The following is a 144,179-nucleotide window of genomic DNA, read 5'->3' as shown; positions in this document are numbered from 1 at the left end:
TTATTTGTAGATATACAGGTATTAAGGATAGAGCAGTGTATTTGTCAATTTCTATTGGTGGTTCCCAGCCTTTTTGAGACCAATAATTAAAAATGAGTTACCAACCCACAAATTACAGTCAACATCTGGAAAGTTAAAATCCCCCATTATAAGACATTTTGATTTACTGTCTCCCTCTATATGCTGTTTAGTTGTTCATTATACTCACCACAATCATTAGGCATATAACACACTTCAAACCTCATTTTTGTTTTCCTCAGTTCTTTTGTTGTACCAAATTGATTCAACATTGCACTGGCCACTTCGGTTCACCTCCAACACCTTTGATTTTGTGCTTTTTTACTAAGAGCTTAACCCTTCTCCCCATCTCTTGTTCCTTCTGTACACCCTATATTCAAATTCTGAATCCCTTGTCTGAGTGACACTGTCTCTGATAATCCCACAATGTCTGCATTTTATGACCTGACCAGTACTTCAAATTCATCAAATTTATTTACTATACTCCAGTATAGTATTAGTGTACCTGCAGTTATACATGCAAACATTTTTACACAGTCCATGTATTTGCTTGTTCCATGAGGGCTCCCAACAGGTGTTGAAACCCAACACCTTGTTTTCCACCTGCATGTTCCAATAGAAGGAGCAGTGCAAGAATCACTTTTCACCTCTGCCTACTGTTAATCTATTAGCCTGTGTATCCTCCCAGGCTGGCAACTCTCCGATTCTCCTAGCATTGCCTCAGTAATATAAGTAAATATTCTTATGATTGAAAGTAATTTTTCTCAGCAAATTTCTGGTGTGTTTCATGACTGTGATTTCCTTTTAATGGTAGAATGGTACTAGTAAGCCTGCTAGAATTGTACATCATCATCACACAATCATAATAGGTAACTTTCATCTTTTTTGCCAGACCACCTACTATGCTGAATAAGTTTTTTGCTTCCTTGCATCATTTTTCTAATATTAAGTAAAAAGAATGATACTGAAATAGAATTCTATTCAAGTGATGCAGGCTCAAATAGAACTGCTGATGTTAGAACATTACAAACAGATGCTGGTGTTATTACTTGGAGTGATGAATCTTTACAGATGAAATCCTTCCATTTACTAAAAAGCAGTGTGCGCTTGGTCCAGTGCCCTAGTGAAGCACCCCAAAGGATCCCCACACATATGAGCTGAAAAAAAATTATAAATATAAAACTGTTAGCACCTATTTTCAAGTTGATTGTTTGTTTTGGGGATAAAATGTCAGGAATAATTGAAATGGGGAACTTTAGAATTATAATCTTAATTTTGACACTATACTGGATCAAAAAATATTCCAAGTTCTTCTGAATGTTGCAAGTTGAATAATAGAAAATATAGCTTTGTGAAAATGCATGGTTTTGAGATGTTACATTACTGTAGTCATATTTAATCAGTAACACTGAGTCAGTAGAAAATAAAGTACAGGCATAGCAAAACAACTCTTCTTCAAAACACCCAGTCAGCCACTTTGTGCTTTTGTAATATTCTAATTGGAAATGTTGCATTAATTTTTTTTTTTTGGGTTGTGTTTCAAACTGGAAAAGTTTCAGCTAACGAATGGTTTTTTTTTCCCCCCATCAGAGCTTTTAATATACAGTTTCACTGTTACTGTTGTGCATTACACATTTGCACAATTCCCTGCATACAGAGAATATCTGTGTGAGGCAGATGCACACCCATTTGTATTCAAGTACAGCTCTTTAACAAGAAGCTCCCATTTTAAAGATATAACAAGAACAATTTAATGTTTTCTTTTTATAAAGCATCAAGAATTAAATGCAGTGCTACTGAAAGAAGAAACTAACAAATTTGTCCAGATTTAAATATAACAAAATACTCAAAACTTTAAGTTAAGAAAAAACATTAATATGAAGTATATACTCACTATACTTTCATCAAATTTCAGAATAAGTTTTCATGCCACTTCTGACACACACACTTGCACCAGGACAGCAAAGTTTGCACTACATATGATAAACTGAGTATTTCATTGACAATATCCCTCTGCCTGTCTAAAATAGGATAGCTATAGGCACAGTTACAGAAACTTTTAAAAATCCATGCCTCTCCAAAGGAGAAAAAAATGGTACCCGATATAATACAATATTTGAACTATAAATATTGTCATGGAAGACAGTATCTGAACTATTTTATAAAAAGAAGATAATTTATTTTAAAATTGCTGTACATACTAGGGGAAGCAGCATTTCTTTAGTTTCTATGGGTTGAAAGCTGGCAAGGTAAGTGATAAGATTTGTTAAGTAAATCTTATCAGTTATATTGATACTATTAACCTCAACATTAAAATTTAATTGTAAATAGTCTAAATTTCCATATGCTACCGATAGTCTCTAAGAGAGACTAATCAGTAGCATGTGGAAGAGAGTATAGAGTTTTAATTCTATGCAGTGAAGTATTATTTCATTTCTCTACCATTCTTTATTTTATCATAATGAAAATTATTCAGAATGCTGTACATTTGCCATCTCACCCAAAATTTTGTCCTCTTTCAGATAATCTTTGCTGATGAGTGTACAGAAGCTGAAGGCAGAGCCTGGCATATGAAACATTTTTGTTGTTTTGAATGTGACCGACAGCTCGGTGGCCAAAGGTACATCATGAGAGATGGAAAGCCGTATTGTCTCCACTGCTTTGATGCAATGTTTGCAGAGTATTGTGATACATGTGGGGAACCTATAGGGGTCGATCAAGGGCAAATGTCACATGAAGGGCAACACTGGCATGCAACAGAAGCATGCTTCTTGTGTCACAGATGTCGTGTACCTCTCCTTGGAAGACCTTTTCTACCTCGAAGAGGTCTCATTTACTGTTCAATTCAGTGTAGTAAAGGTATATTTTTCTTGCTTATCCATATTTCTGAAATTCTTAGTGCTCTTAAGTTTATATTTCTCTCATATTTTTGTTTTTAGAAATATGACTTAGCCTTCTGTTAAAAATGTGTAATCTTGGTACCAAGTCATAGGAGAATTCTTCCCCTCCCTATCATCATCAAAATCCAACATTACTACACTTTTCAACATAGTATCTTTGGATAATCAGGACAAAGTTGTTTCTTTAAACAGACATTAAATTAAGTTTCAAAAAACAAGCAGCAAGCTACTCATCTCCAGGAATATCAGCAGAAGAAAAGCCCTGAGCTCCCATTCTCTAAAGATCCTCTGGAAGCTTTAAGCATATTTTTGTACACTACATGAAAGGATATTTTTTACTAACTGGATCACCTCCTTGAGACATACCTCATGAATACATTACTATGTGAAAGAACTGAAGCTTTCACTGAATCTGGGTGTTTTTTTTTTTTTTTTTTTTTTACCATCTTGACTTTCTGAAGGAGTCAATTCTTCCCCTCCCTCCCGTCATCAAAATCCTGTTGTATATTACCATTCGATAAAACCATTAATATAATAGTAATTTGTGATTTTACTGCTAGCTTTTTAACTACTTTAGTGGTATACCCCCAAAAGTTCAGCAACTTGTTCTTTTTAAACACTTTCTCATATTATATCCAGTGATGTTTCTGAGTTGTTAAAACATTTAGAAATGCTGCTTATTATTGGTTGAATATGGCAGAACACAGAATGAAATTATTAGTTTAACTCATTGTTATCTATTTTAGATTGTGATGCAGTAACATGTACTTGTGGCTCAGAGAACAGCAAAAAAACAAAAATAATAAAAATTGCACGGAGCAAATTCATGAGTATTTAGATATTGAAAATTAATCTGATGCCAATTTTCGTTTTGTAGAAATGAATTTGAACTTGATTTTATTAAACCTTCATTTTAATAATACATTTTCTAGAATTGAATACTAATTTAGTCAGTGAGGAGAAATCCCAAAAATGCCTCCACCCTTTCCAATCCAGATTGACTCAATTTCATGGTTTTCAATCCCAGGTCAAAAAGGTTGCCAGAAAGCAAAGTGAAATGATATGCTGACATGAGTAAATTTAGAGATTGGCATTAATGCCTGTACTGAACAACAGGACATGCTGGCTGTCCTGTGTGCAGCAGCAGAAAAAGATGTGGCATTCACAGTGATGGAAGCATCCAAGCTATTGCAATGCAGTGTTATTCAGTTTTTCACAGTGGAGGAATAACTCCAGCAAAAAATTATTGACGTGGAAAAATAAATGTATATCGCACCCAAAGTGGGAAACTTGTTACTGGAAGAAAAATGCAGATAACCCTCACCCAGGAGAAGCTCTCACAGAAAATAATGCAGCCTTGGTGGATTTGTGTATAAGTGGTCAGGGTGCTGCATATCAGTCATGGTTCTGCCTACACCACCATCATTCCTGACAAACTGCAGTAAAGTAAGGTTTGCACAAAGTGTATTTGCAAATGGGATTGTGTCTGCACACTAAATGAAATATGAAGAGGAAGAAGACAACTTACTAAATAATATAGTAATGTAATGACTATGGATGAGACATAATATGGATATTTTGAACCAGAGGGCAAATGATCTGGTATCATACCAGAAACCATCTAAGAACAGCATAATCTTTCCAGTGGAAACACTATGCTGTTATTTAAATAACAGGGGCTGCTGTGCCATTTAATGTGTACAGGTGAAACAGTGAGCTCACAAAATTATATTCAAATCCTTAGAATTGATCTGCAATGTGCAATCAAAAGCTAGACACCCATACATTTCACTGTGTCAGTTTGGAAAATGCAACGTGCAGCCACAAATGGCCTGAATACACTCATGCAGTTAGCTATACATGTTAACCTTTCAGAAATGATTGAACATCCTTTTTACAGTCCAGACTTGTCACTTTGCAATTTTCATGTTTTTGAAAAGCTGAAAAATGACCTGCCAGGATGTTGGTTTCACAGACAATGAGGGAAAGGAAGCTGCCAAAAAATGGTACAAAAACCAACTAGACTTGTGAGAGTGTATCAAAAATCCTGTGTACAGATGGGATAAGTACATAAACTGCAGTTGACTTTATTTTGAAAAATAAAGTATGAATTATTGAAAAAAATAATTGTTTTCATTTGACCAAATGTCATATTTGACAATGAGTCAAATGAAAGGCATATCAAAAGTCATATTAGATTGTTGGAACAAACTTCAATCTGGTATCGAGGTGATGGGTAATTTGAATAAATTTAGAAGGAATTATTGAAATTACACTGGTTGGGGGGGGGGGGATTTTTTTCCCTCCCTTCCCTGTTAAAATTCAAGGTGATTTTGTAGATTTGACATTGCTGAATTCAAATATGGCAACAACATTGATGTAACACAATTGTTCATTGGTGTCTCCCATCTGAGATTCCAACAGTAGTCTGATCTGCCAACATATCTGTATTCCATTTGTATCTTTTTTCCATTGGAGATATCTGGGTGTAACCTTTCAGTGTTCATCAGAGACTGCTCCCAAATTTTCAGAAAAAAGTCTAAATGGGAATGTAGCAAATACAGCTTTAATGACAGGTCTTAATTTTCAGTCATTAACCTAAGATATTTGAAAACTGAGGGCGATGAGAACTTTCTAAGCACATCTGAGTTTTCGAACATATTTCCGTTGAGAATCTGTCAGTTATTTCAGGGAGGAAATTGATGCAGTACATTTGCCAATATTATTACTAAATTATACATATTCATCTGCTGTATAATTTTCATAATCATGTTTCACGTCTTGGTTACAAAAGGTACCCAGACAAACCACCCATTTGCTGGTAGCATACATTTACATCTTTGCTAAACACAAGAGTTGTTTTTCATGCAGTTAAATGTAAAAGCATTTGGCTTCAAAAAGCCTCAGAACAGATTAGGGTAATGACAACCACAAATTCATTGAAATTATCTGAGTACCAGAGAATTCACATGATAGTGCCATTGTAGCATAGGTAATCTTTTACCACAAGGACAGTTGTATTCCTGTGAATATCTTCTATGATGTGATAAACTTTATGAACTTTTTTTTTTTTTTTTGCTATAGGAATTCTCAAAACAAAATTAATAAACATTATGTTTATTAATTTTGTTTTGAGAATTCCTATAGCAAAAAAAAAAAAAAAAAAAGTGTAATTTGATTGTCACTATACACTAACCTTGTTTGTTGAATGTAAAGTTTATCACATCACATCACAGAAGACATACATAGCATGTACATAATAATTCGTACATACATACATACACACCTTTTTGATTTTACAAAAATTATTGCTAAATTAATAAATTAAAGATCCTGTATTAGAGTGAATTTGGTGTTTATTTTTGCAAGATACTCTCCCTTACATATGAATGTTTTTTCTGAAAACAATACTTGACTTGTAACTATAATAATTATTCTTAACATGTAAACACACATTCTCAAATATCATTAAAGTCAAATTTTGAAAAAATATTTTATTACCATATTAAAGATATGAAGGTCAAAACTAGGTTTCCAGTTTAATGTTCAGTGGTTAGTTCAATTAATCAGTAAATTCCCTTTCTAGCACTGTGCTTTTTTATTTATACATTTCATTTAATATCACTTCAATTTTTTCATCAAAAGAATCAAGGAATAAATAATTAAAAACACACATGCTTATATTTGGATTTGATCACATATACAAGTTGTAAAAACACTTATCCACTACACTATGGGTCAACTTATCATTGTTGTGCTTATAATATCCTGATTTACAGTGTAAATTAGTAAATTGTGCATAGACATCAATTAATTTTGCATTTAAAAATTAGCTCATTAAATTCTGCTTAATATCATAAACTCAATGCCTGGTACTTTTAAATGATCTACAATTTCTATTTCTTTGTAGATGAAGAGTTAGACCAATATTATGAACAAACGTATATTTAAAAATGGTTTTCATAATGTATAATGAATTATGGAGCATTTTGTTTTTCTACAACACATGATGCTGAAAAACCTATGGTTCTTCTCTCATATCAATTTTCTTTTTAATCTTAGCATAATCACTAAGTGATTCAAATTTGCAAACTCTGAGAAATATGGTTTCTGGAAATACATATTTTTGATGAGAAATGTAATATACAGTTAGGCCTAAAGATGGGTTGCATTAGCTGTATTGATATAACCCCAGGGGCTCACATCTGGTGAGTATGGGCTTGGCACAGCCACAGTCCTCAGCTGGATATCATCATTCTTTTCTTTCTTGGTGATTCCCTTCTACTTCTGACGTGTTCTTTCTCTCTCAGGGTAATTCAGAATTTTTTTGGCTGGTGCAGCATATGCCTTGGGCTTTCTTGCACCATATGGCTAATACAAAGGGTACTAGGAAAGTTTTGCAATACAGCTTTGTTTATTTAATTTTTTCAAAGTAATTTCCTCTACATTCAATACACCTCTCCATCCTTCGAAACCAATCTTTAAACCAGTTCTGCCAAGTTTCACTAGGGAGTAAAGCACACTCGTTGTCCCAAGCCCGTAGAAGGTCCTCATCACTGGAAAACCGCCTCCCTTTTAGCTTCATTTTCACATGCGGGAACAGTGCAAAGTCGCAGGGAGCAAGGTCTGGACTGTAGGGAGGGTGCTCGAGAAGTTTCAGTCCTGTCGTGGTCAAATATTCGGTGCAGGCTTTGGCGTGGTGAGCTGGAGCATTATCGTGATGGAGGTACCAGGTGTCCATTCTTGATTTTGGCCGCAGGTTCTTCATAGATCCAATGACTTTAGGCAGTCATTGTTCAGTATACCACTTAGCTGTGACTGTCTTCTGCGTGTCCAAAACAACACGTTCCACAATTCCACTCGATTTGAAAAATACAGCTATCATTTTCTTCTTTACAGATCGGGATTTTCTGACAATTACGGGTGTGTCGTCATCATCAAAGACCCAAACTTCGTTTTGAGCCTTGGTCGGCAGATCGTAATAGTACAGCCAAGTCTCGGCACCTGTCACGATGTTGTTCACATACCGAGATTGTCCCTTATCAAACTTTTTTAACATCTCCCGGCACCAAGTCACACGTCGTGTCATCTGCTCTTCAGTCAGTTGATGCGGCACCCAGAGAGAACAAAGTTTCTTCATGTGCAAATGATCTTGCAGAATCAAACGAATTGCTGGTGCATTTAGGCCCAAAGTATCCTCTATCTGTTGGTAGGTCACTCGCCTGTTTTCGTCAAGCATTTTCCTCACAGCAGTAACGTTTTCCTCCGTAACTGACGTTCGTGGCCTTCCCGGCCTCTCAGAATCCTCCAGAGTGAAATTTCCCCTTTGGAATTCTCTACCACCTGAATATCGTTGTACGATGTGGAGAATCATCATCTAGTGCAAGAGTCATTTCTTCTAAGCACTGGTCTATGGTTAAACCACGCACGAAATTATACCACAAAACTGTACTTATCTCATTTCGTGACCACGATGCCATCGCAAGCACTTTACACTCTCACTACTAATGAATAACTGAGCCCATTGACTTGGTGTGGCGGCTACTATGCACGTATGAACATGTCTCAACGTGCAGCAACAAGCAGCTTCCTGTGATTCATTGTTGCGTCATATTCAAAACTTTCCTAGTACCCTTTGTAATAATGAGAAATTTGAAAAACAAAACAAATGTACAGGGGAACTTGAAAATAACCATTTTTAAGATAATCATTGTACTCTAACAATGCTGCTTTATATGAAGAAATTGACTGATTTCTCCACAGTACATTATGAAAATCAAGGTCATTAAATGGTTAAATATTACCTTGTTATAATTATTTCTTAAGAGGAATAGTTTTATTTTAATCTTCCAGAGCATATGTACTTTTCTCTGAAAGCACATTCATTGATATTGTACTAGGCATGCATTTAACCCTCCCCTCCCTCAGCAGGTACAAATTATTATTATTTTTTAATTCACATAGTGATTTGATTTTATTTACAAATTTAAAAAAAATAACAAATGTTTAAAAAAGTGGCATCTGTCAAACACCATACTAGCAGTGGTAGGTTAATCATGCAGTTTGTTTACTTCAAAGAAATCATTCGTAGTGAAGATGACATTTATTTAATATTTAACCCGATCTTTGAAGGTAGCCAGGCTACACCTTCCTCAGCTTTTTTTGTCCACTTTTTTTGCTGGTACAGTAAAGAGTGTCTTTCGTGTGTTCAAGATGGCATCAATAAACTTCATTAAAGACAGCATTATTATTATATTAATACTACATTTATCGTGTTTGTACAATAATACTCAAGATATGTTTAATTAAATTTTTAAAAAGATTTTATTAAATTGTCATTTTTTCCCCCTCTTAAATGTTGAAGAAATGAGTACATTTTTAATGTAGACGTTTTCAACTTACAAATAAATCATTACTTCATAAACACTGCAAAATAAAAAAATAAAAAATCCAAGGTTGTCTACTAAAATAATGAGGAAAAATGAATAGCTTCTGGAGGGGGGGGAAGAGGAAAGAGTCCAATTATAACACTCTCACTTATAATGATCTTTGGAGCCAGCAAGTTCCCTTGAAAGTGCTCTAATAGGAATTTACTATATACAACTACGTTCCCCTTCCCCGAGATAGTAAAACTTTTTTTTATGGGTTGGCTGCACTATTTAATGTCATAGCAACAATTTACACCTGCTGTCCAAGCAGAATTTGTTTATCAAAATAAATTTCATTTGCACTTATCTAGATCATTAACTTCTCTGTTAATTACTTAATGTTTTTGTGTTACAGCTCCTCGCACAGGTGATGCAGTTATCCACAATAGACGTAGGACAAATGCACCGTTATCAGTACCATCTGTTGAAAATCATGTAAAGTCCAGTTCTATCCAACGATCATCATCTGACTGCCAATCTGACAGGACTGTAAAATTACAAGAAAGCTCTACTTTAGTAAAAGCTGAGGCATCATCTTCATCATCAGAAGGTGAGGAAACTAAAATCTCTCAAAAACAAAATAGCCAGGTAGTTCCTGCATGTGACAAAAAGATTTCAGACAGTGAAGCCATTCAGAAATCTCAGACTGGACGTTCCAGGGAGCCTATTACCTTTACTGATTTAACACTAGATGCACTAATGGCTAACTCTGCCATTTATGTTGAGGTCATTGAAGAGATTGAAGAGCAGCAACGTCTGCCAGCAGGCCGTAGGTATCATCACCGACGCACAACAGCCCATTTCTCAATGCCAGACCTGACTCGTGATACTAGTATGTCTATACAAAATACGCCACCACATTCTCCACCCACTTTACACGAGACTGGACATAGTGCCAATGGCCAAAAGAGTGATTTACCACTTGAAAGTTATTCAACTAGTCAGTGCACGACAAACACAGATAGTGGTTCATCAACAAGAAAGGTTATGGTGTGCTTTTCCCCAGGTACAAAAAAATCTGATGCATCTATTTATGACTCTGCTGATCACAGTGAACCTCTACAACATACAAACTGCAGAGCTGGCCCAAGTAGCAGTAATGGTGCCTCATTCTCTACAGGTAGCACTAATACACTATCAGTACCAAATACAACTTGTGCAACAGAAATGGCTACTGGTGCACCTAAACTTCCTATAAAAAGCAGCATTTTGCAGACAAAAAATAAAGTAGCCAAATCTGAACTCAGTACTTGTCTTCGCAAAACCAAGTACTCCAAAGAAGGAAAAGATTTAACCAAAACTACAAGAGTTACATTTGATCCTGTTGTTGAGAGTGCAGTTGTTGACAGATTTCTTTGTTCTCAAGCAAATGGCGATAATGAAGACGACTGCTGTAGTACATGCTCAAGTTCTAGCTCCGACGAAGATGACCCTTACAGGTTGCCACCCCGGCGAGCTTATGGTGGTGTAAGAATTTCATATGTCAGCAATGATACTTTGGCTGTAGCAAGACAACGAAGCAGAACTGTTCCCTTTCGCCAAAGTTCACATTCTGGGCAAAACAAGCAGGAGGGTAAAAGTTGCAACATTTCTTGATTTGAAAAATAAAAATACAATGCCCTTCCTTATCTTGTAAGATTTATGAAACCATTCACAGCTGAGAAATTTTTTTTTTTAAATAACAGGACAATTTTATATATATATATTTTTTATTTTTAGTGTGCCAAATAAGACTTGCATAAGCCTAAAAACTCATTGTCAAAAAAAGAGTAACATTGTAATATATACCAGGTACATATATATATTAATGCCGTGACTTTTTTTTTTAAAGATATCAGTAAATGGGAGAAAAAATATAAACCATGAATTATATTGTATAAATTCTGTTTTTTAACTATTTTCATTCACAATGTTCTTATAGTGAACTTCTAAACTTAAGTATATATATCTATATTTGTTATTTATTTTAGTTGTTTAAAAGCTTTCTCAAAGAATGAACAAATCCACTGCCATTTCCTGAAAATACTCTAGCTATACATTTAACCATACAAAGCTTATCTCACATGATAGTTACTACATAAGTAGTAAATTAATAAATATTCAGAGTTCAGTTATTTTTATTTTATTTTTTTTCTCCCATGATGATTTGATTCAGACTGAGAACAATATTCAAAAAGAGAAAGCAAGAGATGAGCAGATTACAATTCTTATTTGTGCATGGTGTACTTACATGTTCAGATCTGAAAAATACACAGCCCATTATTAGCCAAATTCAAATTGAATATGTAGCCTCCATAACAATGGAAGTCTAACACTCCTCTTGTCAACAGATATCTCAGAATAGAGGCATTATGGTATGGTGAATATGACTCTGGCCATGAGGTGAGTGATGATGAACAAGATCTCAGTATTTAAAAGGTAAGAACAGGTGTTTCGGGGAAGGGATTTAAAACAAAAGATGCTACTAAAAAGATAGCAAAAATGGAAGAATTACTGAATAACTTAACTCACTGTTATGGAAGCCACATATGCATATACAGGCAGTTTCCGCTTTAAGAGTTCCCCCCCCCTCCTTTTCAGTATCAACAAAATCGAAAATATTAACATTAATTGCAAAAAATGAATGTTAAATATTCATAAATCCCACATTTCAAACCATGCACGTAACTATATGATACAGTGCACCCCGCTTTACGATATTAATCCATTCCAGAGATACCATTGTATCTTGAAAATATCGTAATGTGAACCCAATAACACTGTTTTTTAGTTATTTGTTTCAAGACCTCGGAAGCTGAAATTTTCACTGTATAACTAAGCTATGTATCTCTCTAAAAGGTCATTTTTATAATGGAAATTGTATTAGTTACCAATTCAAATCAATTAAAATGCACTACACTTTCATCATTATCATATGTTCCGTTATAAGAATCAATTTTGAACACCTTTGCGATATTTTTCTCAAGCATGTTTCTGGAGGTCACGACCATAAAACAATAAAAACAATTTGCACTTTCCACTTTACTGGGCTTTTCTATTAGTGCAAGAAATTATGGATAGATAAACTCAATATTATTGCATTTGCAAAAATACCGATAGCTGGAATTGTGTGGATTTTTACGTTATGGTGAAATGTGTTTCTCCTTCACTGCAATCTTCAATCATATAAAAAAACATTTTCAGAATCTGCTCTCTTTATCTCCACGTGAATCGTGTTAATTGCAATCTCACTTGCATGTATCTTGTTTGTTAGTTAGCTGCAATTTGTGCATGCCGCTAAAAATGCATATGCATGTTATCGTGAAACTTATAAAGAGAAGATTATCTTGGAAACATTTCTGAAGACTTCCTTGTGCAACAAACCAACAAAGGGTGTGCATTTAGTCAATGATGAAGAATAAACATTCTTTAGCATTTAAGTCATAAATAATTTCTTTAAATTATAATTTGCTTGATTTTACAGGCTATATTTTTATTTCTTTGGATAAATCACTCATTGTTTAAACAAACTAATTAGCTAACTAATTTCATTGTTGAGAACGTAACCCCTGTTTTTAACATTTTCTATGGGTAATAAATTCCCACTTTACGAGCGCGCGCTAGGAACGAATTAAATCGTAAAGTCAGGAACTACCTGTATGAATGAGGAACTAAATAGTTTAATAGAGAAAAAAAAAAAAAAAAAAGCATGGGACAGTTATAGAGTGATTAATAGAAAGCTTTACCCAGAAAAGGTTATGCTGTCAAAGACTGGCTCTGAAAAGTCACTAGTGGTGGCAGCAAGGAGAGCTAAAGAGTTTTATAGATATGCAAATATAGTTTATTCAAATTGGACCCTTACTGAAATGGGAAAGTCACTGCTAATCCAGCTGATGGACTGAATGGATACTTCAAGTCCTCAATCTCCATGACTGCGCAGTAGTGTTTGTCACTTTTTTTGGATAGGTCTAGATTCAAGTTCTGTCATACACTGGATGGATTTCTGAAGCATCTTCAATCGGAGCCATAGTTAGCCAATACAGGATGGGGAGAGTAGGATCTTCTGTGAATTATTCCAGGTTTTTCAGCCTGCTACAACATTCAAATCTGCCCAGGAACACACACACACAATTGTACAAACATAATACACAACTCGATGTGATCCAAGTGGCTGATGCACCTAAAACCAAAAAAATTATGAAAGGTTCACAACTACATTTTATAGGATGGAATGCAAAAATTTGCAGATATTACTGAGATTGGGAGAGTGATTAAATGACTAGCGTCAATCATGCTCCTTCAGGAGCATTTGTATAAGCCTCAGAGGCTATCAAATAAATTGTAACTATGTTTTAATGGTGCAAATTGCAAGGTTTTATATTTGGGAAATAACCCAAATAACTGAAGAGATTTTGGGATTACAGTGCAGGCAGACATGAAGTTCTCTATCCAAGGTAGCATAGAGGGCCCATGGTGTCCAGTTGAAATAAATTATGTTTATACTCCGGAACGACCAAACGGTCAGGAGTTCACAAGATAGACAAATTACAAGAAACAGTACTGTATTCAGCAGTCACAGGCTTGAACCCTGGTCACTCAAAGCACGTGTACTTACGCACCCGCACGCCTGACCACTAGGTTATAGAGCAATTGCTTACAGAGTAAGAAATTTACAATTCCTTTATATAGTGGAATTATAAGATTGCATTTGAAACACCATATCCAGGTGTGGATGACACACACACACACACACACACACACACACACACACACACACACACAAGCTTTGTGGAATAGTTCAAAGGCAGAGCATGTCAACTTGAAAATCAAATACCTTAGAGCAGTGCTACTCAATATATGGTCAGTGAACCAGTCCTGGTCCATGACGAATTGGAAATTGGTTGCAGAATTTATATATAAAATAATAGAAACTGGTTGTTCACCACAGATAGTTTGAGAAGCATTGCCTTAGAGCAGGAGTGGCCAACTTAATTTGTGATGTGATCTACTTTTTTCCTTCAAAATGTGCCGTGATCTACCATCACAAAAATTTCATTGCACAAGATGCACAAATAGAGGGATGGCTGTATATTTAAAATTCGTTGTGATCGACTGGTAGATCGCAATCGACTCGTTGGCCAACCCTACCTTAGAGGGTATATGACTGAAGTTTAGAGGCACTGAGTAGAGATAGTAAAATTATGAATGCAAAATTTTTATGAATTAATGATGCTATGGTTATAGGTGAGCAAACTAGATTTACTATGAATTTTGGCTGATACTTTATAAGGTTGCTTTTTTGCATCATTTGCTACGGCACTTAACTGTTGGAGTCTCCTTGGTAGGTAAGTAGGCATCATGTAGTGAAGAAAGATGTCCACAATGCATTATGGCATAATAAGGTTCAAAATCAAATATTTACAGCAAAAGCCTCCTATTATTTTTTTTTATAAAAATCCCAAATATGGAAGCTTTAAGAACCTATGCATTGATTACTTAGTGCTATTCATGGATTGAAGGTTGAGAAGACAGAAGATACCTGTTGATATTAGGCTTGAATTTCTGAAGAACATGTTTTAACATACCTTTCCACAGATGCAGACAGCTGGTTAGTTGGGTTTGAGGGTACATTGATTACTTTCATCTTACTACCCCAGTTCATGTAATAGTAATAGCTATATAGTGCAAGGAAGCCACAGACTTTTGCTGCACTGCCCAAAAAAAAAAAAAAAAAGCAGATAAAAACAGATTTACTTCCACCCTCACAGAAGTAATCCAGTTGACTTTTGAATTTCTTCAAACTGTCAGCCTCAACTACTTGTGAATGCAACGTGTTCCAGTAATCAATAACTTTCTGGCTAAAAGAAAACTTCCTACAATATAGTCTAAACCTCTTCCCCTGCAATTTGAATTTATGCCCCCGAGTTCTGAAATTCTCCATAACAGTGGAAATTCCATCTTCATTCATTTTACTAATCCCTCTCATAGCCTTATAAACCCAAATCAGGTCACCTCTGAGGGGCCCGGCTGCCAAGCACTGTAGCCCACATAATCAGAATCTTTCCTCATATGGTCCTCCTTTTGCATGATGTGGTTATCATCATGTAGTGTGTCTGGATAATTTGTGTTTACAGGCCGAATGCATGTTGTACAAGTTGAAAAACTCAAAACTTGCATGTGAATCCAACTCCCTCTGCTTAGATCAGCTAACTATAGCTCCAGTTGAAGAAGCCTAAAATTCTTCCAAGTCTACTAGAATTTGAAGTCGGACCTCCCCAAATGAGTGATAAATGGTGAATTTACTAAAATTACAAGGACAATGTGGACAAATTCATATATGAAAACCTAAAAGCATATTTCTACTCATGTCAACTGCTGTCTTAAAAACCCCCTCAGTTAAAATATATTTAAAAAAGAAAAATCCAAATAATATTTAAGAACCATAACTTACCAGCATTAGGCAGTAGTTTCATTTTCATACACTCAATGCCACCAATATTTAAAAGGGTGTACCTGGTTTTCAAACCAGGGCTGACTGCTTGGCTACATTCTTTGTTGTCCAGATTAAATCCAGCAAAAGTTTGTTTTTGATTTTTAACCATTCTCACTTTGAGGCAAACTGAGTCTACACTTTTCCCTATTTTTGTGGCAATTCATTTGTTGCTGCTCTAAATACATCTCTTTATGAATGAAATATTTACTTAAATGCTTTGTGTACCACAGTAGTGTTCTGGAAATTTGGAATGATGATTTAGCATTAAATTGGTTTTAATGTTGTACTTTTCTTTAAACTACAGCTTTTTCCAAGGAAATTTATTTTTTAAGAAAAATTATAAGGGAAAATAATCCCTTACTCTTTTCCACCAAACAACCTGGTAATAAGATTAAGTAAACTACAGTGTGTGTATGTATGTATATACACACACACACACACACACACACTGAGCCAAAACATTATGACCATCTACCTAATGTGACGTTGGTCCTCCGCGTGCAGCCAAAACAGCTCATACCTGGCAAGGCATGGATGCTACAAGATTTCTAAATGTGTCCTGTGGTATCTAGTACCAACACATAACCAGCAGATTCTTTAACTCCTGTAAGGTCCGTGGGTGAGACTCCACAGCCTGGAGTTGCTGTTCCAACAAACCACAGATGATTGCTGGGATTGATGTCTGGGGAATTTGGAAGCCAGGGCAATAGCTGGAAGTCTTATGTTCAGCACACCAGTCTCGTACAATCCGGGCAGTGTGGCATGGTGCCTTATCCTGCTGAAAGACTGCACCGCCAGAGAAGACCGTTGCCACGAATGGGTGTAACCTGGTCAGCAATGATGTTTAGGTAGGTGGTAGGTGTCAGAATGCCCGGCACACAATTGACTGGATCCAGGGTATCACAGCAGAACAATTGCCCGAAGCATGACACTGCTGCCAGAGGCTTGTTTTCATCCCACGGTGCACCCAGGTGCCATTACTTCCCCAGGTAAATGATGCACGTGTACCCTGCTGTCCACATGGTGCAACAGGAAACGTGATTCGTCGGACCAGATGACCTGCTTCCAATCACTCAAGGTCCAGTTTCGATGCTCACATGCCCATTATAGGCACCGTCACCGGTGAACCATGGGCACTTTGAATGGCCTGCGGCTATGCAGCCCCATTTTCAGCAGGGTTCAATGTACTGTGTGTTGTGACACATTACTCTTGTCACCAGCATTCCAATTACTGGCTAGTTGCACCAGTCTCCCTTCTGTTGCCATGTACCATCCAGGAGAGCCTTCTGACCTTGAGCATCAATGAGCCATGGTCGTCCAACACCTTGCCGTGGTTTGTGGGTTTTCACTCCTCTGACCGTGAGCCCCCACCAGCCGTGCCAGATATGCTCTGACACAGTCATCTGGCCATTACAATTTGGCCTTTGTCAAACTTGCTGAAGTCTGCTGCCTTTCCCATCTGAAGAACAAGAGTAACACTGATTAACAGAGCTGAGTATCAAGTGTTTTTTATAGTGTTCCAACCCACGCACACGCCATAGTTTGCCTGCAGTTTCAATTTGCATAATGACTCGCTGGTCATGCTTTGGCTCATTGTTGTGTGTGTGTGTGTGTGTGTGTGTTTCATCCATAAACAAATCAAGTTCTTGTGACATTGCAAACACAGCTGGTAAGTGTTTACGTATTATTGTTATTTTCTATATAAAAATTAACCTTAAAATAAAGTTCTTCAAATTATATTAAGTTTGATTTACTAAAACCTTTAAGAATTCCATTTGACATTATTTATATACATACATTTTGGAAATAAACATAATAATACAAATGTAGGTTTGAGTGCTTATCTTCAAACATTAGGTAGATAATTCCACTTAAAAAAAACCCATTAACCTTCTATGCTATTTCCCTCATAAAAGGATCAAATACATTTGTGCCATGTTTCAGCCACCTTTTGTTTTAATAAAAAAAAAAAATTAAGTTATTTACCAAATTGAAAACTTTTTTTCTATTAATTATGATATGCTAAACTCAATTACAAAATATTGAACAAAAAGAAATGAGAAACCAGTAATAACAAAGAATATTTTCATCATATTTCTTAGAATTTAAGGTCACTTATTCCTCCCCTGAACCAAAACACAGATGCCACATGAAAGGAGTTTTTTGTCAGCTATTCACATTTAGTCAACACCAAAGCTATAGCAAAATGAGATAGCCCTTGCCTGGCATGTTTCTTGTGATTTACAGTATTTGGAAATGAAAATATATAATCATCTAGAAAATACTGGTGAGGAAAAGTTCACAGTGGGGATTTTATTTCTTCTAAAAAAAAAAAACACATTATAAAAAAAGTTGCATCTGACAGATTCCCCATTATCAGCAGAGGGTTAAATAAATAATATACCATAGACCAGTTCCAGAGGGTCTGCAAAACGGAATTTTTTTGATATCTGAAGGGGTCCGTGAACTTTTTTTTTTTTTTTTTTTTGATTTTTGAAAAGGTCCATAGATCTCAGTAGCTTGGCAACCACTGGTTTAATGTATTAGTGTTATGATGAAGTGAGATATGGTTTAAGGATGATGTTAGATTATGAAAACAAATTAGTTCAATTTAAAACAGTGAAGTTGAGCATCACAAATGAATGAACACTGGAGTTATTTACTGCCCTGTTGATTTTGTATGTTTTATGAATAATTGACAGTTGAGCATTTAATTTTTTTAAGAGCACAAAAAAAATTAAATCTATGCATTTGGGGTAGAATGACTTTTTTTTTTTTTGAGGTTTGTATATTTAAAACATTTTTTTCAAACATTTTCCAGCATGAATTAACTGACCATATACTTAAGCTGCTGTTTTTATTTTAAATATTGTAATTTTCTGAAAATTCACTGTTATATACGAGATAAATGTTCCTGTACAGTACTATTATGTATTTCATGTGATATTACTTACTTGACATTTTGTAATTAGGTTTTTCTGCAGATTTTTTTAATGTATAAATATATGATTTAAGTGTGCAAAATATTTTTGCATTTTAAACTCCATTTTACCATACTTGTTTCAATAAAATTAAAGCTTGTATGATTTTGTAAAATGAGCACAATGCATTTGCATATACACTGACATACAGTCCTGCAAATGTGTTAATTTGTATATTGCATTACATGTTCTGGCACATTCAAATTATTTGGCTTCATTATTATATATAAAGTAATGCTGTTATACCATTTGTGTATAGAACATGTTAAATTTTCCAAGTGTGCAAAAATATACCAAACAGAAATGTTGCACCAGTAACATTTCTGTTTGGGTTAAACTTATAAAGCACTGCTACCTTTACTGATGGATAAAAAGAAAAAGGATTAACAAATATGCAAGTAATGACTACCAATGCTTGCCATGGGAAGCAAAAGTACAACCACAGCCTATATTAATGCAAAAAACTATACCCTTGCACAAATCCAATGCCCACTACCACAAGGAAATAAAGGAACAACAATGATAATTTAATCAGGAGATGCTACCGTTGTTTATTTCAAAGTTCACATTTCTGTTAATGACTTCTACATAGTCAGATATCAATGGATGCCCCGTGTGATCTGAGAAAGAAACAAAAATGAACATGTGCTAAAATATGATAAACTCCCTAATTAGCAAAAGATAAAACAAAATTCAGATTTCTGTATTGACTCCAGCCAGTAAATAAATAAACAACATGCAAATAAACAAAACCAAATCATGATAAAGAATCAGATTAAATTACATCCTTAACTTAAATTACAACATCCCTAATTAAACTGAATGAAAGTATGGCCTAACCATACTAAAGAACATGTTGGGGAAGGGGCCCCATTAGCCCTACCCTGTTCCAAGTAAGAAGAAAATAACCTGCAATAAGATTACTGATGCACTCACAGGCTGTTGTCATGTTTTCTGCAAGAAATAACCACGAAAGCTCCTAGAGCACTGGACAAATGGCTTTGAGTAATAATAGCAGCAGTACACTAGGAACTACTACTGCTTTTATTACTAGGAGTGAAGTCTTGCAGCTAAGAACAACCAAAACAGACTCCATTAGTCTCCCCCCCCACACACACACCTCAAAGCAATCAGCAACACTGGCTGCAAAGTAAGGGTTATTTCCATGGATACTCGGGAAACTTGAAACAAAACAGCTGAATAACAGGACAGAACTCTTAACTCATTATATAAAATAACTAATTTCTAGATTCCCCACAACCCTTATGCATTGTGTTCTTAGGAAGATGTAATCCCCTCACACTGCAGTAAATGTTGAATTATATTTTACCACAGAAGAAAGAACTCAAATGTCTAGGCCAGAGTTGCACAACTCTTGCCTATATATTGGAGTTCTTTCTGGGCCATGTAAGCAGTCTTTAGTAATATTTGATTTTTCTGTATTATTTTGTATGCTGTTTCATGCATCTTCCTCAGTATCGTTATAACCATATAAGAGTTTTATTAGTGTTATATAATAATTGTTGGATCTTTGTATAAAAAGTTAACTTGTAAATTTAAACATTGTTAAAAAAAAATAATTCTGTTGAAAACTGCATAATTAGTGATATGGAACTGTTCTTGCAGCTTTCAGTATATTCATTTTGGTCTCCTCCCCAAGACAAAAATGGTTCGATGCTCCTGGTCTATGCAGTTTAAAAACATTGTTAAAAATATTATATTAATATAAATTATGAAAAGCAACAGTGTAGTATGTCAAACTATTATGGTACTGTAAACTGTGTTTCACAGAAATTCCCTGATGATTTTGAATAATTTTTCTTGATATATGCAAAAAAATGGAATTGATTGCTTTAATGCAATAAACCCAAAATGAATAAATCAAGATTTTATTCATTCGTGCAGAAATAGTTTAAATGTGAATTTCCCATGATATGGGCACCAGAAAAGGAGTGTACACTTATGTCAGTAAAGAAATTTAGGAAGATAGGAAATCTTAATGATTGATGACATAGCAGCAATCCTAATTTGATGGGATGAAACATGTCAAAGGCATGAAATCCTTAAAGTGGTTAAACTTAAGTAGGTACACTTTTTTTTCTTTTTTTTTTTTTTTGAGGATCACATGGACACTTGGAAAAAGTTACCCCATTTACAACCTAAAAATCATAAATAATAATTAAACTGTTAATGTTTTTGATACCACCTTTATTTTTGGTCTATTAGGAAAACTGTGAAAAATATCTTTTTATATTAAAAACATATCCCCCACTGCAGCATAATGCATGTGCTTTAATGTTTTTATTTGCCTCCTTTATTTGAGTTATTATCAGTCAACAAGCAATATGTGAATCAAAAAACCCACATGCTTCAACAATTGGATGCCAAGTTCTGCCATAAAAATATAAAGCCCAAGCAGTACTAAGCTTTAACTTAATCTTGCATTTTTCCTGTTCACAACATAACGAACAGGAATAACTTCCGGAATTTTCAATGGAGAAATAAACGAAAACACTTTTTTTTTTTCAAAGGTAATGAAGTTGCAAGGGTGTGGGCTGAATAAACAAAGACCATGACTGCTGAAATTGTATGGGGTCTTGAAGCCCCTGCACACCAAGCTCTGGTGTTAAGAAATATGAAGTTTTACCTGTATATATAAAATTAAGGAAGTGCACAAGTTATTATTATTATTAGCCATATGGTGCAAGGAAGTCTGAGGCTTATACTGCACCAGCAAAAAAAAAAAAATTCCCAAGTTACCCTGAGAGAGAGAAACAAAAGTAGAAAGGAATCACCAAGAAAGAGAAGAATGATGATATCCAGCTCCCTGGGTGTGCCAAGCCCATACTCACCAGATGTGAGGCCCTGGGTTTAAAGAAGCCAGCAAAGAAAAGTGAGTAGATATTGCAACTAGTTTTTGCAATAGACTGTACTTGGTATAAACATCCTGGGCACATTTCTCACAAATAAGGCTTGGTTTCATCTAAGGATATATCATAGCCAAGATGTAAAACCTACCGCATTTGCAAATGACTGAGGGTCTGGTGCACAATGTCACACTGCTACCATTGGGCCTATTGTTTTTAAGGAAACAGTAACTTCTGAGTGCTACAGTGACATGTTCAAAAAATTCTGTGAACAACTACTTTCAACAGAATAGCAGAATCTTCCACACATCTAGAGCTTCACTGCCAGTAGTGGAATTCATTTTCACAGTTGAGTAATTTTAAAGACCTTTGGTTATTATGATCACCAGAGCTGACTTAGCCAATCCAAAGATCAGCATTACTGAGTCTGTTAATGACTATTCAAATATGCTTCAACATGTTCATGCTGTCAAATGTGCCTTTATGAGGATGAAGAACATTGTCAGCACCTTTTGTGCATGTTTGTTCAGATAATGCAAATGTATAAAGGACTTACAAGTACACTGTACCTGTTTTGGTTCAAAATCCCAATAGTGAATCCATGTTTCATCACCAGTTACAATTCTTGAAAGAAACACTTATGGATCTGCACCATGCATGTGTAAATTTTTCCTCATAAATTTAGAGGCGTGTGCATTCTTGGCACCCAATACTGATCTTGGATATGGCCGAGTGTTTATGGAGGATAGTCTGTGCAGACTACTCAGATATACATTCTCTGACAACCATAGATACTTTAATATTACACAACCAGGGCTTTGATTTTTTGGCCCATTTCTGAAGTTGTCACTTCCATTGGTTGTCCCCAGTATAGGTCATCTATTGATTCTCAACCCCACCTAAACTACTTAGACCAACATCATTTATAGCTTTCACGGATGACTTGGTATATTCCCTTTTTTTTTTTTTTTTTTTATCAGGAATTTAATGATGTCCTGACTACTTTAAACCTCTTCTGTTCTACCATACTTCACTGTATTGAATTGGAACTGCACAAATAAGATACATTTATCAAGGTACGATAAAACTAGTTTTTTATACACACACACACACACACACACACACACACACACACACACACACACACACACACAGGTGTTCAAAGAACGTGCATTACCTAAGAATTTCACATTTCTAACCCTTTTTTGCAATGGTATGTTACATTAATGACTAGCATCACAAATAGAAATATAAACAAAAGATATTAATAGTTAAGGCAAAGCTAAGTAAGTAATATTTGACAGGTGCTCTCAAAATATTCCAAAATGAGCATTTGCAACATTTATACAACAGTTTTGGTAAACACAACAATTATGGCTGAAATGTTATCAGAAGCCCTCAATTTGATTCAGCTTATTTTAAATGGAAAACAAAATGAAAAGTTCACCTGGTTCACTGGTAGGGAATTTCACATTGGTGAAATTCCCTACCAGCCAAAACCAGTGTATATATCAAAGTTCACCACATCTACGGCAAATTTTTTGTCTCCCATCAGAGCCATGTAGGTTGAATTTCTTCTCATCTGAGGAAATAACTGGACTCCACTGCTTGGGGATCCATTTGACATGCTCCTTACTCCAAATTAATCGGGCCTTTTTCATTTTTTTGTGTGAGGAGGGGTTTCTTATTAGGACGATAGGCTACAAGTCCATTTTTGAAGAGGCATCTTTTGACTGTTACTGCACTTGCTACCACTCCTGTATGTTCTTCTCATTCTCTTTTCAGCTCAGACGAAGAAGCTTTAGAATTTTTAAGACATAAGCACCTCAAAATTTTCTATCAGCAGAACCAGTATTCTTGAGTTTGGAAAAAAATCTACTCTTTGTCAACTGATTACAAGACACTATATGATGGGAAGAACAGCCTTCCTCACGTAGAGCAACATTAGCACCCTTTCTTTGTGGCGTCAATTGCATGTAATTTGCCATCATGATATAAGCAAGGAATGACTGCAACCCTTGCAGAGCGTGCTTATATAGCTGAAAGTAACAGCTGATGCAATTATTACATGATCACCTACACGTGTCAATCTTATCTGTTGCAATCTGTAAGAAATATTGCCATATACAGTACTTACATTAAAACGATGACAATTACAATTTCAGGGGGTGATGCACTTTCTTTGAACACCAGTGTACATATCAAAGTTCACATTCCTACATCTAATCACTTCTGATTTACATAAAAAAAAAAAAATCTTAAAGAGCCCCAAGGCAAAAGTGAATATTAACAAAAAGAGTTTATCAACATTATATTAGTTAACAAATAGATATTTATTGTATACCCAGCATAAAATGAAATATAAGTACAATTTCAGTAGCTTTCGGAACTCGTGTCCCTTTCTCAACTGACAGAATTTTTGAATACATTCAAAAATTCTGTCAGTTGAGAAAGGGACACGAGTTCCGAAAGCTACTGAAATTGTACTTATATTTCATTTTATGCTGGGTATACAATAAATATCTATTTGTTAAACTATGGACCCCAGTACTCCAGGCCCATTTGTCACTATTATATTAGTTATTTATATAATGTATAAATATAGGGCAAACTTACCTCCAGCTTTTTTCCAATTTCCACTTGAAACTATAACAGTATACAAAGTGACTGCTTGATATTCTATATTACTCAAATATATTACTTTATAGTATACTTGGCAGAATCTTGATTACAGTGGCCAACAAAATAAAAAAAATTTTATTTCATACTTCCAATGCAAAAATTGCAGTTTCTGAAGGAAATGATCCACTGATTCTAAAAATGCCAAAATTATGTCTCTATCATGCCTCCACTGAAAGATATACTGAAATTTTGGTAACCTTGTGAATAACCAATTTCAAATATCATACAATAATATATATGGTATCTTAAAAATAAGTCTTATTAACTTAAAATTCTTTCTCATGTGTTACATACATTCTATTTCCTTAGAAATGTTTGCCACTCAGATTTTTTATAGTCCATTTTGCTATTACTTTCCCTCTTAATAAACCAGCAGTAATCTCTCATCATGGAGTTGCTTTATATTCCCAGCAACAATACTTTAGTTTAAATTGAATTTAGATAGAGATTTAGTAGGTTATTACTTAGTATCGGTAAGGGTACCAAATCCATGTGTGGACAGGTTTTGCAGCTCCCGCGAACGAAAAGTTTTTAATTATACTTAGCCGCTTTATTGACTTAATTGTTAGATTAAATTATTTTCTATAAGTAGCTTACAGACCTAGTCGAGTTCCGTGGTTTATTTTGAATTTAGATAGTGCGATTGGAAAGTAAATATGTCGTGTCCGTAGATTAACCGTTCATAACTTGCTGCCATTGTTATAGGATACGTGTGCTATCGTAAGGTTTAACAAAAACTAGATAGCGAGTATAGTAGTATCAATTAATCCAATTAATCAGTAAAATTTATTAATCTTATTAAATTTCATTGTCAATTGAATTGTACTTTTTTTTAACTAAATAAATATAGCGACCCAGTTATTACAAATGTAACATGAGTTAATACATATAAGTTAACAGGGGATAAGAAAGTCATAACGTAACTCGGAGATAATATTCAATACCGAAATACACTATATATATATATATATAGTGTTATAACTGCATTGGGATATAGGTTTAGGGTTATATTTTGCATTGAAATTTTATTAAACTTGAATAGAAATCATGACTCAGAGCAGCAAAGCAAAAGGCTCAAACTAGTGGAAGTGCCATGGCTCAGGGGAGAACTGAGGGGGGGGGGGCAGTTGTCCTCTGAATCACAGTCTATTGAAATGCACTGCTTGTTTGATGTCTGTGGAGCAATCAGGAATGGGACAAGGAGAATGTCTGTGTGCACGCGCGATGTAAGGAGTGCGAGGAAATCAGGCACCAATTTGGCGTTGTTATGGGCTTATATGAGAGCTTGAAGGACAGAGTGGATGCCCTCGAAGGATTTAAATTGAGGGTCCCATCAAGCTCTCAGCTGCCCACATCAATGCCAGAGCTTGCACTTGAACATCATGCAACACAGTGGCAACCCCCAAGGCAGAATGTGCTGGTCCCAAAGGAACTAGTTGTCTAGGTGACTATTGTCAGGGAAATGGGTAACATTGTGCAAAAAGGATAGGTGGAACAGGACCAGGGCATGTCTACCAGGGGCAAAGGTTGATGATGTTGTAGGGTAGATATCATCCTTTAAGGGCACAAAGGGCGATATTGTTGTACACATTGTCACTAAAGATATTAAGAGTAGGAGACCGGCAGAATTACTTAAGTACAAGACAATGCTGAAAAAAAAAAAAGCTGTGAGTTAGGGCTGAATTTCAAAGTGTCTGCAATTCTGCCAGGACACGATGGAAGGGAGTATATGATGACAGCCCTGTCGATCAATTCGGCCCTGGAGAGATTGCACAAGGCTCAAGGGGTAGAATTTTTATTAACCTGGCCTGTGCTTGTTAACAGAAGAGACTGCTTCTACAGGCATGGGATATACTTAAATAGAAAGGGAGCAAGAATATTTGCTGATGCTATCGAGGCAGAGTTAGGTGGGTCAGAAAACTGCTAGCTTGGGGGGGGGGAGATACACAGACTAATAGATTAACAGTAACCACTGGCAGAGGTAAAAGTGATTCTTGCACTACTTCTATTGAAATGCAATTGAGCAGCAGCCTGGAAAGCAAGGCAATGGGAATTTCCAAGGACTGCTGGGAGTTGTTGCTTGGGTTTAATTGGCAAATTAGTAACAAAGGCTATAATGCACCAGCTGGGAGTCATAGTGGAACAAGTAGGGCTGAGATGGGCTGAGAGGTGGCAAATGAAGTTTAACATTGACAAATGTAAAGTACTACACATGGGAAACAGCAACCCCAGAGCAACGTATCAACTATGTGGTACTACACTGACAGTGGTAGAGAATGAAAGGGACCTGGGGGTGGTTGTGCAGGCAGATATGAAGTTCTCTGAGCAGTGCAGACGGGCTGCAAGAGTAGCTCATGGTGTATTGTCAATGATATGTAGGAATTTTTCTAGCAGGGATAAGGAGGTGATTATTCCCTTGTATAAGGCAATGGTCAGGCCACACCTAGAGTACTGTATACAGGTCTGGAGGCCTCATTTCAAGAAGGATGTAGAGCTGCTGGAATGAGTACAGAGAAGGGCAACAAGATTAGTGAATGGAACAAATGGGTACTCTTACGAAGAAAGGCTTAAGTTTTGCAAATTACAGTGTCTGAAGACTAGGCACCAGCGAGGTGATCTGATAGAGGTGTATAAGGCTTTGAATGGTTTGACCATGCTCAATGCTGATGGGATTCTTCCTCTTGCTCAGAATAATCACCTGAGAGGGCATAAATTCAAATTGAGGAAAGACAGATGTAGGATAGATGTGCGGAAATTTGCCTTTAGCCAGCGGGTGGTTGGTTGGTGGAACAGACTTCCATCCCTTGTCGTGGAAGTTGATAGCCTAAATAAGTTTAAGGCTCAGCTGGACAGGTATTTTGAACGAACAGAGGGGTGAAATGGAAGTGTTTTTTTTTTTTTTTTTTTTTTTTTGGGCTGATGCTGCATAAGCTTGCTTTCTTGCATCAAATGCCTCTACTAATGCTAATGCTAAAGTAAATACATGGGCTGAGTTAGGGTAACTAAGAGTAGAAACAGGTGCATGTATACTTTCATGTACACCAATGCTAGGAGTACTGTATAGTTAATAAATTCGATGAGCTTGAAGTGCTAGTTAAGGCATCAAAGGCAGATATTGTTGGGATATCACAGACGTGTCATACAGACATAAGCAGTGCAGAATTGGAATTTGGGGAGTACAATGTGTACGGAAAGGATAGACAAGAAGGAAGGAGGGGTTATGCTCTTAGTCAAGAAACAAAATCTAAGGAAGTGCATCCAATTGATGTGGGTGGACAATGCAATGTTGAGTCTGTTTGGTGTGACATAAGCACTGGGAAAGGAAAAATGAGAGTAAGTGTGTGTTATAGGCCTAATGAATCTGATGAGTATAATGAGCAATTGTGCAGAGAAATAGAGTGGGCCAACAAATTAGTGTCTTATAATGGGGGATTTTAATTTCCCGGATATTGACTGGAATTTGTGGGTTGGTCATTCACATAAGCAAGGCTTTTGTAGATTTACTGGATGATTGTTTTCTACAGCAGCATGTTTGGGAGGCAACTAGAGGGAGTAATACTCTTGATCTGATTATCAGTAGTGATTCTTCATGCATCAAGAATCTGCAGATAAAGGAACCACTAAGTGGCAGTGATCACAATGTGCTGAAGTGGAATTTACTCAGAGGTAACTACAATCAAAGGTAAAGGGAAGGGTTTTTGCTTTCGTAAAGGTGACTACGGTTGTCTGAGACAATATTTAAATTCTATACGGTGGGACCAACTGATGATGTTACCAACAGCAAATTCAAAATGGGAAGCATTCAAAGAATTAATCTTGGAAGCTACTAGGCTTTTCATACCAACAAAAAAATATTGTTCAAGATTTAGGCCTAAATGGATGTCAGATGAACTAATTAGACATGTGATAGAGAAGAAAAATGCATGGGATACATATAAATTAACACGTGACACAGAAGCCTATGATAGATATAAACTGGACTGTAACCAAGTTGCAAAGGAGGTTAGGCAGGTGAAAGCAGATTACAAGAAATCTTTGGCAAAGGATGCAAAGAAAAACAGCAAAGAGTTCTTTACTTATGTAAACTGTAGAAGGAAGGGGATGAATCACATTGGTCCACTTGATATCAATGGTTCAACTGTTGATCCTGCTCAGGTAGCTAACAAACTAAATGAATATTTTGCATCTACATTCACACATGAGGAGTTATTCAGGAAGGGGAATGCCAGAGGTGTATTCAACTCTGGCAGTAAGCTAGATATTCTTGTAATAACTGAGAGTAAAGTGGAGGAGAAATTGTTGAAGATAAACATAAGAAAGGCACCTGGGGTGGATGGAATCGAAACCCTTAGCCATAATTATGAGAGCTTCCATGGACTGGAGATGTGCAAATGTGACCCCAATCCACAAAGGGAGACACAGGTAATTATAGACCTGTTAGTTTAATTTCTGTTCCAGGGAAATTAATGGAGGCACTGGTTAAAGAAGCACTGCATGATCATCTAGACAAGACTTCAGTTCTAGCTTGGACACAGAATGGTTTTGTTAAGGGGAAGTCTCGTCTGACAAATTTGAATAGATACTATGATGTAGTCACAAAGGAACTGGATGCAAAGAATAACTTTGATATCATATATTTGGATCTTAGAAAGGCCTTTGATACTGCTGCACATATTGGAGCAGTATGGCATTGGAGGCAAATTGCTGCTATGGATAAAGGGATGGTTGAGTGGGAGAAGACAGAGTGGTAATCAATGGACACTGCTCTTCGTGGACTAATGTTATCAGTGGAGTCCCTCAGGGTTCAGTGTTGGGTCCATTGTTGTTTTCTATATTTATAAATGATACTGACGATGGTATATCAGGCTTAATGTCCAAGTTTGCAGACGATACAAAGGTTGGCAGGGTTGTTAATGACACTAATGACAGTACACTGCCAACAGGATCTAGAAAAGTTGAGCAGATGGGCTGAGAGGTGGCAAATGAAGTTTAACATTGACAAATGTAAAGTACTACATATGGGAAGCAGTAATCCCAGAGTAATGTATCAACTCTGTGGTACCACACTGACAGTGGTAGAGAATGAAAGGGACTTGGGGGTGGTTGTGCAGGCAGATATGAAGTTTTCTGAGCAGTGCAGACTGTCTGCAAGAGTAGCTCATGGTGTCTTTTTAATGATATACAGTAATTTTGTGAGCAGGGATAAGAAGGTGATTATCCCCTTGTATAAGGCAATGGTCACCTGCGAGGTGATCTGATTGAGGTGTATAAAGCCTTGAATGGTTTGAGCATGCTCAATGCTGATGGAATTCTTCATCTTGTTCAGAATAATCGACTGAGAGGGCATAAATTCAAATTGAGGAAAGACGGTTGTAGGATAGATGTGCGGAAGTTTTCCTTTGGCCAGCGGGTGGTTGATTGCTGGAACAAACTTTCATTTGTCGTAGAAGTTGATAGCTTAAATAGATTCAAGGCAGAACTTGACAAACATTTGGAGCGAGTGGATGGGTGAAATAAGGGGTTTTTTTTTTTTTGGCTGATGCTATATAAGCTTGCTTTCTTGCATCATGTGCCTTTGCTAATATCAGAGCAGCCATAGTTCAGCTTTTCCATTATAGATATATCCCAATGGAAACATTCCCCTTTCTCATCACTTATATATCCCGAATTCTGATGGGAATGAAAGTGAATTTTCAAAGACATTTGACAGCTTATATCTTTATAACATTGCAGTAAAGTTAACTTCAGAAATTCATAATTATCTTTTCAAGAAATCCACGCACAACTGCTTTAAACAACTATCAAGCTTTAGTTTGGTATGCTGTAACTTTGTTTCCTTAAGGAGTTTCTTCATTTAAGGCCCAATGAAAATTTCTTTCAATTAAGCATCTATTAAATTGGGAAACACTTGCCTTATGTAGTAGAATCCGCTTCCTTACTTTACCACCTTAATGAAATTCATTAATCCAAGCTGTATATACAAAGGTGGAAGAAGAACTTTTTTTGGTTCAACTAACAAAACATATTTTATTGTACATCTCCATGGCAAAAACTGCTCCCTCTCCCTAATGCTGGCCAGTAGTGTTATGTTGTTGATTTTTTGTTTGTTTGTTGCTTGACTGTCACTACAAACAGAAAACCTCCCTGTAGACCAGTAATCCATTTACCTCAAGATCACTACAAATATTCCAAGTAAAGTCATGGTACTTTATTGCATTCAGCACCCTGGACATACTTTCAAGTTTCCCTCAAACGAACAGCATGAAGTACAGGAACTGATAGACTGCATTTCCATCGTGAAGCAAAACTGCTTTTAAACTTAATTTTTAAACAGTAAATATACACCATTCATAAGGATTGGGTTAAATCCAGTTTGTTCAGAAGACAACTGATATCTTTATAGAAATATATGCTGTCTTCAATGAAACAGGCAGATGGACTGAGAAATGGCAATTGATGTTTAACATTGACAAATGCAAGGTACTGTATATGGATAGCAGAAAATGAAAAAGACATGGCGGGTAACTATGCAGTGAGATGTGAAGTTCTCGAGTAGTGCAGACAAGTTACCAAGACAGCTCCTGGAATTTTGCTATCGGGGATAGGGTGATTATCCCATTTATATGGTTATGTTGCATCTTTAATAGAGCATACAGATTTGGAGGCTTCATTTTAGCAAGATATGGATCTGCTGGAAAGGGTGCAGAGAAGGGCAACAAGATTGGTTAGGGGAACAATTGTTGTTGTTATTTGGTTTTTAGGAGCATTAGCAACTAAGGCCATATTGCTCCGGGGATATGTGGTGGTCATTCCCTGACCTTCCTGCATCCTCTGTATTTGGTGGTCACGGGCTCGAACCCAAGTCTAGTTCAAGAAGCGTGTGCTACGCACCTGGCTACAGAGGCGCCTTAGGGGAACAAAAGGGTACTCTTACCAAGAAAGGTTTCAGTTGTATAAATTGCACCATCTGGAGATTAGACCCTGCAAGGTGATCTGTTTGACATGTTTAAAGCTTTGCATGGATTGAACAAACTCAATGCTGATGGCATTCTTCTTGTGCAAACTGTGCACAAAGGAGCACAATTTCAAATTGAGAAAGGATGGTTGCAGGATAAATGTGCAAAAACTTGCTTTCAGCCAGCAGGTAGTTGATTGTTGGAACAAACTTCCATCTTTGTGGAAGTGGGTAATTTAAATAAATTCAAGGAAGAACTGAGCATGCTACTGGGGGGGGGGGATAAACTGGTGATGTAGGAAGGGCTTTTTTTTTTGGGCTCATGATGTATAAGCTTGCTTGCATAATTTACTAATGCTTTTACTTAATTGTTTGAAAACACTGATATTTTAAATATACTCTAATTTTAGTAACTTCCACTGTTGTAACCTAGAAGTTTTGCTTGCTCCTCAGATAAATTTAAATCATGAATTAAGTCACTCCACTCTTCTTGCATAATTACATGTGGCACTTTATAGTTTTCTGGTTGGTAATCCAAGTTTGCTGAAGTGACTGTTTAGCAAAGTCTGCAACACAAGCATCCTCACTATATTCATCACCACTTCCTTTACTTATGATTTTGGGGTCTGTTATCAGTAGGTAAATTTTCAATAAGACTTCTTCATTATGGAAGAAGTCTTATTGCAGATTATGTGTGTTAGGATATTTGATGCTGTGCTTGCTTTTTATGGACATCCCTGATATTTTTATCATGCAGAAATAGCAATTTTCAATGTGGTTCTTGCCATACCACAGGAACAGTAAAAGGCATAATTTCAACTTTTCCAGTTGCCACATCTTCAGATTTATGGTATAGGTACTATATGCAGAAATATAATACAACACATATGCAGAGCCAAAAACCAAAGTACAAAGAATATGCACAATTTAGTAATACTGTAGATTTTCTTCCTGAGTTTTTGTTGTGAACCATCCACACACATAGCAGAAATTATCTGGGTGATTCGGACACTTCTTTGCTTCTGCTTAAACATTTTACCAATACAATGTTAAGCAAAATATAGAAGAAAACAAACAATATTTATATGCATATAAACTGTCTTTTTGTTACTGAAAGGGAGAGGAGGGAGGGAGGCAGACAGCCAAGGCTGAACAAGTTATTCTTCTCCAACATTACTGCTATATATATAAGGTGTAAACATTATTTGCAAGTAATACAGCAGATCAATGTCATATCTAGTTCCCAAAATTGTAGTATGATAGACATATTATGGGTAAAAAAAAAAGAAACACTTATTTGTGGACATTGGACAGGATGTAAAATTTTAAGAATTATTTTCAAAATCTCCACATAACTGTTGACTGCAAACTGATCAATTTGAAGTGGGATTTACTCAAAAAGGTAACTACCATTAGGGGTAAAGGGAAGGGTTATTGCTTCCATAAAGGTGACTACGATGGACTGAGACAGTATTTAAATTCTATACAGTGGGACCAACTGATGATGTTACCAACAGCAAATTCAAAATGGGAAGCATTCAAAGAACTTATCTTGGAAGCTACTAGGCTTTACATACCAACTAAGAAATATTGTTCAAGGTTTAGGCCAAAATGGATGTCAGATGAACTAATGAGGCACATGGAAGAGAAGAAAAATGCATGGGATACTTACAAATTAACACATGACACAGAAGCCTATGATAGATACAAGTTGATATGCAACCAAGTTACAAAGGAGGTTAGGCAGGCGAAGGCAGATTACGAGAAATCCTTGGCAAGGGATGCAAAGAAAAACAGCAAAGAGTTCTTTACTTATGTAAACTCTAGAAGGAAGGGGATGAATCAGATTGGTCCACTTGATATTGATGGGTCAACTGTTGATGATCCTGCTCAGGTAGCTAACAAACTAAATGAATATTTTGCATCGACATTCACACATGAGGAGTTATTCAGCAAGGGGAATGCCAGAGGTGTATTCAACTCTAGCAGTAAGCTACAGAATCTTGAAATAACTGGGAGTAAAGTGGAGGAGAAACTGTTGAAGATAAACACAAGAAAGGCACCTGGGGTGGATGGGATCTATCCAGTTATATTAAAGGAGGCAGCAAAGGAAGTAAGCGAACCCTTAGCCATAATTATGAGAGCTTCCTTGGACTCAGGGGGGGTACCCACAGACTGGAAATGTGCAAATGTGACCCCAATTCACAAAGGAGGATCAAAGGCTGACACAAGTAATTATAGACCTGTGAGCTTAACTTCTGTTTCAGGAAAATTAATGGAGGCACTGGTTAAAGAAGCACTGCAGGATCATTTAGACAAGACTTCAGTTATAGCTCAGACATAGCATGGTTTTGTTAAGGGGAAGTCTTGCCTGACCAACTTGATTGGATACTATGATGCAGTCACAAAAGAACTGGATGCAGGGAATAACTTTGATATTATATACTTGGATCTTAGAAAGGCTTTTGATACTGTTGCACATGGAAGACTGCTACACAAATTGGAGCAGTGTGACATTGGAGGCAAATTGCTGCTATGGATAAAGGGGTGGTTGAGGGGGAGAAGACAGAGAGTGGTAATCAATGGACACTGCTCTTCGTGGACTAATGTTATCAGTGGAGTCCCTCAGGGATCAGTGTTGGGTCCATTATTGTTTTCTGTATTCATAAATGATATTGATGATGGTATATCAAGCTTAATGTCAAAGTTTGCAGACGATACAAAGGTAGGCAGGGTTGTCAAGGACACTACTGACACTGCTGCTGCAACAGGATCTGGAAAGGTTGAGCAGATGGGCTGAGAGGTGGCAAATGAAGTTTAACATTGACAAATGTAAAGTACTACACATGGGAAACAGCAACCCCAGAGCAACGTATCAACTCTGTGGTACTACACTGACAGTGGTAGAGAATGAAAGGGACTTGAGGGTGGTTGTGCAGGCAGATATGAAGTTCTCTGAGCAGTGCAGATGGGCTGCAAGAGTAGCTCATGGAGTATTGTCAATGATATACAGGAATTTTTCCAGCAGGGATAAGGAGGTGATTATTCCATTGTATAAGGCAATGGTCAGGCCACACCTAGAGTACTGTATACAGGTCTGGAGGCCTCATTTCAAGAAGGATGTAGAGCTGCTGGAACGAGTACAGAGAAGGGCAACAAGATTAGTGAATGGAACAAAGGGGTGCTCTTACGAAGAAAGACTTAAGTTTTGCAAATTACAGTGTCTAGAGACTAGGCACCAGCAAGGTGTTCTGACAGAGGTGTATAAAGCCTTGAATGGTTTAAGCATGCTCAATGCTGATGGGATTCTTCCTCTAGCTCAGAAAAATCACCTGAGAGGGCATAAATTCAAATTGAGGAAAGACAGATGTAGGATAGACATGCGGAAATTTGCCTTTAGCCAGCGGGTGGTTGGTTGGTGGAACAGACTTCCATCCCTTGTGGTGGAGGTTGATAGCCTAAATAAGTTTAAGGCTCAGCTGGACAGGTATTTTGAACGAACAGAGGGGTGATGTGGAAGTGGGTTTTTTTTTTTTTTTTTTTTTTGGCTGATGCTGCATAAGCTTGCTTTCTTGCATCAAATGCCTCTACTAATGCTAATGCTAATGCAATTAGTAGAGCTAAAAATCATGTTGGCCAGCGTTATTCTTAACTGAGGTCAAGCATACATTGAAATCTGGATACAAATTCTCAGCAAGCCACTGGTTGTTGAGAAAGCAGTTTCTTGTTATTTCTTCAAAAGATTGGTAACTTACTCTGAGGAGAGAAAATATTAATCATTATAAAAATACTTATATATTATAAAATAATTGCCATGTTTACAAAAATAACTAATTGGTTTTTCCAACATCTCCAAATATTTAAAAAAAAAAAAAAAGCAAAAACTGGTAAAAGCATTAAATTAAATAATTTCATGAAACCAAAATTAATGATAAATCAAAAATTTTTAACTCCTTAAGAGTATAGTAACTGCAGCATGAATTAATGGGTCCATCATACTAGATGTCAATACTGTAAGCTAGGTTGTTTTGGTAGGAGTGTTTCAGTGGTGCATGTTAAGTCTGATCCCAGTGGACCAACACCTGAATGCCACAGCTTACTTGAACATTTGTTGCAATTCAGGTGTATCTACTCCTGTTCATAGGTTTTCCATCTGATAATGGATGTACTTCTAGCAATATAATATTCCATGCCACAAGTCAGATCATGTGGGAATAATTTCAGGAACATTAGGATAACTTTACCATATTTCATTAGCTTGCTAAGTGACTAGATCTCAACCAAATTGAGCATTCATGGGACTGGGTGGAATAAGCTGTTCATGGTAGGATCCACCATTGTCCAGTCCAAGGTAACTGCAGGATATAACTGAGTCTGCATAAGCCACCATCTTTAGAAATTTTGGTACGTCATGGAGCCTATGTCCTGAAGACTTGGGCCCAATCTGAGAATTAAAGGTGCCACTTACTATTAGGTCAGTGTACCCAATTAACCAGACACTATATTATTTTAATACTTCAATTATAGTTCCATTTATTCATAACAAACTGAATGGTAAGTATAGAAAACAGCTTTGATGAACAAGTTAGTCAAAGCATCATTTTAGTTTGTAGTAAATCCTGAAGTATGGGAAATAGCATATTTTTTTGTTATATCTCATATTGTGAAAGCTTTCACAATGATTTGCCATGATACTGCACTACTTCAAATAAGCAATGCTTCACCAGTAGAGAAGACTAATAATGCTTATTCACGGCAGATACCACTACCCAAAGACATTATTTCTAAGCTTGCTGGCCTCTCATCGGTGGGCAGGTAGATACCCTGATTATACAATAAGTGACAATCCAGTTATGAAGTATAACTGCACAATATGACAGATGGTGTGCAATAGTAAAGACTAAGAAAGGGTTTTAGGACTGAAAGCCTCAGACTACAGGAAGTTTACTAAATGAACAAGTCAGTGCAAAGCATCATTTTATAGTTTGTAGAAAATCACCGAAATAGGTGAAATGGCATCGCTTTTTTTTTTATTCACAACATGAAGGCATTCACGATAGGAGATGTAACAAAAATGATGCCATTTCACGTACTTCAGTTATTTACTACAAACTGAAATCAAACATTAGAAATAAAGTTTTCTTTATTTCTAAGATTATTTTTTTTATTCTGTTTGAAGTATATAAAATAAACATTTTAAATTTATAAAACAGTGTAAAAATTCACCGCTATGCATGTACATGGAATTCTACATATTATAAATATTCGATATACCTATTGTTTGTTATTTTATGTAATAACTCAAAATTAACACTAACTTACTGTAGCAAAAGCAAGTGATGATATAAACAACTATTTCTTCACACAACTGGAAAAACAAAACATAATTGCAATAATGGTGGCAATTTACCTGTCAATTCACGTAATAACTCCACACTCATTTCCAAAACTACTTCAGCATGATTGAGAGGGAGGGAGCAACTGCTATTAATCTAAAACAGGTGATTAAAACACAACAGATATTTTACTGAAAAGTGAATTATCACACCACTGCCAAGTTATGTTAAAAGGTTTTGGGGAAGGTGAGTTCAGTAACATTTCATGGAGTGATTGTCTTAGGGTTTTTTTTTTTTTTTTGGCATATAAACTACTTTTCATGTTGCAGAGGATGAAAAACCCAAAATAATAACCTCCTCTAGAGATCAGCTAACTACAGCAGCTCTTACTGAAGAGAGCCCTTATGGCATTGAAACCCAGACCTCTCTAAGAAACAAATGGCAGATCCACTATACTGTCACAGAGGACAGTATAGTGGATTTAACTCATGAGGCAGTGGCCTAAAATTTTGTATTGATTCTGATGTATGAAATGTAAAGTATACAGAACATCATTTAAATTATCAGTTAATTTACTGTAAATAAATGCAATTCCAATCTATGCTACTAACTGACTGATATATGTTTATTATTACTGAAATTGAAGGTATTAACCAAGCACTATTTTGTTTTTCAATAAATGTCCTTTCATTTCCAACAAAAATAGAAATGAATACATTTTTTTAAACCAACACATCTTATAATATAAATTCAATCTCAAGAAATACAAACTTTAGATTAACATTTTCATTTATATATTGGCAAGGTATTAAATAATGTCATTCTTAAATTCACACATTTACATATTGGACAATATTATGCAGAAAAAAAAAATTTCACAACAGACAAAGATATCAAATACATCTTACTCAACAAAGAGTAACGATACAATATAAGATTTTAAAAAAGCAACTTTGGTTGGTTCAGCTAAATTAGCACGTGACAGATGATATTTCAGATTAGTTCTTATGCGCAATCACTGCTGTGCAATTATAACAAAGTCTTAATATTTTTATATTGTAGAAGAGCTATTATGCTTTATAGAATCTGATGGAAAACTTATATGAAATTTAAAATATGGGGAAAATATGAATAATAGAGAAGAAAGTACATAATTACAAGGTAGGATTAAAAGGTTTGCAGAATTTATTTGAACAAATATAATATTTACAGATACATACACTTCAATTTATTCAAAATAAATTTACACTTTTCCTTAAATTATGTAATTGCAAGAACAGCAAAGTCTGTCAATTTTGAAAGAAAATTGTTATATCTTTAATGAGTTTATTTTAAGAAAGGGAAAAAACAAATTGCATGACTCAAGGTTGAATAAGGATTTTTTTTTTTTTTTTAAAGTAAATTAGTGCTTGGAAAGGTATTCAGAAATTACTGTTGCAGAAGCATTTTCATAGAATAATTTACAAATTTTCCTTCTGACTGCATTTTTCAAGAGTTTAATGATTGTTAAGTGCACAGTCTTATTATCAAGATGCCTGCCTCTCATAAATCTGTAAAAAATTATGCCTGTATAGTCAAAAATAAATCTATAATAACTTCACTTTTAAACCTGATTTTGAAAAAATCAGATTTGCCAATCTGATTTTTTCCCCCTCAGGAAACTTATATTGAGAGAGCTGATTTGCCTATGGGTCATAATCGCACAACCGAACTAGTTCCTTTGAAAGTTCACTCCTATTTCCATCTGATCTGCTGTTAAGAATATAGAGCAAAGAAGTTGCATTAACTTTTCATGTTAAAAATATTAGATATAATGGTTTGGCAATTGTCATATATTCCAAATTGAGCATCTTTAAATTCTTATTTGACAACTGATTCAAATAATACTTTAACATAAAAGACCAGCATCACTTATTGATGTACAAGATCTCCCACAGCTAGCATCATCCTCAATGATATTGCATCCATCTTTGAAGCACTTGTACTATTCAAAGTCCTAGTTCTTGATAAAAGCCTTTTCGGAATATGGTTAAACAATTTCTACAGTCTCTGAGGTGAATTTCTTCAATAAAAAGAGTAAAATTGAAAATGTGGCATTCTTTTATTTAATATTGAGATTTTTTTTTAAAAAATTCACTCCTGGAATTTTGATTTTACCTTATCTTAATTTTCTTATCAAGAATTCTTTTTCATCTTTACTGGATAATCCTGGTTCTTGTAACAATACCAAATGTAATGCAGTTACTGCAGCCTACTGATAAATGGGAAGCCACAAAGTGCTTGCTAAAGGGGCAGAAGCTATATATTGGCATTAGTCTTATATAAAATGGGAAAAAAAAATAAACACTCTTTATATATTAATTATGGAATTTTAATGGACTGTTAAATGGGGTGGGTAAGTTCTTTGAAGGGCATGAGTTATGATCACAGAAAGCCAGTCTGTTAAATTACAAATACAATTTAGAAGCTTTTAATTCTGGTATTGTAACAGCATGCCTAGCCTTCTTTTTGAAAATTAGAATTCTGCATCTCTTTAGCAAATTATAAGAAAAATATGCTGATAATTTATATAACAAAGGATATTTAAAAGAATTTTTTAAAATTAGAAAATGAAGGCAAGAACTCAAAACTTGCTTCTTTTGGATTAACCTTTCCAGATCTCATTCAATAATTTATTTGCATAAACAAATACTATACATTCAATTTTAGTTTATTATTTAAAGTGTAATTCCTCCTTCACTAGCCTGTTATGTGGCAGGCCAGAGAAGTTACACAACTACTTATCAATTCAAGTTGATCAATTAAACAGTCAAAATTGAACATGCCAACACAAATGCAAAAAGTTTATCTAAACCCATGTCTGAAAGAATTCCTTTGTGAGTTGCAGCCCCCCCCCCCTCACCATTTTTTTTTTATTCAAAGGTTTGCACAATTACCTCTCTGTAACATGTTTATAAATGCTATTAGATCATGTGCAGGAATTGCAGTAACTTCTCAAAGCAGCAGCCTCAAACTTGGCAACACAACCTACATCAGTGTAACTAATTAGTGTACACATGCAAAAATACCAGATGTTCAAATTGAATTATAAGCATACTGAATACAGGAGAAGAGATCCTCAGGTGTTTCTACACCTCTGGCTTAAGGAATTCCCATCAAAAGAAATCTAGTGATTCAGGTTAAGGAACTGTGCTGACACAGGACCACCATTCACAATCCATTTATTAAACCCCAGGGATTCACATCTGGTGAATATGAGCTTGGCACACCCAGGGTCTCGAGTTGGATATCATCATTCTTCACTTTCTCGGTGATTCCCTTCTACTTTTGACTCTCTCTCTCTCTCTCTCAGGGTAACTCGGGAACTTCTTTTTTTTCCTGGTGCAGCATAAGCCTCAGGTTTCTTTGCACCATATGGCTATTAATAAATAATAAAAAATAATCTTGGTACATCTAGTAAGGCATTTATGTGCCATGTTAAAACTAGCACAGAAACCATCTTGTTGGCATAACATGAACTGATACTGAGAGAAATATCTTCCAGTAATTTAGGCAAGATTTGCACATCTGTCAAATAAGCATTGCCTGATGAGGTAATTTCAAAATATCCTACACCACAAATTGCAGGAAACTTGACACTGGTAACTTCTGATGACTGTTTTCTCCTGCCAGATTTGCATGCCATGCAAGTTGAAGATGCCATCCCTCATAAATGTGACCCCAGTGAACATGAACATTTCTGGGAAAGGATATCCATAATAGTACACTGGAGATACCATAAACAGAGAGCTATATGACATAAGTAGTATATGCATTCAAATCTTGCAGAACCAAACTTGTTTTTCTCATGAAATGAACAAAACTGATGTTCCTGTAGTATTCACCATACAAGCAAGTTGGCCCCAACATTGCCAGCAATTGTGAAAGTGTTGGTGGAAGGGTCAGCATCAACCAATTTCTAAACATTTTACTTCAAAAGCTTATGTGAATACTTGTCTGCATAATGTGTTTACTTCCAGAGAACCATGATTACAGAAACACCTGTCAGTGCTTGTAAAATGATTTTGTTGAATATTTCTGAAATCCATTGCAACTGATTCAGGCACTGTTCTTGGTACAACTGTGTAGTTGCTTATCCATTATTGCCAAACATGATATATATATCTCATTCAACTCAACAAATATGTAGCTCTTCATCATATAAACAGCAAGTCAAATTGGCACAAATAAGCAAGCAGAGCACTGAAGATGGTCATCAAGGCATACCTTTTGAAAGAGATACACAGTAAACCCTCGATTTTTAACAGACCCTGATATAACGGATTTCACGGACCTGACAAATAATAATACAGTAATGAACATATCAATCTCTACCATATTATATTTTTTAGGTTATACAAAACTCAGTGTCATTATTAATTAAATTAATAATAATTACCTATTTCCATTATTGTTTTGATAATTACCTACTTTTATTTTTATAATCAAATTCAGGAAACTGTTTTTTATTCTTTCTGAAAACGTGCTCAAATAGTTGTTTTCCCAGATTACAGAAGGTGGTGACTTGTGAGCTGAACGTGACTCAGGACACTAAACTGCAGGTCTACAGACTCACTTTGTTTCGGTCTCAGTCTTCCTCGAGCTATCATGCAGGTCAGGTTGTATACAGTGTTTCTGTGATTTCTGACTTTATTTATTAAATAATTTTGCAATCCTTACAATTTAAAATGAAATCAAGTGATAGGAGTTAGAAAGCATGAACAGCCCTTAAATGTGGCCACAGAAATTAGAGCTAATTGAAAAATTAGAACAGTGTGTCTTAGTAGCAAGTGTTTGTGAAATTTACGACAAAAAAAACTGTTTCTGATGTTTGTAAATCAAAGGCCAAATTGCAACATTTTATATTTACAACAAAATATTACATATTCTTTATTATAATTTAATAATTTTATATTATACAGTACTGTATATTGTATTAAAGCTTTTTTTTTTTTTTTTTACATTAAGAACACCCCCCCCCCCCCGGTACATTTGATTTAACGGACACCCCTTCTCCCCTATCAGTCAGTTAAATCGAGAGTTTACTGTACAATGGAGACAGACTATGAATTCTTGCTGCCATTGCAATGTAATGTGTTTTGCTATGCTTAAATTCCTTGGTGGGGGTTATGCATAGAACACAAAATATCCCCATTAATTCTGCTGGTTAGTATCACTCATTTGAAAGAATTTTTGCCTATCAATTCCATACACAAAAAAAAAAAAAAAAAAAAACCACACTAAATCAGAAAGGAAGATTTTCCAAAACATTTATATGAATTTTTTTACTTGTTTTGGTACATAGAACCAGTCCTAAAAATTTTTTTGGTGTAATTCATTTAAGTATTAATTTATTTATGCAGGGTATTTCTACCCTGCATAAATAAATTAATAAAAAAAATAAAAAATAAAAAAAGTGTCCATTTTTATAGTAATTCTGTATGTAAAACTACATTTCCAATTCAATACTTTTTTCATTATTAATGAAATGCAACATATCTCACACATTATGGACCCAAATATGTTTCTAAAAAATTAAAATATTCCACCAAATAGGTATTTTTTTATGCCTGATATATGTGGTCTTAATGAAATGGTATTTAAAATATAAATTATGTATGTTTACTCTTAGGTGTATGTGAGATTGGAATAGAATATTTTAAACAGTACAATAACATACATAAACAGAGAAAAATAACTTACTGACTGGCATGACCAAAAACTAGAACATTTATATATATGCAAAGTATACACATATTGAAATGTCCAGAATTGTGATTCAATGATGTCACTCACAGTAATTATGCATCAATATTAATACATTATAAAACAAAAACAAAATTACAATGTACAAACATTTCAACCAGATGTATTATCAACCATTTTCAGCACAGTAATGCCACAAAACTGTTCCATTGTGTTAACAGATAGGTGCAAATTACTTTTATATCTAAAATGTACTACTATCATCCTTTCATGATTGTAAAGAAAATATATTTTATTCTTTAAAAATGAATACTGTGTTTTTAATCTGATATTGCTAGCAAGGAGCACTTTCATATTTAAAGAAATTACCAGCACCTATATAGCACCATTTTTATAAAAATAAAAGGCGAGTGCAAATTATCATTATCTTATAGGAACATTATTTACAAAACAATTGCATTTCCTAAAGCAACTGTTCTGGTCCTTGCCTTGTTTTTTTCTCCATTATTTAGATTACACTCAGGGCCATATTTTGGTGTTTGGCCCTAGGTACTCTTCATTCTGAGTGCTCACTACATTATATCCCAAACATTAAAATGCCTCTACAATATATCTAATTTTAATTTTTCATTTTTAAGGAAATCCAAAAGCATTTCTACAAATCTAGTACTGAAGTTATTTACCAACATTTGCACTAACTTACTCCCAGTACAAACTTTGATGATGTTATTAATGATTTCTCTTACAGAAAAGCCAAAGAAAGAATTTATCCTAGAAATCTGTATGGGGTGTAGTAATAAAGTTCCTGGACTGGTGCAATAAAAACAGCAAAAAGTTGAGGAGCTCAAAAACAGTTTTGAGCTCATTCACTGATTGAATGCACTTTTTACACCATTCTAAAAGTTTCTGAAAAGAGTCAGTGGAGTCATCCAAAAAGATCTTCAGCTCAGTGGTTGTTTTTCTTTATGTCCTCAACATCCTGAAATCTAAGGTATTCCTTGAGCAGCACTGATGCATAAGTAAATTGTGTTGTTTTAAAATAATAAAGCATTCAAAACCTACATTGGTATTATGCTTATTTCTGAATTGGAAATGTGTATATAATGGAGTCAAACCATTTCATGATATTTTCTTACCACTTATTCAGTGACACTTTGAACAAGTTCATGTGGCTGAAGTGATCTTTTGTGACAATGATATTGCAAAGACAGCTGTCACTGAAGTGGTAAGAAAATATGATGAAATGAAATATGTACATAATGACTCCATTATGTACATATTTCCAATTCAGAAATAAACATAATACCAACTTAGGTTTTGAGTGCTTTATTATCTTTAATCCTGAAATCTTTCCTTTGAGGGCAGTTTTTCACCTTGGGAAAGAGAAGTACAGTTGGTGCTAGACCAAGAAAAAAGTAGGGTGGATGGCTGATCTGTAAAATGCCACGTTTCATCAGAAATGTCTTCACAAGTATGAAATGGGTTGGGGCTTTGTCTAACAAGAACCAGCTGCCTTTCTCTCGAAATTGAGGCCTTCAACAGTCTTTGAAACACCTATATGGATAACGCAGCACTGACTCTCTCCCTCTCAGGTACAAATTCCTTGGGCATCAGATCCTGTCTGTCAAAAAACATGTTAACTTTTTGGGCCTTGATGATTTTAAAGTTACTGCTTGCTCTGACACTTCGTCTCTGGTTAGCACTTAAACACCTAATACTCATCTCCAGTGACAATACAGTTGAGAAAATTAGGATTTGTCTTGTCATGTTTGAACGAAGTCTTCATATGATGACACTGTTGCTTCTTCTCATCTAAGAGGCTGTACAGCACAAATAATTAATAAATGAATAATTAGATAATTTGTAAAATTCCAGAATTTTACAAATCATCTAATTATTCATATCCAACTCATCAAGCATCATTCTGAGGGTCAAACAACAATCGCTCACCACAATCTTTCAATGCAGTCCTCATTTTGAGAGATTGACAGATACCCACTTCTTGAGTCACCACGAACATCCTTATGTCCATCTGAGCCACTTATACCCCTCAAATACAATGGTATAACTTAACCTTTCTTCACAATAAATGGGTTTTAACTTTCATACGTTTCAGCTAGAGAATTTTCCAATTTAAATCCAAAATTTGATTTTTTTTTTGGTCCACTGCAAAAATCATGACACAATGTTAATAATGCTACTAACAAAACTGGTTATTACTTGTAACCAGTCAGCCTACTGGACAATCTCTGAACCATCTGTTCAGAGGAAGTCTGAACCACAACACACCAGTTCCATTTATTATCAAATTCCTTGAACATGACTGCAATGACACCAGTCCAGGAATTTTATTGCCACACCTCTAATTTTAAAAATTAGTTTGCAGAATTTTATTGTTGAATAAAATGTTGGATTCTGTTTGAATTATACTTTTTCAGCCCTTATTTTTTTGTAGACCTTAAGCACAGGGCCTAAAATGCAGAAGGTAGCCATGGTTATTATACTACTTTACCCTACTATTTACTATGAAAATCAACTGCATACCTCCAAAAAAAAAAAAAAAAGAAAAAAAAAAAAGCTACTGCCTTCTTTGTAAGAGGTTTCACCACTCTCAATGTGAGTACTGTATACAGTACTCAATGTGCTGTCTGACAATTGCTTATACAAGAAGATAATCACCTCCTTAATCCCGCTGGCAAAATTCCTGTAAATCATTGACAAGACCCCATGACCAGCTCTGGCAGCCTGTCTGTACTGTCAGAAAATGTCATATCTGACTGTATTTCATTCTCTACTACTCAAGAGGGTAGTGGCACACAGTTGTCATTTCTCATATGCAGCATTTTGTATTTGTGAATGTTAAACTTCAGTTTCCACTTCTCAGCCCATCTACCCAACTTTTCTAGATCCTGTTGCAGACACATACTGTCATTACTAATTCTGCCAACCTTTGTATCATCAGCAAACTTCGACATTAAGTTTGATATACCTTCATTAATATCACTGATAAATATATAAAACAACAATGGGCCCAAAACCGAACCCTGGGGAATTCCACTAATCACATTAGTACACGAAGAACGGTGCCCATTGATTACCACTCTGTCTTCTCCCACTCAACCATCCTTATATGAATTGTAACAACATGCCCTTAATGCCATATCGCTCCAATTTGTACAGTTATCTTCCATGTGCAAGAGTATCAAAAGCTTCATGAAATCCAAGCATATGATATCAAAATTATTTTTTGCATCCAGTTTCTTTTTGGGACAACATAAGTATCAAATTGGTCACGCAAGACTTTCCCTTAACAAACCCATGCAGTACCTGAATTATAACTGCAGTCTTGTCTAGATGATCCCGCAATGCTTCTTTAACCAATGACTCCATTATTTTCCCCGAGGACCTCCCCTGAGTCCAAGGATGCTCTCATAATTATGGCTAAGGGTTTGCTTACTTCCTTTGCTGCCATCTTTAATATAACTGGACACATTCCATCCACCCTAGGTGCCTTTTGTTTAACTTAAACAATTTCACCTACACTTTGCTCTCAGTTATTACAATATCATTTAGCTCCCTGCTAAGAGTTTAATAATAAGAGTCTGTCCTCCACTTCCCTATAAAATTCCTCATGTGTGAAGATAAGCAAAATACTCATTCACTTTGTCAGCTATTTGAGCAAGATCATCAACAGTCAAACCACAGATATCAAGTGTGTCAATCTGATTCATCCCCCTCCTTCTAGAGTTTATATAAGTAAAGAAGTCTTTGCTGTTTTTCTTTGCATCCTTTGCCAAAGATTTCTTGTAATCAGCATTCATTTGTCTAACCTCCTTTGTGACTTGATTATAAACTAGTTTATATTTACCACAGGCTTCTGTTTTCACACAATTTATATGCATTCCATGCATTTTTATTCCCTGCCACAAGTCTCCTTAGTTCATCTGAAATCCATCTGGGCCTAAATCTTGAACAGTATTTCTTAATTGGTATTAAAAGCCTAATAGCTTCCAAGATTAATTTCTTGAACGCTTCCCATTTAGAATTTGCTGTTGGTAAAAGCATCAGTTGTTCCCACTGTACAGAATTTAAAAAAAAAAAAGTCAGAGCCACAGTAGTCACCTTTACGAAAGCAAAAATCCTTCCCTTTACACCTGATGATAGATACATCTTTAAGTAAATCCGACATCAGTACACTGTGATCACTGCCACTTGGTTCCTTTATCTGCAAATTCTTAATGCATGAATAACCACTGCTGATAATCAGATCAAGAGTATTATTTCTTTTGGTTGCTAATAGGTATTAAATTAATTTTTGCTATTAATGGTGAAAACCTGTGCCATTTATATTAAACAGATTTTGTCTTGATGGTAGTGAAGGATATAAAAGGCAGGAGCAAATTAAATCCCTGGGACAATTTTTAATTCATTCATGGGAGCTGCTAGAACCAACAACCAATTCAATAAGTTAGTGTTCCTTGACACTCCTACTTTGAGTTAAGTGGTAATAATATTTTATTAGCATATTATCTAATTATTGCTGGGGAATTTGTAAGACAAATTTCTGAGCATATACTTCAATTAAAAAGATGTTTGTTATTTGGTTTTTAGGAGCATTAGCAACTAAAGCCATATTGCTCCGGGGATATGCAGTGGTCATTCCCTGACCTTTCCGCATCCTCCGTATTTGGTGGTGACTGGCTCGAACAATTAAAAAGAACTTAGTATATAAATATATACTAAGTGCAGTATATTGCAACACTCCCTTCTTCAGCCAATGAATTAACTTGATTTATAGTTAACATTAGCAATTAGAAGAAAGCACCAAGAGAGACTATTACCATGTCACCATAAATTGTGTATGCAGATTGAATGATAGTAACAAGGAAGATAGTAAAATAATATTAAGACTCCAAAAGATCAGAAATACATGGGAAATGGTGTTGCTTACTAGTCAGCTTTGAGTCTGAAATGCCTTATTCCACATGTAATAAGGCAAGTATGTATCTCAGATTTATTTAATTTTAATAAATTTAATTTGAAAAAAAAAAAAGCTCTAACAGAAAACAAATGAATACACAATTTCTTCGCATGTCTGTGACAATATTATTAGCACATGCCCTCTTTTAGATGTTATTAATCCAAGAATGACATTTATATTCCACAAAGGTATACTTATTTGCTGTGTCCAAGCACAGGTTAATATACAACTAAAATATGCTACGCAAATTATGTAGTTATGCTTCATGTTTATATCCTTTACATGATCCATGTTCAAAAATCAAGGAAAGGGTAGAGAACAGGTCTAGAAGGTATACATACAAAAGACTGCTATATTAATTTATTTAACGAGTTAGGGTTACGATATGCATAGAGGAAAGGAAGGTATGAGGGTCCCACTTTTTTTTTTAAACACGACTCCATTATTTTTCCTGGAACAGAAGTTATACTAACAGGTCTGTAATTATTCGTGCCACCCTTTGATCCCCTTTGTCAACTGAGATACATGCACGCATCTCCAGTCTGTGGGGACCTTCCCAGAATCCTCTCATAATTATGGCTAAGGATTGCTGACTTCCTTTGCTGCCTCCCTCAATATAACTGGATAAATCCCATCCACTCCTAGGTGCTGTTCTTATGTTTAACTTCAACAATTTTTCCTCCACTTTCCTTTCAATTATTAGAAAAATCCTTTAGCTCCCTGTTAGCATTTGATAAACTTCTGACTTCCACTTCCCTACAAAATTTCTGTGTAAATGTAGATGCAAAATTCTCGTTCAGTTTGTCAGCTACCTGAGCAAGATCATCAACAGTCAAACCATCGATATCAAGTGGAACAATCTTATTCATTCCCTTCCTTCTAGAGTTTACATAAGTAAGGAACTCTGCTGTTTTTCTTTGCATTTTTTTACCAAATATTTTTCAATCTGCCTTTGCCTGCCTAACCTTTGTGTTTTGATTATAGACCAGCTTATATCTACCATAGGCTTCTGTGTCACCTGATAATATATATGCATGCCATCCATTTTCTTCTCTGCCACAAGTCTCATTAGTTCATCTGACATCCATTTAGGCCTAAACCTTGAACAATATTTCTTAGTTGGTATGAAAAGCCTAGCAGCTTCCAAGATTAATTCTTTGGATTCTTCCCATTTAGAATTTGCTGACGGTAACATCATCAGTTGGTCCCACTGTATATAATTTAAAAATTGTCTTCTAAGGCCACTGTAGTCATCTGTATGAAAGCAAGAACCCTTTCCTTTACCCCTTATGGTAGTTACATTTTTAAGTAAATCCCACATTAATACACTCTGATCACTGCCAACTAGTGGTTCCTTTATCTGCAGATTCTTAATGCATGAATAATCACTGATGATAATCAGATCAAGATTATTACTCTCTCTGGTTGCATCTTGAACATACTGCTATAGAAAATGGTTATCCAATAAATCTACACAAGTCTTGCAAGCGTGCAAATGACCAACCCACAAGTTCCATTCAATATCTCAAAAGTTAAAATCCTCCCCCCCCAATTATAAGACAGACATTCTGATTTACCAGCCACTATTTCTCCATATTGTTTGTTGTGGATATAGTACACTATCTTCATACTTGTTTTCAGAAAAGAGCAGTTATGGTAAAACATTAATACTGCAGTGTTTGGAATATGCAACACATTCATAATACAAGGCAACAAACGTTCCTGGTGTGAATTTCTGTGAGTATAGGGAATGCAGAAATAAGGATTCCCCCACCCATACAAGTATATAACGACAAAGTAGTTGGCATACCATTTAACAGCGTACCATTTAATTTAAAGATGGCGCAAGGCTCAAGGGGTAGAATTTTTTTTCAGCCTGGACTGTACTTGTTAACAGGATAGACTGCTTCTACAGGGATGGGATACACTTAAATAGAAAGGGTGCAAGAATATTTGCAGATGCTATCGAAGCAGTGTTAGGTGGGTCGGAAAACTGCTAGCTTGGGGGGGGGATACAAAGACTAATAGATTAACAGTAGCCACTGGCAGAGGTGAAAGCGATTCTTGCACTGCTTCTATTGGAATGAGCAACAGCCTGGAAAACAAGATGCAGGATATTTCAGAGACTGCTGGAGTCATTGCGGTACAAGTAAACACATGGGTTGTGTTAGGGTAGCTAAGAATAGAAACAGGTGCATGTATACTTTTGTGTACACCAATGCTAGGAGTTTAGTAAATAAATTTGATGAATTTGAGGTATTGCTCAAAACATCAAAGGCAGATATTGTTGGGATATCAGAGATGCGGTGTCACACAGATATAAGGAATGCAGAACTGGATTTTGGGGAGTACAACATCTACAGAAAGGAGAGACAGGATAGGAAGGGAGGAGGGTTTATGCTATTAGTTAAGAAATAGATAAAAATCCAAGGAAGCGAAGCCAGTCGACATCACTGGACAGTGTAGTGTCAAGTCAGTTTGGTGTGACATAAGCATTGTGAGATCAAAAATGAGTAGGAGTGTGCTATAGGCCTAATGACTCTGATGAGTATAATAAGAAACTGTAAAGGCAAATAGAGTGGGCCAGTACATCAGAGAGTCTTATAATGGGAGATTTTAATTTCCCAGATATTGACTGGAATTTGTGGGCTGGTCACTCACACACTAGCAAGGCTTTTGTGAATTTATTGGATGATTGTTTTCTACATCAGCATGTTCGGGAGGCAACTAGAGGGAGTAATACTCTTGATTTGATTATCCGTAGTGATGCATCATGCATTAAGAATCTGCAGATAAAGGAATCACTAGGTGGCAGTGATCACAGTGTGCTGAAGTGGGATTTACTCAAAGAGGTAACTACCATTAGGGGTAAAGAGAAGGGTTGTTGCTTTCGTAAAGGCAACTACGATGGTCTGAGACAGTATTTAAATTCTGTACAGTGGGACCAACTGATGATGTTACCAACAGCAAATTCAAAATGGGAAGAATTGAAAGAACTTATCTTGGAAGCTACTAGGCTTTATATACCAACTAAGAAATATTGTTCAAGGTTTAGGCCTAAATGGATGTCAGATGAACTAATGAGACATATGGCAGAGAAGAAAAATGCTTGGGATACATATAAATTAACACGTGACACAGAACCCTATGATAGATATAAAAGTTGATCTGTAACCAAGTTACAAAGGAGGTTAGGCAGATTACGAGAAATCTTTGGCAAGGGATGCAAAGAAAACCAGCAAAGAGTTCTTTACTTATGTAAACTCTAGAAGGAAGGTGATGAATCAGATTGGTCCACTTGATATCGATGTTCAACTGTTGATGATCCTGCTCAGGTAGCTAACAAACTAAATGAATATTTTGCATCGACATTCACACATGAGTTGTTCAGCGAGGGGAATGCCAGAGGTGTATTCAATTCTGGCAGTAAGCTAGAGAATCTTGTAATAACTGAGTAATGTGGAGGAGAAATTGATAAAGATAAACACAAGAAAGGCACCTGGGGTGGATGGGATCTATCCAGTTTTATTGAAGGAGGCAGCAAAAGAAGTAAGCAAACCCTTAGCCATAATTATGAGAGCTTCCTTGGACTCAGGGGAGGTACCCACAGACTGGAGATGTGCAAATGTGACCCCAATTCACAAAGGAGGATCAAAGGCTGACACAAGTAATTATAGACCTGTGAGTTTAACTTCTGTTCCAGGAAAATTAATGGAGGCACTGGTTAAAGAAGCACTGCAGGATCATCTAGACAAGACTTCAGTTATAGCTCGGACACAGCATGGTTTTGCCAAGGGGAAGTCTTGCCTCACCAATTTGATTGGATACTATGATGCAGTCACAAAAGAACTGGACGTAGGGAATAACTTTGATATTATATACTTGGATCTTAGAAAGGCTTTTGATACTGTTGCACAAATTGGAGCAGTGTGACATTGGAGGCAAATTGCTGCTATGGATAAAGGGGTAGTTGAGGGGGAGAAGACAGAGTGGTAATCAATGGACACTGCTCATCATGGACTAATGTTATTAGTGGAGTCCCTCAGGGTTCAGTGTTGGGTCCATTATTGTTTTCTGTATTTATAAATGATATTGATGATGGTATATCAAGCTTAATGTCCAAGTTTGCAGACGATACAAAGGTTGGCAGGGTTGTCAAGGATACTACACTGCTGCAACAGGATCTGGAAAGGTTGAGCAGATGGGCTGAGAGGTGGCAAATGAAGTTTAACATTACATTTGTCAAAGTACTACATATGGGAAACAGCAACCCCCCAGAGCAATGTATCAACTCTGTGGTACTACACTGACATTGGTAGAGAATGAAAGGGACTTGGGGGTGGTTGTGCAGGCAGATATGAAGTTCTCTGAGCAGTGCAGACTGGCTGCAAGAGTAGCTCATGGTGTATTGTCAATGATATATAGGAATTTTTCTAGCAGGGATAAGGTGATTATTCTCTTGTATAAGGCAATGGTCAGGTCACACCTAGAGTACTGTATACAGGCCTGGAGGCCTCATTTCAAGAAGAATGTAGAGCTGCTGGAACGATTAGTGAATGGAACAAAGGGGTGCTCTTACGAAGAAAGGCTTAAGTTTTGCAAATTACAGTGTCTGGAGACTAGGCACCAGCGAGGTGATCTGATAGAGGTGTATAAAGCCTTGAATGGTTTGAGCATGCTCAATGCTGATGGGATTCTTCCTCTTGCTCAGAATAATCACCTGAGAGGGCATAAATTCAAATTGAGGAAAGACAGATGTAGGATAGACGTGCAGAAATTTACCTTTAGCCAGCAGGTGGTTGGTTGGTGGAACAGACTTCCATCCCTTGTCGTGGAAGTTGATAGCCTAAATAAGTTTAAGGCTCAGCTGGACAGGTATTTCGAACGAACAGAGGGGTGAAGTGGTTTTTTTTTTTTTTTGGCTGATGCTGCATAAGCTTGCTTTCTTGCATCAAATGCCTGTACTAATGCTAACATACATTGCAGTGGATGGAATTGCTACAGAATATACTTTTCCTAATATTGAATTTATCCCGTCATTCAATATTAATAATCATTATATAAAATTTCTTAAAATATTTCAAAAATTCACCATACCATTTAAAACACACACATGGATGGAATTGTTACAGAATATGCTTTACCTAATACTGAATTTATCCTCAATATTAATAATCATAAAATTTCAGTCAATCTAAATTTTTTTTAAGTATTGCAAACATTATCATATCACACATAATTCAGTGTTCACTGAGCAAAATAAAAATGTGTGTGGTAGTTTTTACACATTAAAGATCAGCATTCATGAATTGGTAGAACAAAAAAAAAAAAAAAACTTTCTTTGATTATGACTTGCTTATTCATTTTGTAACTAGGTATTAAAAATAGATCATTCACTGATCTCCTTTTTTATATTGTATTCCTTTTCAAGCTAGTCTGCACTTAATTACATTAGCAATGATGAAGATATTCCTAATATCAATTATGAAATTTTTTTTTTTTTAAAGTTTAGAAAAAGTAAAAAATTAAAATAACTTTTATACTTAAAATTTATTTACAGAATAATATTCTGTGTTTATTTATAACAGGTTATAACTTAAGATGTTCTACACAAAACAGCTATTCCATATGGAGGGAAACAATATTTTAAGAAAATATAAAATGCAAGTTTATATTCCAGTAACTTTACAGGCACATTTAATTTCATTTATCTCCTTCCATTAGAATATGAAATTTGGTTTTGTAATGGGACTGCACACACAATAATGCATTCAGATAACTTACAGCCATGACAAATGGTATAAGTCCTTCTGCTAGAATAGCAATTTTTCCTATCATCCTTTGCTTTTAATCTGATTCATGAAAATATCAAACAAAAACCAAATCTTGGCACATACTGCCTAATGTCCTAATTCAGAAGTGTGAAAGCTCAGGTCTGTTTCCACTTTCCTGCTAAAAACACTTAAAACAATTTGCTTCCTTTTAGATACGTTACCGATTACTATAAATTCACCAATGTCTAGGTTAACACACAACCCATGTTCTTAAAACAGATTGATTTATCAGTTAACTTTAAAAGTTGAAATATAAAACTGATTAGTAGAAAAGTTGAGCTTGCTCTCTCTCATATATATGTGTGTGCATATTAAGAACTACTTTGTTTTATGTGGATTATAAATAAAGAATCAAATATGACACTAGTATGAGTGTCAAGTTGCAGTAGCTAGAAGAAACCTTATTTGTAAAATGAAAAATTCATTCATAAATTCTGTGAATAAACTTTTTTAGAAAGTGTAAATAAATTAATGAAGAAAACTAATCCCACATCACTCAATAAGAAAGGTGCTAAATATAGCAGCAAATAAAAGGAAGGGGATGAAAGAGAGAGGGAACTCTCACCTGAACATACTATTCCCCCCCCCCTAACATATTAGCAACATGCACTGGTGAGCAAAACGTAAGGACCCACACTATTTCTAAAGGTTACAACCACAAAATCAAATGAAACAGCCTGTGGCAATTTGCATAACTGTGGCCATTCAGTAGAAAGCTGGTGCACATGCAAAAATTTGAATTGTGATGAGAGGGCTCACATAAACAGATAAAAGCAGTACAGTTATGTGCCAATTACCAAATGGTGAGCACGATTGTTACAGATGTTCGATTGGTTTCATAGTGCTACAGACAACGAATTGGCCAGCAGACATCTTGATGACTTTACCCGGGGTTGAATAATTGGGAAGCTCGAGGAAGGTTGAAGTGCAAGGAGTGTGGCTGCAGAGTTCGGTATTGCCCATAGCATCATCTCACATGGGTGGTCGGCCTTCAGAACGCCAGGTACAGCTGTTCAAAGGACCAGTGGTAGTCGTCCACGAAAAACAATGCCTAATGATGACTGCCATATACTCCCACAGGCCAAGAGGGACTGACACCAGACAGCGGGATCCATTGCAAACCAGCTGCACAGGACATCGCAGTTTACTGTGGCCAGGCGACTCCACAACGGTGGACTGTTTGCCCAACATCCAGTACACTGTCCCTCTTTAACACCTGCCCATCAGAGAAACTGTTTACAGTGGTGCATCGAACAAAATTGTTGTTGTTGTTTGGTTTTTAGGAGCATTAGCAACTAAGGCCATATTGCTCTGGGAATATGCGGTGGTCATTCCCTTGACCTTTCCGCATCCTCCGTTTTTGGTGGTGACGGGCTCAAACCCCGGTCTAATCAAGAAGCGTGTGCTACGCACTGCTGCTCCTTCCCACCTGGCTACGGAGGCGCCTCATCGAACAAAAGGACTGGACAGCAGCGCAATGGGGTAAGGTACGCTTTACTGATGAGAGTAGATTCAAATCTGAGCAGCAAATCTGGTGAGAGGTTGGCACACTGTATCACCCCACAAGCATCACCTCAACCAGCATATCGATCCCTTTCAAGGGATCAATATGCCAGTCGAGGTGTTCTCGACTGGGGAGGCATTATCTTGGATGGACATACGCAACTCCAGATACTGGAAGGTGGTACTGTAAACAGTGCACGCTACTGTACTGAGGTAATCCTTCCACATATGCATCTGTTCCGAGGTGCCATTGGCCCCAAGTTCATATTTATGGATGATAACACCACATCCCATCACACTACAGCTGTTGATAAGCTTTTGGAAGGTGAGGACATTGTATGGATTGGCCCACCCATTCCGCTGATCTAAATCCCATCAAACACATATGGGACACTCTAGGGAGATGCCTAGCTGCACGTCCACACCCACCAGAAAATGTTCACCAGCTGAAGATGGCACTGACAGAGGAATGGACAATGTTACCACAAGAACTTATCAACAACATTGTTGTAATTATGGACAGGTGATGCAAAGCCTGCATGGACATTAAGGGTGGCCATATCTCCTACTGAGGACCACCTCTTCCCTTTGTTCCATCTTTGGCAGTGATGCATCTGTATCATGGCAGCCAGTGCTATGTTGCAATTTCTGAACAAAATCCCTCTGTACCATTTTGTTTCCGTTGTTTTCCTTCATTTCTGTATCTCACGAGGTTCCTTTGGTATGCTTTTCCAATTTCCAGGCCACTCCTATGAGAAGCTACAGGTGAAAACCTGACTGGTCCTTAAGTTTTGCACACCAGTACATAATTTTCAACCTTCATACTCAGAAAAATGTTAGCTACCAAACTGTTGTTGAAGTAGACCAAAAAAAAAAAATTAATATTTCAGAAGCAAGGTCAGATTTGTAGGGATGTGAAGTTCCTGACCCAAAATTATGGTCTCTTGGGTTGCACATGCTGTGTCAGAGAGACCTTTGCACAAAGCATTTTTTTTTTGCATTTTCTTTGGTTAAAAGATTTGCTGCCATTAAGCATATAATGCTTAAAATGGCACTACGAGCAATGTGTTCAAATAACACATGTTCAAATTGCACCCAAGTGCTGTGCCATAATGCATACGAGTACTAGCAAACTGACAGTGTTTGCAGTAATATTTTGCTTTTGTTTATAGACTTAGTTTTTTCTGCTTGTGTTGATATTAGTTTATGTACGTGAATAAATGTTTTTATAAAATTTTAAGATCTGTTCTGAAGTGTTCACTTTTATCAATGAATTCTAAACTTTTAATTTTCAACCATTATGTAAGAATTTTTGGAATGTTAGATTTTAACATTTTGAAAATTATAGCACACTGAAAGAGTTAATTTCCAGCTGATGGCATAGCCTTTAGCAGGGAATTAACTAAAGAAAAATGCAAAAAAACTTGTTATTTGGTTTTTAGGAGCATCAGCAACTAAGGCCATATTGCTCCGGGGATATGGCAGTGGTCATTCCCTGACCTTTCCGCATCCTCCGTATTTGGTGGTCACAGCTCGAACCCCGGTTAAAAAAAAAAAAAAAAAAAAAAAATTTGTACAAGTGTGGAATATTCTGCAAATAACCTACTGCTAGGGCAGTAGATGACAGAACAATTATTTGACCTTTATGGAGTTTTTTTTGTGACTTATTATCCTGCCCTGCATGTATACACTACCCTACTAGAAGTTTATGTTCATCACAATAATTTTAATAAGTAGACCCTCTTTTTGCTTTGCTGATGGTAACAATCCAATGGTGACTGTTCAGAAGTGTCATTAATCGAACAATGGCCAGTCACTGTTGAATTTGAATTGTTGCAGTCACTGAAGCAAAAGGAGGGTCTACACTTGATTAAAATTCATGTGGAGCGGGATATTGTTGCAAAAAAAAAAAAAAAAAAGCTTAAATGAATTCCATCACCTCTAGCAATAGGCAAAAAAATTCCACAATTGCACCAAGAGGGTTTCCCCCACCCCCCAAATGATCAGTTGCTTGCAGTAAGCAGTGTAAATTTATGTTCATTCTTCCTTCAGAGAAGTCCCAAAGTCTGCTATTAGACTGATATACTGGCCACTTACTAATCCAGTGTTCCACTTCAATGCAGAGGAATTCAGGTCTGGTCTAAGTCAACCAAGTTACTGAATTTGTCAATACAACCTGGTTTTGCTCTCACCAGGTTTTTCCACTGCATTACTATGTTGGAAAACGGAACGTCTATTCCCATGAAATTGTTCATAAAACTGCCAGATTGTGGGAATCATGAAAATGTCCAAGATGCCAGTGTAAACTCAGCATTGACGGCAATAGTAAACTGTGATAGATGTTCTCCACACTTGCACTTAACCATCTTATCTGAAGACTGTATAATGCAGCTTGTTGCTCCATAGGATCTGTTCCATTGGTTCATGGAACAAGAATGATAGGCTATGCATCACTGCAAATGACATCTGGCATTAGGTGGTGTAATGAAGGGGCTTTTGAAGTAGCAGTTCTGCCACAAAACCCACAGCATCCAGCTCCTACAATCCATAGATGAACAGACATTTGAAGCTGGTATGTTTTTCACAGAAATGACTCTTCATTTTAGCCACTTTTTTCACAGATTGGCAATTCCTATGATAGAATTTTTTGCCTACCTGACTACATACAGGCTCACTCACTCACACACACACAATCCCCCCCCCCATTCACTTTTACTACATCAGCTCATCACCTCATTTTTACTACGTCAGCTATGGTTGCCTTTACAAGGCTCAAATGCATGGCTGTTATGCACAACGACAAACTGCTGATATCGCATCCAACAATTAAACCTCATTGAAATTCTCAGATTTATGTAACTGAACTATTAATGCTTATATTCAATAATATAAAAAAAAATTTATATGAAACCCTATCTTCACCCAAAGGTTATGAATTTAATTAATGCTAGGCTTTCCTATCACGTAATCAATGAGTCACTTTAGACAGAAAGTTACTTTATATATTTAATCTTATCAGCAAGCGATTATCCTTCATTGCTTTAAATACATATGAATGCATAAAACACTTCATATCATGAAACTATCAAAGCAAAATTTTGAACAGCAGTATTTTTATGTGCAGGTGTATGGATATTTTTTATATATAAAAAAAAAAAAACACGCACTTCCTTGAATGATATGTGTCCATGAATAAGTGACACTATACTTCCAACTAAACAACTGGTCAACCAGTGTTTTTTTTGTTTTTTTTTTAATCAATGGATCACTTCAGCTGAAAACAACAAATCATAAATCTACAATTATTTATAAAAGAAAAAAATTAGTATTAAACAATTTATGCTGCTCTTTATAATGCTTGTCTCTGGAATATTTTCTCAACTCTACAAGTTCTAAGTTGGATCTTCAATTTATCCTATTGAAAATTAATTTAGAGAAATTTTAGGTTATTAAAGAAATATTAGCAATATCAATTTTTTTGCAATTGATATTGTTAATATTTCTTTTATAACCTAAATTTTCTCTCCAAATTTTGGGCTGGACTTCTATACATATAAAATACATACCAGAATCACCAAATTTATTACTCTTTTTTCAAGGTACTGTTCCTCTACAGTGACACTTTTGACAAGGCACTGTTACCAGCAGCATAGAAAGAAGTAGGGGGCAGCATAGAAAATTAAGAACACTACACTTCAGTTCATCTCATTTCTGGAATTTGGGCCCTCTTGCATACTCCATTGTCCTAAACAAGTGATAATCACTGGAGGTTAAATCTGAACTGTAAAAAGGTGAACAATGACTTCCCAACCCAAGGCTTCCAGTGTCATTGCTTTAAATTCAGCATATGCAGAAGAATGATTCCCACTGACATTTCCCTGGCCAATTCTTGAACTGCTGTAAGCACACATTGGGAAGTAAGCTGTTGTAATACTCAGCATTAATTGTTGCATAAGATAGCAGAAAACTGACAATCGACCTTTCAGAATCCAAAAAGGCACTAGCCATAATCTTGCAGGTAGTGCCTTAAATGTATTGGATGGTGGCAATCCATTGTGCCATTACATACTGGACCTCTTTAATCCTTCAGTGAAGTGGTGTACCCACATCTCATTACAAGTCACTATTTGCTCCAGAAATGCATTTCCCTCCAGTTTGGAGGGAAATGCAGTTGCTGTTTCCACAGAACCAGTTAAAACTGGTTCTGTGGAAACAGCAACATGTCTGACCAGAAGGTGCAACATCAGCATCTTCAGAACCTACTGTGCATGCATTCCTTGAACGATAAGTGTCCATGAATAAGCGACACTATACTTCCAACACTTATGCACTTTCAATGCAATATTAAGCACTGCAATTAGTTGAAAATCAACTCAATATGATGAATGTTCACATCTCTGGTAGCTGTTGGCTGCATGTGAGCATGATGTGGTAGGGTAGCAACTTCATGGCTTTTGGAAAACTTGTTGCACAAATCACACTTTTGCAGGATAGGTCTCATCCAGCAAAGGATTTCATCAAGTTTCACTTTCTCTTTTTAACAGAAACTTTATGGACGACACAGAACTATTCTATACACTCAGTGATAATCCAATGCCACTTTATACCATGTGTGGTGGGTATGGCTGCTTGTCAGATACTAAGAGCAACAGTCACCGTTTTTGCTACAAAGAGCATTGTCATTCTGATGCAGAACCTTCTATTTAAAAAAAAAAAGTTCAGGCCAACCTTGAAACACCCTCATATTATTAAAAAAAAGTTTAATTTGTACACACACACACACACACACGTGGGTAAAGTGCCTGCCTGGTAACCCAAAGGTCGCGGGTTTGAATCCCGCCTCGGGCTTGGATCAAAGTACTGCAAAAACCTTGGGAGGTGCATTATGGCCACAGAAGCCGATGTGCCAACAACTACCAAAAAAAAAAAAAAAAAAAAAAAAAAAAAAAACACAAAAGTTTGCAGAATATTTTTAAAACTAAACTTTTATCTGCTTAAATTTACTTTCTTGTGTCTACTTATGCTAGCCTTATGAAATGATGTGATAAACATTCCTCTTAATGCCATTCTGTTAATATTTAACAATGAACTATCACCCAGCCTGGAATAAACAAAAAAATAAAATAAAGTGAGTGTGCTGTGCTATGGTTATTTACTGTCCCTTTCAGTTCTCTTGTTGACCACTATAACAGTCCATAAGAGGATATATTATAATACTTAAATCTCCTTTCCAATACTTGTTTTTTTTTTTTACAGTTCTAATATGTTGATCCCCTTATTAACCTCAGTGAATAAAAAATTTACTGTATTCAGAAGTAACCATAATGTTCACTATACAAACATAAAAATGAAACCCAAATTATTTATAGAAAGGACTTATAGTATCAATTCTTTTCATTAAGTTTTAGCAAGATTATGCTTTTTTATGGTACTCGCCTCTCAATCCATATGGTTTGAATGTACTATAGAATTTAAAGTGAAAGTTAAATTAAATTTAAGAAAATTTTTAAATTTAATTATCACTTTAAATTCTGTGTCTTCAAACCATATGGATTAAGAGGAGAATACTGTAAAAAAAAAAAAAAAAAGCATAAGCTCTTGCTAAAACTTAATGATAAAAATCAAATCTTATTTTTAGTAGTCAATATGAAAGTCCTTCAAACACATTAAATTTGCATCACTCCACAATATAACAAATTAATTCATTTTGTGAAAACTACACAAAGTTAATCTTTATGCTTTTACATAAGCTTGTGATCAGTTGGATTTCTGCCAACTGATCACAAGCACATCTTGACTGGATGTTGTTACACCTGTTATTAGTAACTGATAGTGATATACTTGTGATCAAGGAATATTGGCTGGAATCAATCCTTTACACCAGTAAAAATCCTACTGATTTTCACCAGCATAAAGCTTTATTTTGTGTGGTATCATGTAAATTTACCTAGTGTTTATGGGATTTACCCATGAAGAAATATGGCAATTCTTTCAAACAAAATCTAATCTACTTCCAAAATCGGATCTACTTACAAGATCTTGTGCTCATGTCTTATCTTTGCACCATAAGCAAGCAAATAAACAATTCTTACTTTTTTTTTGTTTAATATTATCAGCGATTCTTAGATGGAACACAAATGAATTAAAGTTTTCAAAAATGCTGTTCAATAATCTTAACTTGGCTGGAAAGTAATCCTACCGATTTTCACTGGCACATGGAAACATAATCCTACTACATCAAAATTACCAATAGAAATATGATCAAAGATTTGTTAACCATTTTATTACTGTCAATAAAAAGCAAAACAAACAAGCCTACCCCAACATCTATACTGTAGACAGCCTCAGATTCAGCCAGTCCTTGTAGCCTCATTTCCTATATAAGCAGCATTACCAAAGCAGCTACAAAGAGCAAGCTACATATTTTCCAGTTGCCAGAAATATTTAGTACATAATACCCCACATACATACACGAGCTGTTTTGGAACTTTCGAATGCACTGACTATCCTGGTCAGTATGTGCTCATTCATACGATACACCAATTAATATGGTTTATCGTGTACTATGCCTGTACAAGTCTACATGCACAAACTGATCTCACAAATATCAGCTCAGAATAAGGCCTTAAGAATTCCTCTAGCCTGATCAGATTCAAACCCAAGTTACCAACTGAGATGATATATATCATCAACAACTGTGCACAGGACAGATGTACTACCATCACTGCTAGATTATAGGATACAATTTCAAAAAATAAGTATACGGGACTGAGTTCTGAATAAATGCAAGTTTAAAGAATCCATTAAGGCTGTTCAAAAGGGAGGTACAGTAAACCCCCACTATTCGCAGAGGTTACGTTCCTGAGAAATTCTGCGAATACCGAAAACGCGAATACTGAGTTATGGTTCCCATAGTAATAAAGGGGTTCCGTTCCAAAGTATTAAATATATAAGAAAAACTAGTCTAAAATTTTGTCTATGTATGTATTATATGTACCTTCATAATATGACTATGTACATAGTGAAATGCAAGCATATGGCATCGAAATGAAAATAAGAAACAATTTAATATTAAATGTAATATTTATTAGAAATTTCAAACAAATCTTTCAAACCAGCGCCTTTGCTAGCTAAAAAACTTATCCCGCCAGTGCTATCACCAGTTTCGCTAAACTGTTGATAAAGGAGTTTTGCCTTTTCACGAATGATAAGTGAACTTAACAGAATTTTATTTTGAGTTTGGTCTTCTATCCACAGATTTAAAGCTTTTCCCATTTTTTCTAATTTAACATCGAGTTACAGAGCAAATTTTTGAAGCAATTAGCGCGTTTTCACGGACACTACGTCAGATTTTTTCTTCCGATTTCTTGATTGATCGTCGACTCATTGATTGTATAATGTTTTGCCACTGAGGAGACACTTTCACCATTAGAAATTTTATCTAATAACTCAATTTTATTCGCTAATGTCATCACCTTCTTTGATCTTTTCACATTTCCCTTGTTATTCGTAGCCATATTTTTGTACGGGTTAGAAAGAACTTGTCCACAATAAAGTCACTTTCTTCCATTAACACACTCTAAAAAGTCTGGTTTACATCGCAAAACGGTAGATTTATCACTTTTGTAGCATATAAATTGATAAATTTATAAGCATATAAATTAAAAGCAAACAACGAAACCTTCCGTGACAAGAGCATAACACATATTGAACAAGGATTAGCAAGAAACATCCACGCTCGCGATTTTGTGACCCCCTCTCCCCCACCCACCGAGCGCCGTTTTGACCGGTGAAGATAATTTTAGCTACACCCATGTTTTTTTTATTGGCGGAAAATGTTCACGGTGCTTTAAAATTCACATTTTTTAGGTTTCATTTTATATTAAATCAGCGACCGCGAATAGCGGGGGTTTACTGTACAGTTGTTTTAACAAAGATGGAAAGGCAGCTAAGGTCATAGTGATGAGGCATCATCGTGACAGTAAATTGCACATACTGGTTCTGTTTTTCAAGATGAAAAACCCAGTTACAGAGAGGAAAAAATCTCGACTTCTTTCCCACTCCAATCAAGCTTGGATTCTTTAAAGATAAAATTATTACACAACCAACCATTCCACCTCTCAACTCATTCACAGCAGTATCATCTTTCTATTTCAAAGGAGCACATGGTTTGAAGCTTTTAAAGAGAAGATCTTAGACAAGGAGCCTTTTAGCATGACAAAAATCCCCAAATCATTCAATTAATGTTTACAAAAGGTGTAATCTCAATATGCTGTACCTCCAAAAGATGTTAGTGCACTGCACTTTGTTCTTTAATTGTTACATTTATTTCTCTGTTCATTAAGCATCTTTTAAACATAATTTTAATATTAATTCCATTTGGTGGAAGATACAAAAAAAAAAAAAACACAATCTAGTCTGCTGGTTCATTTGGATATTGTTTTCCACAATATTTCTACAGTTAGTTGATCAACAGAATAGCAAATAACATGTCTATGGCTAGCAAAATCCAGTTTATCTCACTAACAACATAAGTTTAGTTACCATAATTAAATAGTCACAAAAATATCTTCAGTAACTCAAAAGAAAACTTATTTAGGATATTATTTTAATTTCAAGTATGCAAACCATTCTTTGTCTACTTATGAATCAAATAATATAGATCAATGGTTAAATCTTGTAATAAGAAAAAACCTTGATAGATTTAGACTGAATCCTTTTCTAGTGTTTGTATTATTTTTTTTATGTATGCTAGTATTTCCTATCCTTAAAATAAAAATAGTTTAATCAGTTAAATCACTGACTTCTGGGTCTTAGAAAAACATTAATTCCAACGGATAATAAATTTAAATACGTATCAATTCATAAAATGTTTCACCATTAAAATTAATAAAAAACTTAAAATTTACATAGCTTTATCAGTAATATAAAGCTGTCAAACAGAACTTGTTATATCATGCTTCTGTTTATTAATTTAATGACAAACACATTTATATAACAAAAATCATAAAAATAATACTTGTTTCTTGCATTATCTGTATTTCTTTTCAAAATATTTTAAAAGAAAAAAAAATAAAAACCTTTATGCTAGCACACTTCTGCACTTTCTATAAAAATACTCAAAATACTCCAATTAAAGATGAGAAAGTCAAACCTCTAAACAAAATGCCAACCACATGTTTCAAACCTATATGTACTTTTTTAATTCTTAATTTTAAGCACAAACAATCTGATGCTAACAAACCTAATCATAGCTAAAAAAAAAAGAGGAAAAACATAGTATAGCAAATCCTTTTGACACTTATGAGTTAAGACACTCATTTTTTGTTCCTTACTGTACATGGAATAAAAACTTCACTTAGCATATTTTTTTATTCTTATTAGAGCACAATACGCAATACACTACAAGGGAACCCCTGTATCAAGAATGATATCACTTGTGATATCAAGAATGATGTACAAGTTTATCATCTCACTTAAAACAACTTATAATAAATGATCTATTCCCAAGGTTTAGTTAACAAAAATAACTGAATAAAATATATTATAACACAGCATACAAAATTTAAGTAAACAAACTTAACTTTATTAATATTATAAGTAAATCCATATTGATGGAATTTCCAAACTCAACTCTTAAGACCCATTATCTACAAAGCAAATCAGTATGCCATATACATATATACTTTCCAATTTCATATATTGATTGAAACAAGTACATATTTACAAGTTATACTCATTATGCCATAACTCATTTCATTCTTCACAGGTTCCTCTAATTCATATTAGGAATGTTTCTCAACAATCACTATTAATATTATTTTCAGTATAAAAAGGTCAATTCAATTCATGTATCATCATTACATATTTTCGTGTGTGTTCCGAAGAAATAACAAAGGGCACAAATATTGATAAGAACAAGGGTGAAGGCATTATAAAAGATGAGCATGCGAAACTTGGGATCAATATCTCCTTGGCGATACCAAAATATCTATAAGAGAATGGTTGGAAATTTAAATAAGAAACAGTAATTAGTTACTTTTAAGCAAAGATTAAAAAAACTGATTTACATACAATATTAAACACCAAAGAATGGTACACAGTTAAAGTAACAATTAAAACAAACATTTACAATGGATTTTCTGCTACCAGTTTGTCAAATCGGAGTATAAAGCCAAAACATTAAGGTGGGAGGGAAAAAGAAAGATAATCAGGCATTTTTATTCTTATACAGAGTGTTTCAAAAATGGTCAATAATTTAAAGATGAAAAATACAGACTAAAATAAGCAAAAAAGTCCCAGTGAATATCGGGTTGCAAATGAACTGTTTTCTAGATAATGCACATTTTCTTTCTAACACCCTTTCCTCAACAACAGGTGTTACGCTTCTGGGCCTACCAGGTCTTACTCCATGTGCGAAGCGCCCATGTTCTCTAAGGCCTTTATGTGCCCTGATGAATGTGTGCCTGTTGGGCTGCCTTTGGCAGGGAAATGCTTCTTGGTACAAACGTCAGCCTCGAGTGCACTGCCGTTGGCTTTACCATATATGAAGTGCATGTCCGCATACTCTTCGTTGCTCTAACCTCTTTCCATGTTGACTATTCTTTGGATTAGTTTGGTAGTTGTTGGCGCATCGGCTTCTGTGGCCATAGTGCACCTCCCAAGGTTTTTGCAGTACTTTGATCCAAGCCCGAGGCGGGAATCGAACCCGCGACCTTTGGGTTGCCAGGCAGGCACTTTAACTATTCTTTGGAAAGTACTAACATGCCTGCTATGTCTCAGAGCACAGAGAGAGAGGAAAGGAAGAGAATGAGCATAACCTAACCTAAACAAACAAGTCAGTGGTGGATCCCAACTAGAAATGTGCAATATCTCAAAAACGATTCACTGTTTACTAGGCTTTTTTTGCATATTGCAGTCTGTACAGTTCACCTTTAAATTATTGACCATCACTTCTGAAACACACTATATATATATATATATATATATATATATATATATATATATATACATATATATATATACACACACACACACACACACACACACACACACAAACTTCCCTATAACGAATTCAATAAATCCAGCGAAAAAATTCGTTATAGAGAAATTTCATTATACACAGAATTATATTTTATTAGAAATTGTTATCTAATTAGAAATGATAACGAATCTACATTTATTTTTAATGCATTTTATTTCAAAAACACTTATTTAAATCATGTTTACACAATTTTTGCCGGTAAGTATCACAAATTAAAAAAAAAATAATAAAAAATAATTTTCGTTTGCGCAGTACAATTAAAAAATTGTCTCATTCTCAAAGGAAACCTCACATTTGTTCAGAGCATTAAAAACATTATCAGGAACATTTTCACAAAACTGTAGACCCATACGAACCTTTTTAAAAGCTTTAATCATTTCTTCGGGAGTTGGCTTTTCTCCGGGTTGTTCTGATGCATCTTCAGCGTCATCGTTAATTTCTTCATGATCATGGTCATGTCTAACACTGTTCAGCAGTATTTCATCTTCATTTGGATGTTCTGCTGTGATCTACATAAACATAACTATCCAATGTTATTTCATTTGATGTTTCCGGATGATTCTAATAATGTCCAAAAGATTTTCAGTTGTGAAAGGGGCAGTTCATCCATTCGTTGTTTGACTTCTGTATTCAATGCAAATCCCGCTTTCGAAAAACAATTTTGAATAGTGTATTCAGTGACATCATTTGTCCAAACAAACTATTGCCAGTTCAGAGATGCAATCTCTAAGGTTATTGTAACCTCCAAGTTTCTATTTTCTGATAATGCATTGACAATCTTCATTATTATTCTCTTTCGATAATGAAATTTAAAATTTTTAATAATGCCTTGGTCCATTGTTTGGTGGTAAAAACAACAACTTCGCACTTTTAAGTTTGGCAGAATGTGCCGGACAGTTGTCAGTTACCAACACGATTTTCCTTTTTAATTTTTTTGTTATATGCTTGTCTAGTTTTAATATCCATTCTTCAAAAATATCACTTGTCATCCGTGTTTTTTTTTATTAGGTGTAGTCAACTTCCAAAGATTTTGTGCCTCTAAAACACCTTGGGTTTTTTGATATTCCGATGACTAAAAGTCTTAATTTTTCACTTCCTGTCATATTTGCTCTAACTAGCACATTGATTCTTTCTTTGCTTTTCGCAAAACATTTATCATCCTTAAAAGCAAGTGTTCTATTCGGTAAACATTTAAAGAATAAACCCATTTCGTCAGCATTAAAAACATCCTTATGCTCATATTCTTCCAAAATCTTTAAGGTATTGTTCCTCCAACTGTTGCAATCTTCTTCGCTTACATTAACACTTTCTCCACAATTCTGTGGCGCTTCTTAAATTTATCTAGTTACCCAGTGCTTGCATTAAATTCTGTATTTGCATGGTCTCTTGGAATGAAATTCCAAGGGACTGTGCAAATTTTTAGAGCTTGTTGCTTATTATTAGGCCCGATATTGGTATATTCTTTTCACGTATCATTTGCACCCATTTTAGAACAGCTTTATCAACATCTTCGTATATATACAACTTAATTCCTTTCTTGTCTGCTCCTCCTTCAATTGAATTTAAAATTGATTCTCGATTTTTTTAAAATCTTAGATAAACTGCTTGCAGGTATGCCACATTTCTCCGCAACATCTTTTTTCTTAAAACCCTGGTCAATATCATAACAATCTTTGCTTTATCATTAATACTTTAAACACTTTCTCTTTGACATCGTTTCCACAATTGTAAAGATTACTCAAATGCAGCTCTTGATAATACACACACTGCCAACTTCGCTGCACTGGCCATATAGTGAATTGTTAGTACCACCTACTCAATGACATTCGCTTGCCAATTCAACAGTATCACATGACCTTTCCTATCAATCACTTTGAAGAAATATGAGAGTGTGAATATCTTTTATTCTGCTTTCATTCATATATACACTAAAGAAAATTTATGGTTAATGTATGCTGTATGTTACTTTTCAGAAAAAAAAAAAAAATAAAAAATACAAGAGCATATATCCTATGTGATTGATGACGAACGAAATTAAAAAAAAAAAAAATTCATAAGAACCATCTATTGGGAGTCCAGTTAGATGAGAACAGACATATCATATAATGATATGACAGGAAGGTCACGTGGTACAGTTGAGGTGAGAAGCGAATATCATTCAGTAGGCATTACTAAAAACCAACTATGGTTCTATGTATTGCCGGCACAGCATGCTAAAGTTTACCGCAGCGAATTTCATTTTCCCCTAAGCCAACATCAATTTACAAATCTACCCTATTTATTGTAAAGTTTACGACCACTTTTAAGAAAACCCATTTGGTTTAATAACAGTAACAAAAATGAAATAAGACCCTCCTACAGGTGTCAATGGCCACAAGTGTTCACTAAAAGAATGATTATTTAATTCCAGATGCTAATGCGCAATTTCGGAAGGAAGGAGGCAGTATATTTGAGCAGCTGTTTAGCAGTAAATGCTTGAAAATCTTCAAAAATGCTTTTACTAATTTTTTTAAAAATTAGTTATAGAGAGACTAACACTTCACTATATGGGGTTAATTTTACATGTATTTTAATTTCAAGGTGCAATGTTTTGAGAAAAAATTTGTAATATAGAGAAATTCGTTAAATAGAAGTTCGTAATAGAGAAGTTCCACTATATATATAAATAAAAAGGAGTGTGTACACCCAAAAGATATTTTATTTTATGTGAAAAAAAAAATCTATGGTGGCACTAGAGCAAAACCATTTAAATTTTTGAACAGTATGATTGAAACTTACTTACGCTACTTAGATGGTCGATGTTGATCAAAATCTTGAGAAGCAGATTTTATTAGTCTGCATTTTATTCTTGTATAATATTACTACCTGCTTTCTTGCATAATATTCTACTTTTATTTTTGCATAATATTACTACCTGCTGCTTACTCTACCGAATAGACATTAGTGACTGAGTTAGCATCGTTAGTGCCATTTCGGAAGTAACATAATTCGCGTCATTTAAAATCTAATAGCCACCTAATAGGAAGTGAAGTCAATTGCATAATTTCCATATATTCAAAAAAATTTGGAAAATAAAAATTTTACAAATAAGATTATTTGAGTTACCATTTCCCACAAGGGGGCAATAATTATATTCAGGAATGTTTCCACTATCTGGGACAAAACAGTATATATAAAGAGAAACATACCACATGTAAATTTTCACATATGTTCTTTCTGGAAAGAGCAGATTTGCACAATGAGCATATTTTGCTCCCCTTCTGGAAACAAGTCTAAATGATATTTTTCATTATTCACCTGGATGATTGTCAATGATGAAGAGCCATTAGAAAGATGAAGATGGGTCAACCACAATTTCAAGAATATGGAAACAATTCAATGAGTTCAAATTCCCACTTCCTCACAAATAAACAATCTCACTTATGAGAATACTGGGAACTTGAACTTGCTTCTCTTGCCTTGCAGTTAAACAAAGTAAAGGTTAAAGCTGTCCACAGACATCAAAAAATGACACAAACATCCTGACTTAACTAAACTCAGCAGAAAAATGTCTATGTCAAAGTGCACATATCCAATGCAGTCCAGTATGATGAACTCTACTGCAATCTGGCAGGAAAATTCATCATACTGCATCAAGGTATATTGCCTTACAGACTTCAGTAAGAGAATATTGCCCAAATGAAGCTGGTCAAAGGCAAAACTGGTCTTCTTTCTTTTTATAGATGACAATGTGCTTCCTCATAGGCTGTTATCAGATGAATTTTTGAAAAGGGAAGATACTTTAAATAGTCTGCCCCAATTTCTGGACCCTATAAAACATATTGGGAATGCTATGGAAAGGTAAACTAGTTGTGTAAACTAGTTGTGAACCAACCTGAAATCTGCCCTCTCTCTTTACTGTGTCTTAAACTCCATGGCAGCATAAGGGTTTAGCACGAGAATTGGATAGCAGCAAAGAGCAAAAACCTCCTATTAATATTTTTATAATTAATTCTTTACTCACAGTATTAAATTTTGTTAGATTATTCTTTCATGGCATGTACAATCACTATGCTTTTGATGGTTTTAGAGATATTTTAATGTGATAATTGTAAAAAATGTGCAACTTCCTTAGTTTTTGCACTTGACTGTATATCTTTCTTTTCTTGGGGGAACAAACCAATATGCCAACTAACATCAACTGAAATATGATTATTTTCTTCCAGGTGCATTTTTTTTTTTTTAAATAGATGTGGATACACTGTTGTAATTTTGGCCAACACTTAAATGAATTAAACTGTCTGGCACTGTACATAAAAGAAAAACGATAAACGTTCTTTTCAAACAAAGAGAAAGGTCTGATTAATGAAAGTTTCAGAATTTTGATTAATACTTGTTAGTATTAATCAAACTTAAATTTGTAAACTAGTGTAATTAGTAAATTGGCCTGTATGCATACTGAAGACTGGGGTTGTAAAGTGTGTACCCACATGTTGGACTAAGAAGTCCAAAGAAGAAGAGTATTGTTTGTTTCCAGTTCAATAGTAAATTGAATAAAGGGTGAAAGAGAATTGAGATATTGAAGAAGTCTAGTTTCTGATCCCTGAGGGACAACAGCAAATATCATTGACATACCGACACCAGAGAGAGATGGGAACAGGTAGGTTCAAAAATATACAACTCTCAAGTTCCTCCATGGCAATATTAACTATGATGGAACTGAGAGGGGCACCCATAGCTGTGCCTTGGATCTGACTAAAAGAGTCATTAAAAACGATCATGTTACCAGTCAAACAAATTGAGGGCAGCACAAATGTCCAGTAGAGAGCGAAGTCCCATCGTTCAAGATAGCATCCCCATCCAAGTCACTTCGCACAAGCAACAGCCTGCTGCACAGGTACAGAAGTGAACAGGCATACCTCATCAAACCATGACCTCACCCTCTGAAATGATAAAATCTTTAATAATACATTAAAAAAAATGCACACTGCTAGATACAGTATGATCAGTTCGCCCAACAAGGGGTCTTAACAACCTGGAAATGTATTTGGAAAGTTCATATGTAGAGTGTTTAAACAAGAAACAATAGGCCAAAGGAAACACCAGGTTTATGGCTCTTTGCGGGTCTATAAAAATTGCAGGAGCTAGTAACCTGCTGCATGGAATTTCCAACAAATGTCTTTTGGAATCTTGTTAGAAAGAAACCATAATGGGAAAATCCTGTATGGGTTCATAGACTTTACGATCTTGCAAAAGAGAGAGGGCCTTGCATATATAATCATATTCGTCAATAACAATTGTGCACTGGCCCTTATTGGCAGGTAAGATTACAGTGCTATCATCTTTGCTTAAGGAGGTAAAGGCTTCCTGCTAATAACAGGTCGAACATGTTGTATGATAAAAGCAGTTCTCAAACAAATTTCATTTGCAGTCTCTTCAGGTAATCTATCAAGTGACTCTTCCACTCCCATAGCCAGTTCAGTAATAGGTGGTTTCCAAGGAAGTATGGCATATTTCCTGCCATAAGTTAGGAGCTCACCTTGTTCCACAGATAATTTCTTGCTGCTTAAATTCAAAATAAACTATGAATTATCCCTCATGCTAAACTTAGAGCATTTATAATAGCATGCGATTCATGCAGTAAAGCAAATTAAATTCACTTTAGAACTGCTTCCATCTTACAACATGTTTGATCTCATCATCAGCCATTTTCAATCCACTGCAGGATGAAGGCCTCTCCAGCAACTTTCCAGTTCCTTCTGTTTTGTGCAATGGCCATCCATTTACTATCCACAAACTCATGAATTTCATCTGTCCATCTCCATTGTCTTCCAGGTTTTCTCTTAGCTCCTCTTGTATACCATTCTGTTATTTTCTTAGTCCACTTACCAATCTCAGAAGTTGTCTTTTCTGAAATCCTAACAATGTCTGCATTTGATGTCTTGACCAGCACTTCAAATTTATTTACTATGCTCCTAGCATTGGTGTACACGCACATGTTCTTACTCTTAGTTACCCTAACATAGCCCATGTATTTATTTCTTTCATGACTCCCAGCAATTCTTGAAATAGTATTAGCAATGGCCACAAGGAATGGCCTATGGCTTATGCTGCAATAGCCAAAAAAATAATTAATAAAAGAAAAGGAAAGACAACCTAAGCGTTTCCCTCCTCCCATAGGTAACTATCCAGCTGTCCTTTGAATTTCCTCCAAACTGTCAGCCTCTACCACTCATGTAGGTAACTAATTAATAACTCTGGCTAAAATAAAACTTTCTGCAATCCACTCTAAACATCTCCCCCCCCCCATAACTTGAATTTATGGCCCCTAGTTCTAGAACCACTTATAACCATAAAAGTTTCGCCCTCATTCATTTTACTTAAGCCTCTCAGCCTTAAACATCTTAACTGTCTCCAACCCACGTATTCAGAGTCTTTCCTCATATGGATGTCCTTTTGTCAATCTCACAAGTTACCAGTCTTTGGACCCTTTCAAGAAGCTCAATGTCTTTCTTTAGGTAGTCTCCATACTTGAACACAGTATTCCAAGTGGGGTCTAACAGACTTATATAATTGGATTATGACATCCTTATCTCTACTAGCAAATGTTCGATAAATCATAGGACACCATGGGACTTCCTTGCAACCTGTCTACAATGCTTGGAGAACTTCATGTCTGACCATATTGTAACACCCGAGTCCCTTTACTCCACTACTGGCTTTAGTTCAACTCCACCAAGTGTACAAGTTATTTTGGGGTTACTGTTTCCCAGGTGTAATACCTTACACTTTGCTGGATTAAAGAATAGCTACCATTTTTCTGACCACCTTTAAGTCGATCTAGGTCACTCTGAAGAAATCCTCAGCATCCTGCTTTCAAGGTTGCTTTTCATCCCAAAAGAAGCAGTGCAAGAATCACTTTCACATCTGCCTGTGGTTATTGTTAATCTATTAGTCTGTATTTCCTCCCCTCAAGCTATCATTTTTCCAAACCACCTAACATTGTCTTGATAGCATCAGCAAATATTCTTGTACTTGATAGGTATTTCACAGTAAGTCTGCGTTTTATGTCAGTTTTAGAGATATGGATGGCCAATTGAGGCATCTTGGCCTTTACTCACTTCATGTTGCCACCAATCTCTGTGTAGTATAGTAGTGTAATGTGGTGACAGTGTCACCACATTACACTACTGGTATTACAAGTTTTGTACTGTTTCATTTTTCAAAAGAGCAGCAAGGACAGCCAGGAATATTTTTTTTTTTTTTTTTTTTAAGGCAACAAAACTAAAGAGCATCCCAAATTTACCCATCACCACCAATGAAAACCAGATGCACAGTAAATGACTTCACTGTCTGGGGAAAAAATGCAAAGGCCTATCTTACTGAAAATTAAGATTGTAAGTTGCAGGACACAAAAGAGACAAGACTTGGCAACAAATGGAAAAATCCACTGACAAAAAAAAAAAAAAAAAAAAAAAATCAGAAGTTTAACCATAAAGCCCTATCAAACATAGCCAGAGAACCACACCAGAAGAGAAGAGAGTTCACCGAATGAATCTTTTCTAATACTGGAACATTCCTCTGATATCAACAAAAGTCAAATGTCTTGACCCTTGCAGATAGCAATCCTCATCATCTAGCAATGAATGAAACCCAGGTTTTGTTCACTGCAGGATAGGAGGGGGGGTTGTCAGCCCCTCCATTTGTTGTTTTGTTTGTGCCAAAAACAACTAAAGCTATAAGACATCAGTATACAGTGCCATCAATAATAGTGGATACACAAGAAATTAAGAATAATTCCACATCCATCCAGGGAGTTCAAAGGTGGCATGCAAACAAAAATAAATGATAACAATCAAATGTCATACTAACAGAACATTTCAATTAAGCTAGTCACTAACGATTCTAGCACATATAGCCCTCAGCACAACTTTTAATCTACTTCATTCTTTGCTACTATGTACCCACAAAGTGGATACATATAGTGATTCCACTTAGTTATTTCTTTGATGGTTCAATAATATATAATTGATTTTCTATTCATACAAATCCAAAGTAACCCCCCCCCAAAAAAGTAAGGAATCAGAACATGAAGTATACGTCTATATTTAAAAAAAAAGTTAATATTATGAAGTTATCTGCTGTTGTTTTGTTTGGGCCAAGGCAAATAAGGCCATGAGGCAGAAGTATATCATACTATAAACTGCATGTATTCTATGATCTGTTTGTTTTGCTGAATGAGAATCAAAGACTTGTACAATTCTTAACCCAAAACTAACTGGGACATGCTAAAAAAAAAAAAATAAATAAAAAAAACACCATTAAATCATCCTCCTGCTTTGATTAACAAAAAAGAAAAAAAAAAAACCAAACAGACCATTTCCATACAGCATAGAGGAACAGCAAACATAACCACTTGCTACCCGTGAGTAAGAAAGTTATTCACCTCCAATGCAGTGAAGTAAGATGTTCTCTGGCCAGTTATCTTGATCATTATACTTGTAAATTTTTGGTGCAGACTACTCAAGGCCATAGAATGAAAAATGTTATGCTGATTATTTATGAACTACATCTGTAGAAATGCATGTTTAAGGGTCAATTTGCATGGCATGTAGGCTGAAAAATGTAGAATAACTCAGGGTAACCCTATTCCCTCACCTGCAATCAACTAAGTGCAATTCTGATCTTGCATGAAAAAAAACCTGAGCCTTTTAGCAAACATTAGTATCAGAATAACCTTCCATTCCCAACATATCACAGTGAGAATTATATCATCCAGTTACTTGGCTATGATCTAACACCAGCTGATTTTCATATTTTAGATTAAATATAATTAAGACTGCTATTCATATAAATGCTAGGAGGTATGTGCACATGCTCCCTAAAGTTATTGTTATTTGGGTTTTAGGAGCATTAGCAACTAAGGCCATATTGCTCCGGGAATATGCAGTGGCCATTCACTGACCTTTCCGCATCCGGTGGTGACTGACTCTAACCACGGTCTAATCAAGAAGCATGTATTGCTCCCTAAAGTAATTTATAAAAATTATACAATATATAAACATTAAAATATAAGACACTTACAAATAGTTTGCTTTATTAATCTTTGACACTAAGTAGTAGTGAGAAATGCTACAAAAAAAAAAAAAAAAAAAAAAAACTTACCAATATAATATGTGAAAAGCAAATAAGTGTTATGGAAATTGCAAAATATATGTGAAGACCTCGAGGGGGTGTACGAACAAAAAAGAAGGCACTCAGCAACGTTACCTGAAAATATACAACTTGAACTGAAAAACTTATTTTGTAATATTTTTTTATTACTAATATATCTCTATAAATTTTTTTAATAGTTTCCGGACAAAATTATTTTCATTTTTAACAGTTCCTCATCATGGTTTAAAAGAAATATTATTGCTCACAAAAAAAAAAAAAAAAAAAAACACTTCTGACCACTACTTCTAAACAACAGAAGACCAATCCCATATAACTTCTTAAGGACACTGGCATAATGTACGAACAGGTAACTAAATTAAGAATTAATGTAATACATTTTTTTTTAAAATGAGAATCCGGTGCAGCATGTATTGAGACAATTTAGAAGGTCAATAAGAAAACTTGCCTCCAACCTGCAAAATATCTAAATATTCAGACTTCACATGAAATTACAAAAGTAATTCTAGAGAATTAAGTTGCTGTTTTTTTTCAGTATTATTAATAATGCAGCAGGGAAGGAGCAACATCCCCTACATTTGTGTTTGTGTGAGTCACCACTGTAAAGCATATAAAATAATGTCATCACCTTTTTCAAGCAGTGATCATGTTATTTCATACAGAGGTAATGGTGGATTTAACATTCAAACAGAAGTGCACCTTGGGAGGCCCTTTCAGAGTCAATCTATGACTTACTGCCTGTGTGTGAACAGATTTTATGAAACTCAACTTGTTACTTTTAACATTAAAATCATACACAGATGTATTCTCATTAAAAGCCACCCTCATTATTACTTTATACAATCGCTATACCCATTTGGTGATAAAATACAATTACATTCACTATTTGTAAGTAAAAAAAACTGGTGGTATCTATACTTACATTCATAGTTTATAATACCCACACACAAAACAAATTTTTTCATGAAATATTTTAAAAAATTAAATTCTACTGAAAATGAAAAAACATTCATAAAATATAAGCATTAAACTCTTAGTCACTTCCATTTTCTAGTTCAGAAAACTGTTAAGAGCCAGATATTTAAGTTACATTTATGCACATATTATAGTAATAGCTATATAGTGCAAGGAAAGGTCTCTGTAGCAGAGTGGTCAAGGAGTGCACAAGTGCAGCAGCACACTGAGTAGACTGATGTTCAAGCCCTTGACTGCCAACCTGCACTGGACCAGCATGGAAGATTATGGTCCATTTCCCTCAACATGAATTGTTGAGGAGGCTTCTGTCCTGCAGTGGATTGATAATGGCTGCAGTTTACTTATTTTACTTTTAGTGCAAGGAAGCCACAGGCTTTTGCTGCAATGGTTGGGGAAAAAATAAAATAAAAAGTTTTGCCAAACAAAGCAAAGAATAAACAAATAAACAGCCAGAATAAGGAACCATTTTAAATAGTAATTGAGAAAAAACACATTTTGTACAATAATTAAACATAAAAGAGAGATACTTTCTGCAAAACACCTCTTCCACTTATGAGCAATATGTTGTTCATGAGACAGTGAAAGACAAAAGTAGAGGAATGCAGAACCCTTCTTTACACATATACAACTCCAAGTAGACAATTTTTTACTTCCAAAAACATCTCAAATGAATATATACAAGAATGTAGGGGGAAAAAAAATCCAATTTTTAATCATTAATATCTTCAAAAACTCAGAACCTCTAACTAACAATGCAAATATTATCCAAAAAATTTATCAAGGGGTTTGTTTGCTCATCCATTCTGTATGGTCCTAGCAGTGTTGTGCTACAGATTCCAATCTGAAGAACTTGTTAGTAGTTAAGTATCAGCTCCTGAAATGGCTAACCTTAAATCAAATTCATTAACCTATCCATAAACTGGAGTTTTACCCAACTTGGGTTTCCTGATCTTAAGCATCTTACCAGCCTACCCTTCTCTTTGTTCACTAAACTGTGAAACTAGCAATGGTTCTCATTCTGACCTTTTATTCTGAAAGAAATTGGCTGGTATACTTCCCCCCCCAAATACCTGGTCCAAACCCTCTAGTATTGCTGGACAACAGTAATAAATCCCTTGATAGGTTTTTCCAGGACCATATCAATGCATTTAATATTGATACTGCACCTATTTATGAATGACAATGTACAAAGTCAAAATCTTTTACAGAATTCTTACTGTGAATAAATACCCCCCCCCCCCACCTTTATTACTGTATTCATGCTCAACAATGTCTGATAAATGGTGTTTAAACATTTATATATTTATTTCCCTAAGCTGTAATATTTATTTTTCTCTCATTTTGTTGATCTGATTTGCTTATTTATGTTATGTTAATATTTATTTATTTTTTTTTTTTGTACGGAGAGAGCAGAAACATTTTTTGGACTATGGCTGAATTAGCCAACTGCTGATGAAAATTGCTCAACAAAAATATCAGGTTTTTGTTCTGTCATATTGGAAGAAAATGGTTCGTAAAGTACAGTGGTTTTTCAGATGTATCAAAAACCTCCTCACAAGCACATGTGTCAATCAGCAGAAAATGTGTTAAAGAAAGAAGGGAAAAAAAAAAAAAAAAAAAAAAAAAACACACTTCACACCACATGATTTTTGGATAAAGATATAAAATGGGTGGGAGAACCCATTGTACTGGCCACTTCTCAAGGATAGTTTTTCAATCCTCAATCATTTAATAGTGGGAACAGAAACACTAAATTTGCAGCTAGAGCAATTAGTTATTCAATTTACCTAGACAGCACAGAATACATTCTAAGCAACAATCAAGAAATACAGAAACTAAGCATTGCAATCACAAGAATTTGTATATTTGCAAATTCCTATTTAGCTACAAATTCTTCTCTCCTCTGAAGTATAAAAAATTTTATTATTATTTAAAAGCTTGCCAGTTAGAAAGATGTTGAGTGACAATTAGAATCAATGTCACACTAAGCTTTGTTCAACATGCCATCACTGACTGATCAATCAATGGTATGTGTTAAAACCTCTCAAATACAGAATAAAAGATAGTGGTCAGGGACATCTGAGGATATATCTATGGCTGTCTCAGGACATTTTTTAAACATTTCATTAAATTTATGCTTTCAATGAAGAAAGTATAAATTCAAAGAACTACATAGTAAGCAATGTTTTTAGGACAAGTAAACTCACGGAGAATGCTTTATATAAAATACAAATGTATGGTCCTTGAGGTTGTCACAGACATTCTCTCAGATATGTCAGACAAGCTGTTCTTGCTACCTGGGAGTCTAAAACGCTGATGGAACTGATATTCGGGTGACACTTAAGTCAAAGTGGACCCAATTTCGGCAAAGTCCGGACGGTCTATGACAGCCAAATCCTCTGCTTGCACCTTCACAACGGTGGGACTGTTAGTAATCCTGGGTATAACCTTCATGCACAAGTACATGGTGGGTGACCACCCAGGTGTGAACCAACGTAAGCAGGGGTCGAGGTGTGGTGCCCACACCACATGGAGGAACGCTGCCCCTCTATATTACCAGGCAGTACTAGGTGGTAGATGACTCTCATCAACCGGTGAAATACCACCACTTTGCTTATTGGAGGCTTGAAGTGGTTGAACCCATGTTTAGTCTCTAGAGCTAAGTTCCGGCCAACCCTTCCCTATCTCTTCCATCATGCAGTATGATTGATGATTTTTGAGGTTATGATGAATGTCATGGCAAGATCCAAAATTCCTTACATTTCGAGGGTACAGCTCTAAAACGGTGTTCGCAGGCCGGCCGCTAGTTAGTACACCGGACTGAACCTATTGGTAACTCTCTAGGAAGTTTCCGGATCAGCTAGTGTATAATCTTGCTACCTCTACTCTGCCAGATAGTGACTGGAGGGAGTCCGAGTAGTGTGTATGCGGGGAGCATTGTCGAGGCCACTTTATGTCAAGGATCTGGGTATATTCTTACCACATGTACGCCATATCCAAAAAATTTCATTACTTCATACAGCATGTCCCACCCACTTTTTCTTACTATTGAATACACATGAATTGTCAAAATGATAGAGCAAGCTTATCTGCGAAAAGATCTAAACCTCCCAAGGACTTCCTAATTCATTTCACAAATATATGTGGTCTCAATTCTAATCTCAACGATGTCCATTTCCACTTGCAGTCTTCCAAACCCCATGTACTTTTTCTGACTGAATCTCAGATATCAGTTGATTCAACTACTGCTCATCTCAGATGTCCAAATTATTTGCTGTATGATTCCTTTCGCCTCAAAGGTGGTACTTGTGCATATGTCCGTTCTGATATTCCCTGTCAGAGACTTGGCAATTTGGAATCTCCTCTCTTTGATCTTCTCTGGCTTAAAATCTCTCTACCTCATTGTGTAAAATTCATCTGTTGTCTCTACCGTTCTCCCAACTCCACTAATCACTTGGAGCTCTTTGACTTCCTCTCTTTGCAACTTTACTTTCTCCAGTCCAACTTTCCTAACAGTGAGGTAATGTTCCTTGGTGATTTTAACGTTCACAACTCCAGCTGGCTTCCGTTTTCTAGTCACACCGACCCAGCAGGTCGAGATGCTGAGGCTTTTGCAATTACTAATGACCTAGCACAGATTGTTCATTTACCTACAAGAATACCGGACAGTCCTAATCATACAGCCAATACGCTTGATCTTTTTCTCACAAACAACCCTTCTAAGTACAAGGTTGAAGTGAGGTCCTTTAGGCACTTCAGATCACAACTTGGTGATTGTCTCTTCTCCAATGGAACCTTTATCTCATGGCTATTCCCAACCTCGTATTGTTTGGCATTACAAGAATGCCAAAATGGGATGACCTGCGTGACTTCTTTTCTTCTTTTCCTTGGTCTGATTACTGTTTCAAAACTTCTGATGTCAACGTTTGCTCAGATCGTGTCAGTGAAATTATTCTTGCAGGAATGGAATCCTTTATCCCACACTCCACTTTAAAATCTCGTCCTTTATCTAAACCTTGGTTTTCCAATAAATGTGCTAAGGCTGTCCAAGAGAAGAACGTTGCATATCGTAATTGGCTTGTTTCTAATTCTTCAGTTTCATTTTCTGCCTACACCAAAGCTCGCAACAATTGTAAAGCAGTTATTAATCAGTCCAAACTAGAGTTTGAACAGGCTAAGAGTAGAAAACTTGCTTCTTGCCCTAATGGTAGCCGAGCATTCTGGTCTCTTGCCAAAGCTATTGGCCGCAACTTTTGCCCATCTCTGCTCCCACCTCTGTCCAAACCAGATGATTCTGTTGTCACTTCAACCAAGGATAAAGCTGACCTGCTAGCATCCCATTTTTCTTCGAGCTCATGTATTAATGATCTTGGTAAAACACCTCCCACCATTCCTAACACGCTCCATTCAATGCCTCCTGTGGTCTTCCGTCAAAAGGATATCAGAAGGATTTTGATGAATCTTGATGCTAAGAAAGCTCCAGGTCCTGATGGTATTTCTCCACTTGTTCTCAAAACCTGTGCTCCTGAACTTACCCCTATTCTTTGCCGCCTTTTTTCACTTTCTTATTCCAAAAGGTGTTTTTCCTTCTGCTTGGAAATTTGCTCATATCCAGCCAGTTCCTAAAAAGGGTGACAAATCCCTCCCATCCAATTATCGTCCCATTGCAATTACTTCTACTCTTTCTAAAGTAATGGAGAAATCAATTAACCACCAACTCTTAAACTACCTAGAAACCTTCCGTCTGATCAACGATCGCCAGTATGGATTCCGTCAGTGTCGATCCACTGGTGATATTCCGGCTTATGTTACCCATTTATGGACTAATTAAATGGAAAGGTTCAGTGAAACACAAGTAGTTGCTCTTGACATCTCAAAGGCTTTTGATCGTGTTTGGCATAAAGGTCTTCTAAACAAGCTTCCATCTTATGGTTTGCCAACTGTTTTTAGTAATTGGTTATCCAGTTTTCTCTCTGATCGCTCACTGAGGGTGATGGTAGATGGCTCTCTGTCTTCTAACTTCTCCACTAATGCCGGTGTCCCTCAAGGTTCAGTTCTTTCCCCCACTCTTTTCCTCTTGTATATCAATGACCTTCTCCCATTGACTGGAAATCCTATCCATAGTTTTGCCGATGATAGCACATTGCATTCAACTTTCCATTTTGAGAAACCTTGTCCAGCTCCATCAGCTTCAAGTTCTCGAAAATCTGCTGCCAATTCCTTAAATGCCGATCTTCAGATAATTCTCCAGTGGGGCAAAGACAACTTAGTTGATTTCAAACCTTCTAAAACTCAGTCTTGTCTTATATTTCGCAAAAAGGATTCTTCTACTCCTATGCTTATCTTTAGTGACACTCCGATTTCTAGGCAAAATGATATATCTCTTTTGGGGATTACCCTGACTTCTAATCTCTCTTGGCACAAGCACATTACAAATATTGCTTCCTCTGCATCTAAAAAACTTGGTTTTCTTTCGCTCTCGGAGTTACTTTTCTCCCAAACAGCTGCTCACTCTGTATAAATCGCAAATCCGCCCTGCCATGGAATATTGTTCCCACATCTGGGGTGGTGCCCCCAAAACCTCTCTCAGGCTTCTTGATTCCATTCAGAAGAGGGCAGTTAGGTTAATTAATGATTCATCTCTAACAGAGTCTCTCCACTCGCTTTCTCATAGACGCACTGTTTCTGCTGCATGCCTCTTCTACAGATACTTCCATGGGCACTGTTCTTCTGAATTGGCTTCTATAATTTCCGCTGTCTCTTTCAAAACAGTCCGAACACGTGCCGCCACCAGCCAACATCCATTTACTGTCCAACTTCAAATCCACAGAACCAACTTTTCATCTTCCTCATTTATTCATTCAACTGCCGTTTTCTGGAACAACCTTCCTTCATACGTATTTCCCGAAAATTACAATCTACAGAAGTTCAAGTCCAATATCAACAAATATCTTCTTTCGTCTTCTCAACCTCCAACCCAAGCACGGTACTAAGTACTATAAGTTATAATATCTCTCGTGTTTGGGGTTCTCATAAAAAAAAAAAAAAAAAAAAATACATAATTAAAGATTGTTATGCCAAGGATTGAGACCTGTTTCGGGGTATTTTTTTTTTTTTTTTTTAAGGCGATAAAGTGACAGTCAAAATAAGACAATTTAATTTACTCTATTATATGTTTCTAAAATAACCTATGCATTATGTTGACATAGTATGACATGTTATACTAGATCTTTTTTTTTTATATATATATATATATATATATATATATATATATATATATATATATATATATACAGTAGAACTTGGTTATAACGAGCACAGAAATAATGAGATCAGTTGTAACAAGCAAAAAAGCCATAATGATTTTAATTTACCCGTATTCCCATACAATCACTCACTGTTATAATGAGCATACTACACAGATATAACATACAAATTTTGGTAACTATGCAAACATTCTTAATTGCTTGGGTAGTCTAAAAAATCAATTCTTGGAATAGACAAAAATGAAAAGGGAGACACCTTTTATGACCACCCACATTGAATTAGCGGCCAGTTTATGACCCTGTCTTTTTTGGGATGGGAGCTATACAATAGTGCATTGAGGTTCCACTTGTTGCATTACCCTATTTACAGATAGTCTTGTATTCACGGAACCATAAATTTATTTTGAGACTCCTAAGAATTCTGGAAATGGAACTTCTGAGAATTGTGTGCAGATCACTTTACTGTTATTTTAAAGTAAAATCAGTTAGAAATGAACCCTTCCTTCAGAAACATGTCTACTAACAAAAGAAAGACTCTCAATTCACAAAAAAAGGTAGAAATTATTGGAGAGTTAGAACATGGTGCAAAAAATGTCGAAGCGTGTAAAAGGTTTTTTGTCCTCTTTGCCAGTATTGACATTGTGGAATAATAAACGTGTTTACATATTGTCACTGTAAAAGAACATAACCGAAAAAAAAAAAAAAATTTTTTTGAAGTGCTAGGTTACAAATGTTGATGAAGCATTGCTTCATTGACACTACTTTGTGTAGTTCACTACACAAAGAAGTGCTGGATTTTCAATAGACTGACCTTGAAGGCTCAAGCAGAAAAATTTGCTAAACGATTTGGACGTGACAATTTTGTATGTAACAACGGCTGGCTGGATCAATTTAAAAACAGAATACAAGCATATTTATACAAATTATATGTAGGATATACTAATTTTTTTTCCCTCTAGTATTTCTTTAGATTATAAAAAAAAAAAAAAAAACACACACACCATCTTTTTACCAAAAAAAAAAGAAAAGAAATTGTCGGTCCCTTGACGCTCGTTATAACCAAGTTTGATTTTATTTGATTAATTTCAAATAGTCTATCAATATCAACATTGTTTTCTCTTCTCATAATATTTGCAATACATCAAGCAATTCCAATACACTTTCCTGTCAACCAGTTGTCACAAATGCATGCCAAAAAAGTTTTGCAAAAGAATGTAGCAGTCATCATGATGGCAAGTGAGATCCACAAAATAAATAGATTTCCAATTATCAGGTAACCATCCTTCTATTGCTGAATAGCAGCTACCACAAATAGAAGTGAGATACCCATAACTGGTCTTGGTTACCAACAGACATTTCAAAATGCCTCATGCACATTGCAAAAAAACTTATGTAAAATCATATGATTTTACATCATAAGTAAAATTGTTTGTTTGTTATTTGGTTTTTAGGAGCATTAGTAACTAAGGCCATATTGCTCCGGGAATATGCGGTGGTCATTCCCTGACCTTTCTGTATCCTCCGTATTTGATAGTGACAGGCTCGAACCCCGGTCTAATCAAGAAGCATGTGCTATGTACTGCTGCTCCTTCCTACCTGGCTACCGAGGCGCCCAAGTAGTAAAATTGTACGATTGATCAGCATAGGAGTAAATGTAGTAACTGTGCACATAAGGATTTTGGTGAGAATTAGCAACCTCAACTGGTAGCCATAACAATCTAAAACCAAACAAAAATACACAATTTATATATGTGATTGAAAGTATTGTGTAACACAGGTGTTTCTCAAAGGGTGTGCCGCGTCACATTAGTGTGCTGCAAAATTTTCCAAGTGTGCCGCAAAATCTTAAAAAAACTAGCATCGTTTTTATTTTAACATCATTGTCCGAATATACGTACAATACTATTAATGGTACGTACAATACCATTAATAAGAATACAGTACACGAACCATCTTTTTATGACGAACTGAAAATAACATATCTGAATACAGGGGCGTCTGCATTCAGGCTCCAACACTATTTGAATAAAGTCCAATATGAACAATACCAACGCCAATGAATCTCAGCCAAAAAGATCGAAAATTAGTAGAAGAAAATATAATGAAGATTACTTAAATTTTGGTTTTACGTGGACAGGGGACATAAATTTCCCCTTACCTTTATGTGTTGTATGTGGACATAAAAAAGCAAACAGTGCAATGGTTCCTAGCAAGCTAAAACGCCATATGGAAAAAGTTCATCAAAATTTGATATCTAAAGATAAAAAGCATTTTGAACGATTAATGGCAAATAGTGCCAAACAAATACAAAAATTGGAAAACACAATAAAAAAGTGTCTGACAAAGCACAAATTGCCTCCTATGAAGTAGCGCAACTTATTGCACAAAAAGGGAAACCTCATTCGATTGGAGAAACATTGATCGGTCCTGCTTGTCGTATAATGGTGAAGTGTATGTTCGGCAAAGATGCAGAAGCTGAAATAAATAAGATTCCTCTTTCCAACGATACTATAAGTCGAAGAATAATCGATATGTCGGAAAATATAGTAGAAAATGTTCAACAAAAACTTGATGGTCAAATTTTTGCTCCGCAAATAGATGAGTCAACAGATATCAGCGGGAAAGACAATTAATGGGATTTGTTCGATTCATTAATGGAGATTTAATTATGAACCAATTTTTATTTTGTCAAGAATTGCCAGGAAGGGAAATATTTAATTGTGTAGATAACTTTTTCGAAAAGACAAAGTTATCATGGAATTTTTGTACAGATGGTGCTACATCAATGATCGGACCTGAAAAAGGTTTTTTGGCGTTTGCAAAACAAAAAAAATTCAAATCTTATTTCTATATATTGCATTATTCATTGAGAAGCTTTAGTAGGCAAAACTCTCCCGACAGAATTAAGCATTGTACTAGATGACGTAATAAAAATTGTTAACTATATTAAAAGCAGACCTTTAAAATCATGAATTTTCAAAGAATTATGTGACAGCATGGAATCTAACTACAATTGTTTATTACTACATAATGATATTCGTTGACTTTCTAGAGGAAAAGTTTTAGCCCGTGTATTTGAATTGTGAGCAGAACTTTGTACATTTTTTAAAAATGAAATAAGTACAGCAGGAAAACAAAAGAATCGTATGAACATACAAAAATTATGATTGTTTTAAGAATGAATTGTGGTGGGCAAAACTGGCTTACATAGAACATATTTGCACATCTTAATATTTTAAATACTAGTTTACAAGGGCGAAATGAAAATATCTTAACATCAACAGATAAGTTAATTGCTTTTGATAAAAAATTATGCTTGTGGATGAATAAACTTGATGAAAATAATTTAGCTGTTTCCTAAGATTCCTGAACAGATGAGAAATTTTCTTGCACCAGTGGTGAAAAACCATTTGGATTTGCTTCAAATCCTTTTATTAATGATACATCAAACTGGAATCTTTGTCTTGAAGAGGAAGAACTGATTTCCCTTTCATCCGATAGAACATTAAAAATCAAACATTTGGAATTTCATTTGGATACTTTTTGAATTTCAGTCAGAGATGAATATCCAGAGTTATCTAAAATAGCAATAAACATTTTACTCCAATTTTCTACGTCGTATTTATGTGAGTTAGGATTTTCAACTCACTACCTGTGAGTTGCTCTGTCTGAAATAAAACCTGATATAGCAGAAATAACAAAACATCGCCAGTCACATATTTCACATTGACTATAATTTTTTAAATAAAAATTCATTTGATCTCTATCAAATATTTAAATAATTTAAAGCTTTGTTGTAGGCATACGCATTTTCTTTTTATAATTATTTATTTGATTATTTTTATATTTTATTTTGGTTGTAAGAATTGTTTGCATAACACAGATATAAGTATAAATAAAAAATTGTTAATATTATTTTTCATTCTATTTATTTAATTTAGAAATTTCTTCTTCTATGACTACGTAGGTGTGCCGCGAAATTTTTCTTCTTTGGAAAATGTGCCACGAGAGTAAAAAGATTGAGAAACACTGGTGTAACACATGGAAAAATTTTGAAAAGTCAAAATGTCAAGACTAAAATCAGAACTTAAATTGCACCCACACTTTAAGTTCTGAAAGAAGCAGAAAAGTCAACAATTTTGTAACAATGTTATTTGATGGGGGTGTCAGACTTCAATAGCAACTAAGTGTATTAACATATCATTTGTGAGCAGCCTAATCTTTCCATTAATAAAAATCGTAGAAAGGCATTATAGATATGCAGTAATAAACAAAAAAAAATTACTTTAAATTTTAATAACTTACTAAGCAAAATTTAAACAAAATTAATGAATACTTACTAGCACAAGAAGAGAAGCAATGCATCCTACAACCAGATTTATTAATCTATCCTAAGATAAAACTTTTCTTCAATTAATATAATCAAGAAATAAAAAAAAAAAAAAATATATATATATATATATATATATATATATACATACATACAAAGGGTACTAGGAAAGTTTTGCAATACAGCTTTGTTTATTTAATTTTTTCAAAGTAATTTCCTCTACATTCAATACACCTCTCCATCCTCCGAAACCAATCTTTAAACCAGTTCTGCCAAGTTTCACTAGGGAGTAAAGCACACTCGTTGTCCCAATCCTGTAGAAGGTCCTCATCACTGGAAAACCGCCTCCCTTTTAGCTTCATTTTCACATGCGGGAACAGTGCAAAGTCGCAGGGAGCAAGGTCTGGACTGTAGGGAGGGTGCTCGAGAAGTTTCAGTCCTGTCGTGGTCAAATATTCGGTGCAGGCTTTGGCGCGGTGAGCTGGAGCATTTTCGTGATGGAGGTACCAGGTGTCCGTTCTTGACTTTGGCCGCAGGTTCTTCATAGATCCAATGACTTTAGGCAGGCATTGTTCAGTATACCACTTAGCTGTGACTGTCTTCTGCGTGTCCAAAACGACACGTTCCACAATTCCACTCGATTTGAAAAATACAGCTATCATTTTCTTCTTTACAGATCGGGATTTTCTGACAATTACGGGTGTGTCGTCATCATCAAAGACCCAAACTTTGTTTTGAGCCATGGTCGGCAGATCGTAATAGTACAGCCATGTCTCGTCACCTGTCACGATGTTGTTCACATACCGAGATTGTCCCTTATCAAACTTTTTTTAACATCTCCCGGCACCAAGTCACACATCGTGTCATCTGCTCTTCAGTCAGTTGATGCGGCACCCAGAGAGAACAAAGTTTCTTCAAGTGCAAATGATCTTGCAGAATCGAACGAATTGCTGGTGCATTTAGGCCCAAAGTATCCTCTATCTGTTGGTAGGTCACTCGCCTGTTTTCGTCAAGCATTTTCCTCACAGCAGTAATGTTTTCCTCCATAACTGACGTTCGTGGCCTTCCCGGCCTCTCAGAATTCTCCAGAGTGAAATTCCCCCTTTGGAATTCTCTATACCACCTGAATATCGTTGTACAATGTGGACAATCATCATCTAGTGCAAGAGTCATTTCTTCTAAGCACTGGTCTATGGTTAAACCACGCACAAAATTATACTGCAAAACTGTCCTTATCTCATTTCGTGACCACGATGCCATCGCAAGTACTTTACACTCTCACTACTAATGAATAACTGAGCCCATCGACTTGGCGCGGCGGCTACTATGCACGTATGAACATGTCTCAACATGCAGCAACAAGTAGCTTCCTGTGGTTCATTGTTGCGTCATATTGCAAAACTTTCCTAGTACCCTTTGTGTATGTGTATATATATATATATATATATATATATATATATATAGTAACCACTTTAAACAAAATCATTCCATAACAAACCAAACAAACAATCTATTAAAAAAAGCAAATTAAAGGAGCATAATAATTTTTTTTTTTCAATGTGATATATAGGGGAAAAAAAAAAAAGTAAAATTTTCTTTGAAATTTATGCTTCAAACTTTCTGGAGGGGGGGGGGGGGCTGTTAATAAAATAAGAAATAATTTTATTTAATACAAACAAGATAAATAATATTAAAGACATAATACTAATAATTAAAATCTCATCCACAGTCACATGGTTAAAAACTTTGAAACATTGTTTCAAATGGATCTAATATCACAAACATAATTCAGCTCTCTCACAAATTAACAATCCAAGTTAAGCAGTACCAATTGATGAAGGTAAAGTACACATTCCACACAGCAACAATTAGATGCTAACAGTGGCAGATTTAGCACTTTAAGATACAAAGAGGGAATACTTTTTTTTGGAGGGAGAAGAAATATGATATAAAATATCATAATTAATATACACCTACTTGCAAAAACATGTCTTTTTTTTTTTTAATGAACTGACTGTGAAAACCATTATAAATGCATGTCAGTGTCAAGGATATTAATAATTGCACCCCCCCCCCCCCAAATTCTGAAGTTCTAAGTGGCTGTTGACATACTTATACTTAAATCTGCCACTGCCTATAACCAAATAATAAACATAGTTGCAATCATAAGGCAATTAGAAAAATGAAAAGGGCAAGTTCACTCTGTCTAAAGAAGTATGAAACTCTGTTGACTTGATAAATGTATATTACTCTCAGCACAGTATCATTAAAATTAAACAACTTTCTCTGAAAGATTCCCAAAATACTGACCCTCTATTAAAATTAAGTTTTATTTCTCCAGAAGCTACATACCTCAATCCCAACTGTATGCACTATCAGAACACACAAAGATTGTTACAGCTCACCCAAACTTAATTAATGTCCCTGAAAATTAGTTTTGAAAGGAACAGAATTTCATTCCACACACCTACCAATAAGTTAAGCCTGGCTGGAAAATTTGTACTACTTTGTGTATCCCAAAGAGCTTAACCCAACTGTTTCTCTTAGTGCTAATGAGAGCACCATAGCTGAATAGCCAAGCATGAGGATACAGAAGTACAAAACATTTGAGTAACTATGGTTCAAGCCCAAGTGATTAAATGTGCTGGTGTTTTCTCTCAACCTTGTAAACTCCTCTGATCTTATATGATCTTCCCAAAGTACAACCAAAAAAATAAAGTTTTCTATGATGGCAATGCATGTTTCATTAGTAAGAAATTGAAGCAAGTATTTTAGGTGAAAAATGTTACACTGCTGCAGTGGCCGATTTCAGCATTGGGGGGGGTGGACTGTTAAATAGGAAATAATTTTATTTAATACAAACAAAACAAATAATACTAATATTAATAATTAAAATCTCATCCAGTCACATGATCCATTGAAATTATACCATATATTTTATTATTTATTAATTTTTTTTAAGGCGAGAGTTACTTCAATCAGCTAACCAGTCCACATATATACAGTGGTGGACAAAAAAAAACCATCACCTTAAAAAAACATAACATTTGTATTGAAATGTACAAGATTGTTTGATTACAGTCATTTTTGTTTGTTGCAAAGCAAAAGGTAGTGCATCAAACAGTAACTGCAAGGCATTGCATCAGCCATTTCTATAAATACGGCATTGGAAGGGTACACACATTCATTAGTATCCTGTGTTGTGGAGTTGTAAGCATGGCTCCATAGTGGCACAACTCAAAATTCTTAATTTTTGAGTTAATATAACTGATGAGATTGGGATAGTGGACTCTACATTTAAGCAATAACAGCAAAGTGAGATCAATATTATCTCACTAGGTGATAAGTGTTATGCCATCTGAGTTTTTACTGCATTGAGAAGCGTCAGTGGCACTTCACTGTGCCCCAACCTTGGGACTGAATGGAATGAGGTCTGGTGCAATAGTGATCCTTTTTGAGTTGTGCAGGTATTGGAGTGTAATGCAATGCAAATTTCTTGTTGTAGGTCATAAGCAAAACGAGGGTGACTGTGCAACTCATTATAGAAAAATATTAAACGATCGCTAAAGTCCGGTCCTGTATTTGTCCCATCACAATGTTACATTAGCTAGAACTTCCAGAAAGACAGGAAACCCTTAAGGTGACAGAGACGAGTCATTGCAATTTTTACGACCTGAAAGATTCGCCCGATGCACTTCTATGAAATTTAATGAAAATACTGATGAAGTGAAATTCAATGACATTGCTAGCTTTAAAGCAGAATTTGGACTATTTTATAAAATTAAAACATCATACAAACAGAATGATTATAAATCAGTTAATGTTAAAGCTAGTAAAACAAGAAAAACCTTTGAAGACATTTGTAGATTTTGAATTGAAAAATAGGCTTAAGAGTTCCATTCTGATTTTGAAAAAGCAGTGAGCTCCACTGTTTGTTGAACAATAACACAATTCCCAAATGTCAAGCCAACTTATATAACAGTCTAAAGGTTAATTAACAAAAGAATAAATTTTTCTAAGAATGACTTAAATTCTTCCATTTTGCTTGTTTGTACACCAATAATTACATACTAACTTCTTGTTCTTATTTATGCTTTACCACAATTATGTTCTCAAAGATTAAAATGTAGTTCATACATGTTACTGAGTTTATGAATATAAATAAAGCTCTTGTTTACAGTTTTTTTTTTTTTGTTCATCCTAATTACTTTCCATCTTCAGGAGACTCAAGTCACAAATTGAGTGTTTGTTGGTGCAATAGTGGCACAACCCAAAAGGAGGGTTAAATTTTTAAGTATTCTGGTTACCCATAAGGGAATGTTGATCAAACCAGCCTAATTTTAAGTACCACTGGGTATGATGAAATGAATCGCAATATATTTCAACAATCACGTAATTTCTTCAAATTCTAGACAAACTAATTTTAAAAGCCAAATTTTCCACATCGATTATATCACAATTACCATTTTTGAGTTATGCCAGTATTGCAACCAGTGAGCGATATGTTCAGCTGATACCAAGAAAAAAGCGTAGCTGTTGCTCTCTCCCAGGAAGGGCTTTCTACATGTGTGCTGATAAAATAGGCTGCCACCAGTCAACAGTATCCCAGGTGCTGAAATTAAAGTGTGAAACCAGTGATGTGAAGAGAAAACCTGGATCAGGCCGTAAGAGAGCAACTACACCTTCCCAAGGTCGATATTTGAAACGGCTATGCCTTCATAATTGTCATGTTGGTGCTCCTGATCTAAAACTGGACTTTGAGATGGCCTCTGGTGTTGAAACAAGTGTACAAACTATCCAAAGACTGCTTTCAGAAAGTGGACTGCATGCCTATCAGTCCAAGAAGGAGCCTTTGTTGCCCCAACAAAGGAGGACAAGTTTCATGGACAAAAGAGCAATGGGACACAGTCATCTTTTATGATGAGTCGAAATTCAACCTGCAAGGCTCAGATGGCAAGTGATATGTCACAAGACAAAAATTGGAGGCATACCATACCGACTGTAAAGTTCCCTGCCAGTCAGATGTTCTGGGGATAAATAACAAGCAAAGGCATGGGGCAAATTAAGTTTATTAACAGAACAGTGAATGCAGAAACCTACACTGCTACGTTGGAGGAGTGCTTGAAACCGGTTATTAGGTATCACCACACAGTTTTACAAAACTGCATTTTTCAACAGGACTCAGCACCTTGCCACACAGCAAAATTGGCAAATTTTATGCCATTTAGATTTAATGATGAGTTTGTCTTTTTGTCTCACAAGGCTTAAAAAACATTCTTACACCAATGTTTTCCCCTCGTTAAGGTGCAGCCGTACCTCATAAATGCTGGTATTACAGTATTGGATGGCACGGCAACAGTCCAGATTTCAGCCCTATTGAAAATTGCTGGTACATAATGTGGCCTAAAATTGCTCAGAAGAAGCCAACAAGTAAGATTCGGCTGCAGGAGAGCAATGTAAGGGTGTGGTACCATGAAATTGGGCAACCACATATCCAGAAGTTGATTAACTCTATGCCCAGATTGTTGTAAGGCTGTAATTGCAGCTTGAGGAGGAACAACAAAATACTGAGGACTTATTTTGCCAATTTATTACTATTACATTAACTTCAATTTGTACATGTAAATGCAATAAAATGTATGCTTGGTTGTCATGACTGCTATTTGCATGATTTCTCATATTCCATTAATTATGCATTTTACCCCTTGGGAAGATATCTATGGCAATTAGGTATATCAGGTGGAGTCTTTATTGGATTTCATTCAGATATATATATCCCATCTAACAAATGCATTTCAAGCATTTCTGCAATCCACAAAGCAGCACAAAAGGTATTTGCAAAATTCACAAGTGATGAAGTTTTTGTCTGCCACTGTATATACACACACGTGTGAGAGAGCGAGAGAGAGAGCGAGAGATTTACAGAGTGATATGCATGCTGTGCAGGTAGAGAAAATTCAGAATAATTCACGAGAGAGAGAGAAGTAATAGGTCTGATAAAAAGTGCAAAGACGGAAGCGTAAATTACACAAAATGTCATAATAGAAGGATAGCAAAAATGCCTACAATAAAAAGCATTTTATTGTAGGCATGAAAAAGAACGTGAATATCCTATATGTTAAGTTTTGTTTGTTATTTGGTTTTCGGGAGCATTAGCAACTAGGGCCCTGGAAAGATTGTGCAAGGCTCAAGGGGTAGAATTTTTTTCAGCCTGGACTGTACTTGTTAACAGGAGAGATTGCTTCTACAGGGATGGGATACACTTAAATAGAAAGGGTGCAAGAATATTTGCTGATGCTATCGAGGCAGTGTTAGGTGGGTCGGAAAACTGCTAGCTTGGGGGGAGACAAAGACTAATAGATTAACAGTAGCCACTGGCAGAGGTGAAAGAGATTCTTGCACTGCTTCTATTGGAATGAGCAGAAGCCTGAAAACCAAGATGCAGGATATTTCAGAGACTGGTGGGAGTCATTGCAGTACAAGTAAACACATGGGTTGTGTTAGGGTAGCTAAGAATAGAAATAGGTGCATGTATACGTGCGCGTACACCAATGCTAGGAGTTTAGTAAATAAATTTGATGAATTTGAGGTATTGCTCAAAACAAAGGCAGATATCGTTGGGATATCAGAGACGTGGTGTCACACAGATATAAGGAATGCAGAACTGCAATTTGGGAAGTACAACGTCTACAGAAAGGATAGACTGGATAGGAAGGGAGGAGGGGTTATGCTATTAGTTAAGAAATACATAAAATCCAAGGAAGTGAAGCCAGTAGACATCGCTGGACAGTGCAGTGTCGAGTCAATTTGGTATGACATAAGCATTGGGAGATCAAAATTGAGAGTAGGAGTGTGCTATAGGCCTAATGACTCTGATGAGTATAATAAGAAACTGTACAGGGAAATAGAGTGGGCCAGTAAATCAGAGAGTCTTATAATGGGAGATTTTAATTTCCCAGATATTGACTGGAATTTGGGGGCTGGTCACTCACACACTAGCAAGGCTTTTGTGGATTTATTGGATGATTGTTTTCTACATCAGTATGTTCGGGAGGCAACTAGAGAGAGGAATACTCTTGATTTGATTATCAGCAGTGATTCTTCATGCATTAAGAATCTGCAGACAAATGAACCACTAGGTGGCAGTGATCACAGTGTGCTGAAGTGGGATTTACTGAAAGAGGTAACTACCATTAGGGGTAAAGGGAAGGGTTATTGCTTTTGTAAAGGCGACTATGATGGACTGAGACAGTATTTAAATTCTATACAGTGGGATCAACTGATGATGTTACCAACATCAAATGCAAAATGGGAAGCATTCAAAGAACTTATCTTGGAAGCTACTAGGCTTTACATACCAACCAAGAAATATTGTTCAAGGTTTAGGCCTAAATGGATGTCAGATGAACTGATGAGGCATATGGCAGAGAAGAAACATGCATGGGATACATACAAATTAACACATGACACAGAAGCCTATGATAGATACAAGTTGATCTGTAACCAAGTTACAAAGGAGGTTAGGCAGGCGAAGGCAGATTACAAGAAATCTTTGGCAAGGGATGGCAAAGAAAAACAGCAAAGAGTTCTTTACTTATGTAAACTCTAGAAGGAAGGGGATGAATCTGATTGGACCACTTGATATTGATGGGTCAACTGTTGATGATCCTGCTCAGGTAGCTAACAAACTAAATGAATATTTTGCATCGACATTCACAAATGAGGAGTTATTTAGCAAGGGGAAAGCCAGAGGTGTATTCAATTCTAGCAGTAAGCTAGAGAATCTTGTAATAACTGAGAGTAAAGTGGAGGAGAAATTGTTGAAGATAAACACAAGAAAGGCACCTGGGGTGGATGGGATCTATCCAGTTATATTAAAGGAGGCAGCAGAGGAAGTAAGCAAACCCTTAGCCATAATTATGAGAGCTTCCTTGGACTCAGGGGAGGTACCCACAGACTGGAGATGTGAAAATTTGACCCCAATTCACAAAGGAGGATCAAAGGCTGACAAGTAATTATAGACTTGTGAGTTTAACTTCTGTTCCAGGAAAATTAATGGAGGCACTAGTTAAAGAAGCACTGCAGGATCATTTAGACAAGACTTCAGTTATAGCTCGGACACAGCATGGTTTTGTTAAGGGGAAGTCTTGCCTGACCAATTTGATTGGATACTATGATGCAGTCACAAAGGAACTGGATGCAGGGAATAACTTTGATATTATATACTTGGATCTTAGAAAGGCTTTTGATACTGTTGCACATGGAAGCCTGCTGCACAAATTGGAGCAGTGTGACATTGGAGGCAAATTGCTGCTGTGGATAAAGGGGTGGCTGAGGGGGAGAAGACAGAGAGTGGTAATCAATGGACACTGCTCGTCATGGACTAATGTTATTAGTGGAGTCCCTCAGGGCTCAGTGTTGGGTCCATTATTGTTTTCTGTATTCATAAATGATATTGATGATGGTATATCAAGCTTAATGTCAAAGTTTGCAGACGATACAAAGGTAGGCAGGGTTGTCAAGGACACTACTGACACTGCTGCTGCAACAGGATCTGGAAAGGTTGAGCAGATGGGCTGAGAGGTGGCAAATGAAGTTTAACATTGACAAATGTAAAGTACTACACATGGGAAACAGCAACCCCAGAGCAACGTATCAACTCTGTGGTACTACACTGACAGTGGTAGAGAATGAAAGGGACTTGGGGGTGGTTGTGCAGGCAGATATGAAGTTCTGAGCAGTGCAGACGGGCTGCAAGAGTAGCTCATGGTGTATTGTCAATGATATATAGGAATTTTTCTAGCAGGGATAAGGAAGTAATTATTCCCTTGTATAAGGCAATGGTCAGGCCACACCTAGAGTACTGTATACAGGTCTGGAGGCCTCATTTCAAGAAGGATGCAGAGCTGCTGGAACGAGTACAGAGAAGGGCAACAAGATTAGTGAATGGAACAAAGGGGTGCTTTTACGAAGAAAGGCTTAAGTTTTGCAAATTACAGTGTCTGGAGACTAGGCACCAGCGAGGTGATCTGATAGAGGTGTATAAAGCCTTGAATGGTTTGAGCATGCTCAATGCTGATGGGATTCTTCCTCTCGCTCAGAATAATCACCTGAGAGGGCATAAATTCAAATTGAGGAAAGATAGATGTAGGAGAGATGTGCGGAAATTTGCCTTTAGCCAGCGGGTGGTTGGTTGGTGGAACAGACTTCCATCCCTTGTTGTGGAAGTTGATAGCCTAAATAAGTTTAAGGCTCAGCTGGACAGGTATTTTGAACAAACAGAGGGGTGAAGTGGAAGTGGTTTCTTTTTTTATATTTATTTTTTTTTGGCTGATGCTGCATAAGCTTGCTTTCTTGCATCAAATGCCTCTACTAATGCTAAAGGCCATATTGCTCCGGGGATATGCGGTGGTCATTAACCGACCTTTCCGCATCCTCCGTATTTGGTGGTCACGGGCTCAAACCCCAGTCTAATCAAGAAGCGTGTGCTACGCATTGCTGCTCCTGCTCACGGAGGCACCCAGACCCTATATGTTATAATGAAGTAAGCAAAATAAGCTGAATTGAAAAGCCAATTAGAGAGGAGGGAACTGTAAAGCAAAAAAATGATTAAATTAATATAAGGATCAGGTACCAATATTTACTTTTAGCTAACATGAGATCTTATTTTATATTTGCTCTACCCCTTTTCAACTTATAACCAAATTTACCCACCCATATCTGATGCTTGCTACTACTCATTAATTCAATCATTTTTTGCTTTACAGTTCCCTCCTCTCTAATTGGCTTTTCAATTCAGCCTATAATTTTGCTTATTTCATTATAACATATAGAACATCCACATTCTTTTTCGCACCTACAATATTTCCTATTTCTGCTATCCTTCTATTAGTTATGGCATTTTGTGTAATGCTTCCATCTTCGTACTTTTTATCAGACCTTTAATTCCACCTCGCATATATAAACTTTTGCATCCTTTGTTGCTGCTTTGCGCACTCGGGTGCATCTGTCATATCTTTATTTTATCTTTCCTTTGCCACCACTTTTTAACCCATTATCACACACACAGTCTGACCTCTCTTTAATGAACTTCCATATAGCCAATTTTTCTATGTAGTGAACATTTGATTTCCCCTTGGTCATCATGTTGAAAATGGTTTCCGCATAAACACTAAGGCGAGAGTGATTTTCCTTTATCTCAGAAATTCATCTCTTGTTTCGAAGAAATGAATCACTCACTTTCACTCACCTGTCTCTGTTTACATGGTAGGTACAACTGGTCCTTAAATCAGTTTTGTTTTAGCTGCTGTGCAAGTAACCTTAGTGTCTAAGAGGAAATCCTTGAGTGTAGTGTGAAAAAGTGGAAGTGCTTAATAGTGTAGATCAGGGCATTAAAAAAAAAAAAATGAAAATGCTTTAAAATTTGGTATTCCTGCGAGTAGCGTGTTAACCATTCTGAACAACTGTTTCAATTTTCAAACTGTTTGAGGAAACAGTGTCAGAAGCGTTTGAAATTATGTCTTTGTGAAGCTGTAGATGAAGCAGTTTTTAAGGGGATGAAGTTGATTCAAGACCAAGATGTGCCAATATCAGGGCCATTAATAAAAGAAAAGGCTATGGAGACATCTTTTCTGGGACATAAAACATTCCAAGCCAGTTCTGGTTTGCTAGACAAATTTCATGGCTTACTCGAAAAAGTTATCTGACGAAAGTGGAGTTGCAATCGAAGAAGACTATACCCATTGGAAAGAAACAGTTTTGAAAAAAATTATGGAGGACTACAAGCCCAAAGACATATTCAACATTGATGAAATACATCCATTTTTTAAATGTTTGCTGAACAAGACACTGACTTTTAAAGGTTAGGTGGTAAAAACAGTAAGGAGAGAATTACTCGTTTGGTGCAAATATGGTTGGTAATGAAAAATTTAAGCTTTTGGTAATAGGCAAAAGTAAACAACCCCGATGTTTCAAACGAGTAAACTACAACTACAACAAAAGAAATCTTGGATGACAAGTGAAGTTTGAGCAGGATTTTAAATTTTGATAGAAAGATGAAAGAAAACAGAAAAATCTCATCGACTGCCCTGCCCACCTTCACTTGGTAATTTCAAAGCTTACAAGTGTGAAGCTTGTTTTCTTCCCTTCGAATACCTTGTCTAAACTGCAGCCAATGGTTCAGGGATTTTAAGATGCACAACTGATGGTGCATACAGAAAAAAAAATATGTTGAGAATAGAAACCAACCAAACTATAGATTCTGTTACAAAATTGCAGATGTGCATATCGAAGTTGGCAAAAGCGTACTGTCAAGATGTGACAGAACAACAATTAAGAACTGTATCGCAAAAGAAAGTTTTGCTAAAATGCTAATTTAACAGTGATGAGAGGATGAACAGCTACAAGACATTGCCAATCTTGGAAAGAGTTCCAAGCAAGTTTTGATCAGTAAAGAAATTGTTCTTGAATTTTTAGGAGTTGATAATGATGTCATAGCAGCTGAATATCAGAGTGACTCCAAAGTTTTGGAGCATATTTAAAGAACTAGTGACAATATCAACAATGAGCTGGATGAAAACAAGGGCAATTAAACCTTCCAAACAAGAAATGTTGTCAGGGTTTTGAAACTTTGCATAGAGTCCTTCAGCAGGAAGAAAATGTAACAGAAAATATATTTGAGCGTTTAAACAAATACAAAACATTTTTATGAACAGTGTACAGTAGAATTCAGTGTACAACAAAAAAATATTTCACAACATAATTCTTAAACGTATACTAATACATTGTGCCCATCATGTAAGTAGTTATTTCTTAATATGTATGTATTAATAAATTAATTCTTTTAAAAATATTAGAAAATTTATTCATTCCCACTTATTTCTGATTTCCCATCTTTTACTATATTTCTGAATTTTGTATTTTTCATTGTTGGAAAGGTTATATTTCTTTATAACGTTTCAAGGGAACAATTGATTTCATTATATAGAGGTCTGACTGTGTGTGTATAACACACACCTGCTGAGATTGGTTAACTATCCCCAGGGGGTTGTGAGCAACTTAAAGGAAGGGGGAGCAACATTTTCTTCCCTCAGGTTATAAATTTCATCATTGTTTGTTTCAAAAAAAAATGTATTTTTTAAAACTATATAATTTGTGATATATAAATTAATTTAATTAACAGTAAGTGGTATTGTTTATATTTTGTCCAACTCAAGTGAAATAATTACCTTTATTCATTTGGGGGGGGGGTCTGTTTTGTTATTTAGTTTTTTGGAGCATCAGCAACTAAGGCCATATTGCTCCGGGGATATGCAGTGGTCATTCCCTGACCTCTCCGCATCCTCCATATTTGGTGGTCACGGGGGCTCGAACCCCGGTCTAATCAAGAAGTGTGCTAAGCACTACTGCTCCTGCCCACCTGGAGGGGGTGTCTCAAACTCATACTGCAACCCCCTAAAGTGATTTATCATTTCAGGGGGGTTGCAGTATCAGTTTGAGAACCCTTGCACTATACTGTTATAGAGGATACTACATGTCTCATTCATAGTGGTCCAAGAACGAAGTCCCTTCAAGTCACCATTTCAAAATTGGTGATTCTACTTCAAGTTAGGGTCTTGGACTGGATAATACTCTAACACCATTCTGGTTTATCATACACATCGGTGATGTCATGTATATACATTAACTGCCTTTTGATTTTTTATTTTCCTGATGAGCATTGTTTCAAACTTTTCTTCAAGTAGAATCTTTCCATCTTATAACCTGTTGTAGATTATGGTGCAGACAGCCATATGGTTGATCCTATAGTAAATTTTATTGGAAACAAATACAAGAAACAGGGCACGCATGCAGGCAAGAGGGGCATCAATATTTTATAACCAGACAACTAATTAAATTCTAAACAGCATTAGAATCAAACAATGCCTGAAATACATAGATAATGAAGATATTCTGCATCAAGGAAGGAGGAAAAAATAAATTACACAGCACACACACACACCTACCTTTATATCATGGTAGTTTGGTTCCTACAAAATATCGTAATGCGAAACAGTGTTATACAAGACTAAGAACTAGTACAAAAAAGGGGTTTACGTTCAAAAACCTAACAAAAATACACCATTTTTAAAACTACCGGAAACTTAATTTTCATAATAGTAATAACTAAATATTTTAACTTTATTTTTTTATAATAGTAGTAACTTAAATAGTAATAACTGAATAAACGTCTTATCTTACAAACTATTTCCTGAATGAACACATGTAGGTCAGATAATGTACGTTCATTTAAATTTTCTTCCTCTTCATCTCTGCTAAGCACAATCAAAAGAACTTGTCTATTGCAGAATATCACCCTCTGAACTTTCTTCTGCAGCATCTAGATTTCGTGTATCTTTTGCTCTCTTCAAAAAATCAGTAATCTGGGTTTTTTTTTTTTGCTTTTGCTTGATAGATCTTTGTAAATTTCTTTGTATGGAGCTAAACATTTTTGAAGCTCCCTTTTGAACTTTGTGCTCAGTAGGATCTGCATTTAAAATAAGATTCTCACTGCTCTAAGTTTATGCCTTCCAGTATGCTTTTCGGTGTAAAATTTGGAACTTCAGAATTTAACTGCCCTATCATCCTCTGAATTGATTTAGTTTACCTCCAATGCCATTTCCACCATATCCACTTCACCAGCCTCTTTGCTACCAGTAATTCTTGAACGTTTTCAGTAGTCATATCATCAAAACCTTCCCCCTTCTACTGACTTAGCAAGTTCTACTATCATACCGATTCAACCTATTTCCTGAATGAACTGACTCTGGTCATATATTTTTCCAACACTCATTTAATGTTGACGGTTTTACTTCTTTGAGCAATATAGCTACGATTCCGATACAGTCCACAATTGGGAAAAAAAAAAAAAAAAAAGTTTGTCTCCATCACTTCAACAGATCAGAATCAAATTTTTCCAAACTCCATTGTAACGATTTTCTGATGTAATGAGTTTTAAAAAAGGTAGATATAATGCCTTGATCTAATGGCTGAATCAAAGAAGTTGTATTAGGTGATAGGAACATTACTTCAACATTCAGATGACAAACCTTTTAGATGGACTGGTGCATTATCCAATAGTAATAAAAACTTTGAAATCTAGATTTTTCCACTTTAATAAATAACATGGCATGCACAAGTTGCAACAAACAACATACTCAAGTGAGATACGGAGTAAAGAGTTTCTGAAAAATTTATTGATGTGTTTTATGTGATTGAATATTTCATGGAAGGGGAAACATTTCGCCATAACACGAAAACCCAGAATTCCAGCTATCAGAACTATCGCAAATGCAATAAGACCAAATTTACTACCCGATTATAATTTATTTTGCTAACAGAAAAGCTCAAGAAACCGGAAACTAATTGTTTTTGTAGGCGATAACGACTAGCGCATCAACAGTGGGGATTCACAAAAAGGAATGGAAACTTCGAAAAATTATATCCAACATAATAGTAGGGTTTTCCAGCATAAAAGCTCAAAAATACAGTGTTATGCAAGGTTTTCCAGCCATTCTCTAACCGTGTTATGCGAAGAGTGCCGCAATTTATCAATCGTATTAGAGCAAAACCGCATCGTAGAAGAAGTACTGTGTTATACAGGGGTTGCCTGTATATGTATTTCCCTTTTTCCCCCAACCCCCGAATTTGGAAGCATGAGTAGATAAGAATTACTTCCTAGCTATTTGTAGAAGAATAAGAGAAATTTACCTCAATATGATACGTAGAACAATTCCGTACGATACTCACTTCTATATGATACTCTCCTTTTGGCGAGTATCATACGGAATTGTTCTACGTATCATATTGAGGTAAATTTCTCTTATTCTTCTACAAATATTGATATCGACGTAGAACATATTGAGCATCATAGGTTCTGTTATATACTATCAACTTCCTAGCTATATTTTAAAGAGCTTTACCCACTCAAAATTACTTGGGTAATTTTTCTTGTATCTCCTGCCATCTTTGAAAAGAACTGATCTATGCTCAAGTTGTTAATTTTAGTAATGAACCAGGAAACATGTCTAAATTTTAATCTACTTTTTAACATGATTAGAGATGGGCCCAAGTATTTTTCCGAGATATACAGGTAGTTCTCGACTTTAAGAGAAAATTCGTTCCTAGCGCGCGCTCGTAAAGCGGAAATATATTCTCATTAACAATGTTAAAAATAGGGGTTGTTATCAACAATGAAATTAATTAGCTAATTAGTTTGTTTAAACAATGATTGATTTATCCAAACAAATGAAAATGTAGCCTGTAAAATCAAGCAAATTATAATCGAGAAATTATTTACGACTTACAAATGTTAAAGAATGTTTATTCTTCATCATCATCATGGGTGCTTCCATAGCCAGGTGGGCAGGAGCAGCAGTGCGTAGCACACACTTCTTGATTAGACCGGGGTTCGAGCCCGTGACCACCAAATATGGAGGATGCGGAAAGGTCAGGGAATGACCACCGCATATCACCGGAGCAATATGGCCTTAGCTGCTAATGCTCCTAAAAACCAAACAACAACATCATCATCGACTAAATGCACACTCTTTGATCACTCATTATTGGCTAGGCACGCGCTGGTTTGCTGCACAAGTAGTCTTCAGAAATGCTTCAAGAGGCATTTCTTTCCAAGATAAATCTTCTCTTTATAAATTTCAATAGCATGCAGAAGCATTTTTTAAGAGAATGCAAAAATTGCAACTAACACGATTTGTGTGGAGTAAAAAGTTTACGAAGCTTAAAAAAAATAATAAAAAAAGATTCCGAAAATTTGTTTTTTTATACAACTGAAGATTTCAGTAAAGGCAAGCACATTTTGCCATAATAATGTGAAAACCCACAGAATTCCAGCTATCAGTATTTTTGCAAATTTGAGCATTACAACTCTGGTTCATACTTTCACAAATGCAATAACATCCAGTTTACTACCTGTTTATAATTGTTTGCAGTAACAGAAAAGCCCAATAAACTGGAAAGTGCAAATTGTTTTATGGTCATGACTTCCAAAAACGTGCTTTAGAAAAATAATCACAAAGCCGTTCAAAATTAGTTCTTATAACATATGATAAAGATGAAAGTTTAGTGTGTTTAATGATTTGAATTGGTAACTAATAAAAACTTTTCAGGAGTTATATAGCTAAAATTTGAACTTTGGAGAATGAATTACCAAAAAACAATGTTACTGGTTCACATTACGATATTTTCACAATACAATGGTAATGGACTAATATCGTAAAGCAGGGTACACTGTATTGTATAGCTATGTGTGTGGTTTGAAATGCGGTATTTACGAATGCTTAACATTCATTTTTTGCAATTAATGTTCATATTTTTGATTTTGTTGATACTTGAAAGAGGGGAAAAAAAAAAAAAAAAAAACTTGTTAACCTGGAAACTCTTAAAGCAAAAACTGCCTGTACTCTATCTGAGATCTCCCCTGAATAATGGTACAGGTCAGCTGTAATTACATAATTTCATATTCAGGATCTGACAAAAAAAATAAAATAAACCTTTTGTTTTCCTTTGAACATAAGGAAAGTTCATCTTCCCACCACAATTTAGACATATTTGCAATTTTGAATATCTTAGAAATAGAACTAAATGCAATACACAAGAGGTACACAATAAGCAGCTCAACTGCAAGATCAAGTGGACACTACCGGAATAACTCCCATAAGGTAAAAACCAAGTAATGCGGTTAAGTACATTCTGAGAAAATATTTTTTTCCTTTGGTTCTTAACCCAGTTCCTCTCAGCAGTTCGCAACCCCCTTTCAACATATTTTTATCGTGAACCACTAAGCCTATATCCTCTGCAATCATATAATTCTGAATTTTTATTATAAAATATTTCCAGTACTATGTTTTCATAAGCAATATTGCATAATATAAAATTATTATTAAGTACCTATACGTAATAATGGTCTTTGAGAATGGGAGGGAAGAAAACTTTTAGTAAGGAACACATTTAACACTATATACTGTAAGATAGTAAACCAATTAAAAGGAATTGTGGGAGATGTTTCTTTCATTGGCAATTTACTTCATATATTATTTAAAGTTTGTTTATTATTAGTTATTTTTATAACCCTTTCACCACAGCCAAACAGTGCAATACACATTGCCCCCAACCCCCCACCACTAACATCTTGTCACACATGCTTGCTATGTAGGGGTGCGTGACCTAAACCACAACTACATACAAATTTTGAACTGAACTGCATAAATTAATATCAAACTACTTTTTAATTTACAAAATTATACCTATGTAATCTAAGCAGATGCCATTACAGAATTTTCAGTGCAAATCCCGTGAAACTTTCGTGACCCCTGGGGGTTTGCCACCAGTTCGATAAATGGTCAGACTGAAAAGTCAATAAAACATACCAAAATTATCTGGAACAGAACATGATATTGCAATGTCATGTCTTGCCCTATCAAATCTTTCAGTTTCATGTAAGGAGTGCAAGGATACAACTCAGTGCTGATATGAGCCTTTATGAGAGCTTGAAGAATGGTGTGGATGCCCTCAAAGGATTTAAACTAGAGGTTTATCAAGCTTTTAGCTGCTAGAGTGGAATAGAACTGGGGTATGTCTGATAGGGGCAAAAGTTGATGACATTGTAGAGAAAATATCATTTTAAGTGCACAAAAGGTGATATTGTTGTACACATTCACACTAGAAATATTAAGAGTAGATCTACAGATTTACTTAACAAGTAAAGGGCAACGTTGAGAAAAAGTCACAAGTAAGGATTATATTTGAAAGTGTCTGCAATTCTGCCCAGACATGACAGGAGGGGAGTATATGACAGCCTTGTCAATCAATTCAGCCCTGGAGAGATTGTGCAAGGTTCATGGAGTAGAATTTTTCTCAGCTTAGTCTGTGCTTGTTAACAGCACAGACTGCTTCTACAGGGATGGGATACACTTAAATAGAAAGGGTGCAAGAATATTTGCTGATGCTAGCGAGTCAGTGCTAGATAGGTTGGAAAACTGCTAGCTTGGTGGGATACACAGACTAATAGATTAACAACAGCCACAGGTGAGAGTGATTCTTGCCCTGCTACTGGAACAAGCAGCAGCCTGGAAAGTAAGGTGATGGGGATTTCAAGAACTGCTGGGAGTCACCATGAAACAAATACACAGGCTGCATTAGGGTAACTAAGAGTAAGAATAGGTGCATGTATATTTGCACATATACCAATGCTAGGAGCACAATAAATAAATAAAGTACTGGTCAAGACATCAAGATATGCAGAATTTGAATATGGAGACTACGGTGTGTAGAGAAAGGATAGAGAGAAGGAGGTGGGTTATGCTCTTAGTTAAGAAGCACAAAATCTAAAGCAGTGCATCCAGTTGATATGGGTGGCCAGTGCAATGTTGAGTCAGTTTGGAGGGACATATACACTGGGAGAGCAAAAATGAGGAGTGTGTTATAGGCCTAATGACAATAACAAACAACCATACAGAGAAATAGAAGGAAGCCAGTAAACCAGAATGTCTTAAGGATTTTAACTTTCCAGATATTGACTGGAACTTGAATTGGTCACTCACGCGCTAACAAGACTTCTTTGTGTATTTATTGGATGATTGTTCACTACAGCAGCATGTAAGAAAAACAACAGGGAGTAATAATCTTGATACAATTATCAGCAGTGATTATTCATGCATTGAGAATCTGCATGATAAAAAACCACTAGGTGGCAGCAATCAGTGTATTGGGTGCAATCAGTGTGATGTGGGACTTAAAGATGTAACTACCATAAAGGAAAAGGTTTTTGCTTTTATAAAGGCGACTACAGTGGTCTCAGACAGTTTTTAAATTCTATACAGTGGGACCAAGTGATAACATTGCCAACAGCAAATTCTAAATGGGAAGCATTCAAGGTATTAATAAGAGAAGCTACTAAGCTTTTTGCACCAACTAAGAAATACTATAAGGTACAAGCCTAAATGGATGTCAGATGAACTAATGAGACTCGTGGCAGAGAAGAAAAATGAACGGGATGCATATAAATAAGTTGGCACAGAAGCTTATGGTAGATATAAACTGGACTGTAATAAAGTTAGGCAAGCAAAGGCAGATTACGAGAAATCTTCGACAAAGACTTTACTTATGTAAACACTAGAAGGAAGGGGATGAATCAAATTGGTCCACTTGATATCAGCAGCTTGATTGTTTTGATCCTGCTCAAGGTACTGATAAACTGAATGAGTATTTTGCATCTACATTGACATGAATTCCTTAGGAAAGTGGATGCCAGAAGTTTATCAAACACTAACAGGGAGCTAAACGATTTTGTGACCCTTTGATCCTCCTTTGCAAATTGAGGATACATTTGTACATCTCCAGTCCATAGAGATCTTCCTTGAATCCAAAGATGCTATCAAAATTATACCTCCCTTAATATAACTGAATAGATCCCATCAACCCCTGGCATTTTTTTTTTTTTTTTTTTTTTTAAATTAATGTTAAAACTCCAACAATCTCTTCCACTTTCCTCTTGATTATAATCAAATCATTTAGCCAGGTTAGATTTTGATGAACTTCTAGCGTTCCCCTCCCTGAAGAATTTATGCATGAATGTAGATGCAAAATACCTATTCAATTTTTCAGCAACCTAGCAGGAACATTAATAGTTAAACCAGCAACATCAAGTGGACAATTTGATTTAACCCCTTCCTTCTATTGTTAATAGAAATAAAAGTTTTTGCAACTTTTCTTGGCATTCTCTGCCAGAGAATGCTCATAATTTGCCTTAGCTTGTCTAACCTCCTTTATGACTTTATTACAGACAATTTAAATCTACCATAGGTTTCTGTATCATCTGATAATTTTTATGTATCCCATGCATTTTTCTTCTCTGCCACAATCTCATCAGTTCATGTGACATCCATTTAGGTCTAAGCCTGGAATGGTATTTCTTAGTTGGTATGAGAAGCCTAACAGCTTCTACAATTACTTCCCTGAATGCTTCCCATTTAGAATTTTCTGTTGGTAACAACAAATGGTTCCACTGTACAGAATTTTAGAACTGTCTGAGACCACTGTAGTCATCCTTACAAAACCCCTTTTCTTTACCTTTGAACAGTAGTTGTCTTTAAGTACATTCCACATCACACTGATCACTGCCACCCTCTGGGGGTGGCAGTGATCAGCGTGACATACTCTTGCATTAAGAATCTGTAGGTATCTCAATGCATGAAAAATCGTTGCTGATAATTAGCATCAAGAGTACTGCTTCCTCACTATTCCACAATGCAAGACTTTGCATTTTGCTAAATCACATCACACTGATTCTATGCTGGCAGGCATAACTACTCAACTCAGCAAAGGTTCTTTTCACACTCAGGCTGCTTTTTATAGGAAGTATGACAGCATGACACCATCACCCCTTCTATTTTCCCTATCCTTCCTAAATACATTATACTTGCCATAGTAGAACTCATCGTCCCCAATTTCAGGATGCTACTACGTTTCTCTTAGCCCTATTATGTCAACATTAGTTGTTTTAACCAGGAGTTCAAATTTAACCATTTTATTGAAAACACCACACACACACAAAAAAAAACCCACTAAAATAAGTGCTGGTTTTTGATCTCATGCTCAGCTACTAACAACAGTCAGAAGAATTTTAGAAATACACTACACAAAGACATAACTAGGCAATTTCCTGGTTTGAATGAAGACACTCTTACTAACTGAGTTTTGTAACAATACCTCTTAATCACAAGTTAGAAAACACAAAATGATTCTTAACTTCAAATGGTTATGAAGTCAATGTACATATATCGGCTTATATCTCAATTATACACAGTCTTTTCTGCCAGGATTAGAGAAGTTGAATCACACAGACCTCACTAGATGAAGGTGCTACTACAGTGAGGACCACCAAAACAAAGCAAATGGATTGCACACAGCTCATGTTTGATATGCCTAATTTTGATGGTATTAGGACACAAATATGATGAAAAGGAAAAGAAAAATTCTACCAACTCCATCAATGTGGTACCACATTTAGGGCAGTGAAGAATGAAAAAGACCTGGGGTAATTTTTCAGTCAGATATGAAGTCATCTGAGAAATGCAGATGGGCTGCTCAGTTAGCTTGAGAGGATTCTGTCAATGATATACAAGAATTTTGCCAGCAGGGATAAGGTGAGTAGCCTGCATACAGATCTGGAAACCTCATTTTACAAGAATGTGGCTCTCGTTAAATGGGTGCAGAGAAGAGTAATAAGATTAGTGAGGGGTACAAAAGGGTAGCTGCTCTAACCAAGAAAAGGCTTCAGTTCTGCAAATTGCAGCATCTGGAGACCAGGCATCTGCAAGATCTGACTGAAGTGTTTAAGGCCTTTGAACAGATTGAGTAAACTCAATACTGATTGAATCTTTCCTTTTGCTTAGGCTACACACGAGAAGACAAATTCAAATTGAAAGATAGGTGTGCAGAAGTTTGCCTTCAGCCAGTGGGAATTCTGAATAAATTCCCAGAATGAACTAGACAAACTATTAGAGGGGATGGGCAGGTGATGGAAGTTTATTTTTTTTTATGCAAGAAAGCTTACTTTCTTGCATCATTTGACACAACTAATACTAAAATAACAAAAAATAATAGAACTTTCTTACACTCAATTTTCTTAAAACTTAATGTGTCAAATGATATATGGTCTTCCTCAAATCATTATTTTGGGGAGAAAATAATTCTGTTGAGTAAAAATTCCATGTTGCACTACCATTTCATACTTCCTGCAATAATGTTCTCATTTGCATTTTTATTTATTTTTTTTTACAAAGTGATTGTAAAAACTTCTGAAAAAAAAGTTCAGAACTATATCAAAAAAATTCTCATTTAGGAAATGACACCATTCCGCATAATCAAGACAAAAAAAAGACAGCCAAATTAGAGGGTTGTGAGACTGAGAAATTCTCAGCTCACGACGATTGAGCAAAACTAATTAGCTACTCTATCAATAAAACTATATCTTGGGATATTTAGGCAAAATTGTCAAAAACCGTATTCGATCGGAACCCACGATAATTAAGCAAGAGAAAAGACAAACCCATGGTTGTAGGGAATGAGTACAAATGCTCCGGCGTTTAGCAGAAATTTCCCCTGTCCCTCAATTGCGGACACGTGCGGCCGACCGGGGAGAAGGCGAAATAAGAATTATTTAGGAGAAAATGTGAAAGAGCCAACGAGAAGGCAAGGATTACCATAACCACCAGAAACTTGCATTTGCTTTTAATAGGAATTAAAAACGTGGGTGGAAGGACAGTAAGATCTTTGGTTCCCATGTCAACAACAGCAAACAAAGATGTTTATGATCATAGCGAAGCCCACATAGGACCGTGGGACCGTTAACAAAAATGGTCACATCGGAGGAATATACCCTGCTATGGTCACTTCGTGGCTATGACGCAAGCTCAAATAACCAAAAGAACGGTTTTCTTCCATATTTACAACTTCCTTTATTACCATTCACAGGAAGTGAATAATCCTTTTATTTTAGCATTGCCAATGAAAGGAGAATCTTTTGGGGAAAAGTAGAGCAAAGGTGTGAGGTATATAAGAGAATTGGGGGCCCAAAAGGGGGCTTTTGCGAGTCAGCCTTGGCTTTTGGCGAGCTAGGCTTCTGGCAGATGGGAGTTGGCTTTTCGCAGTTGAACAGCTAGAGACAAAGGCAAGATCAGGGAGGAGCAGAGAGGAAGAGAGAGAGACCACCAGAGATAAAAGATCCAAAAACGACAGAGGACCCCACCCAGACTTCGCTGGAGGAGAGAAGGAGGCTGCATAACCAAATTTCAAGAGCAAGTGATTTAACTGGTAAGCCATTATTTTATTCGTGTGAATGTAAAGCTTGAAAAACAAAACCAACTGATAACAATTTAAATGCTTCTTTCCTGATCCTCATGAACTACATGTTCACACAATATAGGTTATACGACTATAATGCTTTCATAAGTACCCGAAAATACTCCTAGAAAGTTGAATGCCCACTGAGTGCAGTATAATCAAGTGCTGGTTTTCAAAGGATGATGAAGAAAGGATTGAGAGATAAATGGGCATAAAATTTAGCCACCCCCAAGTTCCTTTTGACCTTAAAATATGTAAAATACAAAAGTGTTTATGAGCATTATGGACATTTGGCCTAGAACAATCTAGTGTACGACAAAATGTAAGAATTGAAGAGTTTGTTTTATAAGATGGAACCCAGAATTTCTATGAAGGGCTAAATGTACTATTTTACTCACAACTTTGATATTATTGTATGGAATTGACACATGTCACAATTTATACAAATCACCCACACAGAATGGAAGTGTTGTGTACCTGTTTTCTTCGTTATAATAAATGTTGTGTTACACTACGCCTCATTCTCTCTGCCCATATTCTAATACACCAGCTAAACAAGTACAAACCAGGAGGGGTTATTGCAGGAGATCGGGTGACACCCTGTGATCATTCATCACAACGCCATTCCAACACTGCAGTTCCAGAGGTTATAAAGCCCCTGACGACCGAGGGCAAGGATTTGTCCTAAGAGATTGTAAGTTAGACGGACTAGACGAAAAAGGAGCGTCGCCCCGAAGGAAGGTGTTTACCGTTCTCCCAACTCCACTAATCACTTGGAGCTCTTTGACTTCCTCTCTTTGCAACTTGACTTTCTCCAGTCCAACTTTCCTAACAGTGAGGTAAATTTCTTTGGCGATTTTAATATTCACAACTCCAGCTGGCTTCCGTTTTCTAGTCACACCGACCCAGTTGGTCAAGATGCTGATGCTTTTGCAATTACTAATGACCTTGCACAGATTGTTCATTTACCTACAAGAATACCAGACAATCCTAATCATACAGCCAATACGCTTGATCTTTTTCTCACAAACAACCCTTCTAAGTACACGGTCAAAGTGAGAGGTCCTTTAGGCACTTCAGATCACAACTTGGTGTTTGTCTCTTCTCCAATGGAACCTTTATCTCATGGCTATTCCCAACCTAGTGTTTGGCATTACAAGAATGCAAAATGGGATGACCTGCGAGACTTTTCTTTTCCTTAGTCGGATTACTGTTTCAAAACTTCTGATGTCAATGTTTGCTTAGATCGTGCCAGTGAAATTATTCTTCCAGGAATGGAATCCTTTATCCCACACTCCACTTTAAAATCTCATCCTTTATCTAAACTTTGGTTTTCCAATAAATGTGTTAAGGCTGTCCAAGAGAAGAATGGTCCATATCATAATTGGCTTGTTTCTTGTTTCTAATTCTTCAGTTTCATTTTCTGCCTACACCAAAGTTCACAACAATTGTAAAGCAGTTATTAATCAGTCCAAACTAGAGTTTGAACAGGCTAAGAGTAGAAAACTTGCTTCTTGCCCTAATGGTAGCCGAGCATTCTGGTCTTTTGCCAAAGCTATTGGCCGCAACTTTTGCCCATCTCTGCTCCTACCTCTGCCCAAACCAGATGGTTCTGTTGTCACTTCAGCTAAGGATAAAGCTGACCTGCTAGCATCCCATTTTTCTTCCAACTCATGTATTAATGATCTTGGTAAAACACCTCGCACCATTCCCAACACGATCCGTTCAATGCCTCCTGTGGTCTTCCGTCAAAAGGATGTCATAAGGATTTTGACAAATCTTGATGCTAAGAAAGCTCCAGGTCCCGATGGTATTTCTTCACTTGTTCTCAAAACCTGTGCTCCTGAACTTACTCCTATTCTTTGCCGCCTTTTTTCACTTTTATTCCAAAGGTGTTTTTCCTTCTGCTTGGAAATTTGCTCATATCCAGCCAGTTCCTAAAAAGGGTGACAAATCCCTCCCATCCAATTATCGTCCCATTGCAATTACTTCTACTCTTTCTAAAGTAATGGAGAAATCAATTAACCGCCAATTCTTAAACTACCTAGAAACCTTCCGTCTGATCAACGATAACCAGTATAGATTCCGTCAGTGTCGATCCACTGGTGATATTCTGGCTTATGTTACCCATTTATGGACTAATTCAATTGAGAGGTTCGGCGAAACTCGAGTAGTTGCTCTTGACATCTCAAAGGCTTTCAATCGTGTTTGGCATAAAGGTCTTCTAAACAAGCTTTCATCTTATGGTTTGCCAACTGTTTTTAGTAATTGGTTATCCAGTTTTCTTTCTGAGGGTGATGGTAGATGGCTGTCTTCTAACTTCTCCACTAATGCTGGTGTCCCCAAGGTTCAGTTCGTTCCCCCACTCTTTTCCTCTTGTATATTAATGACCTTCCATTGACTGGAAATCCTATCCATTGTTTTGCCGATGATAGCACATTGCATTCCACTTTCCATTTTGAGAAATCTTGTCTGCTCAATCAGCTTCAACTTCTCGAAAATCTGCTACCAATTCCTTAAATGCCGATCTTCAGTGGGGCAAAGACAACTTAGTTGATTTCAACCGTTCTAAAACTCAGTCTTGTCTTGTATCTCGCAAAAAGGATTCTTCTGCTCCTATGCTTATCTTTAGTGACACTCCAATTTCTAGGCAAAATGATATCTCTTTTGGGGATTACCCTCTTATAATCTCTCTTGGCACAAGCACATTACAAATATTCTCTCTGTGTGTGTGTGTGTGTGTGTGTGTGTGTGTGTGTGTGTGTGTGTGTGTCAAAACAGTCTGAACACATGTCGCCACCAGCCAACTTCAAACTTACAGAACCAACTTTTCATCTTTCTCAGTTTATTCATTCAACTGGTGTTTTCTGGAACAACCTACCTTCATACGTATTTCCTGAAAATTACAATCTACAGAAGTTCAAGTCCAATGTCAACAAACATCTTCTTTCGTCTTCTCAACCTCCAACCCAAGCACGGTACTATAGGTTCTAATACCTCTCGTGTTTGGGGTTTACATAAAAAAAAAAAAGTTGCCACACTTACAGGGATGCACCTACAGGGTCTAAAATAGTGGTTTCTACAAATGCATATATACTGTGTATGATGAATGCCATAAGCAAAACAGAATTTGCATTAGCAAAAAAAACTGATTAAAATGTATAAACTGTACATACCAGGTATGCAATTTACAAATATGGTAAAATCACCATATATAAAAATGTACCTAGAAATAAACAGAAAACATCTTACATAATTTGTGAGAGCTGATGCATTGCTAATTTCATACAAATTTTGATACACATATCCAAATGTAAACAATTTTGAAATATGTCGAACTTGGTCATAATGAGCAAGGAAATAATGAGATCACGGCTGTAATGAGCAAAAAGCCATAATGATTTTAATTTATATGTATTCCCATACAATCACTCGCTGTTATAACGAGCATACTACACAGATATACCATAAACATATTTTGGTAACTACGCAAACGTTCTTAATTGCTCCAGCAGTCGGGGGGGGGGGGGAACAGTTCTTGGAATAGACAAAATTGAAAAGGGCGACTCAGCTTTTATGACCACCCGCATCAGATTAGCGGCTGGTTTATGACCTTGTCCTTTTGGGGACTACAAAATAGTGCATTGGTGTTCTGCTTGTCGCATTACCCTATTTACAGATAGTCTTGTATTCACTGAACCATAAATTTATTTTGGAACTTCTAGTTGAAATTATTCACAAGTTAGAATGTGGTGCAAAAAAAAAAAGCGTTGAAGTGTAAAATATTTTTGTCCTCTTCAACAGTATTGGCATTATGGAAGAATAAACATGTTTACATATCAGCACTGGAAAAGAACATAACCGAAAAAAAAAAAAATAATAAAAAATAAATTTAGAAAGTGTGAGGTTATAAACATTAGTGAAGGTTCACTACACAAAGTAGTGCTGGATTTTCAATAGATGGCCTGATCTTGAAGGCTAAAGTGGAAAAAAAAATTTGCTAAAAGATTTGGACACTACAATTTTATGTAACAATGGTTGGCTGGATCAATTTAAAAACAGAATACACGGATATTAGTATATACCTACATACAAATAATATGTAGGTATATACTAATTTTTTTCTCTCTAAAATTTCTTTAGTTTTTTGAAATTAATCTTTTTATCAAATTATTGAGAATTAAAAAAATATATATCTATATATATGGGGTAGATTTAACTCACTGATATAGTCAGTAATGGTTATAACGAGGAAATTGTTGGTCCCTTGATGCTCATTATAACCAAGAGTTCAACTGTATATATATTTCACTATAAATAGTATATATTTTTGTATTTTTAACAAAAAATTGACATGATATAAAAAATATTACAAACTCTGAATCAGTATCTAACACTTGAGCAGGTTGTTTGCATTTAAAAAGCAGAAATTCTTCTATAAAGTTTATATCATAATTGTCTTTTATTACTAAGGTCAACTACTACAACTCACCCTTCTGTTTGATACTCCAAACAAAGGCCTGTCAGTTGGATTTGGAAATAATGGCTCATTTTCCATCCCTTGAAAATTGAAAAATCCATTTAAAGAAAATTCATATTAATATAAAGGATGGATTTTTAAAATAAATCTTAGGACCAGGAATAAAACTAGAGTTGACCATGACAAATGTAGTGCAAAAATACAAACAAAAACAATTAACAGATATGCTGTCTCCGATGTGCGCATGCATATGTCAAGTTACACAGTGGAGAGAAAACACTTGACTGAACTTAGGTAAAAATTATTTCTTGTATGTGAAATTGTACTTTTTTTCTTTTTTTTTAGTAACTAGTCAGGTCTAACTCAAAAGTTTTCTTACCAATCTGATTAGAACATCTGTCTGGTCATTTCTAAGCCTTGAAAAAAATGTATCCCAAAAGTGAGTTCAAAGCGTTATCATAATTGTGTATTATTGTTAAGTTAACCAGACCTCTTTTGCAATTATTACTTAAAACCAATGAACAAAGAATTTTGCATAATTATTATTATTAGCCATATGGTGCAAGGAAGCCTGAGGCTTATGCTGCATCAGCAAAAAAAAAAAAAAAAAAAAAAAACTCCGAGTTACCCTGAGAGAGAGAGAGAGAGAGAGAGAGAGAGACAAAAAGGAATCACCAAGAAAGAGAAGAATGATGATATCCAGCTCAGGACCCTGGGTGTGCTAAGCCCATACTCACCAGATGGGAGCCCCTGAGGTATTTAGGTGGAGAGAATGTGTTTAGTTTTAACTTGGATTTTATAGTTCATTTCCATTCACTTGTGCCTTTTGCACAACAAATAGTGTACGACTATTTCACAAGATTGAAATTAATCATTAATACATATTAAAACAACAGTTACATATGCTTTTTAAAACTATCATGCAAAAAAAAAAAAAGCACTTCCATTTATATTATTATTAGCCATATGGTACAAGGAAGCCTAAGGCTTATGCTGCACCTGTCAAAAAAAGAAATTCCTGCATAACCCTGAGAGAGAGAGAGAGAGAGAGAGAGAGAGAGAGAGAGAGAGAGAGAGAGAGAGAGGCTGAGGACCCTGGGTTTGCCAAGCCCATACTCGCCAGATATGAGCCCCTGGGGTAATGTTCCTAATACTCATAATAATTACACAATACACCAACTGATGTTATAAATAGTGTTATGTTTATTAAAATAATGTTGTAAATAAAATAAAAATTCCAATAAAAACTGAAAAATTGACTGTACAATAATATAATATGAATTTAAATTGCAAAGAATTATTTACAATAAAACAATGTAGATGAAACACAGGATGACAAAAGCACTAAAATAACCATTGCTTTCAGAGGCATCTGCCTCCTTTTTCAACACAAAGGCTTATCGTACGGCACATCCTTATATATCAGCAGGCTTGCAGTTTTTAGCACATGGTTCTACAGGAGCATGGGCAACGCTCTCCCCATGTGCACTGGAACCGGAAGTGGCTCGGGAGCATGCCTGTTATCGTCAACCGGGCACACAGATTTTGGGACCGCAAGTGGCTTGGGAGCTTGCAGATTTGTTCCTATGAGAACAATACCATTAATAGAGACAGGGGAATCCGCATTCATCCCCTCTTCCAGCCAGTGATTCTTGGACAGGATGAGCGGTTCCACCTGGCATGCTCCAGAGCCATTTCCGGTTCCAGTGCACATGGGGAGAGCGTTGCCCATGCTCCTGTAGAACCACATGCTGAGAACCATAAGCCTGCTAATATTTAAGGATGTGCCATACAATAAGCCTTACTGTTGAAAAAGGAGGCGGATGCCTCTGAAAGCTACGGTTATTTTAGCACTTTTATCATCCTGTGTTTCATCTACATTGTTTTATTATAAATAATTCTTTGCAGTTTAAATTCATATTATATTGTACAGTCAGTTTATCAGTTTTTATTGGAATTTTATTTACAACATTATTTTAATAAACATAATGCTATTTATAACATCGGTTGGTGTATTGTGTAATTATTATGAATATGAGTATTCCCAACCCCAGAGGCCTATTTGAAGATTCCTAATACTAGTTTAGGATGGTTAACAATTTTTTTGTCATGTTTGTTCGAGAATGCAAAAAGGATAAATGCCAGAATAAAATTACATTACATACAGGTCAGACATTTTGTGGTCACAAACAATACTGGTTTATTTCATCAGTAAACTTACTGTTTTCAATATTTATCAATGATATTAATCAAGGCATATCAGGCTCAATGTCTAAGTTTGCAGATGATATAAAGGTTGGCAAGGCTGGGTAATGATAGTAATCAGGGTATACTACTGTAACAAGATCCAGAAAAATTAGGCAGATGGGCTGAGAAGTAGCACTGAAGTTTAACACACAAAACAAACAGATATGCTTGTCTGGATAAATTTAAATTGAGGAAAAAACAGTCACAGAATAGATGTGCAAAATTTGTTTGATTGCTGGAACAAACTTCCATCTGTTATTGTGAAATTTGATAGCTTAAATAAATTCAAGAAAGAACTAGCCAAACTTTTTGAGCAAATCAATGGGTGAAACAGGGAGTCTTTTTCTTTCTTTTTTTTTTGGCTGATGCTGTATAAGTTTAGGAAGCAAGCCCTTCGCCATAATTATGAGGGGATCCTTGAACTCGAGGGAAGTCCTCACAGAATGGAGATGTGCAAATGTTTCTCCAATCCGGCATCCCCCCCTCCCCCCATACTTCTCCTTCAACCCATGCACGGTACTAAGTACTATAGGTTTTGATACCTTTGTGTTTGGGGTTTTCATAAAAAAAAAAAAAAAACACACACACATGGGGGGGGGGGGTCAAAGGGTGACAATTAATTACAGACCTATTAGTTTGACTTCTGTTCCAGGGAAAATAATGGAGTCACTGGTTAAAGAAGCATTGGAAGGTCATCTAGACACTACAGCAGTAATAATTAAGACAGCATGGGTTTGTCAAAGGGAAGTCTTGTCTCACCAATTTGACAAAGGAACTGGATGCAAAGGAACATCACAAAGGAACTGGATGCAAAAAATAATTTTGATATCATACTTTGATTTCAGAAAAGCTTTTGATACTATTACACATGGAAGACTACTGTACAAATTGGAGCAGTATGGCATTAAGGGCAAGATGCTACAATGGATAAAAGATGGTTGAGTGAGAGAACAGTGGTGATCAATGGATACTGCTTTCTGTTGACTAATGTTATTAGTGGTGTCCCTCAGGGTTCAGTGTAGGTCCATTGTTGTTTTATATATTTATCAATGATATTGATGAAGGTATATCAAGCTTAATGTCCAAGTATGCAGATGATACAAAGGTTGGCAGAAATGTTAGTAACGGTAACGATAGTATGCTGCTGCAACGGGATCTGGAAAAGTTGGATGGATGGGCTGAGAAGTGGCAACTGAATTTTAACGTTGACAAATGCAAAGTACTGCATATGGGTAGCAGTAATCCCAGAGAAATGTACCAACTATGTGGAGTTACTCAGGGTAGTGGAGAATGAAAGAGACCTGGGGGTAATTGTGCAGTCAGACATGTAGTTTTCTGAGCAGTGCAGACAGGCTCCCAGAGTAGGTCATGGGGTCTTGTCAATGATATACAGGAATTTTGTGAGCAGGGATAAGGAGGTGATTATCCTCTTGTATAAGGCAATGATTAGGCCACACCTTGAGTACTACATACAGGTTTGGAAGCCTCATTTTAGGAAGGATGTAGAGTTGCTAGAACGAGTACAGAGAAGGGCAACAAAACTGGTGAAGGGAACAAAAGAGTGCTCTTATGAAAAAAGGCTTAAGTTCTCCAAATTGCAACTTCTGGAGACTAGACACCTACGAGGTGATCTAACTGAGGTGTACAAGGCCTTGAATGGATTGAGCAGGCTCAATGCTGATGGGATTCTTCCTCTTGCTCAGATTACAAACACGAGGAGGCATAGTTCAAACTGAGGAAAAACAGGTGTAGAATAGATATGCAGATGTTTGCCTTCAGCCAGCAGGTAGTTGATTGCTGGAACAAACTTCCATCTGTTGTTGTGGAAGTTGATAGCTTAAATAATTTCATGGCAGAACTAGACAAACACTTGGAATGTATGGATCAGTGAAACAGGAATTTTTTTTTTTTTCTTTTGACTGATGCTGTATAAGCTTGCTTTCTTGTATCATGTGCCTCTACTAATGCTAAGTGTGCTTTCTTGCATTATGCCTCTACCAGAACCTGTGGCATGTATTCCAAGGTTGACCTATTGGATAATCATATCTCACCTGGTGATTTTCTTTTTCACCATTGCCCAGAGTGTACTGATCTTAAGTTAAAATTTGCTGCATTGCAAAAACAATCTGAGTTACTGAAACAAACAGGGGCTTGCCCACAAAAATAATGTAACTGGGAGATTGTCAGGGACTCAAGACTCTAGTAACCTACCAAGTGATGCACTCCTGACTCCCCAGAACAGAATAACCAAGTGTAAACTACTCTGGTTTAAAAGGACTTAGTTCTATTAGGAGACTCCATTGTCAGGAAAACAGGAAATATTTTTTGTAATAAGGATAGGTGGACTAGAAGCAGGGTATGTCTGCGAGGAGCAACTATTAATAATGTTATCCAAAGACTGTAAAATTTAAGTTGGAAGGGGGTAAAGAGAATATTATTATTCATGTGGGGGACTAATGATATTAAGCATACACAATCTGACAATTTGTTAGACAAATATAGGACCATCCTATATTTGTTAAAGAAATGCCATGTTTATGTATCTGCAATTCTGCCCATTCACAAAAGGAGGAATTATATGCTGAAAGCCTTGTGGATTAACTCAAGACTTGGGCTCTGCAAGGCTTTTGGGGGAAATTCCTATCAGCTTGTCCTGCACTTGTATATACAGCAGGCCCTCGTTATAACGTGGTTCACTTTACGCTTATTTGCTATAATGCTGTTCTTATATTATAACCCGTATCTGACTATAATGTTGTCACAAATCACTATAATGCTCTTTTATAGATTGCATCTTTGGCATATTTAATGAAATCGTTTCATTTGATGGAGTCGATAGCTTTAAAATGAATAGCAAAACAGCATTAAAATGCTTCCCACGCACACTCGAGAAATTTTCCCATGCTCAGTGAAATTTTCATATGCTAATTTAATTGCAGTACAGTGACTTGCTATGTAGTTCCGAGATCAACATTTTAAAAAACGTTGAAGTATATTGCTTGTAATATTTGCATTATATGCATTTATGCGAAGTCTAGTCATCATTCAGTACAGTATTAGACACTGTGCGTAATGGACAGTTTACTTGAACATTGTATCATAATTAATGCAACCAACGCAGTTACATTTTCAAAGAGTTAATAATGGCAGATAAGAATGAAAAAGCAACAACGTCTGGATGCAGTACGAAGACTATAAATGTAAGAAAAAGACTGAATTTGAAAATTAAATTAGACGTTTTGAAGTGAAACAATTCTGGTCAACAAGTGGATGAAGCAAAGCGATTCCGGTCAATGGCAAGCGGATGTGTGCCATAATTTAGGACTGGCAAGTTTAACTGTAAGAACAATTATAAAAAATAAAGAATTAATTTTAGCAGAAAGAAAGACAGCTGTTCCACTGCAAGCAACTAGGGCTAGGCCAGCTATTAGGGTTGAAAACGGTGAGACTAATTTTATTGAAGATAATATCCAATGCAGAATTCAGTTAAGTTAAATATTATAAATTTAAAAAAAAAGGAAGAGAGATTAGCCTATACGATGATCTGAAGAAAACACCTTAAAAAAAAAAAAAAAAAAAAAAGTTTAACCATTTAAAATCCAGGGAGAAGCTGCAAGTGGAGATCAAGGAGATGAAAAACTTTCAAAAAAAGAACTTGTTAAAATTATTGAAGAGGGGTATTATGTGTTATAATACCCCTCTTCAATAACAAGTTTTTGACATAGATGAAGCAGGACTTTTTGGAAATGAATGCCTAAAAGAAGTTTCATATTGAAAGAAGGAAAAAACATGCTAGGTTTCAAAGCTTTATTGTTGGGTGGAAACACTGCAAGGGATTTAAAATTAAAACTCCTTTTAGTTTACCAGGAAGAGGGCCAGAAGTACAACCCAAAATAGACACATTTTTCATGATTAAATTCATCAATTCAATCAAATTCATCAATTTAAGTTTGATACATAAGTAGTTACCACATAAATTTTTGAATATTAAATATTTTGACCGACATTTGTGCATCTTTTCACTACTGTTTATTATTGATTAGGAAATATCTTATGGCACCGACCTCAACTCACAAATACATATGTTACCTTATGGGAATGTGGCACTCTCTTAGCACGGTTTCTCCAGAATGAAACAGTGTTAAGCGGGTGGGGGAGGTCACCTGTAGAAGGAATCTGTTTTGTAGAGACAGGATACATTTAAACAAAGGTGGTGCAAGGGTTTTTTCCAGTATTACTGAGGATACCTTAAGTTCAGCGAAACTATTAGTTTGGGAGGGGGGGGAGGACAAGGGTAATATAGATATGCATTTATCTGATAATATTTGTCCAAGTAACACTTGCACATACCTCAAGAGTTCTTGTTTGTTATCGCAACAAAACATTAACCAGATGTTCTGAGGGCAGAAACATTTTAAACGAGCAGGTAGCTAATGCCAGGGAAGCAAGCTTAAATAAATTTAAAGGGTGTGTCAGGGTAGTTAGCTATACAAGAACACTAATTCTTAATTGTTTATACAGTAATGTCAGAAGTGTCATCAATAAAATGAGTGAATTCAAACTGCTGGTTAGGACAAGTAACGCCGACACAATAGAGCTTACAGGAACGTGGTGTCACCAGGAGATAGAGGATGATGGGCTTCAGTATAGTGTGTATTTAAGAAATATAGAGCAGATAGAAGGGGGTGGTGGGGTCATGCTTCTTATCAAAGCATGTCTGAGACGACAAAAGCTTTCCCGAATTCAGAAATTTAGCATGCTAGTATAGAATTTGTATGGTGTGAGATAGCTGGAAGCAAAAAGGTATAATGAGAGTCTGAGTAATCTAAAGGGAAAGTGATTATGAAGAGAGTCTCAACATGCAAATGGAATGGGCAAGTAAGCATTGATGTCTTTTAATGGGCGATTTTAATTTGCCTCTAATTAATTGGAGCAAGTGGGAAGAAAACTATGTAGGGGACAAAATTTTTAAATCAACTAGATGATTGCTAATTGTATTAACATGTCAGGGAAAGTAGTAGGGAAAAGAATATTCTAGACCTCATCACCCATGAACCAGATGACATAACAATACAGGAACCAGTAGCAGGAAGTGATCAGCATTCTACAGTGGATGACAAAGAGAGAGGTAGCAATAGTTAAAGGAATAGGTTATAAATTTCAGAAAAAGAAATTACAATGCCTTAAGGTGCTACATGGCCAACATGGATACAACTGGGTAGATATCGCATAAAGAACGAATACAAATGAATTATGGTATACCTTTAAAACATTAATCACAGAAGCCTTGAATGCATATATACCATTTAAAAAAAAAAAAAAAAAAAGTGTGTGTACCCCCTGTACACATGAAAGATGTTTTATGTGAAAACATCTTTGACGAAAATCAGAACTGTTTTAAAAATCGAACAAAGCTAAACCCGAAGTCACGAACAATGTAAAGTTTTATGCTCACGCTCAGTACTTAGTCTACCGAATCTATGTTTGGAAAAGGTTAGCGAAATTCAAGCCAATAGCATAATCACATATTTGATTGTAGCCATTTGTTGAATAGTATGATTGCAACAATACAAGCATTTGTATTGTTGCAATCATACTATTTCGTTACATTACATTGTTAGGTGCCGCCATAGATGTTTTCACATCAATTTTCAGAGCAGTGAAAGAGATTGAATACCACACTGCTATATCCTTTATGCTCAACAATGCTGAAGTCATATGCAGAGCATTGTCATGAGTATCAAGCAAACCAACCTACCAAAATGGAAATAGTAATGAGTGTAAAGTGTATTGATGTCTAGTGGCACCAGGGGTTCCCCCCCCATCTCTGCATTGCTTTCATTGTTGGTGTACCATTCACTGGGAAGGCCAGAGATTTAAAAGTATGCGGATTTTGAATATGTGTAGTGTTGTGTATCATTGTTCGTCTGGCCGTTTAACTGCTGGATCCCTGAAGAGGTCCAACGTTGCCCACACTTGGCCCCGTGGAGGCAGACCAGGTACCCAGTAGTTTGAAGTTTTTACTCTGGCAGGCCCTGCCACCTAGTTTCCTGAGATTTAATGACTAAGGCCTAACCCCCCCCCCCTCGGTAAGGATGAGCACTGGAATTAAAGTCAAATGAGGTTTATACAGTTTAATTTGGACAAAATTAAGTTTTTCCAGTTTGTGTGGGGTATATGCTAGTGTATTAGGCAGACTTGGGGGGGGGGAGAGCTGAAGACTGGGGTTTGTGAAAACGACAGACTATTGCAATTGCATAAAAGACAAACAGAAAATCAAGCATTGGATTTAGCAGTCAGCAGTGCCTTCAATCAGCAATGCCACTCCTTTACCTTAACCGTCTACTATTTACATAAGACCATGCATTGAAAGTTTGAAAGATTTATGAAAAATTATTTCTGATCTGTATGCTACATTTGTGTTCATCTATGGTTCGAAGATGATACAAAGGAACCAGCTGCTAAAGATACACCATTTGATGCAAACTGCATTTCTGATTTGGACATCAGCAGGATCCTTTTGTGTGATAGCTGCAGAGGATTACTTTAAGTAATCAGCGCTATCTAAGTCTAACAGGTTTGTCTACCCAGAAATTACATCACATTTAACAAAGTTGGATTTAGCGACAGAGGCTTATTCCTCCTCGCTTACCATTCATATAAATAAGGCATCTGAGACATGCATACAGACAATACGGCATTCTAGGCCAAGTAATCAACGTGCCTGTTTCAGTCAACATGATGGCTCATCACTTGCCAAGGGAGATTGACTACGATCATTATAAAATACACAAGTCCAGCTATATGATCAAGTTAGTAAGAAAGTGAGTTGTTAGTGTCTTCAATATTTGGTTGACACATTTGGTCATATTTGGTTGATTGTATCAAATTGTGACAAGTCAGTCATTCTTTAATGACAGTCACATGAAAATTAGTTTGGCTCAAGACAACGTAAGCAAAGCAGTTCTGATCGAGGAAAGTCTCACTGCTCAACAGCAAACTTTGTGGAGTAACGATAAATATCTTGGAATCGCTCCAGGAAAAACTAACCTACCGCAGAGCTTTCTGTTTGATGAGCATGCAGAGGAACTGTCCTTTTGCAGCATTTATCTTGGCCAATTCACAATGTTTAGAGAATTTACATGTGGCTCCATTGATGATGGCAACAAGTGAGCTCAGATGATTTGACCGATGCAGTGCTACTCCATATCATTTCCTTTACATAGCAGTGAAGATAATGAGATTGAGAGATTCTAGAAGTGGCTTTCAAATACATAGATAAAGATACAAAACTGACCCACAAGCAAGTTCAATCCAAAGAATACATTACCAGCTGTATCAAAAACAATTTGGCCTTCCTAAGGATAATTCCAAACTACTTACTACTGGGCTCAACGTAAGCGCGATCTATTCATTATGATTAGACAGCTCTGTAAACCTACAATGTTCTTTACTCTGAGTGCCAATGAAATCAGTTGGCCATGCTTGCTAAAGCTATTGTATAAGTTACAGAATAAGGGGCACATCATTAGTGGGGATGATGCGAGTAACATGGACTTCATGCAGAAGGCAGTGCTAGTGAACGAAGACATGAATGATGTAAAGTTTTATGCTCATGCCCACTACTTAGTCTATTGAATCTACATTAGTATCATACTTCGGTCCGAAATATTTAGTATGAATGTAAAATTTCAACATCACAGTAGTCTCACACATACATTCTGCTGTGGCTAAATAATGCTCCCAAAGATTCTTTGGGCAAGAACAAAGGTGCCAGCACAATGACAGACATGTTAGTGTGTCTCCACTGGTGAGGCTTTGGGAGCATTAAGCTTCAAACTCAAACATACTCTTGTGTCAAACAGACAAGAAAATAGCACTGAATAAATGACAGATGTGTTGATTCCAAGCACCATCCATGCCTTGATGGTGCTTTAAATTGACAAAATCATGTAGCAAAATCATCATTTCCAGTTTGTCAATCAAATCGACAAACTAGAAATGTCAAATGACATCATTTCCCATCATTGGCACAGCTCTCATCCCCTCGGAGTTCATTGTTCTGCGACACAATTTCCATGTCGCAAAATTGTCATTTCTGGTTTGTCAATCAAATCGACAAAGCGGAAATGAGGTCAAATGACATTATTTCCGTACTGCAAAATCATGACACTGGTTTTACTACAGTCCAAAATTTAGTAAGTGCTGTCAAAGATGTTTGTCGAACCAGAAATAGACATGACAAATGACTTTTTTGTGCAAAATCTTGACAAATTGCTTTTAGTACAGTCTGAAATTTAGTAGGTGCTGCCAAACAGGTTTTCACATCAAAAATACTCCAAGATGAAGATTCCAAGTTGGATGAATAATGAAATCGCCATATTATTTGGGCAGAAAAAGATGGAATGGAAAAGTTGGAGCAATAAGAAGTGCTGAAGCCCATATAACAGCTACAAAGTGATCTGTAATAGTGTCACAGGAAAGGTTAGGCTGGCAAAGGCAGATTATGAGAAATCTCTGGCTAAGGTAGCAAAATGTGGGGTTAAGGAATTTCAGATACATAAATGAAATGACAAACCAGATTGGACCCTTATATAATGGATGTGGGATAGTATTAGAGACCGCAGCTGAAGTTGCAAATGAACTCAACAGTTACTTCGCATCGATATTTACAGAAGAAAAACCCTTTATGTCAAAGAGAAATTATGGGAGTGAAGTCGAAAAATATCTAATTAACAATATTGAAATTTCACATGATTATTTAATGAAAAAAACTTGAGCCTACAGGCCAGTAGGGCGGGCTCCTGAGAATGATGTCATACACCTTATAATCTTAAGAGGGGCAAGTGAGTGTATAGAACCATTGAGGCTAATTATGAGAGCATCGCTGGACTCAGGAGTGATTCCATTGGATCGGAAAAGTGCCAATGTATCTCCAATACATAAGGGCAGTTATAAGAGTAAGTGGAAAATTACCAGCTGGTCAGTCTAACTTCAGTAGTAGGGAAAATCATGGAGGCAATGATCAAGGTGGAATTCAGGATCATTTAAATAGAAATGGAATTCTGAAGGATACTCAGCATGGTTTTGTAAAGGTTTCCCTTTACAAAACAAAATAGTGTAACTAATCTAGTTACCTATTTTGACAGGTTCCATAAGGAACAGTATTAGGACCACTGTTGTTTTTTTTATTTTCATAAATGAAATCAATAAAGGGGTAGAGGGCATGATGTCTAAATTTGCAGATGATGTAAAGATTGGTAATAATTAGTGATCACCACCAAGCAGAGCTTCTTCAGAGCGACCTACACAGACTTCAGGGATGGTCAGAAAAATGGCAGCTATGCTTTAATCCAGCAAACTGTAAGGTATTAACACCTGGGGAACAGTAACCCCAAAATAACTTATATACTTGGTAGAGTTGAACTAAAGCCAGTAGTGGAAGAAACTGACTTGGATATTACAATACATTCAAACATGAAGGTTCTCCGAGCATTGTAGAGAGGTTGCAAGGAAAGCACATGGTGTCCTAATCTATCATTTATTGAACATTTGCTAGTAGATATAAGGACACGATAATCCCATTTTATAAGGCTATTGTTAGACCACGCTTGGAATACTGTGTTCAAGTACAGAAACTACACCTAAAGAAAGACATTTGGGTTTCTTGAAAGGGATCTAAAGACGGGTAAACATGCCTGGTGAGATCAGCAAAAGGACATCCACATGAGGAAAGACTTCAAAATATATGGGTTGCAGAGCTTGGAAACTAGGCAACTTAGGAGACTTGAGGTGTTTAAGGCTCTGAGAGGCATAAGTAAAATGAATGAGGAAAAATTTCAACCATTATAAATGATTCTAGAACTAGGAGCTATAAATTCAAGTTACGGGACAAGATGTTTAGCCTGGATTGCAGAAAGGCTTATTTTAGCTTGCGAGTTACAAATTACTGGAATAAATTACCTTCATTGGTGGGAGGCTGAGAGTTTTGGGAAATTCAAAGGTCAGCTGGATAACTACCTACGGGAGGAGGGAAACACATAGGTTGTCTATTTCCTTTTATTTTATTAGTTTAAATTTTCTTATTATTTTATTCTTTCTTTGGTGCAGCATAAGCCATAGGCTTTCTTGCACTATGTAGCCATTGCTAATACTAACTGCAGTACTACAGTCAGTGTAGCAGAAAGTCAAAGACCTGGGGTAATTGTTCATTACGAAGTGAAGTTCTCTGATCAGCACATATATGCTCCTGAGCCAGCTCATGGTGCACTGTAAATGATATACAGGGAGAAGGAAGTGATTATCACATTATATAAGGCAATGGTAGGCTGTATACCAAATACTGCACAGTCTGCAAGCCTCATTTTAGGAAGTTGATATTATAGTTGGAATGGGTGTTTTTTTTTTTAACGAAAACCCCAAATGAAAGGTATTAGAACCTATAGTATTTAGTACCATGCTTGGGTTGGAGAAGACGAAAGAAGATATTTGTTGACATTAGACTTGACTTCTGGTAGATTGTAATTTTCAGGAAATACGTACGAAGGAAGGAAGGTTGTTCCAGAAAACAGCAGTTGAATGAATGAAAGAGGAAGATGAAAAGTTGGTTCTGAGAGAGTTTGAAGTTGGACAGTAAATGGATTTTGGCTGGTGGCGGAACATGTTCGGACTGTTTTGAAGGAGAGAGTGGGAATTATAGAAGCCAATTCAGAGGAACAGCACCCGTGGAAGTATCTGAAGAAAAAGGCATTGCAGCAGAAAAGGTATGTCTATGAGACAGCGAGTGGAGAGACTCTGTTAGAGATGAATCATTAATTAACCTAACTGCCCTCTTCTGGATGGAATTTAGAAGCCTGAGAGGTTTTGGGGGGGGGGGGAACCACCCCAGATGTGGGAACAATATTCCATAGTAGGGCAGATTTGCAATTTGTATAGAGTGAACAGCTGTTTGGAAGAAAAGTAACGGCGAGAGCAAAAGAGAAACCAAGTTTTTTAGATACAGAGGAAGCAATATTTGTAATGTGCTTGTGCCAAGAGAGATTAGAAGTCAGGGTAATCCCCAAAAGAGATATCATCTTGCCTAGAAATCAGAGTGTCACCAAAGATAAGCATAGCAGCAAAAGAATCCTTTCTGCAAGATATAAGACTCAGTTTTAGGATTGAAATCAATTAAGTTGTCTTTGCCCCACTGGAGAATTACTTGGAGATCGGCATTTAAGAAATTGGTAGTGGATATTCGAGAAGTTGAAACTGATAGAGCAGGGTGAGGTTTCTCAAACTGGAAAGTGGAGGAATGCAATGTGCTATCATCAGCAAAACCATGGATAGGATTTCTGGTCAATGGAAGGTCATTAATATACAAGAGGAAAAGAGTGGGAGAAAGAACTGAACTTTGAGTTCAGTTCTTTCCCCTGACACCATTAGTGGAGAAATTAGAAGACAGAGAGCCATCTACCATCACCCTCAGTGAGCAAATCAGAGAGAAAACTGGATAACCAATTACAAAAAAATAACAGTTGGCAAACCATAAGATGGAAGCTTGTTTAGAAGACCTTTATGCCAAACATGATCGAAAACATTTGAGATGTGAAGAGCAACTGCTTGTGTTTCACCGAACTATTCCGCTGAATTTGTCCATAAATGGGTAACATAAGTCAGAATATCACAAGTGGATCAACACTGACAGAATCCATACTAGGGATCTTTGATCAGACAGAAGGTTGACAAGGTAGTTTAAGAGTTGGCAGTTAATTGATTTCTCCATTACTTTAGAAAGAGTAAGTTATTGCAATGGGACAATAATTGGATGGGAGAGATTTGTCACCCTTTTTAGGAACTGACTGGATATGAGCAAATTTTCAAGCAGAAGAAAACACCTTTGGAATACAAAAGTGAAAAAAGGTGACAAAAAACAGGAGTAAGTTCAGGAGCACAGGTTTTGAGAATAAGTGCAGATATACCATCAGTACCTAGAGCTTTGTTAGCACCAAGATTTGCCAAAATTATTCTGACATTTTTTGACAGAAGACCACAGGAAACATTGAATGGAGCATGCTGGGAAGTGTTTTACCAAGATCATTAATACACGAGTTGGAAGATAAAATGAGATGCTAGCAGGTCAGCTTTATCCATGGCTGAAGTCACAACACAACCATCTGGTTTTGATAGAGGTGGGAGCAGAGATGGGTGAAAGTTGCAGCTTTGGCAAGAGACCATTTCATTCTCTGTAGAGAATTGTTTCATTTTCTGTAGGCAGAAAATGAAACTGAAGAATTAGAAACAAGCCAATTATGATATTAGCAGAGGCATTTGATGCAAGAAAGCAAGCTTATGCAGCATCAGCCAAAAAAAAAAAATAAATAAATAATAACCACTTCCACTTCACCCCTCTGTTCGTTCGAAATACCTGTCCAGCTGAGCCTTAAACTTATTTAGGCTATCAACTTCCACAACAAGGGATGGAAGTCTATTCCACTAACCAACCACCTGCTGGCTAAAGGCAAATTTCCTCACGTCAATCCTACATCTGTCTTTTCTCAATTTGAATTTATGTCCTCTCAGGTGATTATTCTGAGCAAGAGGAAAAATCCCATCAGCATTGAGCATGCTCAAACCATTGAAGGCTTTATACACCTCTATCAGATCACCTCGCCGGTGTCTAGTCCCAAGACACTGTAATTTCCAAAACTTAAGCCTTTCTTCGTAAGAGCACCCCTTTGTTCCATTCACTAATCTTGTTTCCCTTCTCTGTGCTCTTTCCAGCATCTCCACATCCTTCTTGAAATGAGGCCTCCAGACCTGTATACAGTACTCTAGGTGTGGTCTGACCATTGCCTTATACAAGGGAATAATCACCTCCTTATCCCTGCTAGAAAAATTCCTATATATCATCGACAATACACCATGAGCTACTCTTGCAGCCCGCCTGCACTGCTCAGAAAACTTCATATCTGCCTGCACAACCACCCCCAGGTCCCTTTCATTTTCTACCACTGAGTTGATACGTTGCTCTGGGGTTGCTGTTTCCCATATGTAGTACTTTACATTTGTCAATGTTAAACTTCATTTGCCACCTCGAAGCCCATCTGCTCAACCTTTCCAGATCCTGTTGCAGTAGCATAGTGCAGTAGTGTCCTCGACAACCCTGCCAACCTTCATATCATCTGCAAACTTGGACATTAAGCTTGATATACCATCATCAATATCATTTATAAATACAGAAAACAATAATGGACCCAATACTGAACCCTGAAGGACTCCACTAATAACATTAGTCCACGATGAGCAGTGTACACTGATTACCACTCTGTCTTCTCCCCCTCAACCACCCCTTTATCCACAGCAGCAATTTGCCTCCAATGCCACACTGCTCCAATTTGTGCAGCAGTCTTCCATGTGCAACAGTATCAAAAGTCTTTCTAAGATCCAAGTATATAATATCAAAGTTATTCCCTGCATCCAGTTCTTTTGTGACTGCATCATAGTATCCAATCAAATTGGTCAGGCAAGACTTCCCCTTAACAAAACCATGCTGTGTCTGAGCTATAACTGAAGTCTTGTCTAGATGATCCTGCAGTGCTTCTTTAACCGGTGCCTCCATTAATTTTCCAGGAAAAGAAGTTACTCTAACAGGTCTATAATTACTTGTGTCGCCCTTTGATCCTCCTTTGTGAATTAGGGTCACATTTGCACATCTCCAGTCCTTGGGTACTTCCCTTGAGTCCAAGGAAGCTCTCATAATTATGGCTAAGGGTTTGCTTACTTCCTTTGCTGCCTCCTTGGATAGATCCCATCCACCCCAGGTGCCTTTCTTGGATTCTCTAGCTTACTGCCGAGTTGAATACACCTCTGGCATTCCCCTCGCTGAATAACTCCTCATGTGTGAATGTCGATGCAAAATATTCATTCAGTTTGTTGGCTACATGAGCAGGATCATCAACAGTTGACCCATTGATATCAAGTGGACCGATCTGATTCATCCCCTTCCTTCTAGAGTTTACATAAGTAAAGAACTCTTTGCTGTTTTTCTTTGCGTCCCTTGCCAAAGATTTCTCGTAATCTGCCTTCGCCTGCCTAACCTCCTTTGCAACTTGGTTACAGATCAACTTGTATCTATCATAGGCTTCTGTGTCACGTGCTAATTTGTATGTATCCCATGCATTTTTCTTCTCTGCCAAATGTCTCATTAGTTCATCTGACATCCACTTAGGCCTAAACCTTGAGCAATATTTCTTAGTTGGTATGTAAAGCCTAGTAGCTTCCAGGATAAGTTCTTTGAATGCTTCCCATTTTGAATTTGCTGTTGGTAACATCATCAGTTGGTCCCACTGTATAGAATTTAAATACTGTCTCAGTCCATCGTAGTCGCCTTTACGAAAGCAATAACCCTTCCCTTTACCCCTAATGGTAGTTACCTCTTTGAGTAAATCCCACTTCAGCACACTGTGATCACTGCCACCTAGTGGTTCATTTACCTGCAGATTCTTAATGCATGAAGAATCACTAGTGGTAATCAAATCAAGAGTATTACTCCCTCTAGTTGCCTCCTGAACATGCTGATGTAGAAAACAATCATCCAATAAATCCACAAAAGCCTTGCTAGCATGTGAGTGACCAGCCCCCAACTTCCAGTCAATATCTGGGAAATTAAAATCCCCCATTATAAGACTCTCTGATTTGCTGGCCCACTCTAATTCCCTGTACAGTTTCTTATTATACTCATCAGAGTCATTAGGCCTATAGCACACTCCTACTCTCAATTTTGATCTCCCAATGCTTATGTCACACCAAACTGACTTGACACTGCACTGTCCAGCAATGTCAACTGGCTTCATTTCCTTGGATTTTATGTATTTCTTAACTAATAGCATAACCCCTCCTCCCTTCCTATCCTGTCTATCCTTTCTGTAGACATTGTACTCCCCAAATTCCAGTTCTGCATTCCTTATATCTGTGTGACACCACGTCTCTGAAATCCCCACAATATCTGCCTTTGATGTTTTGAGCAATACCTCAAATTCATTTACTAAACTCCTAGCATTGGTGTACACGCAAGTATACATGCACCTGTTCTTTTTCTTAGCTACCCTAACACAACCTATGTGTTTATTTGTACCCCAATGATTCCCAGCAGTCTCTGAAATACCCTGCATCTTATTTTCCAGGCTGCGGCTCATTCCAATAGAAGCAGTGCAAGAATCACTTTCACCTCTACCAGTGGCTACTGTTTATCTATTAGTCCTTGTATCCCCCCAACCTAGCAGTTTTCCGACCCACCTAACACTGCCTCGATAGCATCAGCAAACATTCTTGCACCCTTTCTATTTAAGGGTATCCCATCCCTGCAGAAGCAGTCTCTCCTGTTAACAAGTACAGACCAGGCTGAAAAAAAAAAAAAAAAAAAAAAAAATTCTACCCCTATGCAACGTTCTTCACTTGAACAGCCTTAGCACATTTATTGGAAAACCAAGGTTTAGATAAAAGTAGAGATTTTAAAGTGGAGTGTGGGATAAAGATTCCATTCCTGCAAGAATAATTTCACTGACAAGATCTGAGCAAACATTGATATCACAAGTTTTGAAATAGTAATCCGACCAAGGAAAAGAAATCTCGCAGGTCATCCCATTTTGCATTCTTGTAATGCCAAACAAGAGGTTGGGAACAGCCATGAGATAAAGGCTCCATTGGAGAAGAGACAAGCACCAAGTTGTAATCTGAGGTGCCTAAAGGACCACTCACTTCAACCATGTACTTAGAAGGGTTGTTTGTGAGAAAAAGATCAAGCGTGTTGGCTGTATGGTTAGGATTGTCCAGTATTCTTGTAAGTAAATGAACAATCTGTGCAAGGTCATTAGTAATTGCAAAACCCTCAGCATCTCGACAGGCTGGGTCGGTGCGACTAGAAAACAGAAGCCAGCTGGAGTTGTGAACATTAAAATCACCAAGGAAAATTACATCACTGTTAGGAAAGTTGGACTGGAGAAAGTAAAGTTGCAATCTTTGAAACTTGAAGGAGAGCTCCAAGTGATTAGTTGAGTTGGGAGAACGGTAGAGACAACAGATGAATTTGACACAATGAGGTAGAGAGATTTTAAGCCAGAGGAGATTTCAAATTACCAAGTCTCTGACAGGGAATATTGGAACGGACATATGAACAAGTACCACCTTTGAGGCGAAAGGAATCATACAGCAAATAATTTGGGTAACTGAGATGAACAGTATTTGAATCAACCAATAACTGAGATTCTGTCAGAAAAAGTACATCGGGTGTGGCAGACTGCAAGTGGAAAATGGACATCATTGAGATTAGAATTGAGACCACGTATCTTTTTGAAATGAACTAGGAAGTGTTCGGTAGGTTTAGATCTTTTTGCAGATAAGCTTACTCTATTAGTTTGAAAATTCATTGTATACTCAATAGTAAGAAAAAGTAGGGGGGAGGGGACATGCTGTTTGAAGTAGTGAAATTTTTGGATATGGCATATACATAGTAAGAATATACCCAGATCCTTGACATAATGTAGCCTCAACAATGCTCCCCACATACACTATTCTGACTCACTCCAATCACTATGTGACAGAGTTGAGGAAGCAAGATTATACACTAGCTGATCCGGAAGCCTCCTAAAGAATTACCAATATGTTCGGTCTAGTATACTAACTAGCGGCCAGCCATTCAAGGATACTCTTACTATGAAAGAGCCAGTTCTACAAGTTACAGCACTTGGAAACTGGGTAGCTGCAAGGCAACCTGACTTAAATATTTAAGTCTTTAAATGAATTGAATAAACTAAATGCAGATGGCAACCTTACTCTTTCTTGAACGATACACATAAGCAGCACAAATTGAAAAAGGGTGGCCACAGGATAAATTTGCTTTCAACCAGAGAGAGCAACACCAGATGGAAGGTTGTTGTTCTGATTGCTGGAACAACAAACTTCCATCTGGTGTTTGGAAGTGGGTAATTTAAATAAATTTAAGGAAGAAACACAAGTCATTAGAGAGGATAGACAGATGAAGTAGAGAGATTTTCATTTTATGGCTGATGCTATTTAACTTCACTTCCTTACATCATTTGCCACTACTAAAAATACTAACCCAGTATTAGTTTAAGTGACAAAACAAAAACATTTTTAAAAAAATTAAAAACCTACAGACAGCTCATATGGCAAAAATAACCAATGGTGATACACAGAGGTTTTTTTTTTTTTTTTTTGGGGGGGGGGGGGGTAGACTGCCTATTCATTTTAAAATGTCTTCCCTAAAATGAGAGAATCTCATAAGGAAGTACACAGGTCTATTGAAAAGGGGCAAAGAGTAGGAGCAACATGATTAGTTGGGGCACAAAAGGATATTTTTACCACAAAAGACTGGGATTCTGCAAATAGCAGTCTTAAGAAACTTTGCATTTGAGTGTTTAAGGTGTCACCTAACTGAACCGTATAAGACTTTAAAAGGCTAAGTAAACTAAATGCTGGTGGTATCCTTATTCTTTCTGAAATTCCTGATGTTTTTTTTTTTTTTTTTTTTGAGATGAAACACAAGAAACAAACAAACTGGAAAAGGAGGGCTGCAGAATTGTTAAGGAAATTTACATTCGGCAAGGAGAAATTAATTTTTGAAAGAGAAAATTCCACATAGTGTTATGGAGGTGGATATTGAATGAATTTAAGGAAGGTTTGGACAAATTATTGAAACAAGTCTTGCTTCCTATCATGATATTACCAATACTAACATGAATTCATGTGGAATTGTGCACTGTAGCAGTCCTTTCAGGATAATGGAACACTTCTACATCATGATAAAATTTAGTTATTTTTTGCAGCAGTACTACCGAAGGGTCTAAAAGATATTCTTAGTAAAGTTGGCAATTTCTGCAAATGGACTTAGCACACCCAGGGTCCTAAACTCACTCATTTTATTTTGGCTGTTGCAGCAAAAGCCTCAGGCTGCCTTTCACCACATGGCTAATAATAGTAATGCCAGTAGTTGGGCTGGCTGACTGGGTTTTGTTTCTGTTGATTTAATTATGAGGAACAATGTATAGAATGCTTGGGAAGAGGACACTGTGCCAAGCCTCTGCTCTAGCTAACATGAACTAGATCACTGGAACTACTGCTGTAGTTTCAGAGTACCCCTATAAAGAACAACTATAGCAATTATTTTGCATGAAGCAATGGGACTAACTTAAGATTCACTATTTAACGGGGTCAGTACCTTTCAGCATGTTTTGATCGTAGTGAACTGTCCAAGTAGATAATTGGCATCGTTTTAATTTTATCTCATATTGTGAATCAACCTTCATAACTAGTCGCTGAGATACTGCACTGCTTTGAATAAGTAATTAGTCCTCTTCACCAGTGAAGATTACTAATGTTACTCATTCTCAGCAGATACCACCATCCAGACGACACCATTTCAAAGCTTGTTCGCTTACTCATCTGTGGGCAGGCAGGTATCCTATTGTTGCAATAGTGACAACCCAGTTAAGCATAGTCCCATTGCTTCATGCAAAATAATTGTTTTAGTTTTTTCCCATTACACACCATCAGGCATCTCATTATGGACTTGTACTTCATAACTGGGTTGTCACTACTGCAACAACAGGGCCTGCCCACCCACCAATGAGTAAGCCAACAAGCTTCAAAATGGTGCCGTCTGGGTGGTTTGGTTGGTTTTTAGGAGCATTAGCAACTAAGGCCATATTGCTCTGGGATATGCGGTGGTCATTCCTTGACCTTTCCGCATCCTCCGTATTTGGTGGTGACGGGCTCGAACCCCGGTCTAATCAAGAAGCGTGTGCTACGCACTGCTGCTCCTTCCCACCTGGCTACGGAGGCGCCGCCGTCTGGGTGGTGGTATCTACAGAGAATAAGTAACATTAGTCTTCTCCGCTGGCGAAGCGTTACTTATTCAAAGCAGTGCAATACCTCGGCAACTTGTTGTGAAGGTTGATTCATAATATGAGATACAATTAAAAACTATGTCAATTATAGACTTGGACAGTTCACTACAAACAAAACGTGGTGCAAAGGCACTGACCTGTTCAATAAAGAACTATAGTCTCTTCAGCCTGTGTCAATTCATGAGTGTTGTGCCAGCCTAGAAGTTCTAGAGATGTCTAGTTTCTACTATATGTAAGGTTGGATTGAGGATACTAACATTTCTTAGTCACAACACTGTTTCTGATTCTGTTGAACAGCACTTTCACTGACTCTCTAACACAAACAGCTACACACCACATCCGATATGCTGAAAAGTGCATGTGGGATGACATCCACAAAAATTTCAAAACCACGCAGTCTCCCCAACATGTTTAATATAACAATGCTTAAAAGTAATTTTATTTTGTATAAATACAGTACAGCATTAATTTACATACTAATTTTAATCTTTCTGCAAGTAACTTATAAACAAAGTTACAAATAATAAAATATTTTGTCTCAGCCTTTGAATAAAAACTACAAAACTATTTTTTTTCCCACAAATGTTGATTTCCATAACACAGTGGTCTTCTAAAATCTGCACGTTGTGGCAAGTGTCTTGATAACGGGCAATTTCTCGAGTCACTATGCCAAAGTTTCTGGTCCCACTAATAGTTGACACAGAAACTTTGGTTTTTGGAAGCTGCCATAGGAGAGACTGTATGAAATAAGATTTTATTATACTGTCGTAGAATTTTATAAGTGCTATGATTAAACATTCAGAGTATAATGTCTCTAATTTATAATAGATAAAGTCACATTTTTCTAATCCACTGCAGGATGAAGGAGTCTCCAGTAACTTTCCAGTTCCTTCTGTTTTGTGCAATGGCCATCCATTTACTACTCACAAGCTATTGAATTTCATCTGTCCATCTTCATTGTCATCTTCCAGGTTTTCTTTTAGCTCCTCTTGGGTACTATTCTGTTATCTTCTTAGTCCACCTGTCATCATGACTTCAAGCTACGTGTTCTGCCCAAGTCCATTTCAGTTCTTCAGTTTTGATAAGAATATCTTTTACTTGTGTTTGCTGCCTAATCTGTGTTTCTCTTCATATCCAACAGTGATTCCTAATATAATTCTTTCCATTCATTCAATATAATTCAACTGCAAAATTACAATTGTAGTTTTCAGCTTCCCCGTCATTATTTTGGCAAGTGCCCAAGTTTCACTTGCATACGTCATGGCGAGGAGTATAAACTAGTTCATTATTTTACATTTCAGACAAATTGGGATATTGCTCCTCAGTATGTGACTATACACCAAGGAGACAAAACATCATGACCACCTACCTAATATGATGTTGATCCTCCACATGCAGCCAAAACAGCTTGTACCCGGTGAGGCATGGATGCTACAAGATTTCTAAAATGTGTCTTGTGGAATTTGATACCAACACGTAACCAGCAGATCCTTTAACTCCAGTAAGGTCAGCGGTTGAGATGCCGCAGATCAGAGTTGCTGTTCCAACACAAACCACAGATGCTCAATGGGACTGATGTCTGGGGAATTTGGAGGCTAGAGCAATACCAGATGTCTTCTCATGTTCTGAGAACCAATCCAGACTGTGTGGCATGGCGCATTATCCTGCTGAAAGACTGCACCACCAGAGGGGAAGACCGTTGGCATGAAAGGGTGTACCCGGTTAGCAATGATGTTTAGGTAGGTGGTAGACAGAGTGCCCAGCACATGGATGACTGAACCCAGGGTATCCCAGCAGAACATCACCCAAAGCATGACAACGGCCCCACCTGCTTGTTTTCATCCCACAGTGCATCCAGGCACCATCACTTTCCCGGGTAAACTATGCACACGTACCTAGATCCACATCCTGCAACACGAAACGTGATTCATTGGAACAGATGACAATCACTCAAGGTCCAGTTTCTATGCTCGCATCCCCACTGTTGCCAGTGAACCATAGTTAACATTAGCACTCTGAGTGGCCTGCGGCTATGCAGCCCCATTTTCAGCAGGGTTCAATGTACTGTGTGTTGTGACATTACTCCTGTCACCAGCATTCCAATTACCAGCTGGTTGCGCCACAGTCGCCCTTCTGTTGCCACATACCATCCAGGAGAGCCATTGCTCACCTCAAGCATCGATGAGTCGTGGTCGTCCAACACCTCTCTGGCAGTTCGTGGGTTTCCCGTCTCTGACCATTTTTGGTAAGTACTGACCACGGATGACCATGACCACAACACCAGCTGTGCCATTTTGGATATGCTCTGACCCAGTCTGGCCATTACGATTTGGCCTTTGTCAAACTCACTTAAGTCCGCTGCCTTTCCCATCTGAACAAGAGTAACAATGATTAACGGAGCTCAATATCAGGTGCTTTTAATACAGTGTCCCAACCCACGCACACACCATAGTTCACCTGCAGTTGCTTTGATTTGTATAACGACTTGCTGATCATAATGTCTTGGCTCATCAGTGTATTTCCTGAATGCTATCCATCCAAAATTTATTCTCGACTTCCAGCCATTTATCATTGCTACAGCTAATGACTTATCCAAGATAAGTATATGAATCCACCTTTTCAATTTCTACTCCAACGATTATCCTTTTCTGTGCCATACTTTCATTAATACTTTTGTTTTAGCCATATTCATCTTTAGTCCAAAATCCTTACTAACTCTACATAACTGATTAAGATTTCCCTCTAATTGTTCGGGATCATGGCTTACTATCTGCAAATGGTTTAGGTACTCTCCATTCACATTCTGCAACCAGTCCAATCTTCTGAAAGCTTCAAGGGCACAACTTCGGAGATATTGTCTAACTCCTTTCTCAATTTGCTACTGTCTTTGTCTAGTCTGATAAAGGAGGTAGCCTTCTCATATATTTTCTTAAAAATGAAAATGTATGGGGTGTCTGTGCCTTATCTTTCCGGTGCCCAAAACATTGCCTTATGCTGTATAGAGTCAAATGCCTTTTCATAATCCACACATAATGGTGTTTTTTTTTATTCATTTGCTTTCTCCATTAGCTGTGATATTACATGAAGGTGATCCATAGTTGAGAATCCTGTCCTAAAGCCAGCTTGCACTTTCAGTTGATTCTCATCAAGTATTCTTTCTAAACTGTTAGTGATGACCCTTGTGAACTTGTAGATGTGGGACAACAAGCTAATTGGTGTATAATTTCCAATGTGTCTCCTTTCTTATGCAACAAAATTACAATTGCATTATTCTACTCCTTAGGGGATCATGACTTTCCTAATGTATTTTGTGAAGAGTCTTGCCAGTTTTTGTGTCATGTCTGTTCCTCCCAATTTTAACAACTCTACAGTAAATTCATCTTCCCTCGGGGCTTTGATTCTTCAAAGAATGTTCTATCTCATCAGGAAGGATATCAGATATGTCAAATGTGTTGGAAATTTGTGATCCATCCTCCCCACTGCTGGCATCATTCCCTTTCTCCTTATATAATACTTTATAGTAGTCTTCTCTATGAATTTTGCTTTCTCTGCTATTTACAAGTACACCATCACTATTCTTCAGATTCATTTGTTTTTCTGCATGACTGCTGATTTAAATCCTTTGTTTTCCCTTAATGGTTATTCTACTTTCCTTGTGTTAAACCTCCTTGTGTCCTCTCCGAGTCTCTTTTTAATGGCTTTGCATAACTCAGTATAATCAGTTTTGTCTTTGTCAGCATTTATCTTGCTCATAATTTATCATCTTTGGTTTATCATGACAAGTGTTTCTTGACTAATTTTTTCTTCTTTGAATTTCTTTTTACCTATAGGTTTCTCAGGATTTATCACTTTCACAGAAAGTTGTATTCCTCGTCAATATCTTGGCCCTGAAAGGGCTGCAGAATCTTAAGTTCCAGTATATACTGCTTTTTCTCCTCTTTTGTGATCTCAAAGGCCTTTATATTATTTACTCAAGTTAGTTTTTCCCTTAATTTTCTTACATCTGTATCACGTGTGCACCTTGCCATTCTGTGATCACTTCCAACATTTACCTTGTTCAGGACAGTAACATCGTTCACTGTATCTTCTGTTAGTGAAAATGAAGTCTATTTCATTAGTTGTTAATCTATTTGGGCTTTTCCATGTTCACCCTTTTCTTGAAAAAAAGGGTTCGTTACTGACGTTCCTCGAGATTCGACAAATTCCACAAGTCTTTCATCAATTCCAAAATTTCCTATAGTTTCTCTTTCTGTGCTATTTTGTCTGTTTTCAACCTTAGCACTGAAGTCGCCCATAATGATGGTGTAGTGAATTTTCTGTTCATCTAGAAGTCTCAATTTCTGTTTACATTTCTTCAACCTCTTCATCGTGAAGAGGTTTAAGACAGTTAGTTAAAAATCTATCACGTAACTAGAGCCACTGATATGGTACATCAAACAAGATCTTGCTTCTTGCTCAACCAGTTTTAACAAGTTTTAGCATTTGTGATTCTGGCTTCATGAGATACATTTCTACCCTGTTCTTGGTGGGGGAGAATGAATTTAACTCTCAGAACACAAGTAAATGTTTCAGAAACAAACAAACAAACAAATCTGGGGCTCAACAGTTATTTAAAATGTACAGAACTATACCAAGTAATGCACTCCTGAAAAATAAGAGCCCATAGAAGGATCAACCAGTCTAAACTGGTTTAGTTACAAATTAAGTAATTTGGTGGGGTGGGGGGAGGAAGACTAAATTATAATAAGGAAACTAAAAATATTCTGTAATATAGTACTAAAATATGTCTGCCTGGCACAAAAATTAAGCAACTGTCAGTTCTTAATGGTACTAGAGGATATGTGGTTATTTATTTATATTAACTAATGACCTTACTCAGAACTTGTCATGACATAAATGGCATTGCATTGTGTCTACAATTCTGCCCAGATATGACAGGAAGGAGAGGTTTTTCTTACCATGGCCTGCCCTAGTTGGTAGGAGCAATTTGTTCAGTAAAGATGGAATTAATTTAAGGAGAGCAGGTAGAGTGGTTTTTGCTAATGTCATAGAGGTGGCCTTAAGGATTCAAGAAAACTGCTAACTGGTGGGGGGTCAAGAGAGAAAAATAAGTTAATGCCATTGGAAAAATAAAGAAATTGGAAAAATAAGTTAATGCCATAAAACACAATTACACTTGCACCCTCCTTCAGAATTTATATGCAACTCCAAAGTACCATACTTATAGAAAGAAACAGAACAATAATAGGAACAATAACTGCTGGTGGTTACACACCATAGGGAAACTAAGTAGCTATAAGAGATGTACCATAATAAAAAATAAATGAATTTTAAAAATAGCTTGTACATATAATAATGTAAAGAGTATCAAACAAAATGAATCAGATGGAGCTTCTAGTCCGGTTGACTAATGCCAATACTGTAGGGCTAATATGGTGACATCCTGGGATAAAAGATAAAGAATTTCATTATGGTAATTATGGCCAGGGAATTGCAGAGGGGGAAAAAGGAGATATGCTTCTTATCAAAAACTATCTGTGAGCAACCATATCATTCCAGGAGTCTGAGAAAGACTCAGGTGGATGTTGGGTCTGGGTAGTATGAGATGATTAGTAGTCAAAAGAAAGATGACTGTGGGTATCTGTTACAGGCCAAAAGACAGCAAGCAGTATAAAAAGTCTTTTTTAGGAAACTAGAATTGGCAAACAATTAAGAGTGACTAACTTGCCTCTTATACACTGGAAATTATGAAGCAGCAATATGCCATATAGGATCAGTGTTTCTGAACAAAATAACACTTATTTACCAATGCAGAGATAGTACATGATGTATAAATATCTTTGAGCTTATCCTCACTAATGACTCAAAATGTATCAAAAATATGCCAGTGTAGGAGCTGACAGTGGGTGGTGATCATGTCATAAAATGGTATCTAAAGAAAAGGCACGTGCTTAAATTTCAAAGTGTGTGGAGGGGAGAAGATGAAAGTACAGCAGACTGAAGCAGTTCTTGTTCTGTTAACTGTACTGTTCAATACAAATGCATTATGGAAATTTCCTCGATGCCAAAACACTTGTTTCAAAAGTACTCCCGGAAAATTGCTACAAAAGAAGGATATAAAGGGATGACCTGACTAATGGAGCAAAATAAATGTATGGGATAGTTATGGATCATCAAGCAACACCAATTCATATGTAATGTATAATTATGTCTAACAAACCTACTAAGGATAAAATAGACAAAACCCAAGTATGATAAATAAGTGAAGAGTACTAAGAATAGGGATGAAGAATTCTACTCATATATGAATACAAAAAATTAAGAGTGAATTGAGACTGGCCAGTTACAAGATAAAGCAGTGGAATCATAGGTAATCCATCCAAAGTGACATATCAATTGAACAAGAAGTTCGCAACAATCTTCATAATTGAAAGCATATAAAAATCAGGAGAAAATCAATGAAGAGTCCAAAGCTATAAAATAAGTGAAATAACAATCTCTAAAAGAGGTCCATCAAAAAAGCCATGGAAGAAAAGGCCCCAGGGTGGATGGAGTGCATTCAGTTATTGGAAAAGACATTATGAAAGCATACTGAACAATTAGGAATGTTACCAAGATAAGACTTTGGGATGATATCCCCTTGGACTGAAGAACTGTCCATCTCCATGATCCAAAAAGGAGGTGCAGAAGAATTAGGCAGTTGAAAAATTTTCCTACTTCAATCCTTCATTTACATAAAATTATTACAATAATAGTTCCAAATCCCCTTGAACAAGGTTCAACTCTTATTGGTTTAATTCCATGCCATACGACAGGAGATTTTATCATTAGCCATATAGTACAAGAAAGCCTGAGGCTTTTGCTGCACCAGCCAAAAAAAAAAAACAAAAAAAAAAACTGAGTTACCCTGAGAGAGAGCGCAGAGTCAGAAGTAGAAGGGAATCACCAAGGAAGAATTTTAAATAGGTCTCACGAGAGGTTATTATATGGTTAGGATTAAAAGGAAAATCTTCAGGAGTATCAGAAGACACAGTAATTAAAAATTGACATATTTAAAAGTGGTCCAGTGCAGCAAGTGAATTCTTTTAGGGATTGGTGTAATCTCCTCATCTCCCCCCCCTTGTTTCTAATCTTCATTAATGGAATTACTAACAGTGCAGAAGGAAAGTTGCAATGTTTACTAATAATTTGATGGGAGAGTGGTTAATGACAGCACCAAACTACATCATTTCAAATTGACTTGGACACTTACATATACAGTAACAAGAAATAATAATAATAATAATAATAATAATAATAAGCAACCAAAGTATAATGCTAGTAGTAAATAGGTCTTGCACCTATAGTACAAGACCTGGATGTAACCTATAGACTAAGGTGCTGGAGTTGTTAAAAGTGATTCATGATGAAACACCTAGGAATTACAATAAAAAGCTTTCCATGCAGTATAAACAGGCACAAAGAAAGCATAAGGTGTCCTACCTATCATTTATTCTTCCTGCCTGCCTTTGTATTAATGATGTCATTAATTCTCTAATTCGCAAAACTACACTTAGAATGTACACTTTTTAGGACATGGAGGCCACACCTAAAAAAAAAGACAAAACTTCTGTAGAGGGCTCAAAGAATGGTGACCTGACTGGAAATGAATGCTTAACATTTTTCTCAAAAGGAACTTTAAAATGTGATCTGCAAAGCGTGGCAATAAATTAATTTTGGGTGTATTGATTTGGACATAAGGCACTAAAGAGGAGCAATTAAATGAACTAGGGCAGTACATTCTCACTAGTAGGAGAATGCAAGGACCAGGGGGCACAAATTAAAAAAATCTTGGGGAATAACAGTAAACCAGACCTAATAATGTTACCAATGGACTGCATGTTATATATAGTTGGAATAAATTACCTTTCCATGTCACTAAGGTCGACAGTTTTGCAAAATTTAAATTGAACTGAATGAGAACTTTCTGTTACTGGCAATAATATAAGTGACTACTCATTTATAAATACTAAATGAATTCCACTGCATCTTGTCCTGCAATTGATCCAGTGTAGGTACACTCCCAGCACAAGAGTGATTAAGTTTAATATAATTACAGATTACAAAATTAAAAGCATACTATAAATGGCACAATCCGGCTATATGGGGAAGAAAGTTCTCTAGAAGGCTAAATTTACATTATTGCATCCTTCAGCCAAATTAATACCAAATCTGTGCCACTTGCTGGATGCAATTACTATTAAACACTTTGCCAAACTATCTCAATTAAGTTTTCGTTGTGAAATATTCTATGATTGTCACCAGTTCCTTATTACAGAGTACAGGGTTGTATTGTTCAACTTGAACTTTTATAAAAAAAACTTGAAAAGTTACACAATGGATAACAAAATCACAAGAATGGATAGCCATCTGGAAGGTTCATGGGTTTAAAAATAATAAATAAAACTCAATTTAAATGCACGAATTTATTTTCAGCATACGTCTCTAAAAATAGGTGCTCTACAAACACAAGAGCAAACAAGTTTAATAGTTATCTATTACACAATAAAAACATACTTACTATGTATGATCAGTGAGGCAATGAGAAAGGAGAAGAAAAATATATATACTGTATATAATAGGCGAAAAATAACCACTTAAAAATATTACACCCAAACGTCAACGGCGAAAATTAGCAGTTTGCTGTAGATGGATGGATAAGCAGAATAAAAAGAACTACAATCAACTTCATCGCGGAAGTCACCCAAAACCAAACTAATCAATCGAATAAATACACTACCACAAAACTACTTTCAATATCAACACTCAGAAGTTATTTAAGCAGATAGACACTTTTATACAAAACTTTTAAGTTTACCTCACGTGAATGTCACGACAGCAACAACACACACAACGCCCTCTTTACTAAGTTAACAATTGATTAGTCCACTTTATGAAAAATACAGTTTCCAGAAATCAAGAAAACAAACAATTTACCAGCATGACAGGCTATAAAAAACAATTTTAACTTTGTAACCTTTTGTTCAATCGGCAGACCTGTTAAAAGGACAGGTATTACTCAATATTCAAAAATGCAATCTGCCATATACATCAGTATATTAGCATTAGCATTAGCATTAGCATTAGTAGAGGAATACGATGCAAGAAACCAAGCTTATGCAGCATCAGCAAAAAA

The 144,179-nt window shown here is 36.2% G+C and overlaps 2 protein-coding genes across 3 annotated transcripts in view; one reads left to right on the top strand and one right to left on the bottom strand.

Moving 5' to 3' along the window:
- The window catches only part of LOC150078163 (uncharacterized), a 333,303-nt gene extending 322,352 nt beyond the window's left edge, over positions 1-10,951 (top strand). For both annotated transcript variants that reach the window (XM_090385417.1, XM_090385416.1), the window contains 2 exons: positions 2,541-2,877; positions 9,702-10,951. In XM_090385417.1, the coding sequence (XP_090241543.1) occupies positions 2,541-2,877; positions 9,702-10,942 (1,578 nt within the window). In that variant the 3' untranslated portion in view covers positions 10,943-10,951. The remainder of the gene's footprint in view (positions 1-2,540; positions 2,878-9,701) is intronic.
- A 53,598-nt stretch (positions 10,952-64,549) lies between these two features.
- Positions 64,550-143,609, bottom strand: LOC150078162 (transmembrane protein 243-like). The gene is made up of 5 exons (XM_090385126.1): positions 143,565-143,609; positions 113,865-113,932; positions 86,481-86,531; positions 74,891-74,995; positions 64,550-64,693 (listed from the first exon to the last, which is right to left on the bottom strand). The coding sequence occupies exons 2-5, from the start codon at positions 113,928-113,930 to the stop codon at positions 64,550-64,552; spliced, it is 366 nt and encodes a 121-aa protein (XP_090241252.1). The 5' UTR covers positions 113,931-113,932; positions 143,565-143,609.
- Between the last annotated feature and the right edge of the window lie 570 nt (positions 143,610-144,179).

This window comes from Mastigoproctus giganteus, chromosome 11, assembly GCF_048544385.1.
Source record: "Mastigoproctus giganteus isolate SK-2022 chromosome 11, ASM4854438v1, whole genome shotgun sequence".
Taxonomy (NCBI): Eukaryota; Metazoa; Arthropoda; class Arachnida; order Uropygi; family Thelyphonidae; genus Mastigoproctus; species Mastigoproctus giganteus.
The sequence above is the reverse complement of the archived record's forward strand: the minus strand, read 5'-3'. Positions and strand labels throughout refer to the sequence as shown.

Bases quoted from the DNA above. Each gene is read 5' to 3' on its own strand.
- LOC150078162 (XM_090385126.1), bottom strand. From the start codon at position 113,930: ATGGAAAATGAGCCATTATTTCCAAATCCAACTGACAGGCCTTTGTTT. The intron at 86,532-113,864 runs GTGAGTTGTAGT...GTTTTATCTTAG, and splicing joins TTGGAGTATCAAACAGAAGG to GATAGATTAATAAATCTGGT. The intron at 64,694-74,890 runs GTAAGTTTTTTT...ATTCTCTTATAG, and splicing joins GCTTTTCACATATTATATTG to ATATTTTGGTATCGCCAAGG.